We start from the raw sequence: 144,179 nt of genomic DNA, 5'->3' as shown, positions 1-144,179 counted from the left end.
GGCGATCTCTTTTACATCACATAAATGAACAATTCTTGGCTGATACAAATGACAATAACTCCTTTCATTATATAGGAGTCTAAGGGATAATAATATAATCAGAGCCTACATTAAAATAATAATGTCAGAGCACGATAATAAAAATAGTGGGCTTCTATGAGTCACAATAATAACAATATGGGGGCTATATGGTCACAACAATAACAATAAGGGGGCTACAGTAACAATAACAATAAGGGGCTACACTAGTATTATAGGGACCTAACATGCCCCTCTCCGTCAAAAAAGTGTTGTCCTCAACCTTTGAGTAGTTTTAAATGCTTTTGTATAAAATTATCATCCTCCCATGTGGAATCTTCAGCGGGTAAGCTCTTTCACTTAATGAGATACTCTAAAATTAGTTGATTCTGTGGTTGTCAGGTTCTTCTTTCTATGACTGCTTTAGGCTCCAATATGATTTTTCCTTCCTCATCAAGTTCTGGCAATATTGTTTGAACTATGAATTTGTCATCGATAACCTTCTTTAAGCATGAAACATGGAAAACTAGGTGCACTCAGAAAGGTTCAGGAAGCTCTAATTTGTATGACATAGTACCAATCTTTTGTAACACCTTTTAACAACCATAGTACTTGGGTTATACTTTATTATCTTTCTTAGATTGCTTGAGGGACATTTGTTTGTGTGGTTGTAGTCGTAAAAATACCCAGTGCCTACATCAAAACGTCTTTCTCAGAGATGTTGATATCCCTGTTGTTTCATTCGAGTATGCGCCAAAGTGAGTTTATCCTTTAAGAGTTGGAGAACTTATTGTTGATGCTCGATGTGATTTTCCATTACTTGAATATTAGAATTTTCTCTTAAAGATGATGTGAGGACGGTGGATGGTATCCATAAAGTGCCATAAATGGGGTCATTTTTGCTACAGTATGGAAGGAACTGTTATACCACCATTCAGCGAGAGGTAACCACTTGACCTATTGTGTTTGTGTATTAGATACAAAGAAACGAAGATATCCTTCCAAAAATTTGTTCACTATCTCAATTTTCCCGTCAGATTGAGGATGATAAGATGAGCTATGAGCTAATTGATTACAAAGACAAGAAAATGACTCCGTCCAAAAATTTCTATTGTAAATGGGATCTTTGTCACTTACAATGATATTTAGGTTTCCATGTAGATTTTGAATTGTTTTCATAAATGCAATAGCAATTGTATTGACTTTAAAAAGATGGGATAATGCACAAAAGTGTGCATACTTGGTAAATCTATCAACTACCACCATGATGACACTCTTTTCTTCAAAATTGGATAAACTTGTGATAAAATCCATTGGGATCTCCTCCCAACGCTGACTTGGAATGGATAAAGGTTGTAACAAACTGGGGGTCTTAATTGTTTCAACTTTATTTTGTTGGAAAACCAAATATTCTGCCACAAACTTTTGAATATCATATTTAAGGCCATCCCAAAAAAATTCCTTCTTGACCTTGTGGTATGTTTTTAAAAATCCTGAGTGCCCTCCTAAAAGAGAGGTGTGCAATTCCAAAAGAATCTTTTGTTTGAGCTGGGAATTCTTACATAGATACAAGTGATATTTGTACCGTAATGAGTTATTTTTCCAGACAAATGTATCTAATGTATTGGTATCTGATTGCAACTTTTGAATGAGTGTCCACACCTCTTCATCGTTCTTCCATTCCTCCCTTGCTTCATATATCCAGTCAGGTTGGATAATCGAAATGGCATAGAGCAATGCTTCCACATACTCATCCCTTCTTGAAAGTGCATATTCAACAAAAATTTTCTTCCCTTTTTTGTAGATGATTTCAAAGTCATAACCCAACATCTTAGTAACCCATTTTTGTTGCTCTTCTACAGATAATCTTTGTTCCAAAAAGTATTCAAGAATACCATGATCTTTTTTTACCTTACAGTGTCTTCCCATTAGGTAAGGGCACCATCACTTCAGGGCATGTAGTATTGCCAACATTTCCTTCTCATAAATAGGTTTGTGTAAATACTTTCCCTTCCACCATAAAGGTTTTTGTGAAGTCTAGAGTAGCTAAAACCGGAGATTGGCACATTGCCTCTTTAAGATGTTCAAAGGACTTAGTTTCTTATGGAGTCTGAAACAATGCATGTTTCTTCAGTAATGTTATTAGGGGTGTTGTTATTTTCCCATAGTTCTTAAAAAGTTTGAGATAATACCCTGTCAACCTGAGAAATCCTTGAAGATGCTTTAGGGTTGTGGGAATTTTCCATTCCTTGATGGTTTTAATTTTGTTAGGATCTACCATAACACCCTCATGAGATACAATATGACCCAAATATTCCACCTCTTCTACCCCAAAGAAACATTTGGAGATTTTTCCATACAATTGTTTCTCCTCCAATAGTTTGTGCACCCTTTCAACATGTTGAACATAATCCTTCCAAGACTTGTTATAGATTAGTATATCATCAAAAAAATACTAATACATATTTTCTAAGGAAGAGTTTGAAAGTGGAATTCACCAAACCTTGAAATGTGGAATGTTCATTAGTAAGGACAAAAGGCATGACCAAAAATTCATAATGACCTTCATGAGTTCTAAATGTTGTTTTCGGAATATCTTCAGTCTTCATTCTAATTTGATGATATCCTGAACAAATATCTAGCTTGGTGAAGTAATTGCTCCATGTAATTCATCCAACAATTCATCAATGATAGGAATGGGAAATCTATCTTTAATAGTGAGTTTGTCGAGCTCTCTATAATTCAGACACATATTCCATGGTCCATCCTTCTTGTGTACCAATACTACTGGAGCAGAGAAAGAACTTTGGCTAGGTTGAATTATATTTTCCTCTAGCATTTATGCAAATATACGTTTCATTTCACTCTTTTGGGCATAGGGATATCTGTAAGGTCCGATGTTTGGAGGAACGCTTCCTTGAATCAAGTGAATAGCATGATCATGATCACGAATAGGTGGGAGGCCTTTGGGAGTCTCAAATATTTTGGAATGATTGTCCAAGATTCTTTGGAGATCTAGAGAAACAAATAATTTTTATGTTTGAACATCGAGTGAGCATAATTGTGCAATTATGTCACGTTGTTCTTTATTCAAAATATTTTTCATGCCATTAGAGTTTATTATCTTTCCCGATTTCTCGGTGATGCCCCTTAATTCAATTAACTTTCCTTCCCATGAAAATTTCAAGAATTCTTTTTGAAAATTAAAAGTTATCGTCCCCAAAGATTGTAACCATTGGACTCCTAATACAACATCAACACCACCCATTGGAATGGAAATATTTAAATTATTCAATACATATTCCCCCATGTTTAATTTGATATTATGGCACTTCCCTGAGAAATTTATAGTTCCTCCGTTTGCAACCATCACTTGACACTCTGGTGTTAGATATAGAAAGAAATTCAATTCCTTGTCTATCTTACAATGAATAAAATTGTGGGTACTAGCATAATCGATCAACATTGTCACCTTCCAATGCATTACAATATATGGTCGGATTCATTTATTCTTTCTATGTGGTTGGTTCCTAGTGTATATCCTCTTCTTTTGATATTTCTAGTTCCTTTTCTTCCTCCTCTTCACAATCTATGTAAAATAATCTCTTCTCTGCACACTTATGACCCTTAGTGTATTTGTTATCACAATTGTAACAAATCCTTTTTTTTATTTTCTCCTCTAGTTGTTGTGGTGTCAACCTTGTAGGTTGTGGGAGGCTAGGAGAAGCAACACTTCTATCTTTATAGTTGAGAGTGGCAGACATCCTTATTTCCATAATTTTTCTTTCAACTTTTCTTGCTACCTTGAATTCCTTCTTGTTACACCAGACAAATCCCTCTTGTGGACAAGAGTGATCCCCCTAGATCCTTGATGGAAACTAGAAACAAGCAAAACAATTGAACAGAGTCTTTCTCTAAGTTGAATTTGTTTGAATTATAAGAATTGTAGCTAATGGATGAGCCTCTTACCTATTTCACGAAATGCTTTATGAAGATCCCTTGTTGTGATTTCATGCAGCTATTCAATGCTTGATAAGACCTGCAAACATCAACCATAAAAGGATCAAAAGTACATGTGATATAATAATCCAAACAACTTAACCTAATGAGCAAGGAGATTAAGAATTGAATTTGCCTTAATAAACAGTATAAACAATTGTAAACCATTAATTATTCCAATAAGACAAATCAATGGGAGAAAGTGTTCATTTGTATTAATCAAAAATTAAGAGGAGCCTTACAACCTTCGCCTTGATGCTGTGAGGTCCCTCCCAGATGCCTTCAATCTCCTCCTTAGATGACAATCTTTCCAATATCAAACCAATAGCATAAGTTTGTCTTCTCTGAGGTCTGGCCTTTTTAATCCCTCTATCCTCTAATCATTTTATAGGCCAAGAGGAAGAAGTTTCAGATCCAAAAGAGGAGGATGAGACTCCTTCATTGAGGGATTAGGTTACCATGAGAAAAGGGATGAAGATGAATCATCTGAGGGTTATGGTTCGAATAATCATCACCTAGAAGTTTTCACTTGGGAAACTATGTTTCTAGAATGTACTTTTCATTTTTACTTTCTTGAATTCACCTGCACAAGTTTATAGTGGCAGACAGAGCACAACTATGTGTTGTTCTTAGAGTTAATTCCATCGAATGTGTGGGAAACTCTAGAAAAATTAGTGCAAGTGGAACTTAACAAGGTGTGACAGCTATTTTCCCCAAATTTCTCATCTACTTCAAAATATTTTGGTTTGTTTGACTTCTAAGGGAGCTAGTTCAAACATGTTCACAGAGGGTAAAAAGATCCATAAATTGATCAAGTGTCATGGTGACAAATTGACATGTAACAGATTTCCCCCTAAAGTGTGAAGTTTGTAAAAACAAGGTTCAAGGATTGAACCGCTTTATCATTCCAAGGATCGGGTCAGAGGCAATGGTCGGAAACCTGCAGGGAACATTCAAGGATTACAATGCAAATATATATCAAAAATCATCTTTGAGGTAGGCATTCCCATACTCAGAGTAAAGCGAACTCAATGAACAATCATGGAAAACCAAAATCATATAGATGGTAGACACAGCATGGACGCAGCCATTTGTCTACATAATCATGAATATAAAATCTCCTCGCAACCTGGATTGATGAAACTAGATCTAGGGTCTTGATCTCCATCTCTTGATTCATAGTATGAATCTAACCATGTGAATGAATGTTTCGAAGTCGAACATGGCAGAAACCACTTGATTACCGATCAATGATGTGAATTGTTAACAAGTGCGAGAGAAACCACCAATAATGACAATGGTTCTCAAGGTACTTCTAGTATAATCTATGAAGTGTGAATAGGTGATCTGAAGTCGAACACTCATAGAATCATTCGATCGAAGGCCAATGATGAGAACCCATCATTGAAAGCGAGAAACCTGCCATTAAGTCATGCGCGCTTCAAGGCACTGAAGGTTTCTAGATCAACTTCCTAGATAATGAGATGAATTCGATAGGAAGCAGCCCATCGTAGGAAAGCATATGACATGAAACACAATGACAAGTTTTGAAAATAGTTTGCAAGGACTAACTCAAGGATGGCCGACGTGATTGAAGGCTAGAATTTGCAAAGGGGTTTTGAACAGAGGTTGAACTTCTTTTGAACACATAATGGCATGATAACTGGCTTGGCATCATTTGAATTCACAATAATACCCAAAACCATGAATACTTTCAAAATTGGTTCAATTAATTATAAGGCAAATGGATTTCCCAACCTGGACATGAGTGTGAAGGAGTTTCATGTTCAAGAGAAACTTGCTACCATTTTTTTAAAAATGAAAATCTAAAATGGACACCTTTTCCCAATTTTCCCCCACCATTACTGGCAAGTACCTCTTTATTTTTTACAAGCTTGAGGAGGATAACATATGCTTGGACTGTAAGCTCATCCTTTAGATGAGTCCATTGAAGTATTTTTAACGAACCCTAAGAAGGAATGGTTCGGTCCCGTTATGCTTAACGGGTCCTATACTGTTTAGTTTTTTACAAGTCCAATAAAGGAGTAACTCGATGTCGTTTTCTTTTAAGAGTTTGAAAAATACATAAAAAGGAAACTCATTTATTTCTTTTACCATAAAACTTTAACGACCCTGGAGAAAGTAAAGCTCGGTGTTTTTCAATTTTAGAGAGTCAAAAGAAAAGCATAAGTAGACTCCATCGGGTTCTTTTTCGTAACTTTAAGTCTCTCGAGCCCGAAAAAGGATAAAATAATACAAGAGAGAACTCTATTGACCATGTTCAATCAACGTATAACATTTTGATAAATAGTCCTAACTCAGTCCATAAAAGGGGTAAACTTATACTGAGTAGACGGTTGTTCATTTACTTTTACGAGTTCAAACAAGCAAGTACTCGGCAATATTTTCGTTTTGAAAGAGTCTGAAAAGGGCTTAAAAGAGGCCTCTTTCATTTTCACTTTTCATAATTTTTTAAGAGAATGAAAAGTGATAAAAGTCCGCTAAAAATTCAAAATGATTCATCCTTGCTCTATAACCTATCCTGCACATTTAAACTCAATAACTCGTCATGACTGCTCAAAAATGTCATTTTCCCTCTTAAAAGGTTTTAAAAATAAAAAATAAACTTTTTAGCTCCAAAAAACTTATAAAAGTGGGAATGGTAAATTATTTTCACCATTTGCAATTTTACCATTTGAGAGCAGAGGGAGGAGCTTTTACCACCAGACTTCCATGATTGTTTCCAAACGTCAAAAGATTGATACTTTGTTTGATAGTGGCTCACAAGTAAATTTGATTTCTGAAGCAATTGTAAAGAAATTGGGATTAACAACTACACCTCACAAGAAACCCTACCCATTAGGATGGTTGAATGATAAAGCACAACTACAAGTGACTAGACAGTGCAAACTCAAGTTTTCTTTTGGGTCAGCATTTGTAGATGAGGTTGAGTTAGACATAATTCCTTTGGATATATGTGGAATTGTTTTAGGGATTCCTTACTTGTATGATAGAAAAGATATTTTCTATAGAGCTTAGAACAAATATCTACTTGTTAAAGATGGAATCGAATACTTTGTAAGAGCTCACAAACTCAAGAATAATTATACTCTCATAAACTTAGGGAAGATGAAAAGAATGATAAATTCATGCAACAATTCTTACTAATGGTTGTATAAGAAACATGATCAAACCAATGTATTTGAGGGTTGTAATGCTAAGCAGCAAGCTGATATAGAAAAGATTGTTTCAGAGTATGATGTCCTATTTCAGGAACCTAAAGGTCTGCCACCCAAAAATGAAATAGTACATGATATTATTTTGCAGCAAGATGTTCCATTGCCTAACATTGGAATGTACAGGTTGTCTGCTTTAGAGAATGCTGAAATCAAGAAGCATGTGCAGGAGTTGCTCGAGAAGGGGTTCATCAGGCCTAGCACATCACTATGTGAGTCACCAATCGTTTTGGTGAGAAAGAAAGATGGCTCGTAGAGAATTTGCATTGACTACCGAGCACTGAATAAGGTAACAATCAAAAATCGTTATCCCCTTCCTCGCATAGATGATCTTTTAGATCAATTAAAGGAAGTCGTTTATTTCACCAAGCTGGATTTGCACAGTGGATACCATCAGGTCAGAGTTGCAGAGCAAGATGCATGGAAGACTGCTTTCAAAACAAAGCAGGGATTGTATGAGTGGCTGGTTATGCCTTTTGGCTTGACCAATGCCCCTGCTACTTTCATGAGATTAATGAATGATGTACTCAGGCCTTTTCTTGATGATTTTTTTATTGTATATCTGGATGACATTCTGATTTTTAGTAAAACGTGGGAGGAACACTTAAAGCATGTTAAGCAGACATTAGATGTTTTGAAAAGAGAAAAACTTTATGTTAAACTCTCCAAATGTGAATTTGGCAAAACCTCTCTAAATTATTTGGGTCATATAGTAGGGGGTGGTGAATTGAAAATAGATCCCTCTAAAGTGGCAGTCATTGTAAACTGGCCTAAACCCAAGTCTGCTACAGAAGTGAGAAGCTTCTTAGGAGCAGCACAATATTGGAGGAAGTTCATCTCTAACTTTTCCTCAATTGCAGCTCCCTTACATGCTTTGACAGGATTGAACAAGGTGTTTCAGTGGGGAGGAAAACATCAGAAAGCCTTCGACACCTTGAAAGAAAAGATTAGTACAACACATGTACTAGCACTGCCTGATCTACAAAGACCATTTGAGATCCAAACAAATGCCAGTGACTATGCCATGGGAGCAGTGTTGACACAGCACGGTAAACCCATATGTTATCATTCTGAGACTTTTAATTCTGCAGTAGTTAACTATCCTACATATGATAAAGAATTGTATGCATTAGTTCAGAGTGTGAAAAAGTGGAAACATTACTTAATGGGCAAAGAGACAGTAATACATACTGATCATCAACCACTTCAATATTTGCACTCCCAAACTAAGTTGCAACAATCAAGACACTACAGATGGATGGGTTTTCTACAACAGTTTCATCTAGTCATCAGATATAAAAAGGGCATACATAACAAATTTGCAGACATGTTATCTAGACCCATTATAAATGCATCTACTATACTTAAGCATAATTCTGTACTACATGAAAGCTACATTGAACAATATGCTCAAGATATAGACTTTAAAGATGTATATGCAACTTTGAGTCAAGGCAAAAGAGTAGAAGAATTGGATTATCATGTAAAGGACCGACTCTTATATCACTGTGGGAAACTCTGCATTCCACAAACTGAGAGAGTAAAGATAATTAGAGAGGCACACACTTCTCTGATATCAGGTCACTTTGGGGTAAGTAAAATAGTTGCACAGCTACAAAGATTTTGTTATTGGCCAAAAATGAATGAGACAGTTTCTAGATATGTAAGAGGGTGTACTATGTGTGCCAAAAGCAAGCCCAGCAATAGAAAACTAGGCTTGTACACTCCATTACCAGTTCCTTCTCACCCTTGGGAAAGTGTTTCCATGGATTTTGTTGGAGGACTGCCTAAATCTAGGAAAGGTCATGATTATCTGTATGTGGTTGTGAACAGGTTCAGCAAAATGTGCATTTTGATACCTTGTAATAAACAGATTATAGCTTAACAAACTGCAAAACTGTTCTTTGAATATGTATGGGTTCATTTTGGATTACCCACTTCTATTGTATCTGATCGAGACACCCGATTTGTGGGGAAGTTTTGGTCAAGTTTGTGGGAGCTGATGGACACCCAACTGAAGAAAAGCACAGCTTTTCATCCACAAACCGATGGCCAGACAGAAGTAGTTAACAGGACAGTGATCCAATTACTCAGAGGATATTGCAGCAAACATCCTAAGCTTTGGGATGAACATTTGTGTTATGTGCAGCATGCTTACAACAGAGAAAAACATTCTTCTACACAGAGATCTCCTTTTGAGACCTGTTTTGGTTTCATGCCAAGGTCTCCTTTGGATTTTGTCTTTGGTAAAGATACCACAGTTGATGGACACAGTGATGTGGACAAGGAAACTAGGTTCATTGAACAGATCCAGGAGATCCACCAGGTAGTACAGGAACAACTGGAAAAGAGCCAAGCCAAATACAAGGCTAGCCATGACAAGCATTGAATGGAGCATAGTTTTCAAGTTGGAGACCAGGTCTGGCTGTATATCAGCAAGGATAGGATGCAAGGTGAAGGTAAAAAGCTAAAGCCTATCAGGTATGGACCTTTTAGGATACTTGAGAAGATTGGTGAAAATGCTTTTCGCCTTGATCTACCAGCTTACATGCACATCCAGTCAGTCATAAATGCAGATTACTTGAGATTGTTTGAACCTTCAATGATTGAGGATCCTAAAGAGCAAACACAATTGCCATCTATTGATGACATGCTACCTGAATATCTGAATGAATTGCAAGAAGATACAGTCTTGGACAGGAAGGTGAGGACAACACGTAGAGGATATGTTGAGTACCTCATAATTGGACTCAAAGGTTCGAAGTCGAGCAGTGCAAAGTGGATTGATATTGGGCAAGTGAGACAGCAGTACCCTCACTTAGTTGATGCTTGAAAGAAAACCAACTTTTGGTGGTCCAAAATCTTTTCAGTGGGAAGGCCGTGATCCAAATTGGATCCATAAAAAATGATTAATAGAGCCATAGTTGTACCAAGTCGGGACAGACTTCAAAGAATTTAAAACAGCGATCAAAAACACCTCTAAACCAGTGGAAGCGGCAACCAGCGTGGAACGACGAGGACCTCGGTCAAAGCGCGTTGACCGAGGCCAATGGAGACTACGCGGGAGGCGAAATCAGCCCCTAGGAGGCCCGGATCGAGAAATAGAGGGAGTTTTTGATGCATGATTAGTGCTTAGCTGGGTGGAAACCCTAAAAATGGAGAAGCCCTAAGCACTCGGTCGCGTGGGAGTCGGGAAAACTGTGGGACAAAAGGCTAAGCGCTAAAGGCGGGACCCGCTCCAAAACCGACGGTATTGATCAGAGGCATCCATGGGCGGTAAGCAGTTTTGGTGAAAGAAAAGCGATTCCACTCAAAGCCCGACACGTGGCAAGTGGAGGAGAGAGAAAACCGCTGCTCATCACGCGCTAACAGTTGAGCTAGTCAACCGCGCGGGACGAGCGAATGGCGTCAGATCTAGGGGCTCCAGATCTAATGGCTGAGATCGCGCCTGATGGAGAAGACGAAATTGACGGAGGGTTAAGCCACGATTTAGAAGAACTTGAGGTCCGCTTTGACCGCCAAGGTGGCGGAAGACTCATTCCATGACGTAACCGAAGAATTGAACCGACGAAGCAGGCTGGCGCAGTTTGCAGGAGGACAAGTGGCCATCCCTGAGAGCCTGATGATGGCACTGAAACAGGGAACTCCAAGCGCAGCTGCAAGCAGGCGATCCGACAGAGGCGGAAGAGGAAGCGAACCGCCATGAGCTCGAATGGCTTTAAAGCCATGTATAGACCAGACAGAGGGCATGAGTTGGGAACCGAAAGACGGAACACCGAAGACAGAAGACAGAGAAGAGAAGAACCAGTAAGGCAAAAAGCAGAAAGAGGATAGAGGGCCAAGCTGACCAAAGGCAACATCGAGCACCAGAGGGCTTGAGGAATTCGAGCCATCCCTGAAGGGGATCTGTCAAGACCAAGCACCACATTGGGCTCCTTCCATTGTATACCCAAGAGGTTAGAAAGTTGGTAAGGCCAAGAGTCTGTGTGCTCCAGTGGCTTGGGGAATCCAAGAGCCACCCTGCCAAGCTATCCTATGACAGGAGACTCATATTGAGCTCCTTCATTGTAATTCTCTGCTTCAAGACACACTAAAAGAAGGCCACCATTGAAAGTTGGACTGGAGATGTAGCCCTGGAGGATAGGGTGAACTCCTTATTAATTTCTTGTGTTCTTGTATTTGCTTACGATATTTCTCTGTTGTCTTCCATTTTCAAGTGTCTATGTATTTGCAATCTGATCGATCCGTTGCTTAAATAACTTAGACACACACCAGCACATGAGTATGTAATACCTTTATTTAATAAATCTTTAACTGAGATCACTCATAGGGTGATTATCAAATCAAGGTGAGAATTTTGCATTTTGACATATTTCCAAAATTTTAAATTTTTATGTGTTTTTTGTCTTGAAATGCTAATTATCTGAAATGCATGTGCAGATGTGGGTGCAACCCGACCAGCCAGACTAAGACGATTTGATAGATGAGGCGAGCAGCCTATAGCAGCTGTGGCAGCGAACCTAGAGGCAGATCATTTCTTGACAGAGTTGGAACACAACCTTGAGAGGTTAACTTCGAACATCCTAGAGACTAGGACAGATGAAATTCCTCACGCCTATTAGAGACATGTAGTTGGGGTTCCAGGGCCCCTCAGACATTTGTTGTGTCGAGTTGCTCGTGCTATCATTTGTTATCATGAGCATCATCATGCTTAGTTTTTCTAGTTTCTAGGACCACATTTTGATTTTTGGTGTCAGCATATTCGGAAAATAAAAGGCCACAGGGCCTTATGTCCTTGAATGACATATTTTGTAGACACAATAAAAATTCTATTTTAATGAAAAAATACTACTTTCGCCTATTTTTTATCTAGATCAATGTATGAATGAATATTGATTTTAATTTACAAATGTTGCAAATGTCTATTTAACACATGATTCGCTAATGCATCTGTCAATGTGTTTAAATATCTCGGAATGTGTTGATATTCAATATAATCAAATTTCATTTCCAAAAGACGGACTCGTACAAATACTCTTAACATTTTTGGACTCCTTACTGTATAGACACCATTTAAATTTAATACCACGAGCTATGAATCTAACCTAATGATAAAACATTGGATATAAAATGTGATGGCATCAGCTAATAGCTCAATGACTATGCTATATTCTGCTATGTTGTTTGTTGTTTGACTAAGACATATTCCATGAATAGAGAGTAGCTCACCACTGGGTGAATAGATAATCTAGGTTGCAGAAGATAAATTCTGAGTACTATGACTAGCACCATCAGTAAATCCAATGTAAGTTTGAGAGAACGTCAACATCTACAAATCAAGTGTAAAAACGAGATAAGTAGGAGAAGTAGTAGAAAATGTGAAAAGCATTAACTATCACACCTACCTAACAAAAATGGTAAATAATGTACAAATCTCCACTAAAAAAATTTATGCATACTATTTCTTTAGGTAAAGACCATTTATGGGCTTTCCCAAAGTAATACCATTGTAATCAACCAGCTCATAGGCTCCTTTAGCTAATACACGTTTTATGATGTAAGGGCCATGCCACATGGGTTTGAACTTTCCCGCATCTAACTTGTCATGAGCTTGATCATAAACCAAGAATAGGTCACCCTCTGAATATGAACGAGGATTAACGTTTTGATCAAACTGAGCTTTGACACGTTTTTGTGAGCCTCACTAGCCAATGCAGCATCACGACGATTTTCATCTAAATGTGCTAAATGTACAAAGTGTTCTTCGTCTGCAGAGGTAGTAGGTAATAATTCGATAGCTAGTTTTAGGGATGGGATTTCACATTCAATAGGTAATATTGCTTCCAAACCATAAACAAGTTGGAAAGGAGTAAAATTGGTCGATGTTTTTGTAGTAGTACGGTAATCCCATAGTGTTGAAAAGAGCATAGAATGTCAGTTTCCTTTATGAATACCAACTATTCGTTTAATCATATTGGTTAAAACTTTATTGACAGCTTCGACCTGACCATTAGCTTGTGGATAGTATGGAGTAGAGCTATCATGGTGTAGGTCGATTTGTGCGAATAGTTCGACCATCATAAAGTTACGAAAATGACTACCATGGTCTGTAATAATAGCTTGTGGGACACCAAACTGAGCAATCACATGATTGAAAATGAAAATTGTTGCAGTTTCATCGTCATCTCTATATGTAGGCATCGCCTCGACCCATTTTGTAAAGTAATCAACTACAAGGATAATATACCCATGCCCCCCAGCCGAGTGAGGGTTACAGGTGACGAAGTTGATGCCCCATTTGGCAAAAGGACCGATAGCTATGATAGGGTGAAGAGGAGTTGGAGATCCTCGCATTTTGCGATCAAAGATTTGGAAATTATGGCATTTGCATACTGTGGTAATGAAATATTTAAACATTGACGGCCAAAAATAACCAGCACTAATATCTTTTGGGAAGTATCATACCCAAACATGTGACTGCCACATGCTCCTGAGTGGCAGTGATTTAATGTTTTTTCAGCCTCTTGGAGGGTCAAACAACGTCAAAATATAGAATCGATACCACGATGGTAAAGAGTGTCACCAATAATATTGTATTGTTGGGACTAGTATCGAATTTGATGACGATCGGTTTTGGATAACTCGGGCTTAAAAGTTTGTGTTTGGAGATATATAATGATATCTCCATACCACGGATCTGGCGTACTAATAAGAAAGAGATTCGTCGGAAAAATAATCTTTTGCTACAGTTTCTATGTCAGTATGAGGAAAGTCACACAATAGTTTGGCAAAAATCAAAGATTTCTTTGATTTGGATTTTTCAAATTCCAAATAAAACTCTTGTAAGATAACTATCCACTTGAAGTATTTGCCCCCTAGAAATTGTTTACTCAAAATATACATCACAGGGTTGCAATCTGAAATGACAGTTTTTTTCGGAGAAGTTTATAGTGAAGGAATCGTTGAACAACTTGTAGAGATGCCAAGGCTAGCTTCTCCACATGTGCATATTTAATCTCAGTTTTAGTGAGACTTATACTTAAATACCAAATCACATGTTTGCTGCTAGAATCATCCTCTTGGAATAATACCATGCCAACGGTGGCATCAGATGTGACTAAGTACAGACAGTAATCTCGATGATAATGAAGCGGATGCAGTAATGGCGCATTGGTCAGTGCATGTTTTAATGCATCAAAAGCTTTATCAGCAAACTCATCCCAGAGAAATGGAATGCCCATTTTCAACAGTCGAGTAAAACCCTGGGTTAGTTCAGCATAATTGTGGATGAATCTATACAAAAAATTTGTTTTCCCCTGCAAACTTTGGAGTTGAGTAAGGCTAGAAGGAGCAGGAAAATTCAGAATTGCCTCTACCTTGAGGGGGTCGACACGAATTCCTTCTTTCGAAACGATGAAACCTAGAAGCCGACCTGATTGCACACAAAAAACACATTTGTGCGGATTCAAGCGAATATTGTAATGCATGCACCTAATGAAAATTGCTTTTAAGTGCAATGGGTGATCCTACCTTTTCATTAAATGAGCCGGTAGGTCATCTAAATAAGGCTGAACAATATGCTTGATATCGTGGAATGCATAAGACATTGCTTGTTGAAAAGTCGTGTTAGCATTTTTTAGGCCAAATGGGAGTTTGCGATAAGCAAAAGTTCCCCATGGGCATATAAATGCAGTTTTATATTGATCGGCAGGGAGTATGTTTATCTGATTGTAGCCAAAAAATCCATCCATGAAGGAAAAAATTTCATTCCCGACACAGTCATCGACAATTTGGTCGATATACGGAGTTAGATAATTTTCCTTGGGACAATCTTTATTAATATCTCAGTAATCAACACATACTTGAATAGTTTCTTGTTTTTTATTAACGAGCACAATATTTGATACCCAATTAGTCAAAGGAATGGAGCAGATGAATCTTGCTTTCAATAAATTTTCAACCTTAGTCTTGATAGCGACAGATTTTCGTGGATGTATACGACGTAACTGTTGTCTAACGAGCTTAGCATCCGGATAAGTTTTTATTTCATCTACAACTATCTTAGGGTCAATTCGTGGCATTTCTTCGTATGACCGGGCAAAGATGTCATAGAATTCATAAAATATGGCTTTGTAAGTTTGGATCTCTTCTAAAGAACAAGAATCTCCTATACGAATATTTTTAGTTAGTTTCACTAAGATATCTATGGGTGTCGTTGCCGATATGTTCCTTAAATTTTGTTCATAACTAGAAGAAAGGTTAGATATTGGACATTAAGGATCACTAAGGGTATCGGATGAAAACATAATTGAGAAATTATTCTCAATTTTGTCAAAGGATGGAAAGAAGGTTGAACGATCATGAGTATCTTTTCATGGCATTTCGTCCAAGGTCATAACTCCCATAATCCCTTCATCAGTTAAAAAATATGTGTTAAAAGGATCAGGCATAGAGATTTTCTCCAAGCGTGAAAAAAGAGAATATTCATCAATAATCGTATTCATTCGATTGTCTTCAGATGTTGATGAGTTGGAAAAGGACTGAATTTCCTCATAGGCTAACTCAAAAGGGCTACAAGGCATTTCATTTCCATATAAGATCATTTCTGATTCTGAATGTACTTTCCACGGATCCCCCGATTCGAAAGTACTTGATATAATCATGTTAATATGGGCATCATTATGATGGAAATTGGGTGGAGGGATGAAAGTTCCCATCAAATATCAGACTTTGAGAAGACCAACACCAACTTCTTCATATGGAGTCATTGATTTTCCAACAAAAGGCACACTACCAGTGGAATTAGGGTCTGAGGTATAGTAGGATAATTGGTCTACACAATTCTTCCTTTATGAAGAAACATGATCATCCTAAAATATGATGAGACTACTACTGCCATGGCATAAGTCCAGCTCCAACCAAGCAAAAGGTTATAGTCAAGTTGAGCATTAACAACCTCAACATCTATTACAACCATTTTTCCCTCTAATTCGATTGGCAAATCATTTAAAAGTCCATATGGACGAAAACCTCTTCCATCAAAGGCTTTCAAAGTCATGGGAGATTGATTGATTTTTGGAGAACCCAAAGCTTTCCAACAAGCAATGGACATAATACATGTCGATTCTCCTTCGTCAATCACTATTCGAAAAACTCGTCAAATTTTGACATGAACTGGTATCTGAAAATCCAGTTGGTGCGAGAGACACGGGACATGATTTTCGATATTGAAAACAATCAAATTGGATTCATGAGGATCTATTGCTCCTATGGCTAATAATAATAACTTCCTTTATGTTGGACAAGTTTGCAGCACTTCAAGAGCCGACATTTATGAAGGTGACATACTCAAATATTTGACGATCTTATAGTTCTTAACAGCCCTAGCATGAGGATTAAATGCTGACTTTTGAAGCATACCCTTAGGAGGCGAACGAATTATCATATCAGGGTTTGGTTTTTCAATATGCAATGGTTCAGAAGAAGGAGGAGTAGATGTGGAAGTTTGACCAGCTGGAATGGAGTCATCTCCATCTTCAACATGACTCTTTGACGTGTAATCTTTGGATCTCGTTGCTACCATAACTTTGGAAGACATCATCATGATATATGTCGATGCAGATGAGGAGGATTTGTCATGAGAAACCATTTTATTATCTTGGGGAGGAAAAGGATCCTTCAAAACAGCGGGTGTGGGTGAACTTTTGACGAATTTAGAAACTTCGACACGATGTGGGCACTCCTTGGTGTAATGATCTTCATCACAAATTAGGCAAGGATACTGAGGTTTCTTCTTTTCATCAGATGATTCATTCTTGTTTTATTTCTCCTTAGAACGAGTGTCTTGTTTATCTTTGCCTTTTCCCTTTTTCTTATTTCTGGATTTCTTACCCTTGTCGGTAGATGACACTACAACGTTAATTTTCAAAGTAATTTTGAGAGAAGGATCTTCTTCAGGTGAATCAAATAGAGCCCAAATCTAAGTCTTCTTAGAGTTTTTCTTTTTTTTTTCTTAGATTTTTGGCTCACATAACCAATCATGTCATCTGCGGCATGTGATCCTGTAAGGGCTGGATTAGTTTGACTAGGTCAGGGTAAATCTGGGATCTTTTCATACAAAGTACCAGACTAAGTATAAAAAAAATCAAGGTATTGAGCATGAACAATTACTTTCTCTTCAGTTACAACACCTCCTTTAGCCACATCTTCATTTATTACCGATAAAAGAGATTTTATGAACCATTCGGCCAAAATTTGGTCTGGAATGTAAACTTTAACCATGCAACATCTTCGTCTCCATTCATGAATGTGATCTAAGATATGGGTTGACATTGACTGCTTTAAAGAAGTTAAAAGTTCAATTCCATTATCATATCGAACGGGCAACTAAAAATGGGTCAAAAAATTTGTAGCAAGGGAATTAAATGTGTTGAAGGAAGCGTGTGAAAATTCTACATACCATTTGGTTGCCGAACCAGTTAAGGTCTGTTGAAAAATTCATAATCTAATAGAATCATCGATTAATGAGTTGGACGCATACCAAAGATGATAGGTCATAACATGGTTGGATGGATCTTCACCCGACTTACCTTCAAACTTAGGAATATCACTGGGAAACTTAGTAGGAATGGCTGGCCAAAATGGTAAATAAAGAAGTGGATCATTAGTTAACCAAGAGAGGTCAGGAAAATCCAAAGTTGCAATGAAGGGCAACTGGCGGTTAGGATCCTGAGATGGATATTAATAACCCTAAGGGATGAGTCCCATACTGGGAGGAGGATACCCAGGATATCCTAGAATAGCCTAAGTAGTTGGAATTTGCATACCTCCTGGATATCCAGGATAAGCCATATCGTATTGTGGTTGTATAGGTTGTTGAAACATATGACCTGGGTATGGTTGATTCTGAAAAGGGAGACTCTAACCCATTTGACCTTGAACGAACTGTCCTTGAAAGGGTTGATTTTGCAAAGGTTGACCTTGGAGAAATTGAGCTTGAAAAGGTGGACCTTGAAAAAACTGACTCTGGGGTAAACCTTGCAAAGGTGGCCCTTGAAACAATACTTACATATATGGGACGTTAGGTTGTACAACAGGTATTTGGGGTATTGACGAAATTGTAGGAATGGATTGAACACCAGATACCTGAGGTAAATACTGAACAAGGGGTTGCACCGTAACTTGTGATATAAGTGGGAAAGTTACCTGCAATACTCCTGGAATGGGAGTTTGAGGCGAACCTGAACCTGGGTTCTGAATAGTCGTTGGTATAGCAGATTGTACCAAGGTTTGAGGAGTACTCGGGACAGGATGCTGAAGTGGTTACAGGGTAGGTGTTGATGGATTAACCTGGATAGTTGGTTGTACTTGAAAAGGTAATTATTGTATAGGTTATCCAATAGGTTGAACAGGTTGATACAAAGGCACTTGAGAAGCAACTGGAATTGATTGTTGATTTAATGAAGGGTTCCAAATTGTATTCATTCCAGGGTAAGGCATTCCAACGATGGGTTGAGGCATAACAAGCTGACCAAAACTGGTTTGAGGCATTTGAGCATAATTAAGGTAATTCTCGACAGGGGGTTTCCCCCCAGCTGTAGGGTAAGATCCACCAAAAGGTTGTCCTCTAGGTGGAGGATATGACGGTTTCCCCCCAGGCGGGTAATAACCACATGTTGGGTTGGTTTGTGGATTACCAACATTACCGGAAATCATATTAATAAATTGTTCAGATGTCAAACCTTCATTGGTAGGGTTAATTACACCAGTTGACATGTTTGAAGATGAGTTCGAGGAAGAAGCTCTTGAATAAGCTCTCGCAAGAGAGTGATATCCAGGTGGTAGAAAACCACCATACAATGTTGACTCCGAGAAGTAGAAAACATAGATGTGTCTAATGAGGTACTTCTAGAAGCCATCATAGACCAGTCAAAACCTGGTACGGTAGAATAAGGAGTCATGTATCGTGGAATCCCTTGTCCTAAAAAGTTCAAGGGTGTAAAATACCAAGGGTTAGGGTGAAGAGATCTAAACAAAAGCTCTGAGATATCTGTAGGTTCACTGGTAGAAACTATTGGTTCTTCCTCTTCGTCCAAAACAAGTTCTTCAATGGAAATGAGACCAAGAGGGAGACTATCAGTAATAATAAGTTTCACACGTGGTGAATGTGGAGGATCTGGAATATGCATTGTAGTAGATGTATAAGTCTCAAGCTTAGAAATATCAGACTCAAGTTCGTCAATATCTGGTTTAGAAATGGGATTTGTATCTGAAAAGTCTCCAATATCTGATTCAGTTTGAACGAGTTCAGTAATTTGTAAATCAGTTCCTTCTAAGTGTGATGTTAATTTTTGAGTTTGATCAAATTCAGTTTATGTTACTTCAAGGCCTAAAATAGTAGATGTTATCGGTTGATTAACTTCAATTCCTCTTACATCAGTGTCTATAATAGTATAAGTTTTAGTTTCTGTTGTAGATCCAGATCCTAATGATTTAGATTTTTTGGCTTTAATCTTCTCTAACTGACTCAATGTATACTTAGGGAGGTCCCCAAGTATTCTACGTGATTGTCTTGGTAATTCTGCCACAATGAAAATTTTTCAATTGATCAATTACACAATATCTAAATAACACCTAAATTTTCTAAAAAAAAAAAAAAAAAAAAAAAAAAACAACAACAACAACAACAACAACACAAAAAGTAACACAAGCTAAAAATCTAGGAGTTCAAACAATATAAACTGACTCTTCACAAAGATCAATAATTACTAGTTGGTGATGAAATCCAACTTCGCAATGATCCAGATGAAAATATTATATAAATGAGTGTTTGGAGCCATTTACCCTGACAACCTACTTAATGAAACAGTCTGGTGCAAGTAACTCTACTATAAACCATCTCGAGCAAAGATTACCCTCCAAAAATTCCAAGTGAGTCTAGTCAACGTCTGTTCTAGGTACAGTAGGACCTTCCCTCTATCGTCACCTTAGGTAGATCCCTAGGATTATAGTCACTAAGTTTACCAAATACAACAATTTTACCTGGGGGGACAGTTGTAGATCAGACGTACACGCAAGGGCAGAGTAACAAGCTCAATCCCCTTGAAGGCTCCTCCACATGATCAATTGGAGGTTTACTTTCAAGTGACCCCAAGTACCTTTCGGTACCATTGTAATATGTGAAAATCACTATATCTAGGCCGATGAAGTGGGTACGATCACTTCACCAGATTCAACATGATCTTGTGCTTAACTCATGTACAAGAAGAGCTTCCCAGAGCAAAATGGAAATAATTGGATTTTCTCTCCCTAACTCAAGATTCTATTGTTTGTTTGTATCTTTGGAAAGTTTACTTCCTTCCCTATTCCAAAGCCCTACACTTGAGCTACTGTAGGTGACAAGATCCCTAAAAAAATGTAAAATTCTAGATGAATTTTAATTAACGTTGTATTATTAAGTTGTTCATTACTCAATGGTGAAACTTATGATGTTATGACATGACTCTGAATCTTAATACACTCAAAAATGCAATAGAAACTTTCAAATTCGATGAAATCCTATTTAGAGAAAAGAAAGTGTTTCTTTGATTTTTTAGAAATGAAATGCAAAAACTCACAACTTTTCCAATTTTTCTAAAGCAACCAATTTCACTATAATGTAATGAAAATGATGTCAACAAACCAAATTCTAGATTTCCCTAAACATCAAATAAGCCAAAATACTCTTGATCTCTAATCACTCAACACTTCCAGGCACACATAAATCAATCAACAAAGTTGGAGAAAACACATTTTTCCCTACGAATGCTTCGATTTAATGATAATAACAATGTAATTGCAAGAAATTTCCAAAATGAAAGCAACAATTTCCTTTATCAAGCAAAAATGAGCACAATTCCTTCACAAAAGTGCTAGGTATCAAGAAACCCTAATTTGCAACTGAAAATGAGTTTGACTACAAATAAGCAACAACTAAGGCTTAACCGGTGTATTTGACAGAACAAAATAAGAATATCATAAGCAAAAGGACAATCTATCTTGTTTTGATCAATCAGCAAATCAGTTAGGCAAAGCCCTAAGTAATTTCTTCAAAAAGACCTAATTCTAAAAGGTCATTAACAAAGAAATCAATTGAGTTTAGAAGAGACACAACACAATCCAAACAAAGATAATGACACTTCTAGAAAAACAAACGCGGGCTTGGGTTGAAGCAAAAGCTATATTTTCAAAAATTCTTAAGGCCTGCGTAGTTTTATAGTGGCGAACAAAGCGCATGCACTCTGTTGCTAAGGAAAAATTGGCACAGAGTTGCACTTTGTTAGCAAACAGAAACAGCGCAGGGGTAAAAATATTAAGAAAAAATTAAAATTAAAAAATCAACCACACAGATCTAAAAGTTCATTAATTTATAAAGACTCGGGTCTTGAAAAATTAGAAGAATCAGAAAGGAAAACTAAGGAAAAAGATGAGAACAGAGACATTCCCTGGTATGGTCACCAATTTGTTACACCGAACAAATCTCTCTTGCAGACAAGAGAGATCTCCCTAGATCCTTGACGGAAACTAGAAACAAGCAAGACAATTGAACTGGCCCTTTCCCTAAGTTGAACTTGTTTGAATTATAAGAATTGTAGCTAATGGATGAGCCTCTTACCTATTTCATGAAATGCTCGATGAAGATCTCTTTTTTTATTTGATGCAGCTCTTCAATGCTTGATAAGACCTGCAAACATCGACCATAAAAGGATCAAAATCACATGCGATATAATAATCCAAACAACTTAACCTAATGATCAAGGAGATTAGGAATTGAATTTGCCTTAATAAACATTATAAACAATTGTAAACCATTCATTATTCCAATAAGACAAATCAATGGGAGAAAGTGTTCATTTGTATTAATCAAAGATTAAGAGGAGCCTTACAACCTTTTCCTTGATGTCGTGAGGTCCCTCCCAAATGCCTTCAATCTCCTCCTTAGATGACAAGCTTTCCAATCTCAAACCAACATCATAAGTTGTTCTTCTTTGATTTCTGACCTTTTTAATCCCTCTATCCTCTAGTCATTTTATAAGCCAAGAGGAAGAAGTTTCAAATCCAAAAGAGGAGGATGAAACCCCTTCATTGATGGATTAGGTTACCATGAGAAAAGGGATGAATATCCATCATCTGAGGGTTATAGTTCGAATAGTCATCACCTGGAAGCTTTCAGTTGGGAAATATTTGACTAATTATGTTTCTATAATGTACTTTTTATTTTTACTTTCTTGAATTCACCTATGCAGGTTTATAGTGGCAGACAGAACGTAGCTCTACGTTGTTCTCAAGGTTAATTCTAGTGAATGCGTGGTAAACTCTAGAAACATCAGCGTAGGTGGAACTTAATAAGGTGTGATAGCTATTTTCCCCAAATTTCTCATCTACTTCAAAATATTTTGGGTTTTTTGACTTCTGAGGGAGATGGTTCAAACATGTTCATGGAGGGTAAAAAGATCCATAAACTGATCAAATGTCATGGCGACAAATTGACATGTAACACTTCTCTAATGAATCGGGTTTCCAAAGGTGAACCTCATGTTGGATGTTATCCTTTAAAGTTCCTATGAATACATCAATCCTATGCTCCTTTGGAATATCATTTACCTTGATATTCAATCTTTGGAAGTCCTCAATGTGCTCCACCATTGAACCCTTTTGTTTGAGATTTATCAATTGGCTAAAGAAGGTATTTCTCTTTGTATCCTCATAATGTGATAACAATTCTTCTGCAAAAATTGTCCAAGTGACAATTGATTTACAAGAAAAAATCCATCTATACCACACAAACTGATTTTTTATAAATATAAAAATGTAATGCATACCTTTTGTTTTTGTGCTACATCTTGTAGATCAAATAATTGCTCCATCTGTAGTATCCATGTTACTGGATCCTTGCCATCAAACTTCCTCATATAGATTTTTAGAAATTGGTTGGCCTTCAATATAAATTTAGAGTCTCTAAAATCATGATTAACAGTCCCTTTGTTCTCATCATGAGTTTCATGGAATACCTTTTCACCCATAGGAAGCGTTTCCTGTAGCAACTTTGTCAAACCTTCGATGTCTGCTTTTAAACCATTCTTCAAACCATCCATCTTAGCTTCCATGTCTGATTTTAATCCATCCTTAAAACCTTCAATCTTATATTCCAGTCATTTTTTGTTACTCTTTGCTAGTGTGAAATTTGTTGCACTTGGTCTCATAATTTTGATGTATAATGTTGCATTTCTTCCTCTTCTTCATGCGTCATATAAGAGATTTCTGGTTGCTTACTAAGTGTGTCCATTTTTTTGTTTCGAGAAATTTTGGAATCAAACAATGATATTTATGCTTCACTATGCCCTTTGAATCACTTCAAATTGATTTTTCAAACAAAAGTTATGCAAAATTTAAAAAAAATAAAAAATAATAACACTCATTTTTCTTGTTTTTAGGAGCTCTATATCGAAATTGTTATATCTATGTAATTTATAATCTCCAAGGTTTGAAATTCCATCTTGTGATACCCCTCTAAGTATTCTTTCCAACTCCACAAGTCAGCACAAAAATAGATTTTTCAAGATAATATTATGCCCAATCTCCCATGATGACTTGATTATGGACTGGTTCAGTAGAGCGAACCTGTAAGGAATGCCATGTGTCATTGTTTCAACCTTCGGCCTTGAAAATCATACATGAAAAACTAAACTCTGTGCAATTTCAGTAACTTCTTATGGAATTCAAATCCTATGTTAATACAGGAAGTTATGATGATTTTCCCAAGGTCACATGTTTGAGACTAAATTCTGGAGCATGCAAACACCCTAACTTCTTTGGACCATATCTCAGAAAATATAGTGAACCAAGATCTGAACTTTTTACAAGTTCATCAAGATTTCAACTATGTGTGGTCGCAATTTTGGCTTCTGAAACTTTGTATAAAAAAAGGTTATAGAAAAAATTCCAAGATTACTCGTTTGCAATAGTGAAACCCTAGAATCCAAAGCTCTTATACCAAATATTATGCAACCAACTCACAAATTAGAACAAAAGATAGATCAATGACTTAATAATTAGCCTCTTCAAGGGGGAAACCTCATTTACATCACATAAATGAACAATTATTGGATGATACAAATGACAAGACCTCCTTTATATATATAGGAGTATAAGGGATCACAATATAATCAGATCCTACATAACAATAATAATGTAAGGGCACAACAATAACAATAGTGGGCTTCTATGGGGCACAATAATAACAATATGGGGACTACATGGGCACAATAATAACAATAAGGGGGCTACACTAACAATAACAATAAGGAGCTACACTAGTATTATAGGGACCTAACAAATTAACTAATTAAAACTTAATATAATTAAAGAAAACAATAAAATAATATTGTTTACATATAAAAATAAAATAAAACTATACATTTTAAGCCTAAGTGGTGAAAATTAGTCGAACTTTCAATAAGCGTCTTTTGCAAACCAGAAGCCCAAACTCAGCAAAATTAGAGTCGTTGGGAAGTTGTTGAGCAACTACACTCAATGAAACAATCAGAACGGAAATCCATAGAAAATGAAAATCCCTCAAAATAAACCAAACCATGGAAAATAAAAGTGATTTAGCCACAATTTACATGGAGGGTACCCATTATTATTATGAAGATAATAAAGTAAAAAATGGGCGGTTGTTTTTTTCCACGACCTAATGTCATTGGAAATTTTGTTTATTCTTCGACATTCTCATTTTTTGTTCTACAATTTTCTACAACATGGCCATTGCGAAGAGATATTTTGCAAGGTTGACTCATTTCTTCACTTTTTTGAGATCTCCTGAAGTATTATTGATTTTGATCATTTATTCCTCTTCCTTAGATTCTTCCATTACCATATCCATTACAAATATCTTTCCACGAATCATTAAAGACTAATGTATTTTGCATATAATAATTCCAAGCCATGTAGTTCTTGGATCCTTCCAATTTTTCTAATTCAATAAATAAAATGACTAGTTTTGACAGGATTAATCATTGATCAAATGCTCACAATCAAGAAATTGAAGAGAATAATGCACAAGAGACACTACATACTATACAAATAAGTGTTATAGGGACTTGGATTTGGTCTTCTGATAGCCTAAAAATAAATCATTGATAAAGTATTTCACTCAAAACTCATTAGCACTTTTAATTACAATTTACAGTTTGATTTTGTCAATTTTCAAATTTTGACTATCAACACATATTTCATTAAAATTGGAAGTATGAAGTGGATCTAGAAATTTTTTACTTTTAGATTGAGTTTTTCAAAAAATGAGGAATTACAAAATTTCTTAATTCACTAATTTCAATGGATATATTCATTGCTTTTGTGATAAAATTATCATAATAAACTATATAACACAAATTTATATAAACTTGCAGAAGAAAATATTTCATGTCTTCGTGTCTTAATGAACAATAACAAGTTATTGTTAATTCTAATTATTCATTTTTAATTAACTAGTAATATTTTTCATTTACAAATAATTATTACAATAAACAATTCTTATTATTATCCTGAATCCACGGGCCTCCTCGCTTAATGAAAAAAATGATGTCACACATGTCAACACACAATAATGCATTAATGGTTAGGGTTGGGTGGTGATATCATTTTAAATCTCGTGCAGCGAGCATCCAGTGTGAGAGGAAGGGTGGCGGACGAACAGAGACTGGGCATTTACATCACACTTGGGACATGGATTTTGAGGGAACATATATTATCGTACTCATCATGCTCTGCAAGTAGTTCACCTCTACTATATCTGTTGGATTTTTTTTGCAGGTCTTTCTTTCTCTTGTCAGTGTCTATAGATCGTTTCTGGTATGCTTGTTGGCTTCTACTGCTAGTCTTTGCTACACTTGCTCCCTAGCTAGCCTAGATTTGTTGTTGGCCTTTATTGAAGGCCTACACTCCACTTTCTCTTGGACCGCCTAAATAGTCTCTGTTTTCGGACACCAATATGCTCGCTAGCCTCTATTGTTGGCCTTAGTTGCACTTGTTGGCTAACAAAGGTTGAGGAGATTGGAATTGTGTGAAAAAACTCTTCATCTCGGAAGGCCATGGTTTGAGAAAGAGGTCAAACAAAGAGAGGAGAGAGGGGGAAGAGGGTGTCAACCTCCTCTGCCTTGGCATGATCAAGGGGTGGAGCAATTTGATTAATACGTGCCTCAACACATCAGGCCCCTAGTTACAACCATGGAGGCTCAAGATTTCAAGAATATCGGAAATGGTCATTGCGCTATGTAGTCTAGTCAAACTTACAAAAAAAAGGAACATGTATTGAGCTTTATATATTAAAAAGGTTGGAATTTGGGCCGAAACCCTTACAATATTCTTCATTGAATAGATATTCAATGTTTTCGTTGATCCACAAATGGAGAGTTTGATCTTATGATAGCTTTTCTTTACTATTCTAAAAGCATGCTTACTATAGGCTCAATAAAAGGCCCCTAAGATCACGATGTATTTACATAACATAATGTTATATAAAACGGGCAGTCCTACTACAACAATTTCAAATAAAATACCAGGTTGAGGACTCATCTATCCAAAATTACCACTATCATGGGTTCAATGGGGTCCCTTTCTCCTAGGTCCCACATTGGTCTCAGTCATTGCCACATTTTGCAAATCACCTCCAGCATTTCTTTCTTCTAATTCCAAGATTATTAGGGCCAATGTCATATCTCTAATTGAGTTTTGACCTTGAATTCCACCTTTATCTCAATTAGCAACTAGAAGAATCGTCATTGTCGCTTCACTATCTCACCATGTTGTGTTAGGATATTCCGACATATAGGAAATAATTAAGTACAACTTGTTCTAGTGTATAGTTAGGTAAAGTGTGTTTCTTTAGTATGTATTACTTGTAACTTACAATCCGACGGTCATGATATTTTCTAGACATGAATTGATCTGATGGTTCATTCTTTCCTTGGTATTACTGACACTTGATCCGTGGCTTAACCCCCGATCGGTCCATGATATCTATTTAAAGAGCATGGAGGGTCATTTGTCTGGTGATCATTCATGAGAGAATCTTACGTAAATTTTCTTTCTTTTACATTAATAAATTTCTTGAAGTGGCTGCGTTGGCTCGAGTCGTGGATTGTTTCCCTCTTTGAGGGTTTTAACCACGTCAAGAATATTGGTGTATTGATCTGTGATCTATTTTTGAGCGATATCATTTGGTGTTCTATCTAAGGAAATTACCTTGTAAATTCCTACATGGTATCAGAGTTATTCGAGGGCCGCATCCATTAGTGATCCAAATCTGAAGCTGGTACATATGCATTTGATCGTCGTTTCCTAGGTCTACTATTTCTCACTGCTTTCAGGCCGAGAGCACTACTCTATTGTGTTAGGAGCATATGTTCCAGTAAGGAACCCCTTTTGTTTCACGCGAAAAGGTTTTCGGTATCCCTCGCTGCGTCATTTTTAAGATCTTGAGGTATATAGTCTTTACTTGTAGTTATAGTTATTTATCTCTCTATTCATTTCAGTTTATAGTCCTCTATAAAAATAAAATATTACCAGATCTACACTTTTAATTTGTGCGTATGCTCTTTGTCCCGCGACTCTGTGAGATTTGGGCAAACCAGAAATAGAAAGAAAGGATTTTTCTCATGCATATGCTCTTTTCTGCTGCGCCTTTGTGTGATCTTAGAAAATCAGAAAAAATGAGGAAAATATGTAGTTTCTGGCCAAATCTAACTTTAGTCATAAGGCTTGGATACTTTTGCTTGTTCGTTTGGTTTGTGTGTTTGTTTTTTTGGTTTGTAGGAAAAAATGGGTTTTTCAAGCAAGCACGCACCCCAAAGCTTTAGTGAGCAAAAAAAAGACCTTACTCATTTCCAACAATTACTACCTTTTTAAACTAGCTCACTTGGTTTAAAGTTATTTTATGAGAATAGAGGTCTTGGGTTCAAGCCTTTCTTTTTGTTGAGTTACTTTTTCAAAAAGTACGTGTAACTTATGTTTTAAAGTTACTTTATGTAAAAGTGTTCTCACCCATTATAAAAAGTGAGCCACTTATAATTCTAAAGTCACTGTATATTCTATTTAAATAACAAATTGGCGGATAGTTCATAAAATATCATTGTAAAAGTGACTTTCACTTATTTATAAAAGTGGGTCACATAAAGTAATTTTTTTTTAAAGTGAGCTAATTAGATTAAGTTTGGAAAAAGGGGGGGGTGGCGGCGCGTGGGGGTGAATTTTTTTTTAAATATATCATTATCATCAACTTCCAAACATTCACGTGGTTCGTTGGCATCTTCAACAACGTTTCTTCAAAAATCCATAACTTCTTCATCCGGAAGCCATTTTAAGAGCCGTTTTTTTAATCGCCCTAATTTTTTGAGATCTTTCCATTTGAACACTTAGTTTCAACATATACAGATTCAGTTTCTTTTAAAATGGAGATTCCATGCCTAGTTATTCTTGACAGCACTAACTACTTCCAATGGTTATCCTACATGGTGGATCTACTTAAAAGTAAAGGTCTTTATAGAATAGTCTCAGGCCAAGAGTCTAAACCTCAATATGAAGATAAGAAAGACAAATGGGAAAATAAGAAAAATCAAGCATGTGGGTTGATAAGGATGTCTATTTCTCCAGAACTTAGATTTCATATCACAGAAATTGATATCCCCAATGAAGCAATGAGAAAGCTCAGTAAGGTTTTTGGAATTAAAAATTAAATTAGAGCCCATCAACTCGAAAATGAGTTGCTTACGTTGGACCCCAATATTTTTTCTTCCATTGAAGATTTTTTGTCCAAGTTCAAGACCCTTAGACTTCTCTTGGAAGGTGTTAAGGTTAAGAAAGAAGATGGTAGCCTTATATATTCCATTCTTACTAAGTTAGGATCAGCCTACTCTGTGTTTGTTTCCACCTTCCATTTTACTAGAGAAGCCTTTATTTCTCAAGGACAAGCCTACAAGTCCCCCTCTTTTGATGCCTTTTGTGATTCTTTAATAAGAGAGCAAGAAAAACTCTTACATATTGGTCTTCTTAATACTGGAAACTCTTCTAAGAAAGCCTTAGCAGCCCAGCAGCAACCAAGTTCAAAGAATCCTAAGAAGCAGCATCCTAAAAAGAATAGTCCTAAACCAAACAAGGGTCCTAAGCAATTTTAGTTTCACAATGAAAAATCAACTCAACAAAATGCTAAGGCAACTAAAAAAAAGGTAAAAAGACTGATAGACATTGAAACTTTTGAAATCGTGATGGCCACTTAGAATCTAAATACTTTAAGAAGATGGAAGCCTTGGAAGCAGCAATGGAGAAGCATAACATTCATTTGGAGAACTCTTCAACTTCAAGAATAACACTTTTTGCATGTGGTTGTCAAGCATCTTAGTCTGGTTATGCACTAAATGTATCTTCTTCTTCTCATTTTCATAAGTGGCTCATTGATTCTAGAGCTTCTTATCACATGGCCAAAAACATAGGCATGTTTTCTTCTTTAAATGATTGTAACACTAAAAATATATATGTGGGTGATGATAGATCTCTTAGTGTTGTAGGGACAGGAACTATTCATCTAGACAATGGTCAATTTAATGATGTATTATGTGTTCCTACCTTATCCTACAACCTTCTATCTGTATATCAAATAACTCATTCAGGTGGAGATAAAATCGTTGAATGTTCACCTCATGATGTTGTAATTAAGGACCTAAGAGATCCTAGACATATTTTAGTTACTATCATTGCTGATGATTCTACAAGGTTGTATAAGTGTAATAGCCCTGGTGAAAATTCCATGTAAAAATATATAAATACCGCGGATGATGGGACACGTATTCCAAGCTGAATGGTGGGCAAGACATCCTAGGGGGTGTTCAATTGGTTGTTTATGGCTAAGGAAATTGGCAAAGGAAAAAAGGTATTTTGGCACATTTATTTATGAAAATAATGGAAATTAGGAGAAAAAGGAGGTGAAAGGTCACAGGTTGCATGTGAGGAGGAAAATGAAGGAAAATAATGAAAATTAGGAGAAAAATGAGGTGAAAGGTCATAGGTTGCATGTGAGGAGGAAATTGAAGGAAAATAATGGAAAATGAAGAAAATAGAGGCCTCAATAATAAAAAGGCTTATGAGAATCAGTGAGCAAGACTTGGTCAGTTTAGCTTTGGAGCTCTCTCATTATTCTCTCTCTCTCATACGCTTGGTCACTTAGAGTTTTCTTGAAGCACTTTAGCATTGGAGCGAGAAAGGGAAAGAAGGTAAAAGGAAGCAAAGATCAAGTAGGGAAAGGCAGGATCAAGCAGCTACAATAGGCTTCATTGCAGGTATCAACTTGCATGTGTATTTTCCTTGCTAGATTTGGCATGCATGGGATTACATGTGTTTATTTTCTACCATGGCATGGGTTTTTCCAGGTGTGATAGTATTTTCATCCTAGCCTTGCCATTTCCTGATAGCTTTGATGAGATGGGTTCTCTCATTCGTTTTGTGGGGGATGGCCGGATTGGATTCAAAGCTGAGTGGGGTGGATCTCTGAATTGAAAAACACATGGTGGTAGTGGTCCCTGAACTAGACTGAGGATGCACGAAGCCACTAGCCTAGTGACCCTTGAACCAGACTGTGGGTTGCGGTAAATCTAGATTGTGTGCCTCGGTGGGCCTAGGAATCCTTGTTGGTGAATGGCGGGATATACGATAAAGCCAAGAGGTGGATTTTCTCTCCATTGGGCCTAGTGATTCCGGGATGGAATGCACGGTAAAGCCTGGAGAGTATGTCTCAGTGTAGGGCCTAGTGATCCCTAGATTAGACTGCAGATGCACAGTAAAGCCTGAGAGACTAGGAGGCACTCAAATTCCTCACGGTGTAGGCGGAGAACTCCGATGGCATCCACATTGATTGGTGTTTTATGATGTGTTCTATGAGTCCCACATTCATGCTTGGAATATGGCACAGGGGTGATTGGCTGAAGAGAGACTTGGCTTAGCCAATCTATGGTTGGGTGGAAAGTAGTAGTCCCATCACCGATTGGTTCATTGCATTTATTAATGAAAAATTCATTCCCTTGATTTTCATGTGAAAATGTATATATATATATATATATATATATATATATATATATATATGGATTTTGATAGCTGATATGTTTATTGTATTTATGTTCCTATTATGTTGTTTATATGCACATTTACCTTGGAGGTTATTCCAAGTGAATGGCGGGATATACGGTAAATCCAAGAGGTGGATTTTCTCTCCATTGGGCCTAGTGATTCCGGGATGGAATGCATGGTAAATCCTGGAGAGTATGTCTCGGTGTAGGGCCTATTGATCCCTGGATCAGACTGTGGATGCACGGTAAAGCTTGAGAGACTAGGAGGCACTCAAATTCCTCACGGTGTAGGCGGAGAACTCCGGTGGCATCCACATTGATTGATGTGTTCTATGAGTCCCACATTCATGCTTGGAATATGGCACGGGGGTGATTGGATGAAGAGAGACTTGGCTCAGCCAATCTATGGTCAGGTGGAATGTGGTAGTCCCATCACCAGTTGGTTCATTGCATTTATTAATGAAAAATTCATTCCCTTGATTTTCATGTGAAAATGTACATATATATATATATATATATATATATATATATATATGTGTGTGTGTGTGTGTGTGTGTGGATTTTGATGGCTGATATATTTATTGTATTTCTATTCCTATTATGTTGTTTATATGCACATTTACCCCGGAGGTTGTTACAAGTGAATGGCGGGATATACGGTAAAGCCAAGAGGTGGATTTTCTCTCCATTGGGCCTAGTGATTCCGAGATGGAATGCACGGTAAAGCCTGGAGAGTATGTCTCGGTGTAGCACCTAGTGATACCTAGATCAGACTGCGGATGCACGGTAAAGCCTGAGAGACTAGGAGGCACTCAAATTCCTCACGTTGTAGGCGGAGAACTCCGGTAGAATCCACATTGATTGATGTTTTATGATGTGTTCTATGAGTCCCACATTCATGCTTGGAATATGGCACGGGGGTGATTGGCTCAAGAGAGACTTGGCTCAGCTAATCTATGGTCGGGTGGAATGTGGTAGTCCCATCACCGGTTGGTTCATTACATTTATTAATGAAAAATTCATTCCCTTGTTTTTCATGTAAAATGTACTGATATTTATATGGATTTTGATGGGTGATATGTTTATTGTATTTCTATTCCTATTATGTTGTTTATATGCACATTTAGTGTTGTAGGGTCTAGAACTATTCATCTAGACAATGGTAAATTTAATGATGTATTATGTGTTCCTACCTTATCCTGCAACCTTCTATCTATATATCAAATAACTCATTCAGGTGAAGGTAAAATCGTTGAATTTTCACCTCATGATGTTGTAATTAAGGACCTAAGAGATCCTAGACATATTTTAGCTACTATCATTGCTAATGATTCTAAAAGGTTGTATAAGTTTAACAACTTTGGGTCATCAAATCTTCCCTCGGTATTTGTTGCTCATAATGATGAAGTGAGCAAACTTTGGCATGAGCAATTTGGTCACTTAAACTATCGATCCCTTCAAAATCTATTTAAAGAAAATATGGTGATAGATCTTCCTATGGTATCTTGCAGAGATGGTGTTTGTTCCAGATGTGTACTCAGAAAACATCGTCATGATAGTTTTGAAAAGCATGCCTCTTGGCACACCTCAACGCCTTTATAGCTTGTGCATAGTGATTTATGTGGTCCACTTCTAGTTGTTTCATTCTATGGCTATAAGTATTTCTTAACTTTTATTGATGATTTCTCCAGACACACTTGGGTATACTTCTTGAAACTCAAGAGTGAAGTCTTTAACATGTTCTTGGCCTTGAAGGCCTTTGTTGAGAAACAATCTAGACATCAAATTCTTAAGCTAAGATCTAATAATGGCCGAGAATACGTTAACAGCAAATTCATCAACTTTTGCACTGAGCATGGAATTCAATTGCAACATAATGTTCCATATGCTCCACAGCAAAATGGTGTAGCTGAAAGGAAGAATCGCACCTTAAAGGAAATGGCTAATTGTATGCTTCAATCTAAATGACTTGGTATTAATTTTTGGGTAGAAGCAATTAACTATGCAAATTACATAGTAAATCGCACTCCTATTAAGGTTTTAAAGAATATTGCTCTAGAAGAAGCATGGAGCTCAATTAAACTAGATGTAAGTCACTTTCGTGTTTTTGGAAGTGAAGCATGGGCCCCTATTCCAGATGAGAGCCATAAAGCGTTAGAACCTAAGAGTGAAAAATGTAATTTTGTTGGATATTTTGAAGATGTCAAAGGATATAGACTTCTTCAACCTAAATCCAAAAATGTTATCATTAGAAGATATGTAAAGTTTGCTAAAAATATATCAGCCTACGAGTCTAGTTCAGCAAATGTGCCACCTCTCTCTATCCCTTCTACTTCTGAAAATATTCCTTCTTCAGATGATGGCAATCCTCCCCCACCTTCTCGGGATCCTCCTTCAGCTACTCAACTTCCAAAATTAGTCCACGCTACTCAGGATGCAGTAGGTGCTCTTGCAAGTGATCCTACAGATCATTGTCGTACACATTCTCAGTTCGATAGAGCCTCTTCTTTACTGGCTCAATATTCAACGAATTATGATCCTGACACCTTTGAAGAAGCTTCAGGCCATCCAGATTGGGATGTAGATATGAATGAAGAATATCGTTCATTATTGGAAAATTATACATGGGACCTTGTTCCTCTTCCAAAGGGATGAAAACTTGTTAGATGCAAATGGGTTTACAAAACCAAGTTTGGACCAGATGGAAAAGTTGATAAACATAAAGCTCATCTTGTTGCTAAGGGTTTTTCAAAAGTTGAAGGCATTAACTATACTGAAACTTTCTCCCCTGTTGCCAAAATGAACTCTATCTGACTTTTTCTTTCCCTTGTTGCCTCTTTCAAATGGGAAGTCCATTAGATGGATGGTAAATCTGCCTTCTTGCATGGGGACTTGCATGAAGAAATATATGTGGAACAACCCCCTGGATTTATACAAAAAGACTCTGGCCTTGTATGTCAGCTTAAGAAATCCATTTATGGTCTCAAGCAAGCCCCTCGGGCTTGGTATGCCAAAATGGATAGCTTTCTTTTAGATACTGGCTTTTCTAGGTGTCATTCTGACAATTTTATCTACACCAAGAAAATGGGTAAGTCATTCTTGTTCTTTATGTTCATGATATTATCCTTACTGTTAGTGATCCCAACCTTATAAACCATGTGAAGTCTAGACTTAAAAATAAGTTTGAAATGACAAACTTAGGACACTTGCATTATTTTCTTGGTCTTCAAGTCTTGCAATCCAAAGAAGGTATTTCCCTTTCTTAATCCAAGTATGTTTGTGATCTTCTACGCCACTTTCACATGGAATACTATAATCCAACCCCTTCTCCCTTTCAGTCTGGAGTCAAACTTTCAGTCACTTGTACTTCCCCTGAAGTTGATGCTACCGTATATCATCAACTTGTTGGAAAACTTTTGTATCTTACCCATACATGTCCTGACCTTTCCTTTGATGTTGGCCTTGTTGCTCGGTTTATGAAAAAACCACATGAAATTCATTGGAACACAGCTAAAAGAATACTTCGTTATGTTTGAGGTACAATTAAATTTTGGATTCATTACAGTGCAGAAGCATCTCCTCTATTGGTTGATTTCACTTATTCTAAATTATTGGGCTGGTGACCCTGATGATCAGAAGTCTACTGCAGGTTATGTCTTCACTCTTGGTTCTAGACCTATTACGTGGGCTTGCAAGAAACAAAGTGTCATTTCTCTTTCTTTAGCAGAAGTAGAGTATCATGGCACCGTTGAAGCCAGTATGGAAGCCTTGTGGCTTCGTCAGATCCTGTCAAATTTTGGTTTTCAGCAGCAGCATCCGACTACACTTTGGTGTGATAATAAAAGTGTCATTAAACTATGCAAAGATCCAGTCCAACATCAGTGCAGAAAACACATTGAACTACACATGCACTTCATCAGAAATCTCATTCATGACCATGTTCTTGAAGTGCAATGTTGTTCAACTGATGATCAAGTTGCAGACATCTTTACAAAGGCTCTCACAGAGGCGAAGTTTACTAAACTTCAATTTATGGTTGGAGTTCAGGAATTTGTCACAAAGGGGGGATAGGCTCTAATGCCTCATTCCTTCACCTATTGTCTCATCTTTTTACATCCTTCAATCCTATCCCAAGTTGTTCTTAAGGGGGGATATTAGGATATTCTGACACATAGGAAATAATTAAGTACAACTTGGTCTAGTGTATAGTTAGGTAAAGTTTGTTTCTTTAGTATGCACATTTTGTAACTTACAATCTGACAGTCACGATATGTTCTAGACATGAAGTGATCTGACGGTTCATTCTCTCCTCGGTATTACCGACACTTGATCTGTGGCTTAACACCTGATTGGTCCATGATCTCTCTTTAAAGAGCATGGAGGGTCATTTGTTTGGTGACCGTTCATGAGAGAATCTTATGTAAATTTTCTTTATTTTACAATAATAAATTTCCTAAAGTGGACAAGTTGGCTCAGCCTATGGACTGTTTCCCTCTTTCAGGGTTTTAACCACGTCAAGAATACTGGTGTACTAATTTGTGATCTATTTGTGAGCGGTGTCCTTTGGTGTTCTATCTAAGGAACTTACCCTGTAAATTCCTACATGTTGTTGTATTACCATCATGAGCCCTTCAATAGACTCCAGCAAAAGAGTTATTTTAGTGTGCTCCGAACTAGATGGAGAGTCTTCCCTTGAAGATGTGATCCTCACTCCACCACGAATAGCTAAGAGAACAATCCACCACAATTCTCTAGAATTTTCTTGAACCAATTGTGCACTATGGCATGGAATGTGAAGATCATTCCTTATATAAATGCACTATGGTCATCGTATAATACTCAAGTGATGTGAATTCACCATATCCAAGCCAAGATATTCTTGACAACAGTGTAGGGACAATTGAGTAGTACGATGGGATCTCAGAATTAACTCCATCAACATGTAGAGAGAATAGAATTTCATCATCAATATCCTTTATATTATCCCTTGATCCTGACAGCATGATGCCAATTTCCACTTATTCGAAGTGTTAGCTGCATGAGATTGTCATATGTTGCAGTGTTTAATGTTATGCATCAACATGTTGGGTATTCATAATTGATGAATAAATGCGCACTTCAAACTGCCATTCTTGTGCTCTAATTTGCAAGCTAAACTCCAAGAGAGAAGTTGAGTGTGAGCTGGATCTAATATACTATTTTGGTCATTCTCTTTTTTGCCTAGACCAACAAAGGCCATATTAAAATAATTTTGATAACCTTTAACGGTTAAGGTATGAATGTATGGCCAATTGTCCTATAATCATGTTCGTTCTAGTGTTGCCCCTTTTTTCCTTTACATCTGCCATTGAATTCAAATTCCTATATATATGAAAATTTTCAATCTGATCAAATTGATGTGAGAGAAGAATAATCCTTTGGAGAATAGGTGGGTGATCTGAGCTTGGCTTTACCTTAGCCCTTACCAATTAATTAATGACTAACGTTGAGTCTCCAAACACGGTGAGTTTACGAATGTTCTTGGCAAGTGAGTAATTTCATACCCTTCCAAAATGCTAAATACTCAACTTGATTGTTGGTCACAATTCCCAAACCCCAAGCATATTGAGACTCAATTTTTTCATTTGGGAAAAGTATAATCCCTCCTGCTCCTGCCTCCCCTATAATTTACTAGTTATTATTAAGTAATTTATAAATAAATAAATCATTGTTAAATAATTAAGCAACTAATTAATTAATTTTCTTTAATCATTTGATAATTAAATAACCAGGGGCAATTTTTCACCTTGTTGATCAACTAGAAGTAGGCCCATGGCCTTCTACAAGGGCTATACCAAAGAAAACATTCAAACACTGCTCATTCTTGGGGACTCCCCTATTATTAGTTGTCATTTGGTACACAATATCACCATTTATTTATAAAATTATTGTGATGAACTATATAAGACAAATTTATATAAAATTACACAAACAAATCTTTGATGTCTTAATCTTGGACTCCATTACAATATTTCTTGTAATATTATTTATGGTTTGTACTAAAAAATTCATGGACTTAGTTACATTATTTCTTGTAAGATGATTTATGGTTTGTATTGAAAAGTTGATAGACTTAGTTACATTATTTCTTGTAATAATATTTATGGTTCATATTAAAAAGTTGATTAATATTATTTGATGACAAGAATAATTCTATATGTTAGTATAATTAACCAATTTAATTATAATTTGATTCGGTAAATACTATGCCTTGAATTACTATTATAGTATAAGGTTACAATAATTTTAACGTGTCCATAATTATACCAGTAATATGTTTGTTATCGTAACAATTTTAATTTTAGTTACTGTTATAGTAATTTTATAATCTAACAAGAGAAGATTCATATATGTTCGAATTTATACTTTTCACAGTCAAAACCAATTATAAAATAGAAATTATAGTAACATTATTTATGTTTATTAGTATCATTTATTGTTGGATTAAGAGACCCTCAACAACCTAGTATGTGAGAGATGTTGTAGTGTCCGTAAATAAGTATAAATATGTAAATATTGGCTACATAAAAAAAATTTAAAAGATAACAATCAACTAAATTGAAATTAAGAAATTAAAACATATAAGATATATAAAACATAAATTACTTTAAAACATAAACATTAAACAATTAAATCTAAGAATATTAGCTAATAACAATGTAAACTAAAAATAGCCCCTAAGCGTGCAGCATGATAAGGCGTTCCTATTGTTGTGCAGGTCACAGGGTCAAACTTCGGCTTACCCATGCATTATGCATGGGGTGGTGCAATTGCACCTGAAGGTTATAGTGAAATTCGTCAGAGATCGACCCCATTTCTCACGAGTATGAGAGCCGGCGTGTTGCCAATTCCACCTATTCCACCCGTCACAAAAAGAAATGTATACTAAAAACAAGGAAATCACTAGATACAAACATTTTGAGAAATCAAACATTTTCACGTATGATTTTGACATCTACTACCAATATTGTTGTACTTTTTGTTAATAATATAACATCTCAGCATAGCATATAAAATAAAATAAAATTTATAATTAAAGAAACACATAAACGTTCACTTGTCCTTGAAACATTTATTATATATATATATATATATATAATGCAAATGAGAGTGAAGTATATTTAGTGTCCAAAGATTAAAAAAAACACTTCACTTTCAAATAAAACTTTTTTATTTATTTATTTTTTAATAGAAATGGATATCATTATATTATTTCAAAAACGAAAAAACGTGTGGCTGAGATGCCTTGATGCAAATTGCATAGAGAACAGGTAGCTCAGTAGCCAGAGCTCCCTGGTCATACTTCCCACTAGTTACATAAAATTGTTTGTATCTACTTGTACCTATTGCACCAAATACATCCTTACAAACTGGAAAAGTAGAAGGTTGTATCTGCAATTCATTGAAAATTCCAATTAAACGTGTATGCAATCGGTGTTCCTTAAAAATGTCATTGTGTTCGATCCTATTGATCCTGATTGATAGAGCGTGTTGCAAAACGACTTCATGCAAAGGGAGTGCAACCTTCTCGGTGTGGAAGTTGCGATTATTCGGTCCATAGAATGGAGATCAAAGAATTTGGATGTACCTGGTATTGTAAATTATTTGAGCCTCTTCTTATGGTCTTTGGAAATTTTGATTTGCATGATGATATGCAGTGGCATTGTTTTCTGTTAGCACACGGAAGTAGGACACATTCCCCAAGTGAATTGAATGATGATGCACATGTGCTATGATTTGTCCTATATCAGCATTTTTGAATTGGAAACCTCTGATAAGTTGTTGAATGATCAAGATTGAGTCTCCTATCATAACAGGGTTATGAATTCCAAGTTCGCGTAGGGTGATGACTCCCAGAACAATATTGTAATTTTTATCCTTGTTGTTGGATTCATAACTCAAACCACATTCATAATTCACCTTCCCATTCCCTACAGGATAAATTACAATTCCCATGCACCTGATATTCCTGAGTTATTCTTTAAAGCACCATCAAGGAAAAAACATGATCGATTTTTCTCTCATAGCCAATTCTTAAAGTCCCTGCCTTTCTGTCGGATTTTCCAGTTGAGAAAAGTAGGAGGATTCCTTGGGGGATTATGCACAGTATGAGGAATTGTATCCATGACAAACTGAAACAACAGTAATTCTTCAGCTTTCAAACTTTGTTGGTCGATTTTTCCCTTGCCTTTTGATAGGATGGTTTCGACGGATAAACTCCAAACCTTTTCCATTATTCTCCTTTGCTCTGGATTCTTACCATGGAAAATGTTTTTGTTCCTGGATAACCAGAGCTGTCAGCAGAGGAATGTTGGAAGACTCTTTCAGAATCGCTTAAGCAAGTTTTTCTCTTTAAAGAAGTAGGGATAGGCTAGGTTCCAATGTGCAAAAAATCCAGCTATATTTAGCTCAAAATTTATATGCACTGGGAGGGGTTGAAAGAGAGTCCTCCAACACTACTGAGAGAAGGGGCAGGAGAGAAATAAATGTTGAATTGTTTCTTCAGCGCTCATACAGAATATGCATCTCAATGATCCTTTCCTTTTTTTTTTTTCTTTTGCTTTTTGAGATTATCAATTGCTAATATTTCCCCCTTGAGGAGGGACCAAATGACTATCTTGACCTTGGGCAGACTTTTGGCTTTCCAAACTACTTTCCAGTAAGGCCACAAAGGTTGTTTCTCTCGTTCTTCTTGAAGCGCACAATAGCAACATTTGACTGAGTAATCTTTCCCGGTCAAGTTTCATTTGAAGTTATCTTCTTGTTAAAAATGGATTGGTGCAACACCTTTCAAATGTGAGAAGAGAAGAGTCTATTGATTTTCTAGATCTTGTGGGATGAGTGGAGCTTTCCATGTCTTCTCAGTTAAATTGTTTTGATCCCATTCTAAAATTTGTGTAATCTTAGTTATATTTGTCCTTTCATACCAAGCCTTGAGTTGTTATACTTCCTATGTAGAGGAGAGTTTTGGTTTGCTCAAGATACTACCTTCCCATATATTGATCTCGTGCCCTCCTCCTGGAATTTTGGATGTATATCATTGTATGAGTGGAAGGGATTTTTCACAAAACTTCAAAATTGAAGTGCAGGGTATGTTTGGAATATGAGTTTGAAGTATTTGTTGACTATTAGAAATCAGGTATTTACCCTCAATAACTTTCTTCCACCATGCAAGTTCCTCATTAATGAGCCTCCACAAAACTTTAACCCCTAGTGCTAAATTCGTTAAGTATGGTTGCTTTATTACTATCCCCCCTCTTTCATTGGAGAAACCACCTTACTCCATCCGAGGAGATTATTTTTTTTGGTATTTGTCCTACCTCCTTGCCACATAAATTTCCTTAGGATTAGGTCTATTTGCTTTTGTATGTTGGTTGGTGCTTACAGGATTGCTTATTGATATATTGGAAGTGTTGATAGGATGGATTTGATAAGTACAACTATGCTTGCCATATTAATCCATTGTGTTCCCAATTGTTGGATTTTCTTCTTCATTTTTTTGATGATCTTGGACCATACCTTGGCCTTCATATGTTGTTTGAAAAGAGATATTCCTAAATACTTAAAATGTTACCACTCCACTTTGTAAGGGATCTCAAGGATTTGGGAAATGCGGCTAAGGATTCTGGGAGAGGTATTCCATCCATATATAATGCTCTTAAGCTTACTAAGTAGTCCTCTTAATACTTCTAAAAACTAATCCATAGTGTTTTTAATCTTCTAGCGACTATGGTAGATGCCCCTCCTATTAATAGTGTGGCATCCATGAACTAGGAGTGGTTTATGATTTTAACACCTTTGTTTTAGTGTATTCTAGTAATTAGCCCATTTTGTCTGCCATACTCCAATTTCCTATTGAGAGCTTATGCCATAATGATGTAGAGGAAGGATGGCAAGGAACATCCTTGTCTTATTCCCTCAGTACTCTAGAAGAATTTCCCTAGTATTTCGTTTACAAGGGGATCTATCCAAGGCTTGTGAATACAAGCTTTGATGAGATCAACAAATTTGTTAACAAAGCCAAACTTTCCTAAGACAACATAAAGAAAAGAATGTCTTATTTTGTCGAAATAATTTTCCATGTTGAGCTTCATAATGAGGCCTTGTTCTTCTCTGGAGAAGTTGGAATGAATGGATTCTTGTACTAGAATAATATTGTCTACAATATTCCTTTTTTAGAGGAAACCATCGTGGTTTTCAGAAATCAATTGTGGGAGAAGATATTTGAGTCAATTTGCCAAAATTTTGGTTAGGATTTTATATGAGGAATTGCACAAAGAGATAAGCTGAAATCTATTGAAGTTAGTTGGCCCTATTTCTTTGGGTATTAAGGCTAGGAATGTTGAATTGGTGTTACCTCCTACCTTACGCTTCTTTTGAACCCATTGAATCATCTTAAGAATATTTTTTTTAATAAGATCCCAATGAGAGTGATAGAAGGCTTTGCTAAATCCATCTAGCCTCGATGCTTTATCTGGATGAAAATTCCAAATTTCCCACTTCAGTGCTCTTTCTTCCACTAGCTTTGTCAAATTTGTATTGGCTTCTTTGGAGACCAAATTTGGAATTGTCCTAAGAATTCCTTCATAGTTTTCATGCTCTGGGTCTACTGTCAAAAATATTTTGAAGTGTTGATGTGCTTCTTCCTAGATCTCTTCTTTCCATTCTATTAGTATGTTCCCTTCTCCAATAATCGAATCTACCCAGTTCTTGTTCCTTTTAACTTTTGCTTGATTGTGAAAGAATGTGGTGTTCTTATCACAGCTTCAATCCAAATTCTTCTAGACTTAAGCTGTCATTTTCCTCCTCTTTTCTGTTCAATTGATATAATTTCCAGTAAATATATTTTTCTTTATTTTGAATATAAGTTGATCATTAGGGGAATTTTGAGGTCTAAAATGGGCCTCCTAAAGAAGTTATAAAATAATAGTGGAAATAATAAAATAAGATTAGATTACATCATCAAATTTTAGAGGGAAAAAAGTAATTAAAAAAAAAAAAAAATCACCTCGTATTTTAAACTTATCTCCTTATAGGTTTACTCAAATTTTGAGTGGAAACACTCGTTGGATGCAGAATTTGATTCCTCATCCAAGGAGCATCCATGTTGCATAATTTCGATGGACCCTGCTACATGAAAAATGAGAAATACATGAACTAGCAATTGTCCCAAAAGGTACAAAGAGAGGCCGATAGACTTATGAAGTTAGAATTGTTGAATTTTTATAAAAGATTTAAAAGTACAAGTATTTTTGTAAAAAATATTAAAAATAGAAAATAATGAATGTAAAAAACATTAAAAATAGACAATAATGAATGTTGGAAACCATATAAGATGTACAGTCTAAAATATTTCCTTAATATATATATATATATTAAAAAGTACAAGTATTTTTCTAAAAAATATTAAAAATAGAAAATAATGAATGTTGGAAACCATATAAGATGTACAGTCTAAAATATTTTATTCATATATATATATATATATATATATTAATTAAAATCTCAATTGTATTTTCAATTTGGGTATTGGTTAACTTTTACGCAAACATATGCTTCCACAATTGTAACTCTTCTTACTTAGAGTAATTTACTAAATGACAAAACTCATGACTCCTATAGATATTGCATCAAGCAAACTTCAAATTCAATTTGGGTAATGCAACTCTCATATATGACCAAGCGGGCTTCTATGGTTCAGCGTTGTTACTTTTCATAAGGCTCACTAACTAGTTTATACGGTTTTCTCAATAATTATGCTTAAAAGGCAACACCAAGGGAATTAAGAGAGCAGAACAGAAAAACACATTGTTTTCATTCAAACGTACAACTACTGAAAAACAATTTAAAAAAGGTAGAGACTCTTTAAGGCACGTAAAATCCCTCAAGAATCTCAGCTATACATATCTTGATGCACAGGATGGCCGAAGCACATTAAACATGGCAAATTTTATGGTGTATGATATATTAGAGCTACAGAAATATTAATTATGTTTTGATTTATCAAACTTTGATTAGATTCCTGGTGAATGGATTTTTTTTAGGGCGGTTTCTAGTCTATTTTATTAGATTCCAATTTTCTGGAATCCTGTTGAATAATTTTTTTTGCAAGTATTAACAATTTAAATGTTTCTGCTTGAAGTACTGCCCAGCTGTATGAATTATACAGTTTGTCAGAGCTTCATAGTGACAATGGTCTGCACTGTCCATTGTGAATAGCTACAGGGATTTACGATTCCAACTGTGAAGGAGAAACTATTTCTGAAGAAAAAGGTGACCCACTTAAGAGGCCAGCCTCATGAATAGGTCCTTCAACAGTTCTGTAAGTTCAATGGAAGAAGATAGAACTCAGGCATTTGAGGAGGTCAAGGAACCTTACATAGAATCAGTTCACACGCAGAATTTGGCAATATTTGACAAGCTGAAAGATGGGATCCCACATAACATGTTGCAGAGGGATCTGAATGAGTTTCCAAAAGATATTACTAAAGGTGAGTCTCACAGCAGTGCTGAGGATAGTTGGGTTGATGTGGAGTTGCTTATCAGGAACCATAGGATTTTTGGGGGAGATATCAAAATCTAGTTTACAGAAGATAATTTGTCTTAAATAAATCAGAGATATATTGGTCCATGTGAAGAAGTTGTTGCTTCTAGATAAAATGGAGGACAGAAATAGGAAAAAAGAACAAAAACTTCCATCTCAAATAGATCGTGTAATCCCGAGCATAAGAAAGAAAAAGCCAAAGCCCATACATTATTTTTGCAAAATTTAACATCTATCAAAATTAGTTCAAGATCAAATTCTAATGGCACCATAAGAACTCCAAGTTTTATAACCAATACAATCTCAAGCAGACATTCAAAAGCTTAGAGATAACATTTAAATATCATTAGTGCTTAGAGGACTGTAAGGATGAACTAAGACCAGATAGAAATATACATTAATCACCATTCTCAAGCATCAGCCCCTGCATTTATCAAGAAATAATACTTCAATAGCTCAAATGTGGCACTCTTGTTTTGAAGGAAAAACTTTATGTAGCCCTGATGACAACTAAAATGTCCTTAGAAGTGAATATTAGAGGTCTAATTGCAAATTTAGCCTTTATTATTATTGAATAATGGTAAAATCATTATCCTAGGCAACAGAGAAAATAGTTCCCCTCAGGTTGATCCTCCAAAAAAGTTAGATCCTATTATAAATCCATGAATATCGAGTTAATTTCTTTGTGGGTTGTTTCATGCCAGGCATCTACTTTGTATAAGAAACTTATAATAATAAGTTTGTGGTTATTGTCAACTACATTGTATTAAAGCTTCTGTCAAGAGCCATGAGAGGTGCACTGGGACAGTAAAAGTGGGGCAGTGTCTCAATCCCAACTAGGGTTTAATTCCTCCTACATCATGTGGCTATTTCCCGAGGGTTCAGTCAACTCCACAAGGGGGAAATTGTTTGTTCCATGGTTAAGCCATCAAGTTCATTCACTCAGTACGGGTGGTATATGCGGACAGTGTAAACGGTGCCCCAACTCTTGATAGGTTGTGGATGCTCATCGCTTAAAAGGAATAGAGCAAGCATCTGTCTTCAAACCAATGTTAATTCTTTTAAGGTTCTGTTAAGTCTAAATTTGACCATCTTTGGTTAAATTTTACAGTTTCATAAAGTAATCCAAGACTAAGAATCTTAATTTTTAATATGTTGTGCCAATATACACTGTGTTTCAGTACGCTGCAATATATAGGCAGTGCCAACTTCAAATTGTCCAATAGTTTGGTATTCATTAAGGATTCTTAAATATAATCAATTTATTGAAGTGAAAGGAACTTCCATCCAAAGAAATAAAGAATTTTGTTATAACAAACAACTTGAGAGTGACTTCCAAGTTCCCAGTGCCATATTCGATTCAATTACTCTTATCAATTCAGATTTCTTAGTGTACATTTAGAAAGGTGTGTTTCAAGGAAGTTGTTGATGATTATTTTGGTTCACTGGAGTAGAGATTTCTTGTCAGGTATATTTGATTTTACCATTCCATGAAATTTTCCCTAAGAAGAAAGCTGCATGAGTATTAGTAAAAAGGATTTGAAAGTGAAATACATACCGCAGTATACTCGGGATCAAAATAACCAAAGGTACCAAGAACTCTGGTGCTTACATACATCTCATCTTCATAGGGAATTAGTTTGGCAAGGCCAAAATCTGATATCTAGACAACAAATTTTCAGTCGAGGGGAACATTAGAAGTTAAAACTCCTTGAAATAATGATGTAACTAATTGAAATTTGAGAAAAATACAATTTCCTAAAGCAATTGATATATAGTTTATACTGATTATTTCGCAGGTAGTAAGCCTCTATCCCGTTAATGGAGCTCTTTTGGAAAAGAAAGAGAAAGGTGATGGATACCCTGGGTTCGAAGTCTGCATCAAGAAGAATATTGGTGGACTTGAAATCCCTATGAATGATAGGAGTGTTTGTTGTTGGACCAGAATGGAGATAAGCAAGGCCTTTTGTTGTTCCCAGAGCGATTTTTAAGCGTAAAGGCCAATCCATCTTCATTCTGAGAATTCCTGCAATACACACAGATACATACATATAAATCTATACACACACATCTATGTATGAATGTACAATAGGGTGTATGGGTGTGGTATTGCATATAGCCAGTGTTTGATGGCACTCGCAATTGTAAATAAGGAATGTAATTTTTCATAATAACAAAAATAAATATTGTTCAACATGATGCCCCATCCAAAAATAAAAAAAATAAAAATTATGTTCTTTGAAATATTCTGCTGTATTTGTTGCTTACCATGCAAGTGATCTTGTAAATTGCCATTGTTCATATACTCATAAACCAGAAGGCGCTGACTTTTGTCAGCACAGTAGCCTATCAAGCAAACTAAGTTTGGATGGTTAAGCCTGCTCAATAGATCAACTTCTACTCTGAATTCCCTTTCGCCCTGCGCTCCTCTTAATGAGTTTGGGTCCATTTGTTTAATTGATGCAACCTGCAAAAGATGGTTCAATTCAAATAATTTAATGGAGACAATACTATTAAGGAAAGAAATTACAGATAAAAAGAATGATATACAAAGTACATGCTAAAATGTTAAGATGAACAGAATATCTACAACATTTTGAAGAATCAGATGTTGTATGAGATTTTAAGGAAAATTAAAGGGAAAAATTGAAAACACATATTCAACAGCCCTTAAAATTCCTGAAATCAGTAATTTTAAGAAGTATCTCCATCTATTACTTTTATTTAACAACCTGACATCTCTGAAAGATAACAAGGGTCCAACCCTGAAATGGTTCCATAGGGTACCGTACAATATGTGAACCCTACAAACGTTAGGAGGACAAGTTTGTAGGGATTTTTTGAAGACATAAAAGCAAATCTATAATCAATAATCAGTGATTTGAAGAATTATTTCACCCAAAATTTCTTTTCGGTAATTTGGATTTTGGAACAATCACACACCTTTCCAGTTTTCAGAACTCCTTTGTACACACGCCCAAAGCCTCCCTTCCCAATAAGATTGTTCTCATGGAAATATGATGTCGCTTCTTGTAATTCCCTAAGTGTGAATACATAAGCAGCACTAGGCTGTGGATTTATGCATAGGAACTCTCTGTTCCCCAGCTGCCAATACTCCAATGGTTTATAGAGCCCTGCAATACAAAGAGTAGTATCAGTTTCCAATCTTATATTTCTCTGTTAACAGATGCGAACAACCCATCATTTGAGAAATCATGCCTCGACTAAAAAACACAGTATATTGGCAAACAACACAAAAACCTTATTAAATTCAGAGTAAATAAAATTCCTGTGGCTCGGATTCAATAAAGAAGTTTCAACATAATTCGCAAGAAGCAGACCTATTAAAGAACCTAAATCACAAAAAGCAGAACTAATTCAGAAACCTAAATCACAAAAAGCAGAACTAATTCAGAAACCTAAATTCACAAGAAGCAGACCTAATTTAGTAACCTAAAAACAGAGGACTTGCTTCGTCTCTTCCTTTGCAATCCCGACAGCAATTCAAATGGCGTTTTCATGCTTTACAGTAGTACTGTATCCCAATTAGAATGTTCCCTGTATAGAAGAAAAAGAGCAGAATTGTGTGACAATTTCACCTGGATAAACCTATTCTTGTAAATAGCTCTGTTTCCGACCGTGCCAAAAGAATCTAATGGTTAAATGCGACCATGGCAGAAGTTATTGTGCCTGACCCTGCAACTATCTAATCGCCCAAATAGGAGAAGGGGATTAAAAGCTTTTTGCAGTGAAGCTGAAATTCAGTTACAAGCTAGACGTGTTCTTCAGATGGCCCTGCCATAATTGTCCAAGTATTCGAATGCTTGAGGAATGGTAAATGCAGAATGAAAATTAGCCTTTATTTTCAAATAAGAAAGGTGGGTCAAGTCCCTGACAGAGAACCGCATAGTTTAAGGGAAGTTCTTGAAGTCATTCGGTTGAAAAACAATGACATTTGACTTTCCACAAATCAGAACACAAACCCAAACAAGAATGAATAAATTAGTAAAAACCCATCTAAACCTGAGTTTGATAGGCACCTAGGGGTTGTGAAGTAGCATATCCAGAGTTACAATTTTTTATGGGTTGCTTTTTTGTGTGAATTCAATATCTGTATCCTTGAGCTTCATCAAGGTGCATATGAAACTGTACTTAGATGGCTCTGTACGAATCCCCTGATTCAATGTACCATGTGCATCCTTACTTGCAAAGACACGCACACATGGATCACCCCAACCCTAACCTGGCTTTATGGATCACCCCACCCTGAACCAAGCTGTAGAATGCAGCTCCTCTCAAAATATTCAAAAGAATTTGCCAAATAAAGAATTCAACAGTACCAGTTATTTATTTTTTCTAAAGAATGCAGACAGTTACAAATGAGTTGCTGCAGTCTGGCAGAGAACATTCAGAGATTACAAATTCAATAAATCATGAATGAAATATGACTTCCCAATTCCATCATCCTAATGACTGATACTGATACATAATTTAAACCATTCAATGCAGCCATTGTCAATCCCATAATACCCAAAACATCCTTCAACCTAAAAATTGATGCATCGAACAATCACTATTCCTGAACATATAGGACAAGTACATAACATTAAGGATTGATACATAGTGAATTAAATGGGCCTTATTGTTTACCTGTTCACCATGAATTTCCACACCCTTAAACCTTTAATAATAGAGGGTCCATGGATTATCCTGTACACTGAAGAAAATAATATTACAATCACTGGTATGCAAAACTTCAGGCAAACTACCATTTTCATTGCTATTCATGGGCTATAGAGAGTGCATTCAACAGAACCTAAAAAAGATGAGATTCATTGAAAGAACTGTATGCAACAAAGATTCGCATTACATTTAGCTAAAGGGCTCTAGCGCTTCGCCGTATTTTCTATATGTATTCTGAACACAGCTATGGCTCACGAACTTTGGCTCCGTTCGTGAAATTTTCAAACAAGGCTCCTCTATCAGTTTGAACACTACTATACTTTCTGGGATTGTCAAATAGGGTTGTATGTTTGTTGATGAAGTTTGATCTAAGAAGGCCGCCGGTAAGGTCATGGAAGCACGGAATAAGCCCATCTTAATTGGTCGTGCACCGCAAAACAGGGTTTTCAAAGCACGAATTTTGTTGATTGTGCACCGCAGAACAGGGTTTTCAAAGAATGAATTTGTGTGCACCGCAAAATAGGGTTTTCAAAGCACGAATTTGTTGATCGTGCACCGCATAACTGGGTTTTGGAGAGAGCTAAGCAATAATGCCACCAAAGCATAACTCCGTTTCGGAGAGAGTTAAGCAATAATGCCACAAAACCATAACTGGGTTTTGGAGAGAGTGTCAAACAGCAAAAGATATAGCCATATGTCGAGTAGGGAACCATATGCCAAATGTCAATAAGAGAATGAAAGTGTTGACGACTAAATTCTTTCAAAAGGAAAGCCTATTGGCCTAAAAATGTGATTGCAATCACGTTTTTTCATGTATTTCTCATTTTTCTTGTAGTAGGGTCCATCGAAATTATGCAACATGGGTACTCCTTGGATGAGGAATTGAATTTTGCATCCAATGAGTACTCCCCCTCGAAATTTGAGTAAAATATTAGGGAGATAAGTTGAAAATACGAGTTGGAAAAAAAAGTTTTATTATTTTATTATTTTTTAATCTTTTTACTTTTTTACTCTAAAAATGGTGAATCATCCCCCATGGTTGACATCATCATCTTGAATCCTATTGGTTCTTATAAAGTTTATTTTGGTTGTACATTTTTCTTAGGAGGCCCATTTTAGACCTCAAAATTCACATGTCCTTTCTTGCGTTTTAACTAATTATGTATGAAGATCATTTTCCTCTTGATCTAGCTCTCTATAGTTTTCTTTTACCCAGCTTTTTAGAGCTTTTTTAACAAATTTCAATTTTGTCTCCCAGAAAAAGTTGGGGGAGGCATTGACTCTTGTGAGCCAAGAGTGTTGGATTACTTGGACGACATCGTCATTCGTGGACCAGAAAGGATTGTATCAAAAGTGAAGCGGCCCAAATTAATACTTTCTCCTAGTGTTAAAGAGATAGGTGTGTGGTCAGATGTTGCTACTGGGAGAATTTTGGAAGTTGTTTTTCCAGTGCCTGCGATAATACTAGTGTGAATTACAAATTGAACCCATTATTCTTTGATGTTACCTGGGCCTATACGTCTGTTACTCTATGTGTATTTTCCATTTATTAGCTTAACATCTATAAGAATATGCTCAATTATTAGTTCCTCAAATTTGTCCTTGCTTGGATTTGGAAGAAAAGAACCCGCTCATTTTTCTCCAGTATTCATAACTAGATTAAGGTCACCCCCTATTATTACATATTGATGTCCTTCATCTTCTAAGTTGTTTGCTAATGAATTCCAACATTTTCATTTGTCTCTACAGTGGGCTGGAGTGTATATATTGTATACGGTGATATCAGACCCATTCTCTTTGTTATGTTGTTTTGTCTTAACCCAATGTTAGTCTCTGTGTATTCTTCGAATATCCATGGTTATTTTATTCCCTAAGGTGAAAATGCCTCTTGATGCCCCTCTTACGTTGATTGTTATTTCTTTGTAGTTCCTAATCAACTTGATTGTTGACAACAGTTCCTCCTCATTAAGCTTGGTATCCTAGAGAAGAATAACTGCAGATTTTCTATTTTGATTGTCTTTTATTGCATTGATTTTGAATGTTTTCCCAAGACATTTGCAGTTCTAGGAGACCGGGTTCATTATTTACCATGTGTGGGGGTGGCATAGCCCTTACCTCTCCCTACTTGTGTCTAATTTTCCTTCAACACTGGCCCTTTGTCTCGATATGTATCCAGTGGTTGTTGTACACCCATTTCCATGTCTTTTTGCATTGCTTCATCTCAGACTTATTTGTTAGATTTCCTTCCATATTTCTTATGAAATGCTTCTAGTGGTGCTTGAGCCTCTTTGGATTTGTTTATTGTTAAGATCCCTACAAAGGCGACCACTGAGGAGGGGATGGGGTCTATAAGGGCAGGATCATGTGCATGGGGAATAGTTGATAGGGGGGAGTGATCGGCTCATCAATAGGTACATTATAAGGTTCATGATTCCATCCTTCAGCTTTAGAACTATCTCTTTCTCACATTTATTTACATTTTTTTTATATTATGCTTAGTGAGAAGGATAAAAGATGTTTGTCATGTCATGTGGCCTAATATGGTTTAATTGCAGGAAATGGAGCAATTTTTGAGATGATTTCTATGCAGGGGCTTGAAGTAGACAACAAGGAGAGAATCTAGGGGGTTTTCCACCTCTTTAACTCCCTCAATCAGCCCAAGATCACAACACTCTTTTTCTCTCATCAGCTTGAGGTCATTGGCAGCCAAGCAAGTGAAAGTAATGAGGTCATTGGTAGCCAAGAAAGTGCAAGTAATGAGGAACAAGATCCACCATTCTCGAGTTGTAGGAGACAAATATTCCTATTTTCTAGGGAGCTACTAGTAGCTACCCTCTTGTATAAATAAGCATGTAGAAGAGATCATTAGGATTCGAGTTTTGTTTTTAGATAGGTATCTATTGAGCTCAAGAACTTGGCATTGTTGTTTAGGCTATTGTTTGATGTATTAGACATTGATTCAATGATAATGAGAAGTTTCGTACTGATTCATCACTGAGTTAGTTCCAGAGGGTTGAGGCTCTTGGGTTGGGCCCAACCTAGTGGCTTAGGTCTCTCTTGTGTATTTGTATCTATTTTAGTTTCAGAGTACTTCTTAGTTTCTTGCATTTCAGTAGAGAATAATCCATCAAAATTTGTGATTGCAGCCTCTACCTCATCTCTCTCATGGGAGCATGAATAGAAGGATTTACAACCACAGTCCAAAAGTATTATGTTTATGATTTCTTGGAAGAAGATTTGTGTTAGTCATATTATTTTGCATGTGCTTGTTGTAGCTTAGGAGTTGGTTTATTGATTAGATCAGAGTTTTGGCATAGATTAGATAGCATTTAAATTCAACTCATCTTTTCCACTACTAGTTGTTTCATTTTGTCAATGATAAATGGGTATATGCATGTGATGATTGCAGGGTTGTTTGGATCTACAGGCAAGGGCACCTTCACCACCTCCATCTTGGACTTCCTCACCTTCTCTTGTGAACCCCAAATTTTGTCCTAAAAATTATGTTCATGAGATCATTTTCCTAGGGTCACCAAGAGCATCCCTCCTAGTGAAAAACAAGCCTTCAAAAGGGTCTAAGCTTGGCTAGTGTCTTTGGCCACACTTCACTCATTTACCTCAACCTCCACCCACCTTTACATTCCCTTAAACCATCATTTCCACCTCTTAAACCTTCTTGGCATCCCTCCTGTAGCATTACAAGCCTTCCTATAGCAATACAAGGCACCTTTAGTAGCCTCCTGTAGCAGCTTGTTTCTTCACCAGTTTTGATCATTGCTGAAATTTGGACTCAGTTTAGAAGGATGTTGACCACCAGTTGTGACTTCATGATCAAGGGAATCTCCTAGGCCACTCCAAACCCTCCTTTTCCTTCATTGCAAAAACATAATAGCGTTAGTTTCCTTATCATGGATTTGGCACAAACAGAACATTGATTTACATGCAAGTGTGACCTAGTTAGATGGTACATAGAACCTTGAATTATGGTTTGGTAAGTTAACTTCTTTTATGCAAGTAAATCTGATAACTAGATGGATGATTGCAAGATAATGTAGTTTCATTTCTGCAAGTATTTTATCTCTTGCTTTTTCATGAATTGTTTCTATAGCATTTGCAAGTTAAATTTAATAGTGTTTTCCTTTTCATAGTTAGAGGTAGCTTCTAAATTTCACTTTTAAAAGATAGCTTTCATTCTAATTCAGTAGGAGGAATGGTCTTGGAGCACTATTGATCAGATGTCATAGTTGAGGGTGGCATGAGTAGAATCCCATCTACTATGCATATATCATTGTCACCTCAAAGTTTGTACAAACCCCGAGTTAATAAATAGAATTGAGGAGCCCTTGGGAGTTGCAGCACTCTTAGTGAAATACCAGGGGTCACCGGGGAGGACGAGGTAAGGGGGAGAGGTTGAGACATTTCAGAAGGGTCTTCAAAAGATTCTTCATCATCATGCTTAGGGATGGTGGTTGAGGGTTTATCAAGATCTAGGTTAGTGGTTATATTGGCTAATGATCCAAAGAAGTTGGAGGAAGAGGGATAACATGCATAAGGAAAAGGGTTAGCATTACAAGTTGGGGGAGCGGAGGGAGAAGATCTTGCATGAGGATTCACAAAATGTTTAGAGGATTTATTTGGATTGTTAGGGTTTTTATGTTTTACTATTTCCCATTGTGCTTCTTGTGCTTCTTGTGTTTCCTTTGTTGTGAACTTTGGAAATGTTTTAGAAAAATGTCCATATTCATGACATACCTTACATTTGAATGGTAGTTGAGCATAGTCGAGTTGTTGAATGTGCATCCAGTTGTCGACCTTTTTCTTCATTGTTTCTAGTATTCCTCTAGCTAGATCAACTTCTACACAAATCCTTGCACACGCATGTAGGTTCTCCTTTGGTTCACTTCGATCAATATATTTCTCATTTGCATTACTTGTGGCTCTTACCAATTCGTCTCCCTAACAGTGAAGAGGAAGATGGGGAGTCGCACCCCAACTGGGACTGCGCCATTGGGGATGTCAAGCTCAGGATCAAAGTTTGGAGTTTGTTGGTTTAAATGAATTCCTCTTAAATCCATCAAGTGTGGCTCGTTCCTAAATATTAGGCCTCGGTATTCTTCGGATTCAAAGTAGAAGGTGTTTGCATAAGCAGATCGAAATCTGCACTTGTATTTTTGGTGTCTAGTTGCGCTTAATACATTTTCGCACAGTTTTTAGCGACGGCCAAAGCCCCGTAAATTGTCCATCCAATCCATGCTCTGCAAGAGAGAGTGTTGTTTTACGTGGACTATTAGGCGGGGTATCTATCTCAAGGATTGGTTCTAGCCTTTTGATGAACTTGGAAACTAAAGGTCACTCATGAGACAGGCCAAGTGAAGAGATGAGATTCAAGAAAGCAAGGTCAATTGGATCTAGTAAACGCATGGGGAGGGGGCTGACCCCCTCTGAAGCAGCCTTCAGAGGGGACATCGAACTAGTCTGGAGCATATCAGGGGTGAGGTATAATGTTGCATTCACTACAAGGAAGAGTGTGCATATCAGTTGAGGATATTAAATAAAACTTCAGTTTTATACCTGTCGAAGGCAGGTTATATTTTTTATTTTGGTCAAAAGGCTTTGACTTTCAATTAGTTTTGAAATTTTTAAAGAGATTCTATGAATTTTATTAAAGTTTTGAATTATACTGAATATTTTGAAAACTCGAAAATAATTTTCAACTTTTTAAATTTTAAATTGCTTTCTTTGAATTGGTTGATGACTAATTTTATGTGGTTTTAAATTGAATGGTGAAATATAAAATTATATTAACAAATAAAAAGTATAAAAATATATATATTTGCCAAGTGTCCTAATAATAGTTGTTATTGCAGTCTTGCACAACACAATGCCATGTGGATAGTTTCCCAGCATAATTTAAGCAAGTAGTTGTGTCATGTGGATGGTTGCCCATCATAATTTAAGTAGTTGCATAAAAAATGGATAGTAACAAGATGTAAACAAGTGTAATATGAAATTTATTAAGCTCTTATTATGTTAAATTTGTATATTAGTTTTTAATATCATATTAGTTTAAAATTATATTAAAGTATGTTTAATTTAGATGTATGTTTCAGATATATAATTTTACGTAAATTTAAAATTATCAATAAAATTATTATTACTATTTAAAATTATTAATTACTTTTTGCTTAAAAGACAAATAAGCAACATTGCTGCATATTACACTTGTTTTGGATTTTTTTTCATTTCAGGAATTAAGCAACTAGATTGAATTTGAAAATTTTGAGAAATCGAACAACTATATTAAATTTGAGAATGAGACCATGTAGGATTTTTGGGAGGTCGTAAATGTAGTATATAGTCAAATTCATAGTACGTGAATTCATATTCAATCATGAGTGAACCTTTCTTTTGTCTTTATTTGTTTAACATAATGGGAAAATCTATGAACCCAATCCATTAATATATTCACGATCCAAACTGTTAATATTGTTATGAGCCTAATATAACAAGAGCCACATGGTGGTGATGTCACTACCTTTGTTTTTTTTTTGTACAAGTGTTGTAATAAATAATACATTGAAATTAATAAATATATAAATTTAATATATATTATTGGGTTTCGCCTAAGTGGTTGGTGAATTTACTCCTCACTTATAATATATAAAACACTATTTATCTAATTATTGATTCACTCATAACATGAATATTGCTCCATTATAAAATAATAATACAACTAATACGTAAAGAAACTTTACATATCGATTTACTGAAGTGCTAAACAAGCAGAGCTAACTTCAAGAATCAAGTAATTTTTTTGCAAAAACCATAGCACATATATAAAATAGTTCTTTTTGTAGATAGCTTGATAAATTTATGGTATTACAGAAGTTCAAACTTCAGCTATATTAAAATAAAATGAAGTTGTGATTCGCAAAAAGATAAGCAAAGACAATTAGCCAAATTTTATGTCTTGTTCAATCTATACAAAAACCCAACAATTTTTTTTACTGTTGCATTTTTTTTGCTGAAGTTTTTCTTTTGCTATAAGATTCTACAAAACAAAATTGCGTGCTAGATATGCACAGCATTGATAGTTGGACCGATAGACTTGTTGTGTAATTGAAACAATATGCTCACGTGTAACTAGAACAAAATATGTGACAATGAGCAATGAAAGAAATATTAGTGAAAGAAAAGTAATCTTAGTGCAAGAATAATGTGTTTCAAAATGTTTTACAAGAAAATAAAATGTACTGTGAGACAAAGTGTTTTAACAAGACAGATACATTGATCACAGAGAAACTAGAACAATTGATGATGTTGCAAAGGTTGTTTACAGTGGCTTGATTTTAGTGATGATGTTATCAATTGTCAAGAAGAAAATTCCATGAACAGAAAGCTTTTTGAGAGAAAAGATTGTAGATGATATGTTCTCGAGATATTCTTGAAAACTTGTTTCAACAATTGCTGGACAATATTCTTGTAGTTGTGGCATTTGCAATATGTAGTCTATTTTGTCATCATGTATTTCCTTATGTGCTTCCACATTGAAGCAATACCAATATTTTATACTTTCCTTACAAAATGTGCAAGTTAAGGAATTTGGAAGAATGGTATCTGCACATTTACTACAAATTTGTTGATAAGATGGTGTGAAGACATTTTTTACTCTAAGTATTCCTTGTACCTATTTCAAAAGAAACTCTAATTAATGAGTACTATCATGTTTTGGTGAGCAAAAAAATATGGTTTTGAATAGAAAATTGTGTTTACATTAAATGCCCAAAAACAGAAAGTGTTGCTAAATACATGTGTTCTTGATGTGATGAGATAACAAATGTGTTTTTGCACAGCTATCATTGAGAACATCAATGAATTTTGTTGTTTCAGATCATGGCATTTGGCATCCTTTTGGGTTGTTCCTAACAATGTTTTTAAATAGATAAAGTGGTGTGTTTTTGGATGCTAGCTGATACTTTATGGCTAGGAAATATTCTTTGTGATATTCATTGAGTGTGGTTGTTGTGCATTAGAAAATATCATGAGTATGATTATTAGTTAATTTGGAAAGTTTCAAAGCAAATTCTTTTTCCTATGTAAGTTGTTAGAAAAAAGGAAAATCATGGCAATAGTTGCTGATGGATTTGCAATAGAAAGTAAGGAGTGATTTACTAGAACAACATACTTACAGTTGTTGTATCATTGGTAGTTTCACCATCTTTGATATGGATTTCAAATTGTCTATTGTTTTGGTGACATGATATAATTGCAGTTGTAATAGAACCGACTAGATATGTTTTAGTTGACACAACAAGATTGTGTATTGTTGTGTCTGGGGCCAATCTGCGATTGTTACAAATTTGAGGTATTTTTTGGACTATATTTTTTTCATGTAACACTAAGCAACATTTCGAGTTTCCTCTTTCATAGGTTTCTTTGTTTATTATTCCAAATTCTCTAATATAGACGTTACTCCCAGGGAAAAAAATGTCTCAAAATTTATCTATAAGACATATGCTTGTGTTCACTATGATGGTAAATTTTCCACTTTTTTCAACAAGGTCTGTGTAACAGCTCTCGTGAAAATTCCATGTAAAAATATATAAATACCACAAATGATGGGACACATATTCCAAGTTGAATGGTGGGCAAGACATCCTAGGGGGTGTTCATTTGGTTGTTTATGGCTAAGGAAATTGGCAAAGGCAATGGCTAAGGCATTAAAGAGACAAAAAGGTATTTTGGCACATTTATTTATGAAATTAATGGAAATTAGGAGAAAAGGAAGGTGAAAGGTCGCATGTTGCATGTGAGGAGGAAATTGAAGGATAATAATGGAAAATTAAGAAATAGAGGCCTCATTAATAAAAATGCTTCTGAGGATCAGTGAGCAAGACTTGGTCAATTTAGCTTTGGATCTCTCTCATTATTCTCTCTCTCTCTCTCATACTCTTGGACACTTAGAGTTTTCTTGGAGCACTTTGGCATTGGAGCAAGAAAAGTAAAGAAGGAAAGAATAAGCAAAGATCAAGCAGGGAAAGGCAGGATCAAGAAGCTACAACAGGCTTCATTGCAGGTATCAACTTGCATGTGTATTTTCCTTGCTAGATTTGGCATTGATCCAGGTGGATGTTGGTGGCCACCCACCTATCCCATTTGGACCCCCACAACTCTCTTTCAGCTTTTTCAATTTCCTAAATTGTAGCACAGTTTACTATTTTTAGCAGTTTTTCAGGTCCTGAACTTCTGAAGCCGTTTTGAGGCCCTAAACGACGTTTCTTGGGAAATCTAGGGCAACATGGGTCCATGGACCCATGTTGCCTCCCAAAGTGGTAGTACTTGGATAGATCTTTCTAACGAGCTATTGTACGCGTCAAACGGAGATCGTATGCCAAAGTTACGACCCCGGGAAATTGATGTACCAATTTACCCAAACGAGGCCCACAATTTGGCGTTTCATCTTCTAGGGTTAGGTTTTGGAATGTTAAGGGTTTTTCATTGTTTCTCAACAATAAATAGGCCTTCGAGCCTCATTGTAACTCAGTTTTTAGAACATTTCAGAGGCATGTAGCCGCCACATCTCTTCTCAGAGATAAGCTACCATCGCCCTAGCTGATTTATTTGTATTTCTGTTTGTAGGCACATTTCAGTGTTTTACAGTAATGAAATGAAGTATTATTTCCGTTGCATCTCAGTATTTATGGTTATCTCATCTCTGTATTTATGGTTATCTCTGTAATTTGTTGCGTTCCTGTTTAAATCTGGATCAGTGGTATCAGAGTGGTCTGCTTTTTCTCTGCTTTTCTTTGCATGTCCCCAACGAGGTCGGGATATAAGGAGTTAGGGCTTGAACTGGTCGAACCTTTGCAAGACCAGCCTCACAAATCCCGACGGCCTCCCATGGTGGATGAGAAGAAAGACGAGGGAGCAGGAGATCCTATCAAAATCTTGCTCGAAGAAGCCCTCGAGCGGCAAAGGAACGCGATGATGGATAGCTTTGCGCAGATCCTTCAGCGGCTACCCAGAGGCAACACATCAGCTTCCAACAGCGACTCTGGAAATGCCACACCCTTCAAGGTACAAGTTAATTTTGAAATCCCCATATTCGAGGGTCAAATAGACGCAGATGCCGTAGATAAATGGTTAAATATGCTAGATGGGTATTTTTCTGTTCACGAATTTTCAAGTCGGGAAAAGATTGTTTTCACTCTTCTCAAAGCATCCCCCCACGTCAAGGACTGGTGGGAAACCTACTGCGAGAAGAAGGATGAAAGTACAGGCTCACTATTTTCAGCCACACCCACTTGGAATGACTTCCGGGATGCCATCAAGGAGCAGTACTACCCTATCGGAAGCTATGAGGACAAATACATCAAATGGACCACACTGCGACAGGGACGAGACCAAGATGTGCTGGAGTTCACAAACATTTTTCATACCCTTTGCACACAGTTGGGTATCAAAGATTCTGAGCTGCATCTGGTACTCAAATACCGCGACTGCCTACACAGATACATCCAGGAAGAGATGGGTTTCTTGAACATCTCCTCACTCGGCACAGCATACCGATACGCTGTCAAAATCGAGCAAAAGTTCAAACAGAAGAAGCGAGACTTTGGATCTACAAATCCGAAGCCCAAAGGACAAAGCCAAGGCGGGGTGACCCAATACAACCCATCGAAGCCACAAGAAAAGAACAACACCATGAAGCCGAAGAAGGACACAGGGAAGTGGTGTGAGTTCCACAAGAGTCCCACTCATAACACAAGTGAGTGTCGGACCAAGCAGTCGCTGGTGGCTGAGTTGAAGGCTTCCGAATCAGATGCATGTTCCGACCCTAAGCCAGAACCCGACAAGGGGAATGGCAAAGGGAAGCAGATCATTGATGCAGATCCTAGCGCCACTGTTGCCACTGCCAAGATCCAGAAGAATGAACCTGCAGATCCAGAAGAGGGGGAGCGTCTTTTCCACTCACAGATGTGGGTGAAGGGTTCGCTGCTGCAATTCATTGTCGACAGTGGAAGCCAAAAGAACCTCATTTTAGCAGAGGTCGTGAAGCGGTTGGGCCTACCGACTACACCGCACCCGCAGCCATACAGTATCGGGTGGCTCCACGAAGGACGAGATCTGAAAGTTCGCCAGCAGTGTCGCCTTCCCTACAGCATCAATCCCTTCACAGACGAGTTATTGTGTGATGTTACACCTCTAGATGTTTGCGATGTATTATTAGGCCAGCCATACTTATGGAGGCGACATGCTGTGTATGAGTCCAGGCCTCGTGCTGTCTTTATTTCTTTGAATAATTCATTATACAGGATACCAGAGGTAGCCCCACCTACCGCCACATCTTTGATCACCGCTAAGAAAGGCAGCAAGCTCATCTCCTAGACCAGGAAATTCATCTGTCTGGTTCACACCTAAAGTAAGGGGAAGATCGTTGCTACATCCATGACCCCCACAAAGGGTTCCTCCACGCAGCAGCAGCAGCAAAGGGATACGGTCATGGCAGAACACAAGAACAACTTCTCCTCAACCACAGGGGTACCACATAAGTTTCAGGTGGGCAACAAAGTCTGGTTGCATCGACAGAGAGAACGCCTTACCAGAACCCATCAGAAACTCAGACATGGTCCTTACACCAGTACCAAGGCTACGGGTAACAATGCTTTGAAGCACAGCATTCCTCCATTCCTTCACTTGCACCGAGTGTTCAATGTGGACCGTGGTCGACCATGCTTCCCACCATTTCTGGACACATCAGAGATTGCAGAACAGCTCACCAGAGACCCAGCTCAGCAGAAGCTTCCTCATCTCAGAGAGGAACTCAACGCAATGGGGACCATTGCTTCCTAAGGGGGGAGGAATGATCCAGGTGGATTTTGGTGGCCACCCACCTATCCCATTTGGACCCCCACAACTGTCTCTTTCAGCTTTTTCAGTTTCCTAAATTGTAGCACAGTTTACTATTTTTAGCAGTTTTTTGGGTCCTGAACTTCCGGAGCCATTTTGAGGCCCTAAACGACGTTTTTTGGGAAATCTGGGTCAACATGGGTCCACGGACCCATGTTGCCTCCCAAAGTGGTAGTACTCGGATAGATCTTTCTAACGAGCTATTGTACGCGTCAAACGGAGATCGTATGCCAAAGTTATGACCCCAGGAAATTGATGTACCAATTTACCCAAACGGGGCCCACAATTTGATGTTTCATCTTCTAGGGTTAGGTTTTGGAATGTTAAGGGTTTTCCATTGTTTCTCAACAATAAATAGGCCTTCGAGCCTCATTGTAACTCAGTTTTTAGAACAGTTCAGAGGCATGTAGCCGCCACATCTCTTCTCAGAGATAAGCTACCATTGCCCTAGCTGATTTATTTCTATTTCTGTTTGTAAGCACATTTCAGTATTTTACAGTAATGAAATGAAGTATTATTTCCGCCGCATCTCAGTATTTATGGTTATCTCATCTCTATATTTATGGTTATCTCTGTAATTTATTGTGTTCCTGTTTAAATCCGGATCAGGCATGCATGGGATTACATGTGTTTCTTTTCTACCATGGCATGGTTTTTTCCAGGTGTGAAAGTATTTTCAACCTAGCCTTGCCATTTCCTGATAGCTTTCATGAGATGGGTTCTCTCATGTGTTTTGTGGGGGATGACCATAATGGATTCGAAGCTGAGTGGGGTGGATCTCCGAATTGAAAAAAACATGGTGGAAGTGGTCCCTGAACCAAACAGAGGATACACAAAGCCACTGACCTAGTAACCCCTGAACCAGACCGTGGGTTGTGGTAAAGCTAGATTGTGTGCCTCAGTGGGCCTATGAATCCTTGTCGGTGAATGGCGAGATATACGGTAAAGCCAAGAGGTGCATTTTCTCTTCGTTGGGCGTAGTGATTCCGGGATAGAATGCACGATAAAGCCTAGAGTGTATGTCTCGGTGTAGGGCCTAGTGATCCCTAGATCATACTACGGATGCACAGTAAAGCCTGAGAAACTAGGAGGCACTCAAATTCCTCACGGTGTAGGTGGAGAACTCCTGTGGTATCCAAATTGATTGGTGTTTTTTATGTGTTCTATGAGTCCCACATTCATGGTTAGAATATGGCACGAGGGTGATTGGTTGAAGAGAAACTTGGCTTAGCCAATCTATGGTCGGGTAGAATGTGGTAGTCCCATCACCAGTTGGTTCATTGCATTTATTAATGAGAAATTCATTCCCTTGATTTTCATGTGCAAATGTACTGATATATATATGGATTTTGATGGCTCATATGTCCATTGCATTAATCTTCCTATTATGTTAGTTATATGTACATTTTATGGCAGCAGCTATGTTTGGCTCTCAATATGTTTTTACTTTTGTTTGAATGGATATTGTATTTATGACCCAATAAGTGATAAGGCAGCAAAAGACATGAGGAAACAATGGTTCATGGTGATTCTCAGATAAGTATGAGATCCCTACACTTAATTATGTTGTTTACACCTGTAGGTTACATGTTGATGATATGTTTGACGAAATGCATGTCATGGCTAGTAGGGGTCTAGTTATGATTTTGTTCATATTATTTCTTTTGTATCCTTGTTACCTTGTATCCTTACCAATTCTAAATGATCATTCCATTCTGGGCAGTGTCCCAGGCTTTGGGCTAAAAAAGGTGGCTCAAATCCTGGAATGCTAGCATTAGTGCTTAAACTAACTCGCTTGGGCAATGTCTGGGAAGCGTTATAAAGCACCTGAGCAGTGTCTTGGGAGCGTTAGTCCTAAAACTAACTCACCTAGGCAGTGTCTAGGGAGCGTTACCCTACCCTTAAGTCTCTCAAATAGTTGTAGGACCCAAGGACAGGTAGTCTGAGTGGTTGATTTGTCTTCTGAAGGTTATGTGGATGATGTTGGATGACTATTTGTGATGTTCCATAGATTCAATTTCCTTAAAGTCATCAATGCGGTTGAATCTTATCATAGTGGCCTCTCATCGCATGTTTACCCCGGTTGGTCAGTTGCTTGGGTAGATGTGGGGGACGGTGTTATAGAGTGGTATCAGTGTAGAATTTCCCACTATAGATCAACAGATTATGCAATATACTGAAGCAAAATCAAGATCTACTTCTACAACAAACTTGCAGAAGCTTAATCGATTATGAGCAAGATCAAATAGAACACATATAACTCAGAATGAGAAAGAAATCACACATGAACACAGAATAATACTCTGGGGAAAGCCCCAAATAAAAACCCCGATCTCTGTATTATCATACAAGTGGAAAATATGTTCAGATTACACAAAGCTTTAGCTCACAAGCTATCCATCTCTCAGTACAATCGAACAATGTTGCTCATAGACTAAATAGACATAACATATGCCTTTCCTCAGCCCTCCAAGCCTCCTATTTCCTTGTGCAGTTTCTCCTGGGGTCCAATGTTGCCACCTATGTGAATTGGCCTCTCACACAACTCAACAAACTCAGAAATAATTGCGCAGTCCTGAAGGAGATAATTCCTTCTACATGGATGAGTTTCCTATATAGGAAAATTCCTCCAACTAATAGTACATTGTCCCTTCCTCTTATCTCAATTAGGTCTGTGACTGAACTAACATGCATGAGTTATTTATGAGAGAATATTCAGTTATCTGAAGTGCAGCAGTTACATGCATGCACTAACTAACTAACTGAACTCACAATCAGTTCCACAAACTGTTGGAACTAATCTAACTGTACTTAACTCAAATAACTGAGCTAACTAATTACAACTCAAAGTACAACTCATCCCGATCGCCTTAATCAAGGGATAACTTCCTCAATCAATGGAGAACTTGTTGCATGTCTTCATATAGACTTCATGTTTGATTTCCTACAACTAATTAACTCAAGATGAATTAATTAATTATTTTACAAATAGCTGCTAAGATCAAATTCGAATTTTAATTCTCAATTTTAGTTCAGGGACTAACTAAAATTGGAATCTATCTCGAAATACTATTTATAGCAAATGTTATTTTTAGCATTTATATTTTATCATTCCTTGTTGTTATTTCCAACACTGGTACCTGAGATGCTATTTATAGCATTTCTATTTTTAACATTTCTTGTTGCTATTTTCAACACTCCCTCTCAACAAGAAAGGCATTCAACTCAAACTCGATCCTGAACCTTTGGAATGTTCTGCATGCAACACTTCTCCCTAGTGTTGTTGCTCTAGCAACTCTAGAAACAAAAAAATATCCAACCTGAATCAGAATGATGCCTCTGTCATCAAAGTCTCTGACTGTTATTGCCTCTGTTGACTGAAAACTTTGCACCTCTGTGCTCTTCAGTATCTGATTGCTCTAGCCTCTGTCACTTTGATCTCTGACTGCATCAATCACACTGATTCTTGTTGTTGTATCCGTGTTGCTACTGGTCCAATCTCCCAGCACTACATCTGCACTGCACCTCCTCTCATCATGTTGCATTGTGCTACCCACTGCTGCACTGCAACTTAGTTACTGGGAAGTAAGTAACTGATCTCCAAACTGACCTCCCTGTTGGGCTAGAAACATCCTCTGATGTTGAAGCTTCCTCTGCCGCTCCATCAGCATCTATCTCTACCCACTCATCCAGTCCCGCTACACCTCGTCAAGGCTCCCGTAGCAAGGTCTAATCAAAGAGGTTGGGTACCTCAATGATCCTGCCCCTATTTCAGCCTTCTTGGGACTATCACTCCACTTTGCCCCATCTCCTACCTGGAGGTATGAATGCATGTGATCTCTCTGCCCACTTGGCTCAAAATTTCCCCCTACTGGAGTTCTCTGCATGAGTGGATGCCTCCACTCGATCTCCTCTCGGTTTCTCTAGTTGTGGTTGCTTCACAACCTCCTGAAGTTGCTTCACCAATTGTGGCTCCTCCACAATTGTCTGAGACTTCTTCTGGCACTGCATGTTGAGAGGCGATGTACTCTCCCTCTTAACCACCAAGTCTCCATCAGTTTCCTTGCTCCTCAGGGCTTTGCATGCATCTTTAACCTCAAGAGCATACAAGTTCTTGACTCATGAAACGATCTGCTTCACCTGTCTCGTGGTGATGTGTCTAAGGAAAACCTTTCCCTTACTGAAGACTACATCATAGCCTTTGTCTTCCAGCATCACGATCGATACCAATTTTTCTTCAGTCCTGGCACATACTTCACATTTGTCAAAGTAATACGAGCTCCATGCTCCCTTTGAAAAGAAACCATGCCCACACCTAAAACACTATAATTTTCATCATTACCCATCGCTATGAGTATCTTGAGGCCTTTCTCCTCCAAGGTACTAAACAGACTCTTATCTCCAGTCATGTGGAATGAGGCTCCACTGTCAAGAAACCAACCACAATCCATCATCGATGAAACCATGCATGTGATGAGGGTAAAATCCAATTCAAACTGAGAGGTCAATGCCTCACCTTAAGATCCTTCCCTGGATCCCATCTTGGATTTCTTCAATGGACAATTTGTTGCAAAATGGCCCACCTCATGACAATGAAAGCATCGCACTTTCGATTTGTCAAACTTATTCCCACCATGGGAAGAACTCGATTTGGGATGAGAGTCCTTCTCCTTCCCTTTCTTTGCCTTACTCGCTAAGGTGTAATTTTCTTCATCCTCCTTGGATGAAGAACCATCTCTGGTGCTTCTTCTTATCTCCTTCTGCATCAGATCCGACCAAAGTCGTTCCCAATCTGGCAGTTTCTCTCTTCCATTTACCGATTCTTGGTAGCTATGCCAGCTCTTAGGAAGACCGAGGAGAGAAAGACTCACCATGTCATCATCGGTTTTCGTGATCCCTACACTTCCAAGCTCATCCCTGCAGGTGGTGAGCTTGTTCAGATATGTAGAGATCGTGTCGCCCTTTTCACACTTGATTTTTCGAAGCTTGTCTTTCAGTGCCAGCTTCCTCTAATCGTTGTTGTTCTGATATAGATCTTTCAATGTTTTCCACATTGAAAACGGTGTCTCCTTCCCATGGAGACTCGAGACTATGTGGTCTCGAACTCCCTCCAGAAGGATTCTCCTTGCTCTAGCCACACATTTCTTCCATTCCGCCAATTCTGTAGCATTAGCTATTGCTGGCTTGGGGACTTCTTGATCAATAAATTCCTTCAAACCGTTGTCCTCTAATATTGCTTCCATGCAATCCTTCCAGACTATATAATTTGAGCTGCCATCAAGGGCATACTCAAGTCTTAAACCGTTGAATGCCATTAGTGAAATTGAGATGTGATAAGAACTCAATTTGTATATTCAGGAACTTCAAACTTTAAAATTCCCCCTTCTTGTATATTGTTCTTCGCTTTGATCACCTTTGCTCCAATACCATGTAGAATTTCCCACTATAGATCAACAGATTATGCAATATACTAAAGCAAAATACAAGATCTACTTCTACAACAAACTTACGGAATCTTAATCAATTATGAGCAAGATCAAATAGAACACATATAACTGAGAATGAGAAAGCAATCACACATGAACACAGAAGAATACTCTAGGGAAAGCCTCAGCTAAAAACCCCGATCTCTGTATTATCATACAAGTGGAAAATATGGTCAGATTACACAAAGTTTTAGTTCACAAGCTATCCAACTCTCAGTACAATCGAACAATGCTGCTCATAGACTGAATAGACACAACATATGGCTTTCCTCAGCCCTCCAAGCCTCCTATTTCCTTGAGCAGTTTCTCCTGGGTCCAATGCTGCCACTTGTGTGAATTGGCCTCTCACACAACTCATCAAACTCAGAAATAACTGCGCAGTCCTGAAGGAGATAATTCCTTCTGCATGGATGAGTTTCCTATATAGGAAAATTGCTCCATCTAATAATACATTGTCCCTTCCTCTGATCTCAACTGGGTCTTTGACTGAACTGAAATGCATGAGTTATATATGAGAGAATATTCAGTTATCTGAAGTGCAGTTGTTACATGCATGCATGCATTAACTAACTGGACTCGCAATCAGTTCCACAAACTATTGGAACTAATCTAACTGGAATTAACTCAGATAACTGAGCTAACTAATTACAAATCAAAGTACAACTCACCCTGATCTCCTTAATCAAGGGATAACTTCCTCAATCAATGGAGAAACTATTGCATGTCTTCACATAGACTTCATGTTTGATTTCCTACAACTAATTAACTCAAGATGAATTAATTAATTATTTTATAAACAGTTGCTAAGATCAAATTCGAATTTTAATTCTCAATTTTAGTTCAGGGACTAACTAAAATTGGAATCTCTACCAAAATGCTATTTATAGCAATGTTATTTTTAGCATTTCTATTTTATCATTCCTTGTTGCTATTTCCAACACTGATACCTAAGATGCTATTTATAGCAATGATATTTATAGCATTTCTAGTTGCTACTTTCAACAATCAGAGCATGGTTCAACTCTCGGGCTGGATGGGTTGAATGTTTTAGTCACGCATGCATGTCAGTTGCATGTGTGTCTTTTATACTTGCATTTCATGTGCTTGTTGCATTTGCTTGATGATTGATTATGGTTGTAGTATGGTTATCATGGAGAATTTGATATTGATTTTTTGGAATGCATATTTCATGAGTATGTGACTGGTTGTATATGGTTATACATTACTTACATGTTGATTACACGATACCTACTTACATCCTTGTATGTTAGGTTACATTTTTGAATAATTGGTTTACATGTATTAGTCTTGTAGGTTTATTACAAGATTTGATCGCTTATGTTCGACTACATGCGTTTATGCATAAGTGTGGTTGATTTAGCATTGCTCGTGCACATTGTTGGTTGCATGTGGCAATGTGAACAATGGAGTAATGGTTGTTGTCATGTCTAAGGTCATGGTTTGTGTAGTTGATATGGTCATACATTGATGACTAGACTCTAGCTAGAATGGTGTATACATGGTTTTGCACTCATATGTGTTATATGTATATATGAAGTTGTTATGCATGTATCGTCTTGGTTATAGTTATGCATGAATAGTAGGTCAAATATGCCTTGTGAATTCATTGTATGTAATTTAGGTCATTATGATGCTATTGGTTGTTATGATGCTAATGAGCTAGTTGAGATAGAGCAAGGGATGCAGATCATCATAATGAGGTTGCAACATTAGACTTTGGGATAAGAGTAGATCATCATACAAGTAGTGTATGTTTGGCATGCAGGTATGTAAGTTAAGGATTTTTATATGCATTAGGGTTATACACATTAGGTTTATGAACGTGCATTTGATGTTATGGTTACATTCATGATAAATGTTAGATGATTAGTGTAGTTATATGAGCGTGTCAAATAGTCAAGAATGATAATAGCCTATAGTTGTATGCATTGCTATTGTTGTTTTATATTAGATAACCTGATGATTATGCTATATGTTGTTGATGAGTATGTTATAGGTTAACTTGTTGATTGTTATATGATAGTTAGCTTGATGATTCAGTTTTATGTTGTTGATGAGCATGATATATAGCTTATTGTTGTTATATGATATTAACTTGATGATTAGAGTTATTTCATTGAGATCTTGATGTTGTAATTTGGATTGGTCATATGTGTGATGGTTATGTTCATTGCATTGAAGATCTTGATGTTATATGTATTGTGTTAACCTGGTTTGACCTATGTAGATGGTTATGGTTGCAATATTCAGGTATGAGCCAACATATTTTGATATGGTGTTGTACTAATCTAGACTGATCATACATATGTGATTGTTATGCATGAACGAAAAATGCTTATGAGCTTATGATGTGAACATGTTAGTTAGATATTGTTATGGATATCACGATCTTACGAGTGATTAAGTTTATGTGTTATAAATTTATATCATGCTAACTAGATTAATTGTGCAGACAAGATAACCTCCTCTGAGATACATTAAGGTATCAATTGCTTATGTCATTTATTTGGTGCTTGATTTTTTATTATGTCATCTATTTGATTTATTTAACATGGTATGAATGTTTGATGAATTGCATAATATGAGTATGTGTTCAAATGATCTTGTTTTAAGATGATTGTAATAAAATATATGTGTTGAGATAGTTGATATGTAATTGAGTATAGTAGGTGATAGTTGTAGTATTATGACTGATGACTATGAGTTGACTATGGATTATGACATGATTGTTAGTCTTGGTAATAGTTGATTTCAAATTAATAGATATGAGTGTATTGATATTTGGAACATGTGGTTGACATGTGTGATCAGTTGCAAGATAACATGCTTGGTATTAGCATGAGAAGGTAGTAGTTGATGTGTCTATATAACTAATAGTTAGGTGATGTGATAGCACATAGTAAGCCTCGATTGCAGCAAGGAAAAGGTCAAAGAAAGGAATTAGGAAAGAATTATTTGCCCATGTTCAGAAAGCCTAATTCCAAATGAATAAGTTCTTTGCCTACAGGAAGTCTTCTTAACCTTAATCTAGTCTGACATTATGTAGATACATGCTATATTCATCAAGATGTACTTGACAGGTATATTAGATAGTCTTTAGCTACAGGTGGATCTATTAAAGGATTGGAGTCCCTTGAGAGATGGTGTGGATGTGTTGAGCTGCAAGCCAGCAAGCATGACACAACAAGATAAGGTAACTAGTGTATTGTTATGATTATTTATACATTAAGAGTTATGTATTAATGACAGTATAATGCAGGGAGTTGCATGGCAATAGAGATTGCCATGAATCGTGAAGAAGGCTTGGGTTGAGATTTCCCTTGGATGCACTGGGAACCATGGGGTTCGAGTCATGGTGTTTTTTTTTAGTCTTATGATTTTGGTCTTTTGCAATTGTTGCGCTTGATTTGCAAGCTTGATTGTGTCTGGTGCATAGCTATGCCACTTTTTTTATGGAGTCATATTTTTATTGCTTTTTATGGTCTTCTTCTTGTTTGTTTCTTGTCTTTCCTTTTTTATGTTTTGATTCTTGGGAATTGGTTGGGAAAGAGGAAAGTTAATGTAGCTCGAGAAGAGCTATGTGGTACCCAACAGGTGATGCAAGATGTAGATGAAGCTCTGTGTATGAGTGAGTGCAGCGGAAGGTAAGACTATGACAGTTGTTTGGGTTGGTTGGGTTCATTGTGGTAAATGTACCATGGTAGTCGAGGCATGAGAAAGGTAACTAGAAAAGGTAGAGTAAATGGATTTGAGGCGTCAGATTCCTTAGCTATGTTGGGAACTATTGTTCTCAATGTTGTGTATGAATAAAGGAAGTTCTCTCAACCTTGACCTTGGTATTTAGTAATTATGCTATGATCATGATTGTGTTGATGTTTATACATTGTAGTGTTCTAGCTAGGGTACTAGGCTAGACTCTATATTTAATATCGACCAGGGTGCGTAAGCTTAGAGGCATGCGTCTAAAGTATATAGACATAAAGGATTGCTGGCTAAGTGATTATGATGTAGGCCACAAGGCTTCTTTACGGAAGGCTGGGATATGTCACCTATCATTCAAACACTCAGATTATCCTACTAATATACCTGATTACAATGCTTGTCATTAGATGCATTTACCAAATTAAACCCTGAACCTAAGCACTGTGTATGACTGTAACAACGATCTTAATCTCCTTACAAAGATATTACCCAGAAAACCCTTGTTCAGTAAACACACAACATTCAATGATATTTACACTATATCAAACTATATAGAGATCATAAATGAATTGTGAAATAAAACAGAGTTTATGATGGTGCTTTTAAAAGACACACAGGGATCGAATCCCTTACAGGACGCACTTCCAGATCTCAGTGATGACTGTTCAGCATAACCATAAACGCAAACCAACCATAAGCGCAAACCATATACATTCAATGGAAATCAAAAGCTATGGAAATTGAAAGCTATGTAATTGTAACTGTTATGCAAACCATATGAAACCTATTGAAATCGAAATCCAATCATTGTGCAAACCATACGATAACCGAAATGCAAATGAAATAAATGGACAGTATACCGATTGAACGCAGGGCCCGTCCGCGTTCCAGGGGTACACTGGGTTATAATCGACCGGCTACCAAATCAATGCACGAGACACACAAGTCGTAATTGTGAATAGGTCTTAGTATTAAACTTAAAAACTCTGTTCTGGAACGATTCAACGATTTAACATTAACCATTAACCGGACTGTATTTACATATGTATATCCACAGCCATGTCATTGCTACAATGAATGTACATTCGGCTGTTGCCGCTTTTCTTACATCAAGCCTTTTCAAAATGTTTCTATCCTAAGTGTTTTCAAAAAGAACAAAAACTAAATAAAAATAGAACGAGCTGTTGTTGCTGCTTTTGTCTGCCAGTGTGCCATGCTTTGACTTGAGTTGACCGCGCATATAGGAGGATCGATTCGGCTGGGAGATAGGTGTTTGTCCATGCTTGGACATTTTGCTTTTCGTCCATGCCTTTCGTTCTAGCCCAACTGCTGCGCCACATGTCAAACGATAAGCTTATTACAGGATGTGGGAACTTCCTGTAACCATTTCATCAAAAACTTCTAATTCTTCAACATAAAATCCCTAAATCAATTTCTATGCAATTTAATAACTATAAGACTATTAATAATCAATTCTCAAGGATTCTAAGGGATATATGATGAAAAGGAATGAACAAATGATATGTTTTTGAGGAGGAAAAAGGGTCTTGGGATGATACCAACATCTCTCCCCGACTTAAGGATTTAGCATGTCCTCATGCTATCCCCGAAGTGCTTCCCTTGAACTCTTTCCCTACATGGATCTCTGCTGCCTTGAGCAAGGTGTCCACATTCTTTTTCACCTGGTTATCTTTTTGTCCCTTGAGCTCTTGCTTTAACTTTTTGTATTTTTCTTTAAGGGTCTTCTTCTAATTGTACCACTTAGTGGCCCAGTTAGAAATCTCAGTTTTCTCGGCCTCCAATTCACTGATTCTTTCCTTTAACTTTTCATTCTTCTTCTGTGTTTCTTTGCTTTGCGCCCGGAGCATTTCATTTTCTCTTTTAATAAGTTTTTCCAACATGTTAGCCTCCATGAGCTCTTCCTTCAATTCTTCAATTTGTTTTTCTAATTTCTTCTGTCTTTTAATGGGAGGTGGTGAACATTTTTCCTGTTTGTTATTGCTCTCTACCTCCATATCAACTTCTGGTGCTGGTAGTGAATGGTCACCACTCTCAACATCCATTTGTGCAGGTGCATTAGATTCAAACTGGTCTTCTTGCAACTGGGCTTTTGGTGTCCTCCTTGTTCTTCGTGAGTAAGTGGTAAAAATTTTGTCTTTTTCGGCCCTCTTAGCATCTTCTCTTTTCATGTTCCTGGTCCTTATGCTGCCCACAGGTAGAGGTGCTTTGCTGGCTTTGGATACTGGAATTTCTTCATCAATGTCCTTCATACACCCTGAGTCCTCTTGCACTTCTTCTTTTTCTTCCTCATCTCTAATTTGATTGACAGCTAGGAATTCTTTCCATGGTTTCCCTCTTTTCTGCAATTCATGCTCACTGAGGATTTTAATTAAGCCAAAATGATACAGGCTCTTGTCTTCATTCCCCTTCTGCTTCTGGATAGTCTTGGACATCTTGGTTAAACTTTGTAGCAGAAAATATGGCACACTGATTACACATTGTTTCTTCAAGTGGAGGAGTAGTTTGATGTGGTATAGATAAACAATATTGTACCGACCTTCACAAGTTATGAATTTTTGAAGGATGTAACCATCTCATCCCAAGGATGCATCAACCAGCTTCTTGGAACACCCTTCTTCCAGTTTACTGAGGAGACTCTAGATCTAGACATGAACTGTGTCCATGATTTCTCTTTAAATTGCTTGGTTTTAAAATACTTCTCCCCTTCTGGACTAATCCCTATTGCCTGGGCTATAGTATCCTCTGAAATCCTGAAGGAGAAGTTACCTATCAGGGCTTTTTCTCCATTAAAGGTGAAGGCAAATTGCTTGGTAACTTCCTCATTACTTCCATGAAATTTTTCTAGAAATGGTAACCATTGTATTTCTCTGAGAATTTCAATGCAATCCTCATGGTATTGTGAACTGTCGAACACACTCGGTTCGACCCTATTAGTCATGGTGGTGGCAGAGGGTCGTGCCTCTAACCCTTCTCTGTCTATACTCTTACAATTTTAACACAGAAATTTCAAGTTGGTTACCTGGTGTATCGCTTCCTTCAGTCTTCAATATGATGCTCGGCCGGTCGATATGACTGTGATGGGAGTCAAAAATAGAGTGGTGATACCTTCCTCTTTCGGCGCTCATTGGTTTCAATCTTCACTGTGTAAATCGACCCAAACGGTAATACTCCCTTCGGCGCTCCTTGCTTCTGATTCTACCTTGAAAGTTATGGGAATCGAATGTGGTAATGATGGTGAGATAACCCTGTACTCACTTCACAACGTAACCATTCATTTAAAAAACATAGGAGTGATGTACGCTTACATGGATGTCACCACAAGAGCGCTGATAGCGTATCTATAATGCTGGGTATGATTTCGGGGAGTCCCTTGGATCATTGGGTATGTTGGGTGGTGAAGTTATGATTTGGCCGTGTGGAGTGGAATATATATAGGCCGCTTTACATCTGTCTCTTCCTTTGTATTTTAAAACACAACTCACCACGTGCCCTTTTTTTTTTCAGTTGGTATTCGGTCGTATAGAGGATGTTGGTATGGCTGTAGGATGTATGACAAGGTGGATGTGTTGGTAATGGGTTTTAAAAATATGAATAGGCTGGTGTATGGGAATGATGAGAATCGGTGGAATAAGGGATGATAGGAGATGGATGTAGGTATCCTTGAAATCAATCATAACAGTTCACAGTCATAAAAGTTACATTAAAAATCAATCTAGGAGATTAAATGTTTAAGAACAGAAACACATTACTCTTTTGTTGATCATTATTGTATTGACATGCTGAGTAGCTAATCCCTTTTTGACTGTTCTTTTGCTTGTTGTAACAGGTCCTCTGAGGAAGATTAAATGCACAGGTCCTTTGAGAAAATTTTGAAGATGTAACAGGTCCCTTTGAGAAAATTTTGAAGGTGTAACAGGTCCCTTAGAAAATTTTGAAAATGTAACAGGTCCCTTAGAAAATTTTGAAAATGTTCATGCAGCTCCTTGTATTGTTACAGTTCACTGAGCTTGGCATTTGATGGAGTGTTGGTGCCCAAATCCTTGTAGAAGCTTTACGAAATTCTGTTGAAGTAGCCCTTGGTGTCAATTTCTTTAACAGGTCCCTTCTGAATGTCTTAAACGGGTCCCATTACTGCTGGTGTTGGTAGCATAGATATCTGAACAGAACAGGTCCCCCCTGCAAAATGTTTATAACCAGGTCCCTCTGAGATAAAATCATGACAAAACAACTTATTTATTGAAGTCTGGAATGTTGGAACAAGCTGCTGTGGAAATTTACAGTGAAAATATAGAATAAGAAATCTTGAAGAATTTACAAGGGAGAGATAAAAGTAACAAAATGATGATGCCTCTCTCCCCGACTTAATGTTTGACTTGTCCTCAAGTCATGATTCAGCTGAGAAATTAAACAGTGAACAAAAGAAAGAGAATTCATACCCGCCAACGAATTGGTTTTCAAGTAGGAATTCGGGGTTAGATTGTGCCAGATACTGGTTTTCACATCTAACCCATGATTTTATTATTTTATATTTTTATTTTTTTTAGTTTTTGTTTTAATTTTTTATTTTTTTTTATTATATTTTTTTTATTTTTTTTATTTTTTTCTTTTTGACTTTGAAATTGAAAGGAAATGAAACTAAGGCAGTGATACTGCAGCTGAGGGCTGCAGTATCTCGACCTCTCTTTGCTGAGATAGTGTATGGAGAAAATCTTGCTTGCTGATGGGCTTGGTGTACAGTTTCAGGCGATGACCATTGACTGTGAAGGAATGACCCTCTCCATCAATAGTTTTGAGCTTAACTGAACCATTGTCATAAGCCTGAATAATTTCATAGGGGCCCATCCAATGGGTGGTGAACTTGGCTTTATGATCCTTGAATTTCGAGTCAAAAAGTAAAGCCCAGTCACCTTCCTTGAAGTGCTTCTTCTTAATGTGTGAATCATGCCATTGCTTCCTGTGTTTTTGCATGAGGATGGTGGTTTGTTCTGCTTGCTGCCTCATCTCATCCAGCTGGTTCAACTGCTGGATTCTTTCTTTTTGTGCTTGGTCCAAATCAATTTGTAAATCTGCAGCCAGTTCAAAAGTATGGATTTGGAATTCAATAGGAAGCATGACCTCCTTACCGTACACCAATTGGTATGGTGTAAATCCTGTGGTATCTTTCCAAGTAATCATGTAAGCCCAGAGTGCCTCTTTGAGTTTTTCTTCCCAATTTTTCCTGTTCATTGCAACAGTTTTGGTAATGATCCCCTCCAAAGTTTTGTTTGTTGATTCCACCTGCCCATTGGCCTGTGGATGATAAGGGGTACTTTTCCTATGCTTTATTCGGTACTTGTCTGTGATGTCCTTCATGAGCTTTGAGGTGAATTGAGTACCTTGATCAGTTACAATTTCCCTTGGTACTCCATACCTCACGAAAATCTCCTCAAAAAGGAAATTGACTACTGTGTGTTCGGTTGCTCTCACCAGTGCTTTTGCTTCAGCCCACTTTGTGACGTAATCAGTACATACTAAGATGTACTTCTTACCATTGGAGGTTGGGTTAATGGGTCCTATGAAGTCCAGAGCCCACTTATCAAATGGTTCTAAGTGAACTTGGGGTTGAAGGGGCATCTCATCGGTAGCTGTTGGTCTGCCCATTCTTTGGCAGCTGTCACAACTCTTTACATACTTCTTGGCATCCTTGAAAATGGATGGCCAGTAGTATCCAAGAGTAAGAACTTTGAAGGTTGTCCACTTCACTGCAAAATGCCCACCACACGGTTCATCATGGCAAGATTTTAAAATGTCAATTACCTCATCATTTCTTACACATCTCCTAATGATCATATCAAAACCAGTGTAAAATAGATCGCCATTAAGCCATGAATATCTAGCACTTTGTTTGATTAGCCTTTTCCTTTCCTTTGCAGTGAAGTGTGGAGGTGTCCTTCCTGTAGACAAGTAATTAGCCAAATCAACATACCAAGGAGTTACTATGGAAATTGCAAATAAGTGTTCATCCGGAAAAGAATCTTCAACTGGAACAACCTCACCTGGATTTTGCAGTCTAGAGAGAAAATCTGCCACCTGGTTCTCTTTGCCTGGTCTATCTAACACTGTGATGTTAAATTCCTGTAACAATAGTAACCATCTGGTAACTCTGCCACTAGTTATTGGTTTATTCATGAGATGCCTAATGGCAGAATGATCAGTATGTACAAAGACTTCATAACCAGTTATGTAATGTCGGAATTTATTCACAGCATAAATGATGGCAAGTGTTTCCTTTTCTGTAACTGTATAGTTTAACTCTGCAGGTGTTAGATTTTTACTAATGAAATAAATGGCATAAGTACAAGGTTCCTCTTTTTGGCCTAATGATGCACCTACTGCAGTGTCAGATGCATCGGTAAAAATATGAAATGGTAAACTCCAATTAGGCCCTCTCAAGACTGGTGCGGTAGATAGTTTCTTTTTAAGTTGTTCGAATGCATGTTGACAGTTCTCAGTCCAGTTGAAAAGTACATCTTTGGTTAGAAGTTTAAACAAGGGTAAGGCTATCTTGCTAAAATGTTCAATGAATCTGCGATAATAGCTAGCATACCCAAGAAAACTTCTTACCTCTCTCTGATTCTGTGGAATAGGCAAATCGGCAATAATCTGGATCTTGGCTGGGTCAACCTGGATGCCTTGAAAAGAGATATAATGGCCCAACACTATCCCTTCATTTAACATCATAAAGCACTTTTCATTGCTGAGGTACAGGTTAGCTTCAATACATCTTTTCAAAACTCTCTCAAGATTTTCTAATGCATGTTCAAATGAATTGCCATATACTGAAAAATCATCCATATACACTTCAACACAATCATGAATTAAATCAGCGAAAATAGCTAACACATCTCGCTGAAATGTAGCTGGAGCGTTACAAAGTCCAAATGGCAAAACATTGTAGGCATAGGTGCCCCAAGGACAGGTGAATGTGGTTTTGTCCTGGTCTTCAGAGGCAATCCTGATCTGGTTGTAGCCACTGAAACCGTCAAGAAAAGAAAATGATGATTTGCCAGCTAGGGTGTCTAACACTTGGTCAATAAATGGCAGTGGGAAGTAGTCTTTGAGCGTTGCTTTATTCAGTTGTCTGTAATCAACACAAATGCGCCACTTACCATTTTTCTTGGGCACGATAACCAATGGGGATACCCACTGACTGTCAGAAATAGGATATATAAAGTTGACTCTCAAAAGTTTTTTCAATTCCTCTCTGACAATGTCTTGGAGCATGGGGTTCATTCTTCTTTGCGGTTGCCTCACTGGTTTAATGGTGCTATCTGTGTAGATATGGTGAGTGCATGTGTCGGGGTGGATCCCATGCATGTCAGTGTAATCCCAAGCAAAGGCTTTTTGGTACTTCTTCAAGAGTCTAATCAATTTCTCTTGCTGAGATGAGTCTAAGTGGTTGCCTATGTTCAAAGTTTTCCCTGGACTGATCTCTATGACCTGACTCTGTGTATTGGTGATGGATTGAACTAGAAAGATGTCGTGAAATGTAGATTGCAAAGAGTGGATGGTGCATGTTTCTTGAAAGTTTTGAGCCAAAAGTACATCTGCAGCATTATATTGTTCATTTCTCAAATTTTCAGACACATCAGGTTGAGAAAGAAATAATTCTACCAAATCATTATTGTCTTCGTGGAAATCATAGATCTGGTCAATGCTAAAAACAGATTGTACTTCTTCTTTATCATTAAATTTATCATCAAGCCACAAGTTATGTGTTACTGCTGGTGATTGTGCCGATGGATAGAGGGTGAGTTGTTTTCTTTCGGTCCCTCTGGAAATAATCATGTTGCCTGATCGGCATCCGATGAATGCATCAGCAGTCGCTAACCATGGTCTACCTAGGATGATAGGGTGTCCTCCTAAATTGGATTTGGGTTGAAGGACTAGGAAATCCACTGGATACTCCCAAGAGTCTAGTGAGACAATGATGTCTTCCAAAGTCCCTTCAGGAATGACTTTGGACCTATCAGCTAGTTCAAGAACAATCGTGGTATGTTGTAAATTCATGAGCTGGAGTGTTCTCATGGTTTCAAGGGTCATGACATTGATTGCGGCTCCAAGATCTATCAAAGTGTTTGGAATCCGTATGTTGTTAATGATGGTGGTCACTTTGGGAATGCCAGGATCAACATACTTCTCCATGGAGATGGTATTGGTCATAAGGCCTGCTAAATTTCCTAAAACATGAATGGTTTGAGGATCAATCCTTTTTCTAGCAGGCTTCTTGAGGCACATGTCTTTGATGGCTTTGGTATAAATAGGAATGTCTTTTATAGCTTGCAGCAGTGGGATTTTTATGTAGACATTTTTAAGTTCATCCAAGACATCAAATTGTGGTGGAGACAGTGGTGGTTTTACTTGGACCAATCGGTCTGGAAAAGGTGGGTGCAGTGATTGCATCTGTTTATCTTTGGTATCACTGCTTGGTTTTGTTTGAGTTGTCATTTCATTTTCTTTTTCTGAGTTGTCTTCTTGTTGATCTGTTATTGGAGAATCCTTTTGGAGCACCCTACCAGACCTCAGATTAATGTTTTGCAAAGGCAGTGTGGAGTATGAGGTTCCTTCCTCTACATTATAGGCTGGCCTCTCTGCTCTATTGTTCGGATTTGGGATAGTTTGAGCAGGAATTTGAGTGGGTCTGGGAGGTTGTGGGTTAGTTGGAAATTGTAGTTGTGGGACATTTATTGGTGGAGGAGCAGGCAGTGTTTGTTGAGAAGGTTGGGGCTGATAAACAACTTGCTGAGGGTGCTGCTGATATGTTTGAGAATGTGATGGATATGGTTGTTGGTATTGTTGATATGGCTGTGAGTAAGGTGGGTATGATTGCGGATATGGATGATAAGATTGTGAGTATTGTTGAGACGGTCTCCATTGATTTTGTGGTTGGTTTCCATGCTGCCATGGCATGTGTACATTCCATGAGTTTTGTGCATACATCTGATCATTCATAGGAAATTGCAGATTTTGATTAGGAAACATACCTTGGGGTGCTTGCCTTGGCTGCCATGGTCGCTTTGCGCCCATGTAATACACGTTTTCCATCTCTGTACTGGCTGCCATGTTACATTTCTGCAAAATTTTAACTTTAGGACAGTTAAACATATCATGATGTTCAGTACAGAAAGCACAAACTTGGATATTCTCTAGAGGGCAGTCTTTTAATGCATGTTTCTTGCGGCATTTGGGGCAGAAAATAGCCATGATATGATCTTCTTCTTCCTGTTTCTTTTTGGCTTTTAAGGTATCAATTTGGCTCCCTAGAGTGCTCAACAAATCTGTTTTAAACTCTTCTAAAAGATTACCAATTTCAGCCCGGGTGACACTAGCAGAGGTAGTTTTTGTGACCCTTGATGACAAGGTTCTCTTTCCCATTTTAGCTTTACTCCTTGAATATTTTTCACACAGCTCAGCTATTTCTTCAAAGGGTAAGGAAGAAATGTCACCTTTTCCCATTAAGTTGAGATCATCCATGTATTCTTCTCGGATACCTTTCAAGAATATTGTGCGGACCAGATCAAGAGGCATTGTTCGGTGTTTAGATTTTTGCAAGTTATAGACAAATCGTTCTAAATATTCTTCTAAGGTTTCATCCTCCTGCTGACTCATTCTAAATATGTCATCTTTAGAGTCTTTGGATCTGCAATAAGGCTGATATTTCCTTAGAAATATTCTCCTCATGCCATCCCAATCAACTATGGCATGCTCACCTAGCCCCATAAACCATTTCAAGGTTGCTGCCTTTAATGTGGCTGGAAACAATCTAAGCCTATGAGCATCATCTGTATAGCCATAAGTTCGACATACAATGTCAAACTCGAATAAGAATGAGTCCGGATCCTCTGAAGCCATACCATAGAAATTGGGTAGCACGGATGGGGGTATATTTTTCATTTTGATCTCCTCATCCTCCTGTGGTTCTTGTATAGGGAACTTAAAAGTTGACTCCTCCTCCTCTTGGTGGGGAACTGATCCAGATCCCTCCTCAGCCATTCTAATTGGTCTCTTTGTGTCAGTGTCACTTGGTGGAAAAGGGAAAAAAGAAGATTGCTTGGTAATTGTACTACTTTTTCCTTGTGTAGAAGATCTAGGAAAAGGCTTCTGCTGTGATTTATGTGCAAATAGAGTTTCCCTCTCAGCAAGAGTAATTTGTTGTCCTGAATAAAATCTTTCTTCCAATGTTTGGATATCCTCCTCAGCTGGTGTTGTATTCCCTAGAGAGTCTGCTCCTGATGATGATGGGTTTGTTTTTAGATGGTGGGGGGTTTTTACAAATCTCCCTTGATTGTCTCTAAGTCTAGGCATAAATGACCATGATTTCTAACTGTGTTTTTGTTTATTTTTGTGTATTGAAATTTTTTTCTTTTTGTTTGAATCCTTTAAGTACGCCTCCCCGGCAACGGCACCAAAATGTAGTGTTCTAGCTAGGGTACTAGGCTAGACTCTATATTTAATATCGACCAGGGTGCGTAAGCTTAGAGGCATGCGTCTAAAGTATATAGACATAAAGGATTGCTGGCTAAGTGATTATGATGTAGGCCACAAGGCTTCTTTACGGAAGGCTGGGATATGTCACCTATCATTCAAACACTCAGATTATCCTACTAATATACCTGATTACAATGCTTGTCATTAGATGCATTTACCAAATTAAACCCTGAACCTAAGCACTGTGTATGACTGTAACAACGATCTTAATCTCCTTACAAAGATATTACCCAGAAAACCCTTGTTCAGTAAACACACAGCATTCAATGATATTTACACTATATCAAACTATATAGAGATCATAAATGAATTGTGAAATAAAACAGAGTTTATGATGGTGCTTTTAAAAGACACACAGGGATCGAATCCCTTACAGGACGCACTTCCAGATCTCAGTGATGACTGTTCAGCATAACCATAAACGCAAACCAACCATAAGCACAAACCATATACATTCAATGGAAATCAAAAGCTATGGAAATCGAAAGCTATGTAATTGTAACTGTTATGCAAACCATATGAAACCTATTGAAATCGAAATCGAATCACTGTGCTACGATAACCGAAATGCAAATGAAATAAATGGACAGTATACCGATTGAACGCAGGGCCCGTCCGCGTTCCAGGGGTACACTGGGTTATAATCGACCGGCTACCAAATCAATGCACGAGACACACAAGTCGTAACTGTGAATAGGTATTAGTATTAAACTTAAAAACTCTGTTCTGGAACGATTCAACGATTTAACATTAACCATTAACCGGACTGTATTTACATATGTATATCCACAGCCATGTCATTGCTACAATGAATGTACATTCGGCTGTTGCCGCTTTTATTACATCAAGCCTTTTCAAAATGTTTCTATCCTAAGTGTTTTCAAAAAGAACAAAAACTAAATAAAAATAGAACGAGTTGCTGTTGCTGCTTTTGTCTGCCAGTGTGCCATGCTTTGACTTGAGTTGACCGCGCATATAGGAGGATCGATTCGGCTGGGAGATAGGTGTTTGTCCATGCTTGGACATTCTGCTTTTCGTCCATGCCTTTCGTTTTAGCCCAACTGCTACGCCACATGTCAAACGATAAGCTTATTACAGGATGTGGGAACTTCCTGTAACCATTTCATCAAAAACTTCTAATTCTTCAACATAAAATCCCTAAATCAATTTCTATGCAATTTAATAACTATAAGACTATTAATAATCAATTCTCAAGGATTCTAAGGGATCTATGATGAAAAGGAATGAACAAATGATATGTTTTTGAGGAGGAAAAAGGGTCTTGGGATGATACCAACATACATGTAGGTGTGTATGTATGTCACGTTTGACAGGGTTGTCATGGATCATGATTACTTTATGCTAACATTTATGTGTGTATGTATGTATCCATGTATCTATGTTACTGTCTGACAGGGTTGTCAGGGATCATTCTTGTGGAGGAATGATTGTTTATGTAGGAGAACGACATGAAGAGTTTCATGATCTTATGAGGAATCAATTGGGAAGAGTAGTCACGACAAATATACGAGGTTAGTATCTTGTGGATATGATTTGGTATTGTATACTTGTATTATGCCTATGTTTATGTTATGACAGGTAATGTTGAAGGATACACCAGATATCAAAAGCAATGTTTCTTGGTAAGGACAGTGTGGTTTTGTATGTGTTGTACAATTGTTGTGCATATGTTGTATATGTTGTACATGTTGCATCTATGATGTGTGCACTTGTGGTGTTGTGTATGCATAGCATGTGTACATGTTATTTATGCAATGTTATGTACAGTATGGTACAAATAGGGTTGTGTGAATATTTCATATGGGGTGTTGTATACATATTACATTGTCTTCATGATGTATATGCAGCGTGTGTGCATATGGTGCTATCTGCATGTTGGATATGCAGTGTTGTTTACGGATGATGCTATGTACATGTTGGATATACAGTGCTATGTACACGTGGTGTTGCATGCATGTTGTACATATGGTGTTGTGTGCATGATTGTACAAGTGGTGTTGTGAGCATGTGGTGTCATGTACATAAGGTGCTATGAGCATGCGGTGCTGTGTACATGTCGTGCATGTGATTCTATGTACATATGGTGTCACGTACACATGGTGCGTGTGGTACTGTGTACATGTGGTATTGTGTACATGTACAGTGGTGTAGTGTACATGTGGCATTGTGTACACGTTGTGTAGGTGGCGCCGTGTACATGTGATGTTGTGCACATGTTGTGCAAGTGGTGCAATGTACATGTGGTACTGTGTACATGTTGTACATATGGTACTGGTGCACGTGTGGTATTTTGTGCATGTCATACATGTTGTGTTGGGGGCATGCTTATTATGCATGTGCATCATGTATTCATGGTATTGTGGCATGGGTACTCGTTGTGTTGTACTCTATATAGGTACATGTATTGGGTGGTATTGCACATCAGATATAGATGACGCACTGCGTTGTACATTGGTTTTAGATGTATGAGTTGTACGTCAAGTGTAGGTGCATGTATTACATGGTGTTGTGTGTTAGGTGTGGTTGTATGTGTGTGATGCACACTATGTGTATGTGCACATGGCTGAGGAGAAGGCACTGGGTGTTTGTTGGGTGTGGAAACCGATCCAATGTCTATACAAAAGAACAAAGGCAGAAGTAAGGACCGATGAAGGATAGGTATCGGTATTGTATTTCAATTTTATTATGCACGTGACTTATGATTCTAGTATATGATGATTACATGTGATTTATGATTCTGTTTTATGATCAATGATTATGATTTATGATCTATGATTCTGATTTATGATCTATGATTTTGGTTTATGACGGTTACATGTGATTTATGATTTTGATCTAGGATGGTTATTTTTTGAGCTAACCTGATGAGATATTTTATACATGTTGATTTGGTCAAATATGCTAATTTTTACTTCTTGTGACAGGAAGCGAACAGGATTGCAAATGTACCTTATTGATGAGCTACCAATGAGGTATGATGTGAATTTATTTCAATTTATTTTAAATCTAATGGAAGTTATGTTCTTGGTACAGGAATGCATGAAATGCTCAGTTGGGTGGTTGAAATTGACTGCAAGAATTAGCAGCAGCAACAAAGGAATTGAAACATGCAACAATATGTTGGTAAAGCACTTCAGGAGTAGGGCCATTGTGGGACACTGGTACCCAATAATGTCCATTGATTTCCATGAGCATGTTATGACTAGTATGATGCGTTGAGGCAGGTATATGCCTTGGTTTTTGTATCTTTCGATGCGAGGAAGCCTTGCCAAGGGATGGACTACCCAAGATGGGGGTGCCAATGGAACTTGGAAGGTGAGTGACTGCACGGAAGGGGTGACTGGATTCCCGAGGGACTGTGTAGCATAGAATAGAAGGTCACAGATGGATTTGTTTTGGTCATTAGCATTGTCATATGGAATCAAATGCACATTGGGAGTGCACCCTAGAACAATGAGCCGGTAACTGTTCGCTGAGAGGAAAAGTGGCGTGGGATTATAGCACTGGATATTGGATATGTATTTGACTTTGCAGTGGATTCTGGACTTCCTAGGAAGGAGGTGAATCCTGGTATTACTTTGAGGGTGGAAGTGTGAGCCTATGGATTCCCTTGTTGACTGATACGGGAATTGTATCCTTTATTTGATGGTTAAGCAAATGTGTATGTGTATATCATTGTAAATACCATAATGAGCTATGTTATAAAGCTCTAGTATGCGGTATGGTTTTTATCTAGTCATGTTGTCATGATGTTTTTCTTTTGAGCAGGTCTTTCATTGTAAATACTGAAACGAGTTGTGTTATAAAGCTCCATGGGCAGTATGTTTTGTTTTCAACAGTCATGTTGGTTATAGGTGTCATTGAACACTAAGGACAGTGTTCCCCCAAGGGGGAGGGTTCTGTAATAGCCCTAGTGAAAATTCCATGTAAAAATATATAAATACCACATGATGGGACACATATTCCAATCTGAATGGTGGGAAAGACATCCTAGGGGGTGTTCATTTGTTTGTTTATGGCTAAGGAAATTGGTAAAGGCAATGGCTAAGGCATTAAAGAGGCAAAAAGGTATTTTGGCACATTTATTTATGAAAATAATGGAAATTAGGAGAAAAGGAAGGTGAAAGGTCACATGTTGCATGTGAGGAGAAAATTAAAGGAAAATAATGGAAAATGAAGAAAATAAAGGCATCATTAATAAAAAGGCTTCTAAGGATCAGTGAGCAAGACTTAGTCAATTTAGCTTTGGAGCTCTCTCATTATTCTCTCTCTCTCTCATACTCTTGGACACTTAGAGTTTTCTTGGAGCACTTTGGCATTAAAGCATGAAAGGCAAAGAACGAAAGAGGAAGCAAAGATCAAGCAGGAAAAGGCAGGATCACGCAGCTACAACAAGCTTCATTGCAGGTATCAAATTGCATGTGTATTTTCCTTCCTAGATTTGGAATGCATGGGATTGCATGTGTTTCTTTTCTACCATGGCATGGGTTTTTCCATGTGTGACAGTATTTTCAGCCTAGCCTTGCCATTTCCTGATAGCTTTGATGAGATGGATTCTCTCATGTGTTTTGTGTGGGATGGCTGGATTGGATTCGAAGCGGAGTGGGGTGGATCTCCAAATTGAAAAACACATGGTGGTAGTGGTCCCTGAACCAGAATAAGGATGCACAAAGCCATTGACCTAGTAACCCCTAAACCAAACTGTGGGTTGCGGTAAAGCTAGATTGTGTGCCTCGATGGGCCTAGGAATCCTTGCTGGTGAATGGAGGGATATACAGTAAAGCCAAGAGGTGGATTTTCTCTCCGTTGGGCCTAGTGATTCCAGGATGGAATGCACGGTAAATCCTGGAGAGTATGTCTCGGTGTAGGGCCTAGTGATCCCTGGATCAGACTGTGGATGCATGGTAAAGCCTGAGAGACTAGGAGGCACTCAAATTCCTCACGATGTAGGCGAAGAACTCCGGTGGAATCCATATTGATTGGTGTTTTTGATGTGTTCTATGAGTCCCACATTCATGCTTGGAATATGGCACAGGGGTGATTGGCTAAAGAGAAACTTGGCTCAGCCAATCTATGGTCGGGTGGAATGTGGTAGTCCCATCACCGGTTGGTTCATTGAATTTATTAATGAGAAATTCATTCCCTTGATTTTCATGTGCAAATGTACTAATATATATATGGATTTTGATGGCTGATATGTCCATTGTATTTATGTTCCTATTATGTTGGTTATATGTACATTTTATGGCAGCAGCTATGTTTGGCTCTCAACATGTTTTTACTTGTGTTTGAATGGATATTGTATTTATGACCCAATAAGTGATAAGGCAGCAAAATACATGAGGAAACAATGGTTCATGGCAATTCTCAAATAAGTATGAGATCCCTACACTTAATTATGTTGTTTACACCTATAGGTTACATGTTGATGATATGTTTGACGAAATGCCTATCATGGCTAGTAGGGGTTTGGTTATGATTTTGTTCATATTATTGCTTTTGTATCCTTGTTTCCTTGTATCCTTACCAATTCTAAATGATCATTCCATTCTAGGGAGTGTCCTGGGCTCTAGGCCGAAAAAGGTGGCTCAAATCCCAAAATTCTAGCATTAGTGCTGAGACTAACACACCTGGGCAGTGTCTGGGAAGTGTTATAAAGCACCTGGGCAGTGTCTGGGGAGCATTAGTCCTAAAACTAACTCGCTTGGGCAATGTCTAGGGAGCATTACCCTGCCCTTAAGTCTCTCAAACAGTTGTAGGACCCAAGGATAGGCAGTCTGAGTGGCTGACTTGTCTTCTGAAGGTTATGTGGATGATTGTTTGTGATGTTCCGTAGATTCCATTTCCTTGAAGTCACCAAGGAGGTTGAATCTTATCATAGTGACCTCTCGTCACATGTTTACCCCGGCTGGCTAGTTGCTTGGGTAGATGTGGGAGGAGGGTGTTACAGTCTGCATGTACAAATTGTGCTTTGACTAGTGAATTGGAATTTCTAGTATAACCTGTACCATATACTATGAGTATATCACCCTCAAAAACATTTGTTTGTCCTATGCATAATTGTATAATTGAACATGGGGTTGTCTCCACAGTATTTAGTCTATGCATATGTAAAATCCAATCATTTGGTTTTGATAAAATTGTAATTGATTTACAAGAACAATAGTTAACACAGTTACAAATATTCAAGTTGGGAAAGTAATATTACCTTTTTGTATTTTGATCCTTTGTTGTTTATTCAGGGAGGATCTAAGAATCTGTATTATTGTTTTGCATCTTGTTTTGAAGGAAGCCAATCACCTATTGTCAAGAGAAGAAAATTAATCAGTTGAAATCTAATATAACTATATAAAAAGTTATTTGTGCATATTGTTCATAAACTTATGAGTGCGTGAGTATGTTCAGTACCATAAGATATACAAATTCTATCATGTAATACATGTGAGGATAATTCAAAGAGCACAAGTTTTTAAGAAATTTTCAATGTCATAAAATTTTCTTGACAGAGAACATGTGTTACATTCCCTTATTTCCTCTTTTTTTATGGCTCTTTCTGACAAGTTTTTCTTGAGGCCATTGTGAAACAATGGTTATTGGATGGTAATATCTGAGGGAGTAAAAATGTTAAATTCAAACAAAGAGCCATTTATTTCATAAGTTTCTAAATCTTGAATAGCTTAAGAAAAGTATGCATTAGATTGATGTTGGAACAATTATTGGAAATGAAAGTGATGTGGTGACAGAGACATGTGAATTGTAGTTATGGTGCATGGATTTCTACATTTGATTTTCTAGTAACTAGATGTTTGAATCTTCATAGGTTTATTTGCAAAATTGTTCTATGCATAAATGAAAAAAAAAACTTGGGAATTTGTTGAGATATTTCGTGAATATAAATGAAAATAACTTTGCAAATATGTGCATATGTTTATGTTTGAAAATATGACATTTTCTATAAGGTTCGAACATTTGGATTCATGCATGTGAACATTGGAAAAATGGGCTAAGTGAGCAGTAAAGCTATACTAATGAAAATAGTGTGATGGTTTGTCCAATAGGCATCAAAGACATGGAATGTAACTCTATTACCTTGGAAATTTGTCCAAAAGTGGTCAAGCATAGAGCCATAATCAATTTTTGGTTTTGTTGTATGGAAATTGAAGTTGTTGTTTTGCATAAATAGAAGTATTTTTTTGTTGATGGTTATTTTGCAACATGTCCAAGTTGAAATCACCAACAAGCACAATTGGATATTTGTTTGTTGCATGTTCTAAAATGAACTTGATGAAATCAATGATTTCTTCAACTTTTGCATTTGGAGTAATATAGACATTTGCAAGTGTAATGGATTTTTCTTCAAAATGGAAAGTTGCAATTGTTGATTCAATGTGGTTTGTTGTATAAGAGAATTGATTATCAATTGTGATATTTTTTGTGTAGTATGTCAAAATCCCATGCAGATGCAATAGTTGTATATAGTCATATTTTTTTGCAAACATTGGATTTGATGGAGGTGAATTTGTTTTTGTTTCCTGGAAACAAAGGATGTCAACCTTCATCAGATCATAGTCAACAACAATATCCTCAAAATGCAATGAGAAGTTACGTGTGTTCAATGAGCATATTGTCAAGCAGTCCTCTGTTTGAGTTGAATGCAAACTGTATTCGACTTGATAAGACACAGTGTCTTTAAGTCTTTGTAGTTCTAAGGAAACTTTGTCATAGAGAGAGAAGTTTGTTGGCTACAATTTTTTTAGTAGATACAAAGATTTCATATCCTTGACACGATAAAGCCAAGTGTAAACAAGTCCATTTTGCTTGACTCCTTTTGGGTCAAAATCCAATCTATCCATTGTCAAGCCTTGTGATCGATGTATGGTTCTTGCACACACCAATTGAACAGGGAATTGATGTCTTGTGAAACAAATTTTGTTGTTTGACTCATGATGCTTACAAACTCTTGTAATAGGTGTCAAATTAGGCATTATTCCATCTTTGAACAAGTGGTCATTTTTTTTGTTGTATACTGCCAATTTTTGGATTGGAAAATTCAATCCAGATGGCATCGTTTTCAAGTGTTGTGGATGCCTTGAAAATGCCTTCAACACCATTAACCAAGCCATCTTGTATGTCATAATTGTCGCCAATCAATTCAACAAGCATGTTTTATTTAAGTACAATGGCAGCTAGTAATTGCATTTTCATGTTTCTATGGCAATTTGCATCTATTTCTTCGGTTCATTGATCATGTGCATTTAGTGTGATATTTTTGTATTGATGAGAGATAACATTTTTTCATTATGTTCTTGTACATTTTTGTTTAAGTGGAAGAGATATGGAAATGTTGGATCATTTGGTGGGCATCTATAACAATGTTTGTTCAAAAATGTAAGATCATCATCAATATGTGAACAAGTTCTAAGTCTATTTAGGATGAACACAAACTCTTTGTTTTCTTGTCGCAATACTTGTTTTAGCTCATAGCTTTTGACATTGTCTTTCCAGAAGCTATAAGGAGCAATAGTTCCCTTAAGGATTGGGTGTTCAAATATCTAGTGGTCATGTACAGGTTGTGCTTGGCATAGGTCACCACAGAATATTATGTCAAGGTTTCCAAATGGTGAAGCTAGAGTGTGCATGATTTCATGAAGTCATTTGTCAATGTTGTATAGCAGCCAAGAGTCAATTAGTGATGCTTCATCTATGAGAAAAATTCTAAGTTGTTCATACTCTTTGGTTAATATATCAAGTGTGTTAGAATTCAATGGCATCATGTTGCATGTTGATATTGGTAAATTCAAAGTTGAGTGGACTATGACACCATTTGCAATGTATGCAACTTTCCCAGTAAATGAAACTATGAGGCCTTTTTTTTATGGGTCACTTTGCAAGTCTTTGTTATAGTATCGCATTAGTGCATGATAAAGTGCTTGTGTAGTCAATGTTTTTCCCACTCCTGCACCTACAATAATAAATAAATAAAATGAGATAAGTGGATTGTTTTTTCCCATAGTACTATTTGTTTTGTTATTAATTGTTTCTCTTCGTTTAGTTTTCTTCTAATTTCATGATATGTTATTATGTTCAAAACAAAGGGATGTTCAACAGATTCAATGGCCTTTGTATATCTAGTTTGCATTTTTCTAGATTTTATTTGTTCGAATAGGTCATGTTGAATATCATATTCTTCAATAGGACAAGCACTTGTGTCACATTCTAATGGCAAATGAATCACCGAAATTTCATTGTTTTTGTTTGCAATTGTAGTAGAAGCAAGTTCAATGTCACCCCATGATAAAATTGGATGGAAGAATTGTTTTTCAATAGAAAAAATAATGTGTTTTTGGGACAAGTATGCCTCAGTCCACATCTGATTAGACTTTTTAATATGTATTCATATTTTATGTATGGAATATAAAGCATAAATTTTTATCCATAATGTTTTTTAGAATCCTTTTGTTCATTGTATCAAATGAAGCATATGACACATGGACAATTTTTTTTGTTGGTTGTTGTTTTTGTGGTCGAATAGGAGGAAGCAAATTCTGCTAAGCAAATGTTTTCAAGTTCAGTAGGGCATGCAACATATTTATCAATGATTTTCATGCACAATGTATTCAGAGTTAGTGAGTTCTTGTTGCAATATAATAGGTATTTTTAGCACATATGTTTGTTTTTCAGCTAGGGCAATGTTAATGAAAATTGTTTTTTTGGATGATGAGTAAAGAGGCAATGAGAGAATAATATGAATTGCTTATCGGCTTGACATATGTTGCATATTTAGCAACGCATTTCCAATTTTATGAATAGCTTCAACTTTGTTGTATTCATTGCATAAGCAATTTTCTTGGATTCTTTTGAATGCAGATGTCATATTGGAATCCATCTTTGTCATATAGGAGCTACAATATGTTGTTGCAACATATGCATCCAAAATAAATTGAGAATTTGTGTTTGTTTGCCACAATGATGAGATCTTTTTTGCAAATGAATTTATCCATACATCACAAGGATTTCTTTTGAGCAATACAATAGGTCAAGTGATACAAGAGTGAATGAGAAATATGTATTTTCATTTTCTAATTCCAAGATTAGCTAGGAAATTATCAAATGTTGTGTTTTTTTAATAGGTTGTGTTGTAGAAGAAAATAAAGTTTTATTTTATTTCTTGATTGTCATTGTTTTTATTGCACAAAGATTGCAAGATACAAGTTTCAGGAATTGGTGGGAAAGGAAAACCAAATCTACACATGTAATGTCTATGCTTTTTACAAGTTTTAGTGTGATGTTGAATATGAATTTCAATCATCTCATTTGGTAACAATGTTGAATCACAAGTCAAATAGTGATCAATGAATGCAATGACATTGATATCAGGAGAGTGTTGGTATATTGGTGCATTTTTAATCCAAAGAAATCCATGATCATGTTTTGATCCTTTGCTTTGGAACTCTGTGATAAAAAAATATTCTTGCACCTGTCTAAACAACTCATTTTTTTTTTTTTAATTAGAGTACGCATTGTGTGATTCTATGTCTATAATATCGACCGCAAATCATTGGATGACATCTGATAAATGTGTGGATGGATTCTTCATAGGAGGATTTATTTTCATTGGTTGTAGAGTCAAAAAAATGTTCAATGCATTTGTCAATGGATTCCAAAGATGCTCAGCACTAGTGAATGTGACAAAAAAGAAATTGTTTGACCAAGTTGACATATCATTGCAAAGATGTATTTTCTTATGGTTTCAAAGTAGTGAGGAGATGTGTGAATTCTTTTCAGACAACAATATGAAATTGGTGATTTTAGTATTCTTCAAAGAGTATTTTGATTTTTTACATCTTTAACAAGTAGTTTTTATCCTTTTAGCTCTCCTTTAAGAATTAAAATCCAGGTTGAGTTGGAAACTTGGTTTAGCAAGATAGGGATTGCTTTGAAATGTATATTTGTAAACTGGATCGAGAATTCCACGGACATATGAAATAAGCCCCCATTATTTTTTTTTATAGGAGAAGCAATTAATGACCTCAATAGGTCGAACTGAGCCATAAAACAAGGTTGAGAAGTTAAGCTCTTTAGAAAACTTGTCTTGAAAAATTCCCAATGGATGGAATCCTTAGGAAGGCACAATTTGCACTATTCTTGTATCAAGATCATGGATTAAATGGGCCTTTGATAAACCATGCACAAGTGTTTCAGATTCTGGTTCTAAATAGCTATCTTTATTTGGTGATTCTAGTTGATCTATATTTGAAATATTATTGTTATGGGTTTTTTATCTTGGTCAAAGTGTTTTTACTAGTAATTATTGATTACTATGTGTTCATTTTTGTATAGATCCATGTTGCATAAGTCACGCAAAGCAGTGATCACTTTCTTTGATCGAATGTTTCCTAACAAATAAGCATTATCATATTCCATTTTTCTCTTTAGCATAATTGCAATTGTCATGCACTCATTGATATTTCTAGGTAGGGATGTGATCCGGATTTAAACAGGAACGCAACAAATTTACAGATATAACCATAAATACAAAGACTTAGTAGAAATAACACTTCACTTCATTAATATTAAATACTGAAATATGCTTACAAATAGAATGGAAATAAGACTAGCTCGGGTGATGGCAGCTTATCTCTAAGAAGAGATGTGGCGGCTGCATGTCTCTGAACTGTGTTACAATGAGGCTCAAAGGCCTATTTATTGTTGAGAAACAATGGAAAACCCTAAACATCCAAAAACATAACCCTAGGAGATGAAGCGCCAAACTATGGCCCCGTTTGGGTAAATTGGTACATCAACTTCTTGGGGTTGTAACTTTGGCATACGATCTTTGTTTGACATGCACAATACCTCGTTAGAAAGATATATCTGAGGAATACAACTTTTGAGTGAGAAACACCAATATATGACCCATGATGCTCTCGTTTTTCCCAAAAAAACGTAATTTAGGGCCTCAAAACAGCTCCGAAAGTTCAGGACCCAAAATACTGCCAAAAATAGTAAATTGTGCTACAAATAAGGAAACTGAAAAACTGAAAGAAACAATAGTGGGGGTCCATGTGGAATAGTTGGGTGGCCACCAATATCCACCTGGATCATTCCTCCCCCCTTAGGAAGCAATGGTCCCCATTGCGTTGAGTTCCTCCATGAGATGAGGAAACTTCTGCTGAACTTGGTCCCTAGTGAGCCACTTGCCCTAGTGAAGGAGTTCGTCTACTTTGACAACTTCATATAGTTTGATCCTTTGTTGTTGGGTGTTCTTGATCTACGTGTCCATGATCTGATCAGTTGTGGCTTGTTCCATGTAAGCTGGATTTAACTCTATATGTGTGAGTTGTTCTGTAATGTCTGATGTGTCTAGCAATGGAGGGAAGTATGGTTGAAGGCGGTCCACATTGAACACTGGGTGCAGGCCAAAGAATGGAGGAATGTTGAGCTCAAACGCATTGTCTCCCATAGCCTTGGTAATGGTATAAGGACCATATCGGAGTGGTCTGAGTTTCTAATAGGCTTCGGCAAGGCGTTCCTTTTGAAAATGCAACCAAACTTTGTCACCCACCTGAAACTTGTGTGGCACCCGATGTTGATCATGTCGCTGCTTGTACTTGGCATTTGATTTCTCCAGAATGTCGTGGAATTGCTAGTGGATATGTTGGATGTGCTCAATGAAGTTATTGGCCTTATCGGTTTCGGACTGAACATGAGCCGAAACTGCCTGAGTAGTTGCAAATGGCATTGCCACATCAATGGGAAATAGTGGCTAGAATCGCAAGCCCACCTGAAAAGGGTTGTGGCCAGTTGAGCTATGGAGAGCCTGGTTATAGCTATGCTGGACATAGGGGAGGCTCTCATCCCATGTGTTTGGATGCTTTGAGTTGTACATGCGCAGAATGTGTACGATCAGCTTGTTGACGACCTCTGTCTGGCCATCATTTTGGGGATGGAAAGTTGTGGACTTAGTGAAATTGGTGTCCAACATCTACCAGAGACTGGACCAAAATTTATTGAGGAACCTGCTATCCCGATCTGAGATGATAGATTGTGGGATCCCAAAGTGTACCCACTCTCATTCAAAGAAGAGTTTAGCAGTGGCTTCTGTTGTGATGTTTTTTTGCGGGCTGCCATAATGGCCATCTTTAAGAATTTGTCAACAACCACAAAAACACAGTCGTTTCCATGCTTAAAAAAAGGAAGGCCCGACATGTAATCCATGGAGATGGATTTCCAAGGTCGACTAGGGGTAGGTAACGGAGTATAGAGGCCTTGCTTCTTGATGGTCAGTTTGGAAATGGTGTAGGCAGTGCAGGATATAATGTACATCCTGACATCCTGTCGAAGATTCAGCCAATAGAAATGCTTTTGCAATACTGCCACCATTTTCTCGACCCCGGAATGCCCAGTGTCCCGACTGTAGTGTGCTTCCCAAATCATCTTGGCATGCTCACTTGAAGGAAGAAAAAGGTGTCCCAGGTGGCATAACAAGGCATCCTGGAGGTGAAAATCTGGAACTTGCTGACCCTCCAACAGCATCTAGTATGTGTGGCCGAATTCTAGGTCGCTTTTGTAGAGAAGTGGCCAATCAAAAGTCTCGTGCCCATAAGAGTTGAGCACGATGGTTAACACTATGATCGGTGGTTGACTGAGGCAATCTGGAACATTATTGTTGTTGTCCTTCTTATACTTGATATTCAAATGGAACTATTGCAGGTATGTGGACCACTTCTGATGGTGATCATTTGGCAACTTCCCTTGCATCTGTATGAACTAGAGGGGTCGGTGGTCTGTGTGGATGACCATTTCCTTCCCCAAAATGTAATGCTTCCATTGTCAGAAGGCCTACATAATGGAATACATTTCTTTTTCATAAGTGGGATACTTTTGGACTGTGTCTAAAAGTGTCTCACTGTGATATGCCACTAGATGCCCTTGTTGAGTAAGGACTACCCCAATAGCATAGTCAGAGGAATTTGTCTCGATCTCAAACGGTTGTTGCAAGTCTGGTAATGTGAGTGCTACTACAGAGCAGAGGCGATGTTTCAACTCTGTGAATGCCTTCTGTTGAGATTCATACCAAAAAAAAAATTCTTTCACTCCTCCCTTGGTGACTTGACTCAAGGGCCAAGTGATATGAGAGAATCCCAACACAAACCTGCGATAGACATTGGCAAGACCCATAAAGTTGCAAAGCTTTGTCAGAGTCGTTGGATATGGCCAATTCGGAATGACTTGGATCTTGGCTGGATCCACATGCACCCCCCATTCATCAATAATGTATCCCAGATACTGAACCTGGGTCATGCCAAAAGTGCATTTCTCCAAATTGGCACATAGCTTATGTTGTCGCAGTGTTTAGAGAACTTGTCGGATGTGGTGGAGGTGCTCTTCCTAACTCTGGATGAAGATCAGGATGTCATCGAAGTATACCACTACAGATGAGTTGGTGAATGGCCGCAAGATGTCATCCATCAGCCTCATGAAGATTGCAAGAGCATTCGACAGCCCAAAAGGCATAACCAACCATTCGAAAGCTTTGAACGCAGTCTTCCACACATTGGAGGGTTCGATTGGTACCTGGTGATATCCTGACTTCAATTCGATCTTGCTGAAATATTTTCCCCCCTTTAGTTGGTCTAGAAGTTCATCAATCTATGGGATTGGGTACCTATTTCGAACAGTGATCTTGTTCAGCACCCAATAGTCAATGCAGAGTCTCCAGGTCCTATCCTTCTTCTCTACCAACATGATCGGGCTCCCACAGGGTGATGAACTCGGCCAGATGTGACCTTTCTGCAGCAGATCCCAAATTTGCCTCTTGATTTCATCATTATCCATAACAGAGCGCCGATAGATTGGTCCATTGGGCAGTGGCGCACTTGGGGTCAAATCGATGGAGTGCTTTACCTGACAGTGCAGAGGTACCCCTGTGGGGGAGGTGAAGCTGTCCTCGTACTCCTCCACGACCTTGTCCATCTGTTATTGTCGTGTGGAGGGGCCCTATCTGGAGGTCGTGACCACCGTCTTCTTCTTTCCCTGAGGGCATATCATCAGGAAAACAAATTTCCTGGTTTTGGATATGAGCTTACTGCATTTTTTTGCAGTAATAAAAGAGATGGAGGTAGGCAGGGCTACCTCTGGTATCATGTACAACTTATTTCCCAAAGTAACAATAACATCATGAGGCCTTGACTCATACACAACATGTCGCTTCCATAAGTATGGTTGGCCTAATAATACATCAGAAACATCAAGGGGAGCAATGTCACATAATACCTCATTCGTGAAGGGCTTGATGTTGTATGGAAGGTGTCACTGTTGTCTCACACGAAGATCTTGTCCTTGGTGAAGCCACCCGATAGTGTACGGTTGTGGATGTGTTGTGGTCAGTAATGTTGGCAATAACACTGAGAGGGGGGTGAATCAGTATTAGCAAATCAACAATATTTTCATTTCCATTATCAGATTCATATACGCTACTTCAGTTAAGGAAACCCGCGTGTATACGCAACTGTGTTTAATGAAACTACTGTATATCCAATTAACTTATGATTCAGTTAGTTGATCTTTAATGAGTGCATCAGAACATTATTAATCATATGAATAGTAAACAGGTGCAGTAAAACAAAACATATCATCACACATAAGAAGCACACATGAACACCATGATATAAGGTGGAAACCCAATGTGGGTGAAGACCACCTACTGCAATTTGTCTCTATCTTCTTTTAATAAGAAACTTCTTTTTACAATATTTCTGTACTGGTGTAGTCTTATACCAGTACGTAGGCTTCTACCTGCAGAAGGCTACAACCTTCTCTCATTCTCCATCTTCTCTTGGAAGGGAGCTACAACCCCCTGGCTCTTGTACTAGCTGATGTACTAGTACGCAGGTGCTGACCTACAGAAGGCTACAACCTTCTCTTTCTTCAGGGACCATGTTTCATAAATTTTCAAACTGGATCCATCAATACAAAATAATCACTACTACAATACAACCATGAACTCTGAATCACACAACAACTAAATTATTGAAACCCTGTCATCAAAACACAGTCACCAGGACACAGAGTAGAGCCCAGAACTCTGCAACAACTATTAGAACCAACAGAAACCTCAAATATCAAATCTCGTAATGTATACGCTACTTGACTGTGTCAAACCAGCGTGTATACGCTCTTTCACCAGAGGGAACCTGCGTACAGATCTGAAAATAATTACTTATACCTTCGCTTCAATTTTCAACTTCAGATATACCCAGAACATAATATATATAAAGGATACGACATGCGTCAATATTTAGATCTATTCATGGTCATACCATATATCGATAATTCACTTTATTCTTTATGTTCCCAGTCCATCAACCTTCATCAACCGCATAGGAGCCTCCTTGGTTCAAATCGAGCAAAGCATCACAAACCCATAACCAGCATACTAGATCTCACACTTCATCATATATTCATCACTTGCATACTTGCACTTCTTGGCCTAATGATATTCTCCTTATATAAGTTTAGGCCTCTCTCAATACCATGGTCCAAAACCATGTAGAACCAATACCTTGGACCCAATACCTGGGGTCAACACTTCAGACCAAATACCATGGACCAAAGCTTAGATTCCCAACATGTACGCGCCTTTCCTTCTGTAAACTTGTGTGTGTACGTATACACGACTTGGTATATGGTGAACCTGTGTGTATACGCTTCTTTGTCACAGCACACCTGCGTATACCTCTCTGATCATTAATTCTTTGTTATTTACTAGTTGTACTATGATTTGTCATCTGAGTGAGTTGCCATCAAGGACAACACCTGTATCATACCTGTATCATAATGCCAACAATCTCCCCCTTTGGACTTGATGGCAACAACCACACCAAGTCACTCTCCCCCTTTGACATCAAGGGCAAAGGGTGGACCAAGATATTCTCTCCCTTGGTATACATTTTGTTGTCCATACTCCCCCTGAGTACATGTTGAATTCTCTAATTGAGCTCCCCCTTTGTATATGCTAAGATGTATCAATCCGTCCATGCTCCCCCTGAGCACATGCCGAGTCTAAAAAAGACCATGATAGTCATCAGTAACTATCATACACCATATGATCTGCACTATAAGCATCTCTCATCAACATCAGCAACCAGTAACCTGCAATACCATTCTCTTGACCAACCAATAATAAGTAGCAAGATGTATCATTTAGCCACATAAGCATTATCACCAAAGACTTCTAACCATAAAGCCAACAATGCATTATTTGAGGTATATGCTCCCCCTGAACCTGTGCCATGCCATCATGAAACAGTGACTGAACCATATTAGACTTCTGCACTGCTGCTTTTCTTCAGAACATCATATACACGACTGTGCAGCGTCTAACTCATGTATATACACGATTTCTCTTTATAAAATATACGTATGTAAATTGGAATACTGAAGGTCTACACTTTCAGTTTCCCCTGTGCCTGTTATGTATGCTAACTGAGTTATGCCACATCTTTCAGACTGTACTTCCTTCTTCTTCCATATCTTCGACTATGATGATGTTTTCTCCTTTTGGTATGGTGCCCAAAATCTTCTCCTGCATCCCTTTGCTATATGTCCAATCTTGTTACATGCATAACATCTCATATGTTTCATATTCCTTCTATAGCAGTCAATGGTTTTGTGACCAAACATATTGCAAATAAAACAATATCCCTTAAAGTACCTGGAATGTGATGATCTTTTTGTGTGATGGTCTTGAACCATTCTACTTCTACATCTGGCTACAACATGTCCAAAATTATGACATACATAACACTCAACATTATTCATCGGAGGAAATAATCGTCTATCACTTCCACAGTTAGGAGCAAAAGATTTTCTTTGAAGAATTTCTTTCCTTGGCTGTTGATGGGGTTGACCTCTCATCTCCTTGTTGAGCATTTCAGATTTTGCCTTACCTTGTGAGCTAGATTCACCTTCAATTGATTCATAAAAACCAAGACCAGTTTTGATAGCAGGAAACCTTTGACTACTAAGAATATCATCCAAAATCCTAGTACTATCTTGAAATCGTAATAGTTTATCATTTTCTTCTAATTTACCTTTCAAGATATTTACCTCAACCTGATGTTGTTCATCCTTGTCCAGATATTGCTTCTTCAAGATGTCTTCAGAATTTCTTCCTTCTTCCACTTGTTGCCTTAGTTTGAGAATCTCTTTTTCTTGTTCTTCATTCTGCTCCTGCAGCATTTGACGTACTCTGATAGTACATTCCAGCTGAGCTTTTAAGCTGAAAACTTCTTCTTTGAGAGAACTCTCCCTTTTGCTAAATAGATCTTGTTGATCTATGATTTTATCTGATGCTTCATTTGCTTGTTCATCTTCAATCTGAGGTGATTCAAAATCTGAATACTTGCTTCCACCTAATGGCAAGTTGTCCCTGTTCTTTTGAGTTGACTTCTTCTTCTGATGCGCTTTCTTTCCCATTGTTCTATGGATCTCCTTCAAGCGATCAAGCTTCTACCAAAGGACCTGTTGTGATACCAATTGTTGGCAATAATATTGAGAGGGGGGGTGAATCAGTATTCACAAATCAATAATATTTTCATTTCCATTATCAGATTCATATACGCTACTTCAGTTAAGGCAACCCGCATGTATACACAATTGTGTTTAATGCAACTAGCGTATATCTAGTAAACTTATGATTCAGTTAGTTGATCTTTAATGAGCGCATCAGAACATTAGTAACCATATGAATAGTAAACAGGTGCAGTAAAACAGAATAGATCATCACACATAAGAAGCACACATGAACACCATGATATAAGGTGGAAACCCAATGTGGGTGAGGACCACCTGCTACAATTCGTCTCTATCTTCTTTTAATAAGAAACTTCTTTTTACAATATTTCTGTATTGGTGCAGTCTTATACCAGTACGCAGGCTTCTACCTACAGAAGACTACAACCTTCTCTCGTTCTCCAGCTTCTCCTGGAAGGGAGCTACAACCCCCTGGTTCTTGTACTAGCTGATGTACTAGTACGTAGGTGCTGACCTACAGAAGGCTACAACCTTCTCTTTTCTTCAGGGACCACATTTCATAAATTTTCAGACTGGATCCATCAATAAAAAATAATCACTACTGCAATAAAACCATCAACTCTGAATCACTGAAACCTTGTCATCAAAACACAGTCACCAGAACACAGAGCAGAGCACAGAACTCTGCAACAACCATTAGAACCAACAGCAACCTCAAATATCAAATCTCATAATGTATACGCTACTTGACTGTGTCGAACCAGCGTGTATACACTCTTTCACCAGAGGGAACCCGCGTACAGATCTGAAAATAATTACTTATACCTTCGCTGCAATTTTCAACTTCAGATATACCCAGAACATAATATATAAAGGATAAGACATGCGTCAGTATTCAGATCTATTCATGATCATACCATATATCGATAATGCATTTTAGTCTTTATGTTCCCGGTCCATCAACCTTCATCAACCGCATAGGAGCCTCCTTGGTTGAGATCGAGCAAAGCATCACAAACCCATAACCAACATACTAGATCTCATACTTCATCAGATATTCATCACTTGCATACTTGCACTTCTTGGCCTAATGATCTTCTCCTTATATAGGTTTAGGCCTCTCTCAATACCATGGTCCAAAACCATGCAGAACCAATACCTTGGACCCAATACTTGGGGTCAACACTTCGAACCAAATACCATGGACCAATACCAAAATACCATGGACCAAATACCATAGACCAAAGCTTAGATTCCCAACATGTATGCGCCTTTCCTTCTGTAAACTTGCGTGTGTACGTATACGTGACTTGGTATATGGTGAACCTGCGTGTATACGCTTCTTTGTCACATCACACCTGCGTATACCTCTCTGATCATTAGTTCTTTGTTATTTACTAGTTGTACTATGATCTCTCATTTGAGTGAGTTGCCATCAAGGACAACACCTATATCATACCTGCATCATAATGCCAACAAGTAAGCCCAGCCGATTCACAACCTCTGTTGAAATGAGGTTATTTTGGCTCCCACTTTCGATAATGAACTATAGCAGGGAACCCTTTACCCACATCTGGGAGTGGAAGAGGTGCTCCTCCTCCTATGGATCTTCGGGTTCCTCCTTATGGATCTTCGTGGTGGCAACAATGGCATTGGGCTCTGCATCGATAATCTTCTTCCCTTTGTCATTCCCCTTGTCAGATTCTGACTTAGAGTCAAAACATGTATTTGATTCCGAAGCCTTTAGCTCGGCCACCAGTGACGGCTTAGCCCCACACTCACTTGTGTTGTGGGTGGAGCTCTTATGGAACTCACACCACTTTCCTGTGTCCTTCTTCAGCTTCGTGGCATTGTTCTTTGCTTGCAGCATTGGCCAATTTTCCTAAGATGCCCTGCCTTGGCTTTGTCCTTTGCTCTGCGGTTTGGGGGCATCTTTCCCTTGCTTCAGATTCGCAGATTCAAATTCTCGCTTCTTTTGTTTAAACTTTTGCTCGATCTTGACGGCATACTGGTATGTCGTGCCAAGTGAGGAGATGTCCAGGAATTCCATCTCATTCTAGATGTACCTGTGCAGGCAGTCGCATTACTTGAGAACCAAATGCTTCTTAGAATCCTTGATACCCAACTTAGTGTGAAGGGTATGAAAAACATTCGTAAATTCTGGCACGTCATGGTCCCTTCCCTGTTACAGCGTTGTGCACTTTATGTATATATCCTCATAGCTTCTGATAGGGTAGTACTACTCCTTGATCGTATCCCGGAACAAGTTCCAAGTGGGTGCAGGTGAAAACAATGAATTCGTACTTTCATCCTTCTGCTCACACTAGGTTTCCCACCAATCCTTGACATCAGGGGCTGCTTTGAGAAGTGAAAAAGTGATATTTTCCCGACTGGAAAAATCATGAATGGAAAAATATCCTTCTAGCATATTTAACCATTTATCTACGGTGTCTGCATCTATCTAACCCTCAGATATGGGAATTTCAAAGTTAACTTGTACGTTAAAGGGTGTGGCATTTACAAAATAGCTGCCGGAAGTAGATGTGTCACCCTTGGGTAGCCGCTGAAGGATCTGGTCAAAGTTGTCCATCGTCGCGTTCCTTTGTCACTCAAGGGCTTCTTCAAGCAAGATTTTGATAGGATCTCATGCTCCCTCATCTTTCTTTTCATCTGCCATGGGAGGCTGTCAAGATTTGCGAGGTTGGTCTTGCAAAGGTTCGACCAGTTCAAGCCCTAACTCCTTATATCCCGACCTTGTTGGGGACATGCAAAGAAAAATAGAGAAAGAGCAGACCGCTCTGATACCACTGATCCGGATTTAAATGGGAACGAAAAAAATTATAGATATAACTATAAATACAAACATGCAGTAGAAATAACACTTCACTTCATTAATATCAAATATTGAAATATGCTTACAAACAGAATGGAAATAAGACTAGCTCGGGCGATGGTAGCTTATCTTTGAGAAGAGATGTGGTGGCTACATTCCTTTGAATTGTGTTACAATGAGGCTCAAAGGCCTATTTATTGTTGAGAAATAATGGAAAACCCTAAACATCCAAAAACCTAACCCTAGGAGTTGAAGCGTGAAACTATGGGCCTCATTTGGGTAAATTGGTACATCAACTTCCCACGGTTGTAACTTTGGCATACGATCTCCATTTGACGATCACAATACCTCGTTAGAAAGATCTATCCGAGGACTGCAACTTTTAAGTGAGAAATGTAAGTGGATGGCCCCTGTTGCTCCCAGTTTTCCCAAAAAACGTCTTCTAGGGCCTCAAAACGGCTCCGAAAGTTCAGGACCTGAAAAACTGCCAAAAATAATAAATTGTGCTACAAATAAGGAAACTGAAAAACTGAAAGAAACAATAGTGGGGGTCTAAGTGGAATAGGCGGGTGGCCACCAATATCCACCTGGATCAAGATGTTTGAACTCTTTCCAAATTGGCAGTAACGTTTATTATCATTCCTATTAATCCAATTTGTGATATTTTGTACCAAGTTGCCTTATTTATGCAAAGGTCATTCTTGGTACCACCATTCTTTCCTCCAAAGGTGTTAGGCCCCTATACTACTAGTGTAACCCCTTATTGTTATTAGTACAACCCACTTATTATATTGATGTACCCATGTAGTGCCCATATCGTTACTATTGTGCCACATAGAAGCCCACTATTGTTATTATTGTGCCCTTACATTATTATTGTTATGTCGGCTCGGATTATGTTATGACCCCTTAGACTCCTATATATAGAAAGGAGGTCTTTTCATTTGTATCATCCAAGAATTGTTCATTTGTGTAATTTAAAGGAGGTTTCCCCCTTGAAGAGGCTGAATTCTAAGGCGTTGATCTATCTTTTCTATCTTTTTGTGAGTTGGTTGGATTCTAGGGTTTCGCTACTCCAAATAGGTCATCGTGGAATTTTCGCTATAAATTTTTTTCTGCGACGTTTCAGAAGCTAAAAGCAAAACCCATTTTAGAAGCAATCGCGTTGAATCTCGGGTCCTAATTTCAAAGCTTTTCGCACTATAACTGCGAAGATATGATTTGTGGAAGTTGGTCTTTTTGCAGACTCCTGAATTACATTCCAAACAGGTGACCTGGGGAAAATCGTTATAACTTTCTCTCTGAGCATTGGATTGAAATTTCGTAAGAAGGTATAGAAAGAGGACGGACTGTAGTTTCTTTTATATATTTTTCAGAGCCAAAGGTCGAAACAGTGACACATGGCATGTCGTACAAGTTCACTCTACTGAACTAGTCTATAATCAAGTCATCTTGGGAGATTGTGCATAACCTTCCTTGGAGAATCCAATTTGGATCAGACTGGTGGGATTGGAAAGAGGACGCAGAGGGCTACTACAGGTCACAATTTCAGAACTTAAAGATCCAAAAGTACAGAGTTACAGTCGTTTCAAGATCAAGCTCCTAAAATCAAGAAAAAGGAAGATGAGGAAGTTTGATGGCAAGGATCCGGTAAATTGGATACTTCAGATGGAGCAATATTTTGATCTACATGGTGTACCACTATTACAAAAGGTATGTATTACATCTTCATATTTAGAACCGAATCAATTTTTATGGTATGAAGGGCTTTGTTCTCGTAAACAACTTGTTACATGGTCAATTTTCACAGAGGAAATGATAGCACATTATGAGGATACAAAGAGCAACACCTTCTTTAGAGCAACACCACAACAATTGGAAAGATTAAAAGGGCTTTGTGACATAGTGGAAAGAAAAATTATGAAACCATGAAGCATACCCCTCACAACTATAAAGATGGAAGTTTTGTTTCTCCACAACCTACAAGGGTTAACACCACAACAATTGGAAGAAAAAAGAGAAAAAGGGCTTTGTTACAATTGTGATAGAAAATGCACTAAAGGTCATAAGTGTGCTGAGAAGAAATTATTTTACATAGAATATGAATAGGAGGAAGAAAATGATCAAGAAACAACAAAAGAAGAGGATATACGCCAGGGCCCCACCCCAGAGAAAGAAGAAATGAATCAAACATATCTTGTAAAGCATTGGCAAGAATTACCACTCCTCAAACTCTCAAGATAGAAGGACATATCAAGAAGAAAAAGGTGCAAGAAGTGAAAGATCACATTGAGAAAGAAGAAATGGATCCAACCATATCTTGTAATTCATTGGTCGAAATTACCACTCCTCAAACTATCAATATAGAAGGACATATCAAGAAGAAAAATGTTCAAGAAGTGAAAGATCACATCAAGCATAAAGAAATGAATCCGACCATATCTTGTAAAGGATTGGAAGAAATTACCACTCATCAAACTCTAGAGATAGAAGGACATATCAAGAAGAAAAAGGTTCAAGCAGAGAAATATCACATCGAGCATCAACAACAAGTTCTCAAACTTTTAAAGGATAACGCCACTTCGGTGCAAAATCAAACGAAACAACAGGTAGATCAACATCGTAGTGAAAAATGTTTTGATGTAGGTGATTGGGTATTTTTACTGCTACATCTCAAGCAAGCTATTTATGAGAAGGAAATGTTGGCAATACTACATGCACTTAAAAAATGGCGACCTTACCGAATGGGAAGACTCTTCAAGGATGAGGACGTGGAAGCATTGTTCTGTGCTATTTATATTATCCAACCAGATTGGATAAACGAAGCAAGGGATGAATGGAAGAAGGACGAGGAAGTATGGCCACTTATTCAAAAGTTGCAAAAGATCCCAATTCAAACAATATTGCCAGAAATTGAAGAGGAAGGAAAAATCATATTGGAACCTGGAGCAGTCACAGAAACAAGAACCCGATAGTTACGAAATCGATCAATTTCAGAGTATCTCATCAAGTGGAAGAACTTACCCGCTAAAGATTCCACATGGGAGGACAAGAATTTTATTTTTGAAGGAGAGGGGCATGTTAGGCCCCTATACTACTAGTGTAACCCCTTATTGTTATTAGTACAACCCACTTATTATATTGATGTACCCATGTAGTGCCCATATCGTTACTATTGTGCCACATAGAAGCCCACTATTCTTATTATTGTGCCCTTATATTATTATTGTTATGTCGGCTCTGATTATGTTATGATCCCTTAGACTCCTATATATAGAAAGGAGGTCTTTTCATTTGTATCATCCAATAATTGTTCATTTGTGTAATGTAAAGGAGGTTGCCCCCTCGAAGAGGCTGAATTCTAAGGCGTTGATCTATATTTTCTATCTTTTTGTGAGATGGTTTCATAAAAAAAGGTGTCACTTTTGCAACAGTAATCAATGTCGGCTTTCGTTGAATATGCAGAGGCGATGCAAATGTAGGCAACATTCCATTGAGAATTACAACATTACAAGATTTTCAAATTTCCTCATTGATTTTCATGGATTTGACTTCTATTGTAGCAATAAGATTGCCTAAAGTCGTTAAGTGAGTGTGTCAATGTCTCGCATGTATTTTCATAAGTAGGTGTGTCTTGGATTGATTACAAATATGTCTCAATGGTTTTAATTGATTATATATGTTTTATATGTTCTACATTTAGCACAACACCTCGTGCTCGCATTGTAGATTTTAATTTATGCAATTGGATATATTGTTGATTGGGTGTAACAACCTTGGTTAAAAATCCATGTAAAAAATATAACACCATGGTCATGGGACATGTATTCCAAGTTGAATGGTGGGAAAAACATCCTAGTGGGTGTTTATTTGGTTATTATGGCTAAAGGAAATTGGCAAAGGCAATGGAAAAAGGCTTTGGAAAGGAAAGAGGCATTATTCGACATTTATTTATGAAAATAATGGAAATTAGGATGAAAGGAAGGTGAAAGGTCACAAGTTGCATGTGAGGAGGAAAATGAAGGAAAATATTGGAAAATGAAGAAAATAGAGGCCTCATTGATAAAAAGGATTCTAAGGATCAGTTGGTAGCCTTATGTCAGTTTTAGCTTAGGGCTCTCTATTCTTTCTCTCTCTCATACTCTTAGACACTTAGAATTTTCTTGGAGCACTCTTGGAAGAGTGTGGCATACTTATATTTTTGGAGAAAGAAGGCAAAGGAAGAGTAGGAAAGCGCAAGAGGACAACGGGATCAAGAACTATAGTTGGATTTATTTTGTAGGTATCAATTTGCATGTATGGTTTCCTTGATATTTTTGGCATGCATAGCACATGAATGTGGTTTCTTAGTTATGAGTTGTCAATGGCATGGAGGATTGCCTAGATTGACAGTGGATTTTCCTAGCCTTTCCATTTCCTGGATAGCCATGATGTTGTGGGTTTTACTTTTGTTCTGATTGGTGCTCATGTATTTATGGTTGTGAGTTGAGTTATTAGTTCCTGGAGCCTTGGTTGGACAAACACTCTGGAAGCCTTGTAACAGCTTGGGTTGAGTTACTAATCCTGGAAGCCTTGGTTGGACAAACGCTTTGGAAGCCCTGTATCATCTTGGGTTGAGTTACTAGTCCTTGAAGCCTTGGTTGGACAAACACTCTAGAAGCCCTTGGTGGGTTGAGTTACTAGTCCTAGAAGCCTTGGTTGGAAAAAATATCTGGAAGCCCCGCGGTAGTTGTGGGTTGAGTTACTAGTCCTGGAAGCCTTGGTTAGACAAACACTCTGGAAGCCCAGCAGAAGCTATGGGTTGATTTACTAGCCCTGGAAGCTAGGTTGGAACAAACACTCTAAAGTCCTCGACAACTTGGGTAGAGACCAATCTAGTGATGATTAGTGGTGTCTGACTGTGAGGTGGAATCATTGGTTGAGGGTTGAGGTGGTTGGCTTCTGGAAACCGTGGTTTGGTTGTGCTTGATGTGTTTCACGAGATCCCACATTCATGCTTAGAATATGGCATGGGAGTGATTAGTTGAAAGAAATATTTGGCTCAGCCTAGTCTATGGTCAGGTGGTTCGTGAAAGTCCTAGACCTAGTTACATTTTGCATATGTCAATAAAAGCTCTTTCTCCTTGGTATTTTGTGGGTAAATATACTTATGTATATGTGTCTTATATGGCCGTTCTATCCTTTATATTTTTGTTGGTTATATGTTGGTTATGAGTGAGTTTTATGGCAGTGATCATGTATGGCTCTCATCATGTTTTGATTTGTAAATGAATGAAAAATGAATACGTGACTTGATAGATGATAATGCAGCTGATGTGAGAAGGAATCAATCCTTCTTGACAATTCTCAGATAAGTATGAGACCCCTTTGCTCAGATTTGTTGCTGAAACCTATAGATTTCATATTTGCAATATGTTTGATGAAAATCTTGTCATGGTTAAGCTTGTTTAGGTCAAGTCCTTAATCAACTTTTGTGTTAGAGGATTTTTCTTGGTGCCATTTATTGTCTTGGAAAGTCTCATCAAGTTCTGGGCATTGGTTTAGAAACTAGCCCTGAAAAACTAGCTTAAATCTCGCAATCTCTGGCACAGAACTCACTAAAAAACATTGCAGTCTCTCTCTTGTAGGCATTGTGGGAGCGAATGGAGGGTCCCATTCTCATAAATTCCCATGTCATGGGAGAAAATGGGGGTTTAATTCATTTAAAAGCTAGCTTGACTCAATGATTGGGCACTTAGAGTGGTGGATTAGTTCTTGGGGGTCCTATAGCACCTGAGCGAGGTCTGTAAATTGTTGGTTCATCGGTTCCACTTCCTTAACTACACTTAGGGAGTTGAATCACATCATTTTAACTATGCATCACACATTTACCCCAGTGGATTGGTAAGCTTGGGTAAGTGTAGGAGGAGGGCATTACATTGGGTTTGTTGGAAAAAGCATTAGAGACCAGTTTGCTATTGTGTTTGCTCAATGACTAAGAACGTGAATCTTGTTCTAATAGTTTGCAATGTTTGGGAAACTTGACAAATCTTCTCTTTCTTGGTGTTATATTATTGGTTGAGTGATACTCAAGCAAAGAGAAATATGTAATAGAATTGGATTCTTTATGAACAAGATGCTTAGAAGAAATAGTTAACACAACATTGAAATTGTTTTCCTTTGACATTGATTCAAGCATAATTTGCATACTACCAATATGGTTGATATCATCAAAACTGTAGAGTCTCCAAACTGTCTTCAAAATATCATCCACTTTCACCTTTATCGCCACCATTTCACTCACATGTCGTAACTCCATGACCATATAACCTTTCATTAGCCTCCATTTTCATGATTACATGGGGTTACCTTTGTGTTTTCCAAAAGCTAATGATTTCTAGTATTATAAGTGAATTAAATGGTTAAAACTTAGAAAAATGACATATACTTGCTAATACTTAAAAGTGGCTTGAGTTTCATGACATGTGTAGGTCATTTGGAAGCTTCCAAGGCACGCTTATGTCACCTCCAATGCTCAAATTCGAATTCCCTTCAAGATATGGAAGGAGATTTGGATAAAGGTAAAAGAGGATATGTGTCTCATCATTACCTATTTGAGTTGTAACTCTATGATATTTTCTAGGGATCTAGGGAGAGAATAATGGACCTCCATTAATGAGGTAGCTTCTTATGTTTTTGTATAAATAGGAGAGCCTTCTCCTTTCAAAGGCATGTGTAAAGTTGGGGAAATGCTCATGTTTTGAATATAGAATTTGGATTTGGCACCATGCTCATGAGTGATGTTCACCTTGATTTGGTTATGCTTGCATTTGGAGCCTCTCAACTTGCCATCTCTCATGCTTTTGGATTGGCCACCTACAATGTGTGAGATTTATTGTTTTTCATAGATTAAGATTTATTACTTTCATAGATTAAGATTTATTTCTTTCATATCTTTTCCTGTGTGAGAGGTTAAGAGTGATTGTCTTTATTTTCTTTCTACCTAGAAGTTAAGAGCATTTGTTTTTATTTGCTTTCATATCTTTTCCTGTGTGAGAGGTTAAGAGTGATTGTTTTTATTTGCTTTCTACCTAGAAGTTAAGAGCATTTGTTTTTATTTGCTTTCATATCTTTTCCTGTGTGAGAGGTTAAGAATGATTGTTTTTTCTTTCATTTCTGAAAGAGTGGTGTGCTTTTCAGTTCCTGCAAGATTGAAAGATTAAGATTTCAATTCCGCGCGTTGTACTATAATTGTACTATAATTTCTTTTGAATTGAGTGTTGAATTAGAATAGGTGAATTTGGTTTTCATTATTTGGTTTCATAGTTAGATTGATCTAAATTGAAAGTTAATTTCTAGCATATATAGTGCACGCATGCTTCGCAAGTTTTACGAAACCCCCGGGTTGACAATTAAATGATAGGTAATTACTTTGCCTCAAAAAAACATTTATTTGCATAAGTACATGATAATGCATATGTGATATGGACAATGGAATACACATGAGGTATATCACTTTGGATGAAGTGTTTGATGGATATAATTTGAAAGCAATATCTTTGATTTCTGCATTCCAAATGTATATGTTAACATTGAGTAGTTCACATATCCATTGGATTGTAAAAGCATTTCCTTCTATATGTCCATTTGCATATGGCATTGATAAGTTAATAATATAACCTTGCATTGCTCTTGTTCAATGATTTAAGCATCAAGGTGTTGTTGCAAACATTTAATAGTTATAATGTCATTGTGAATAAAATAGTTGTAAAAAGTTTGTGCTAATATTTTTCTCAGAGGAACCATGTCAAACCATGGTGCAAGTGCACAAATAGATTCAAACAACGAGTCACGACAATCATTGACAATATGACCATAGATCAAGAACCCTTGTTGCATTAGGATTTATTCAATTGACAACATGTCATATTGTCTGGAGGAACACTGGCATGGAGAATTCAATGGAGCAATTGATCTAGGAATTGAAGTTGTGATGTCTATTGTACGGTGCAACAAGAGTGGTTCAAAATGGCCACACACAGGATTTTGGTTGTGCAATAAAATATTATACTAATAACCATCAATGTGTTGATTGAACCAAAGATAAGGTTTCCCATTTGTGAATAGCCAAACATTGACTAGAACTAACAACCAATTAGAGAACCATTTGATGCAAAAAGCATCTCCCCATAACATAATTATAGAAGAAGCACAAAGAGAAGATGGTATAGACAATATTTACTAGTATGTATGAACATAATTAACATGGTGCAAGGTTTTCAATATACTCAAGAGTCGTATCAGTATGCAATGATTGCAAAATGGCATCATGTCGACAACTCAAGCAATGGCGAAAGTGATTAACAATTCCTTCTCAGATTTCAACTGAGGTATAATGGAAGTGAAGAAGAACAACAAAAGAATAAAATAGACAATCCCCTAGATAGTATGAGAAATGTTGTAGTCTATATAAGTTGAATCTAGATAACTTGTGATCGATTTCTTGCAAATTTGACTCATTTAGTGCAAAAGAATTTTTCATTGCCATGTGGTCCAATGGGAAAATATGGCAAAGTGTCAAATGCAAGATTGTTTTACAATGGAAAAAGCATGGAATACGCTAAATAGTCAATTACTAACTACCATTGGATAACATTATGAAATTTGTCATACAAGTATCAGTCTCCTTTCTTTTATATTCTTATTTACCACTTAGCCAAACATGAGTTCCTGGCCCTGGGACAAAGAAAATGAAGAACAAGCTATAAGGCAATTTGAAGATGACATTGTTTACATGTCATTAGAGAGAACCAAAATACAATAATACGGTTAAGCAGAGAAAACTGATAACATGCAAGTATTTTATATTAATCACATAGCAATTAATGCACTAGCAAGCACAGCTCAAATAAAATCTAAGCAAAGGACAAGTTTGCACAAGTGTCTAATTCGGATTCAAAAGGGTTTCAAGCATTGAGGAAGATGTATATATTTTTGCCATGCTTTGAATAATATGATAATATGTTAGAAGAAAATAAAATAACAATTTCCTATTATAAAAATATGTAAAGAATATATAAATACAAATAGACTTTAAATTCATTTTAAGTGAAATATGTAAAAAAAATGATACTTTAAATCGCAAAGAATTATGTTAAATATTAAAATTAAAAGAAATATGTTAATTATTAATATTTTTAATTAATTTACAAATCAATACAATATAAGTTATTTAAAACAAATATCTTATTGAAATCAATATTTATATAAGATTTAGCCCACAGGAGTGCGGCGTGTTGGCCAACGAACATACTGCTAAGGAATTCGTGTTGGTATGCAGGTCACAGGTTCAAACCTCGTCTTACCCGTTCGTTGTGCTTAGGGGCGGTTTGGTTAAACCTGGAGGTTATAGAGGCAGTCAACAGGAATCAACCCCATGTAGCGCGAGTACATGCACCACCGTGTTACCAAATCCTCTAGTGTGTGTGTGTATATATATAATTTCAATTAACACTATTTTGTGTTATTGTTGTTGTTTGTGTTTTTTTTAATATATATATATATATATATTAAAAGAAAACACAAACAACAGCAATAAAATAAAATAGTGTTAATTGAAATTTTTTGTCTTATTCTTTTCTTGATATTTCAATACATAATATCATGTTAGAATTATTGATATAAATGTAAAGGAAGTACACATTTTGTTTAAAAAAAAAAAATGTATTTTGAAATTATTAAAAAGTTTCAAACTCAAAATGACCTAATAAAACCTTTAAAATTACGTTTAGAAAAAATTGTTATCCATATAGATTTATAAATGAATGGAGATAAAACAAGGCCACATAGCTAGCGTTACCTTCTGCATAATTTACATATAGTTAAATTACACTAAAAACCATTTAAAGGCATACAACTTTATATTAATAAAAAATATAATTAAAATAGCAAAATAATTCATGAACAAATAGAGTTCTTTTGATTTATGCCTAGGTAGAGATAATGCAGCTAAATCTAAGTAAAAAAATTGTCTCCATCTAATAATAACAAAGATGGCCCACAAGAATGTGAATTTTAGTCTAGACATCGTCCAAATAGGATAACGGTAAGTCACGGCTTGATTTATTTTTGTTTAGTCAATTCCCAAATTTCAAATACATTTAATATATGTTTTAAAATTTTCAACCTTTTTTATTTAGGAGACAATAAATGGGAACTAAAATGATTAGTAATATTTTTTTTTCCCGAGAAGAAAAATCATAATTTCATTATAGGTGAAATTACATGTTGTAGATGCCCATGGGCATATGCTGTACTGTGACCGAAGTCCACTGTCGAAGTTCAGAAGTAATTACAATAAGACCCCGAGGGGTGTACTGTGCTATTGTTCAAACCCAAAAGAAATCAAAATGTCACCCAGAGGTGATGACTGTTTGTAAAAACTATTATTTACATCGATTTAGCAACCTGTATAATGAACAAAAATTTATAAACAAAAATTTCTGTAAAATTAGGGGTTGTTCCCCCTCTGAAGTTCCCTGTCTATGTATGGCCTGTGGAAGTACTGATAAGTTCTTGCTGGTGTGTGTTCTATAATCAGCCATTCTCCTAGAGGACGATTCGTCGCTTCTTTCGAAAGCTTGTCCGCACTTTCATTTCGCTCCCTGTAGATGTGAGAGCAAGAAATCTGATCAAAATATGTTTAAAAAAAAACAATTTCATCCATAATAGATCTCAGTGTGTAAGCATTGCAAGTGGCAGTGTTGTTAAACCAGTCAATCACATTCTTTGAGTCCCCATAGATTTGTAAATTTTTGCACTGTTGAAGTATAGCAAAGTATATCAGGTGTTGGAGAGATATCAGTTCAACATGATTATTTGTTCCATGGCCTAAACCCATACTAATCTGGAAGGAATGTGATTCGGTGAGATGGAATAGGATGCCACCCCCACAGCCTTGTGCTTGAGCAGCCCCATCAAAATAGGCCCAAGGTATTGACTTGTCAATCTGCTCCTGTGTTATAATCCTAGGTCTATTGGTATTTTCCTCTGCAGGTAATTCCTCATAAGCTGAGCAAATTTTCGGTGGGACCAGATTCCAGATTACCGGCTTGTCTTGAAAAATTATGAGATTACGCTTCAGCCAGATATGCCATGAGACCAGAAGGGGCAAATTTCTTGTCTTTGGTTCGGATGCTTCTCCCCACCAAGTGTCCCAAGCGATCGGTAAATCGGCTCCATGCCAGCTCTTGTTCATATTTAGAGTTGTAAGAACTTGCGTCCATATTGATATTGTAATGGGACAAGTGAGGAAGAGATGCTGTGTCGTTTCCTCCTCCTGATGGCAGAGTACACACCAGGTAGGACCAGTGAAAGCCCTCTTTCTAAGATAAGTTCCAGTGGGAATTTTGTTTTCAAGAATGCTCCACATCAGTAGTCTTGTGCGCAGGGGAGCTTTCAATTTCCAAAGGAGCTTCCACCAGCTTTTTATGCTTTCCAGTTTTGAATCAGCTACAATGATGTCATAGCCCTATTTAGAGGAGTATTGGCCCTTTTTTGAGTGCCCCCAAATAAGTTCATCATCTTCATTATTTAGTCTGACATGAGATTTTGTAAGGGCTTGAAGGAAATTTTGCCATGTCCTGTCCCATTCAATGGGTATGTTCCAGTTCTCCCCAGAGTGCCAGGCTTGAGAAAGAAAAGTAGAGTTTTGTTGATCGTCGAGATGTTCAATATATCTGATGCCTCTGTTGTTTAAAAAATTGATTAGCTCAGGTGGGAGTTGATATGAGTTCCCACTTCCGGTCCAGGGATCTATCCCAATATGAACTGAAGCTCCATTTCCTATTTTCCATATGAGTCCATCCTTTATAATGGGCATAGTATTTAGGATGGCCCTCCATATGACAGAGATGCCTTTCCTACTCCAGGAGGGTCATCTTATCCAATCAATGATAGATATGGGCCAAATGTATTTATGGGTGATTACCTCCGACCAGAGGCTTTTGTGCTTTAATAACAGCCAGCCCTATTTTGCCACCAAAGCTTGTGCAAAAGTAGGGAGTTGCTTTAGTCCCCAGCCTCCCCATTTTTTGGGAGTGGCGATTCTGTCCACTTAACCCAGGCAAAGGGTTTCCCCTCCTTTCTTCCCTTCCAAAGGAATTGGCAGCAAGCTTGTTGTATTTTGTGTAGAATCCCCCTTGGGATCCAAGCCAAAGACATCCAAAAGACTGGAGTGGCTTCCAAAACTGATTTGATAAGAATCAATCTTCCTGCCCTTGATAGGAACCGGTGACACCATATATTGATTCTTTTTTCCACCTTGGTGATAAGCCAGTTCCAGTCTGCTATTTTGTATCCATCAGGCTTGAGTCTAAAGCCTAGATACTTCAGTCCATCCTTTAAATCATTGACTTGAAAAGGAAATTTTTGAAGTGAGAGCTGAATTTCCTGCTGGGAGCATTCCGAGAATGAGATGGTAGACTTTCCCCTATTGATTTCCATCCCAGTGGCATTGCTGAAAAGATTTAGAACCTCATTCATGGTTGTGGTATCCTGAACACCTCCACTTAGGAAAATGAGAATGTCGTCCACAAAGAGGAGATGAGTCAGATTGAAATTTTCAGTGATCTTTAATCCCCTGAGCCTCCCCATTCTCTTTTCAGAATCAATCAATCTACTCAGGCCTTCCATGACCAGGAGAAAGAGTAGAGGGGATAGTGGGCATCCCTGTCTTATGCCCCTATTGACATGAAAGGAGGGAGTGGCAGACCCATTGATGAGAATAGCAAAAGATACTGAAGAGATGCATCCCATGATCTAGTTTGAGAAAGCCAGGGGAAAGCCCAAATGTGTGAGGATCATTCTGAGGTATAACCAACTGACTTTGTCGAAAGCTTTTGATAAATCTATTTTAAGAGTCAGTCCTTTGAGCTTCTTGAGTTTAATTGAATGAAGGGCTTCCTAGGCCGAGCCAATAGCTTCCTGGATATGTCTGTGATGAAGAAATGCAAATTGTTCCTGGGATATGTGATCAGATAAGATGGGCTTGATGCGATTGGCGATGATTTTGGATATGATTTTATATAGACAATTGCAAAGAGAAATAGGTTGAAAGTCATTGAAAGAAGCGGGGGAGTCAGATTTAGGGATCAGAGCTAAATAGGTGAAGTTTAGAGGGGCATAGATACGGCCCAAGATCCTACTTTCTTCAATGACCACAAGTAGATCCTGCCCCAAAATATCAAGAAATGCAGAGTAAAATTCAACAGGCCATCCATCCGGGCCTGGACTTTTGTCTCTCTTAAACCATTTAAGGGTGCCCTCTAGCTCCCCCATAGTGACAAGTTTTAAAAGATCTTCTGAGCCATCTGGATCCACAAATCTAGGGAAATGGCCTGCCAGATTAATGATATCAGGGAGAGTGGTGGCAGAGGGGGCTGTGAACTGATATTTGAAGTGTGATATACCCAGCCTTGCTAACTGGGGGTGGGTGGAAGCCTAGCCTTCCTGTTCCATGGGCAACTGCCAGATGGTGTTTGTAGCTTTCCTACCATTGGCGAAGTTATGAAAAAATTTTGTGTTGCCATCACCAACTTGAAGCCAAATAGCTCTGCTTCTAAGCCTCCATAGTTCTTCTTTTTCCAATAAGATCTTTTCTTTCTGTGATTCCAGATTAACTAGATGAAGTTTTGTATCACTTGAGAGGAAACCAAGCCCCTTTTCATCAGTTAGGGAGGCAATCTGTTCTTCTAAATCCTTCAGGGTCTGCTCATCCCTCTCTTTTTTCCTTTTTGACCAGTCCATAGTAAGTGTTCTGAGCTTGTTTAGGCACCCACAGAAATCAACAGCCTTTCTCTGCTCCCTGAGAGGGGGTTGAGCATGCCAAAAATCCGAGACTAGTTTGATATAGTCTGGGTCTTTTAAGAAGCCAGAGTTGAATTTGAATGGAGCTCGAGGCTTCCTGGAAGGGCCCGAGACTTGAAGAAATATGGGTGAATGGTCTGATAGTCCTCCCGAGCCAACCCATTGCCTGTATAGGGTGAGGGATCGGAGGAGATCTTCATGAATTAGAAATCTATCCAGCCTCCTTCCCAGGGCTGCATCACTGGTTCTCCTATTGTGCCATGTAGGCAATTTCTTGTTCATGGGCACATCAATGAGTCCATGGTTCTCCAGGAGAAAGCCCATCTGATTTGTAATAGGGTCAATTTGAGAGTGATGACCCCAGGATTCCTCGTTCCCAAGAGAAAAATTTAAATCACCTCCTATGATGGTGGAGCCCGTAATAAGAGGGTTGTCCAGAAAGGAGTGCCAAAAATCGAGCCTGTTCTGGTTTGGAGCATATATGTTTATGACTCGAATATGAATCCCCAGGTCTCTCGCAAAAACATCCATGCCTAAGAACCCCTTCCCACCCCAGGAGGAAATAGATTTAATCGATTTGGGGTTGATACCCAAGGCAAGACCCCCTGATCTGCCCACAGCATCCAAACCTTGGAAATACCAGCCCGGGAGGAGGGAGAGAAGGGTTCTGGTTATAAGTTCGGAAGACCCAAGGGTTTCCTGGAGGAGGAGAATGTCACAGTTGGAGTTGATCAATAGACGCTTGAGAGCCAATCTCTTTTTGGGGTTGGCTAGTCCCCTACAGTTGAAGGAAAGCCAGATCATGGGGGAACAGATACAGAGGGCTCGGATGCTCTAAGTGCCCTTTCAATAGTGGATTGTCGACCCTGTGCTACATCAGCCACCGCAGACCTGATGGCTTTTGCAATCTTAGATGGTCGCCCTCTGGAGGGTTTGGAATCAGCAGATAGGGGAGGTATACCCAAACCAAGAAGGGGAGTAATGTGCAGAGATTTGGAACGGAGGTTGTAGGTATGGGACCCCGATGCAGAGGGGGGAGAGGAAGGGAGGGGAGGAGGAGAAGTTCCCCGGAAAGATGGAGGCGTAGTGGAGAAAGTGGGGGGGATTGACGATGTTACAAATTATGGTGGGGAGAGAGCACGGAGAAGAGGCAGGGGGGAGAGGGAATATGCAGAGAAGAAGGAAAATCATTTGAAAGAAAAGCAGAGGTTATAGGAACAGAGTCATTACCCGAAGGAGGAGCTGTTCCCATGGCAGACTTGGAGCGCGTCCGAGGTGGTGATGGAGGAGACTTCCTTGGAACTTTGGTCTGCTGTGTCGACACACCTTCAACATCCTTTGGAGGGGCTTGTCCTTGTAGCTGATTGTTCATGATCCGCTCTTCCGAACGGCGATGTTTGACCCCTCGAGCAGTCTCCGAAGCCGGTGTTGAGAGTAGCGGGCAATCCTTGAACAGATGCCCCACTTTGTGGCATCTTCTGCAGCGGAAGGGTACTCCTTCGTAGTCTAGGATCTGTCTGCGAGAGAAGTGCCTCCAGTGGAGGGTAATTTTCTCCTCTAGACCCTCTCTAGTATCAAGGTGAACCAGGATCCTGGCCATGGTCATGATTCCAGTTTTTTCGTAGGACTGATCGTGTTCAAGGTAAGTCCCCAATGCGTCGCCAATGCACTTGAAAACCTGAGGGATCCAAAATTGCATGGGTAACCCTGGCAGTTGGACCCAGATTGGTCCCGCTCCCAACTGCTCATGTTCCGGATCAAACAATGGATCCCATCGCTTGAGTAGCACAGGTGCCATCTCAATGTGCCAGTAGCGGGAAAGAATCCAATCCGTATACTCTTCCCTGTGAAAACGGAGGGCAAACCAGCCACGAGCCAAAACCCTGATGATGGGGAGTTCTTTTAACAGTGAACCCCAAATCTCCATAGTCCAATGGCGAAGGCGCTCAACTGAATAGTTTCTTCCACGCACACACCCAACTAAAACCTTCCTTGCCGTATCAGCTACATCTCCCATCGGTACATCCTCGCCGAAGGTCAGATTAATGTCTGAATCCACTACCTTGAGGCACCTTCCCTTTTTTGGCTTATCCATGCGCCGGCTCATGGGGTGCTCTCTCAGTAAGCTTTTGCACGCCTCAGAGGAACTGCAGGGGGGTTGACTGGGTGGATTTAGGGTTAGGGATGGGAGAGCTAAAGCACCCAGAGCGAATCGAAGAGTTAGGGTTTAAACTGCAGGACCCAGGATGAGCGAAAGAGTGTGCAGGATTAATGGGGTTTGAGGGTCCAGCCGGAGCACAGGAGGATGAGGGCGCATTCAATGGCATGGAAAGAGGCGGAGGCGTATCCAAGGGTGAGTTGAAAGTGGGGGAGGATTGAAGGTTGGTGCCAAGCAGGTTGAGGGTAGCCGGAGAAAGTGGTGGGCAGTCCAAGCCGGGGAGATCCTCAATATGAACATCAGGCGGGGGCGATTTTCCAGTGGAACGCAGGTGGAAGGGCGCCAACCGAGCATCTGTCAGCTTTTGAATATTGGCAGACCGGGGACTAGTGTCGAGGCCAGGTTGATATGCCCATATGACTTGGTCGGGTGTTGGGTCCTCCTTGTAGTCCACGAGGTCCTCCACATCCATCGGGAACCGACGGAAACTGTCATCCGAGAAACAGGGGAGAGTAAGCCAAATAATAAAACGGGGTTCCTGCAAAACAGAGCAGTGTAGGTCCAACCACCAGTAAAACCAGAAGAGTGAGAGCCTTGAGGGTCAAATGCTTGAAAACAGTGGGGTAGCGGTCAGACCCGCGAGATTTAACTCCCGGAACCACCATGAAACTTGTCGCGGGTGAGCTGAACCAGGTCTCCCATCGTATCCTTCGTCCAAAAATCCTAACATGCTCTCCCCTTTCTTTTCATGCAACATATCAATGGCTCCAATATGTTACTCAGAAATGAGCTCCAAATCCTTTAGTGTCCTGAAAGTTACCTTGAATGTATGGTTGCCAATGAAGCTTGAAACACCCTGAAGCATATACCTTACTGCAACAATCTTCACAAATTATTAGTAATAATAATAAAAAGTTTAAAATATATATATATATTAAGTAAAAACAATTTTGTTTGGAAATATTGTATATATAAAATGTCTCTCAGTCTAATTATAGCTAGATTAAATATTTAATATTGCAATTTGATAAATAGATGATGGATTTTTTAACATTGATTAATAAATGTGATTTTTTTAATTCTATAAAATATATTATATAGTTAATATATGTTTAAACTCTAATTATTTTAAATTTAAATTTAATTTAAAATTATTAAATTTAAAAATAATAGTTTAAATTTAAAAAATATATATAAATATTAAAAAATTAACATAAAGGTACTTTTTAATCCTAATATATGTTCATTATGCTTTTTAATAATAATAATAATAATAATAACAATAACAACAACAACAACAACAACAAATAAATAATGGAGATGAATCATAATTTGTATTGATAAAAGGTAAATATAAAAAACTATAAATGTGTCCATTCCTAAATAATTCCAATGTTTTGTGTAGAATTCATACATAAACCTACAATATATGATGGAATAGCAGTCAACATATGATTTTATGTCTTTTCCTTCCTACTAATAACAGGTCAACTAAAAACTAAATAGGATATAATAGTTACTCGTTAGGAATAAGGAAACTTCCATAGATATATGCGCCCTATTTTCTACCCACCTCGGATTCCATTTGGGATGATTAGATGTGCTTTTTGATTAATAGTTTTATATTTATGATATTGTGATACATTTTATGTTAATGTTAAATGAGATTTAGTCATAATAGTGTTTGAGTTTACATCTAATGGTGAAAATTTGAAAGGTTAAAGTTTATCTATTAGCTATTAGGATTAAAATTTTGATTGCATGACATTTTTAAGATTTGCAATTATATCTATTAGTGAAAAGTTGAAACATTAAAATTTACCAAAATACTTATCGATATATGTAAACCAAATTTATTAATATAATTATGCTAGTATTAAAAAAAATCCAACTTTAATTTCTCTTATCATGTTATCCAAAAATAACCCTAATACTTTTAAACTAAATCAAAATATATATATGTTTCCATGGTAAAACATAATGCATGCACTCAATCTAATCCGAAGCACGAGGTGTAAACTGTGTAATACACACTTAACCCAACAAGTATGACGTAAGAGTCCACTATACATATTATATGGATGGATGCCTAATGTAGACTGATATATATTTAAACCTAAGTTGTGTGTGTGTAATGTGATGTGGTTCACTTATATGGAAATTAATGCTTAACTTATACGCAAACAAATATAATGCACATGATGATGTATATAATATATGCAAAGTAATATATGTGGATTTTAAACACAACCGCTTTTAAAAAAATATTAGACTAGCTACCTGCAAAATAAGGAGAAAAAAAATATTATTATTATTTGAATGATGGTTAGGACATGTGTTATCGACATAGCTTTTACTCTGCAATGTATGTAAAAGCCTAGGGAGGCTCGGGTCACAGTTGAGGCTCAAGCGATGGTGTCTTCCAGAGAAATAAATATGGTTGTGTTTTTTTCTGACACAAATAAGAGAGAAAAAGTACATTAAAATCATTATACAATGCACTGAAGTCAGTGTTGCCATCATTACAGAATAAGAAGTAGAACATTTTAGTCAATAATATTTGAGATAAATGAATTTAAAATTTATTTAATAATTATTTTCATTTGATAATGTGAAATTTTAGGTAAATTTTAAATTTTTTTAATCAAAGAAAAACTGAACACAATATATCCTGCCTGTGACAAGTATAATCAGTAATGTATATTTAACAAAAAATTATGAAAAGGAAAGAAGTGGGAAAAAAAACTATTATAAACTAAGAAAACATTGCAAAGTTACAACATAAAGGAATTGCACATTTTATTTTATAATTACCAAATTGTTATTGTTTTTTAGATTCAAAAAATATTTTAAACACAACTATTTTATAAAACCTTAAAAAATAAATTCTAGAAAACATTGTTGTGATATATATATATATATATATATATATATATATATATATATATATATATTTGTGAATGGATAAAAATAAAATATGGTTTATATGTTTAGATAATCTTCAGCGAAATCACATAACCAATCTTTTGTCGACGCGTTTCGAACCAACCAGTGTGGTTCATCGTCAGGACAAGTTGAAGAACCAATCCGGCTTAGCTTGTTTAAATAGAGTGTGCAGAGACTCCAACGGCTATATTGCCAACGGCTAATTTTGACTTAATGACCCTAGTCAAACCACTAATATTCTTGTTATATTTAATTATTATTATTCTTAGAAAATAGCTAAATCAAGTAAATATATTTAAAAAATTCATTTGTTAATTTAAATAAATGTATATGTATATCTAAAAACAAATAATATATAATTTATTATTTTTAGAAATTAGCTAAATCAGGTAACTTATATATTAAAAGAATTCATTAGTTAATTTAACTAAATGTATTCGTTTAATAATAAAGGTATATGTATATCTAAAAATGAATAATATATAATATCTATATAATCCATATTTATTATTTAAATATAATGGTCATTGAAATTAAATTAATAAATTATAATAATTCATATTTATTAAATAATCTATATTTATTATTATTCCAATCCTAAGGAGAGGGAAGACAGAAACCCTAAGACCTAACAAAAGGGGAATGAGGAGGCTAGGAAGACAAGGCTGGACCCAGCAACTGTTAATCTTCTAGCCATCATCCATATTAAGATGGTTTATATGTATTTTAAATTTGTGAATGGATAAAAATAAAATAAGTGATGCATATTAACCACACGTGTTGATATTCTTGAATATTGTTGTATGTGTTTGTGTATATGAGAAAGAAACTAAAATTAATACATGTTATAATAAGTATTTATAGAAATACATATTTTTTAATCTATTTAACTAAAATCAAGCCAATATTATTTTATTTAGATAAAACATAGATTTTATTACTTCAGTAGCTTATATATAACAATTATAATATAATTAAATAATATGTATAATATTTTAGAAACTATTATTTTTAGATTTAATCAGAGTTAATCTCATATATATATATATATATCATAGTTCAGTTAAAAAAAAATGTATATAAAAAAAAATCACTAAAACTAATTTTGTTATATTCAAGTATAACTTCTAACAAAAGATTAAAGTTATGTCAAAATTATAAAGAAAATCAATTGAACATGAATTTCAAAATCCATATATCAATTCAATATATATTACAAGGAAAATACCTTCTAATAGATATTTTTGACTGTGAATGTTTTAGCGAAGATTATAATGAAACTTTATCACAACTAAAAAAGTATGGGCGGCCGAAGGTTTTAGCATATGCTTTTTTTGCAGTGCACTTCTTGGAAAAAGTAGCACCAGTGAGCTACATATATAAAAGCATCAGGTTGCATACATAACTAAAAGCACTAAGGTGTCGAAAGCAAAGAACATCAGTGCCTGAAATGTATACCGCCTCAGTTCTTATATATATAAAAAACGCCTTGTGGCGTTCTTTTAAGGAACAGCACTAGGGTATGCAAAAAATATTGCAGTCCTAGTGCTTTTGTTTAGACTTGCAGCATCGATGTGTATTGTTTGTATAAACGCATCAATGCATCAGGGATATAAAAGACCCTGTGTTGTTAATTTTGATAATGCACCGAGTTGGAAATAATATTTTGTAAGATTGGGGCGTTGGTTCTATGAAAGCACTAGTGTGTTAAGAAATACAACGCATCGGGGCTTTGATTGCAAACAACACCAGTGCTTGAAGAACTAGACGCCCTGGTGCTGTCATTTTCTGAAAAGGCACCGTCATGCAAAAAAGATGTCATCACAGTGCTTTTATATAACATAACACACCGGTGCGTTTTTATGTTATGTACGCACTGGTTTTTTGTATGAGATTTTCTCTTTTTTGGAAACACTGACCTATGACAGTGCAATTAGTGTACTCTTTTAATTTGTTATTCATCGAAAAATCGACATATATCTTATAAAAGTATTCATATAAATTAAAATTTGATTAGTGCATTTGTATATGATGTTTGGATTATTTTGTTAAATTATTAGATTTAGAATCTCTTCATTATAATATTTAATCATTTGTATATTTAATCAGTGGTGTAACATTTCATAGCGACATTGGATAACACAATAGAATAAATTAAAATATATTTTATTATATATCAATAAGAGGCTCTTTTTCATACAAAATGGGATTGCTATCAGTAACCCCTTGTCTTTCAATTAGGACACTATGTCCATTACATTAAACAAAATGTCTGATTTTCACACACAATTATTTCAAAAAATACAACAGGTTGCATTGATATCCAAATAGATCATCATTATTCATTGGAACTGTTGTCAGTGCTCGAGTTACTTCCATGACTTGGGTTATTTGCAGGAATGTTTTATTGATTACATCGATTATTTGCGTCCTCTTGATCTTGTTCCATTTGCAAACAAAAAAACTAAAGTGTGTTGGAATATATTATATTTCGTGGAAGGTAATAATGTCTTTGTATTATGTCGAAAGTTGTCCACAATCTTATGTAAAAGAGTAATACATTATATCTCATATTTATTATGGCATAGTATACTCTTGTATCCATTTATTATATAAAGAGGTGTTATTTTGGAGAATTAAATTATCCCACTTTTAATATGTGAGAGTAATTCCTCCACATCTCTGGGTAGATAATAGGGTCAAGGGAGTATCTTAAGGGATATACCATTTTGTGATACCATCACATCTTATCCAGTGCTCACAACATATTGCCATTTGTTTCGGATTATTTGTAGTTGCTCTCTTTGTAATATTGTTGGAAATTTATGGAGATAATAAAACACAACCTTCCCGCGGACGTAGCCCAATTGGGTGAACCATGTATATATGTTGTATTCTTTTTCCTTGTTATCTTTCTATTCTTATTTATATGTTGATATATTATTCATTTCTTAAATAGATAGCTAGTTTAGTAGATCTAATATTCTAACATTGTATCATAGCCATGGCTACTATGATCTAGCATCTTCTTTGAATTTAACCATCAACGTGTATCTTCATTTTTTGTTATTTGGGCACTCATTGTTTTTTGTAGATTTTCTTTCTATCTAGTCGCCATTAGGATTCTCTTCAGATCTGGGCATGATTCTACATATTTGAGTTTTTTCTCATAACCCTAGCTTTATTATGTAGTTTTTTGCAAGGGGCTCTTGATTGTTTTTCTGTAAGATCTATATGGTTTTTGGATTCTCCTCAAGGAGATTTATCTTCCGGTTGTAAGATCTGTGATTTTCGTCCAGTTTTTTGGTCCTTTTTTTGCAAGGTAGAAGATTGGTGGACCAAGGGTTCATATCAGAATTTCAGCTGCATAAATGGATGCAGAGTGGCTGCGCCATTTCCAAAAATTGGTTATAATAAGCATTTGGAGCATTATTGAGTGTTTTTGTTTTGACACCCAACGTTTTTTGTCAGATTTGTTACCTTCTATGTAGAATTTCCTAGAACATAGTAGATATTTGGGTTCCTCTCACAGAGCTAACCAATTTCAAATAAAAATATCAGCTCAAACGGAGTACCAAAAGAAAAATTATCGTTGATTTAAGATTGACAGTTTTTTCAGGTTTTCTAGTGACGACAGAACGAACTACAGAAATTTACAGTTTTCTATCCACTTTTTCTCTTGTCATTTCTTGCATTTGGGTTTATATTTCTTGTCAAAATTTCTATCATTATGACCTCATAAGTATATTTTATTCTTGAACTTGTCGGTTCTAACTATATTGCATGGAATAGTAAAATGATTGATGTTCTCAGGAGTAAGAAGCTATGGAGGTTGGTTAATGGTGAACACAAGAAACCTACAGATGCTCAAGTGTTGGAAATAATACTGAGAGCGAGGGTGAATCAGTATCATCAGGTTAATAATTTTATTTCCCAAACAGATTTGTATACGCTACTTCAACTAAGTAAACCATCGTGTACACACGACTGTACTTAAAGCAACCGCGTATATGCAGAGAACTTTTGATTTACCCAATTTATCATGCATTGAACTTTAACCAGTATATCAAAGATTTATTAGACAGTGTAGTAAAAGCAGAATAAAGCATCACACATAAGCAACACACATGAACACCAAGATATAAGGTGGAAACCCAATGTGGGTAAAAACCACCTGCTACTGTCGTCTTTGTCTTCTTTTAATAATAAGAAAAATTGTTTACAATCTTGTACTGGTGCAGACTTATACCAGTACGCAGGCACCCACCTGTAGAAGGCTGCAACCTTCTCTCATTCTCCAACTTCTACTGGAAGGGAGCTACAACCCCCTAGCTCTTGTACTAGCCAATATGTTTACTAGTATGTAGGTGCCACCCTACAGAAAACTCCACTCTTCTACCAAGGACCACGTTTCATGAATTTTCAGACTGGATACTCCTGGAACACAACACCACAATCTGAAGGCCACGTTTCATTCAATTTTCATACTGGACCCATCAACAACATCATAGCTGCAATACAATCATCAAGTACATCAACCAATCACTGAAACTCAATCATCATAACCTGAATCTGATCATTCAGAATACTGTCACCAGAATACAGTCACTAGAACCCAAAACAAAACCCAAAACTCTGCAACAACAAACAGAAACAATTGAAACATTCTTCACAAGGTATACGCTACTTCCCTGTGTCGAACCTGCATGTGTACGTGCTTTTATCAAAGCCAACCAGCGTATACATCTGTAAATATTAATTCATAATTTTGCAGCTATTCCAGACTTCAGTTATACCCAGATCATAACATTTACATAATAATACATGCGTCAGTATTCAGATCTAGAATATACATGATCAAAACCATATAATGATAATTCATTTTAAGCCTTAAGATCCCGATCCATCTGGTGGGCTACAGTATTGTAGCAATAATGCTACAACTCCTGGAGCTTCCTATCTCTAATTTTATCAACCCGGTAGTTCGTACAAACTTGGAAGCGACGGTGCTGTATGCACAAGTACTAGCTCTTGTCGCAGCTGTCACTTGGTCAGCTGGCACAAGTCCGCTAGGGCTCAAGCCAACTTCTATATGCTCACAGAAGAAGCTTTATGAATGATGAACGAAAGCTAACTCAAAGGAGACTAGTCTAATTGCAGAAAGAAACTAAAAGCCAATAAAGCATGAAAACCCTAGTAAACCCTAATTTGACTAGCTAGGCCCTTACAATGCAAAACTGTGAATGAAACTACTACCACTAATGCCATTACTTGTAGTGAGCTGAAATACATGCATCTAAGCTACTTGCATATGAAAAGACATGTTTTTGTATTTTTTCATTAGGTGGTTGGATTTATTGTAATGATGCTTTTGATTAGGGTTTGGTTGTGCAGGAGTGGTTTGAATGGAAGGAAAGCATGGGCAAGGTCAGGATGGCTAGGGGAGGTCCCAGAGGGTCTCTAGCATTAGTCCCCAGAAGTCTACCACGTTCGGATGCTCAGCAACCGAGTTTGCAGGCTTCTACAGGAAGTCTGCAGGGGATCCTACAGGAAACTCAGGGATTTCTACAGGAAGTCTGTGCAATTCTACAGGATGTTTGGCCGTGGAGGTTTTGGGAGATGGTGAAGTGTTGGAGTGGTGTGAGAGGATAGGTGAGATGGAGATGGAGCTGGTGATGGCTCAGGAGCAGAGAAATCAGATGGAGGAAGAGTGCATGCAGTGGTTTGATGGCTTGGAAGGATGGGATCAACGAAAGGTTAGGTAAATGAAGCTACGTGGCAATAGATGAGTTGGAGGATAAATGAGCTAGACAGAGGCCGAGTAGGTGGATTGAGGAGAGATCAAGAAGAAGAAGAAGGAAGTGGAATGATATGGAGCAGCGTAAATGAAACAAATGACTTATGCACCAAAAACAAGAATTCATTAACCTATGATAACTGTGCCATGAAACCTATGAACAGCAATGGAAAAACCAAGAAATGAAACTCGTGCATGGAAGTGAAATGTAGAAGTATGATTCAATATCAAAAGTGCATGGATGGATCTTCAACGAAAGTGTCTATGTTGCAGCTTGCATGGACGTGAGAAGAACTGCGTTTCTTTTTGGTGGTTGGTTATGGACTTCACCCCAATCCCTAACAGAGATGGCAGTGAGCTTTAACAACCTTTTTCTGGAGCTCCAATGAATTATATCTATCCTCTTCTATCCTAAGCAACTGGAAACAAATTCACCATAAACTAATCCTACTCATTCTCACGAAAAAGACTAAATTAACAGACTGTAAATCCGGATTGCATGTTAAAGTAAAAACTCAAAGTGTTGGAACGAAATGCAAATAACATTACAACACAGAGGAGATCTATTGCTCTCAGGTTGGGCCCTAACCTGAGAGCTATAGCTCCCTTAGAAACTCAGAATGAGATCAAAATCTGCCTGCCTTTATTCATAAACAAAAATCCGATGTCATTCCAAAACTGGCTTACAAAAAGAACTAACACCGAGCTGTGCTCAAAAACTACAATAGTAACACGAAAGTTTCAACAACCTATCAAAGGCTACGGCCTCTATATTTATGCAAAAACGATGATCCAACAGGTGTCCTTGATTTGTGGAGCTCGGCTGTCCAACTGAGGTTTAACTACTGATCCTGTAGAACAGTTATAACTGTTGTTCCTGTAGAACAGTTGGATGCCTCTAAGCTCGGTGGGGAGATGGATTGGAGCTCGGAGCTATGGTGGGAATTACGAGGAAGGTCCCCAAGACCGTGGACATCCTCTCCTAAAAACCAGCAGTGCCACCTCATTGTCTCCTTGTCTCCTTTTTCGTGGTCTTTTCTCCCTTTTAATGCCAAAAACCTGAAAGCATCATGCATTAGTCACGTAGATAAAATTTCTACCCTTCTTCCTACAAACAACACGAATAAACCAAGAAATGAATGCATAAGCAATAAAAAATTAATGGTTTGAGCAGAGTAAGTAGGCCAAATGAGCCCAAATTATACCAAAAATTGGGGCTCATCATCACCCCCCAGCTAAACTATTTGCTCATCCTTGAGCAACTTTGCCCTGGCTCCTCGTCTTTGGCCGAGAACTAGAGCCCGGAGCATGCTTTTCCTTTCCTTTTTGTGGTGGCCTTGCCTTTTCTACCGAGGGTGGTGCTTCTTCCGTTCCCGTTTTTGGCGGCCCTGCCTTTGCTGCCCCTGGTGGTGACGACGGTGATGCTTCTTCCCCCTTTCCTATTTCCTTGAGCCGGGCTTCGGAAGGCGATTGGCCTATTTTTCGTGTCCAGGAAGTTATTTTTGGGCTCCCCTTCTCGGGGGTGGCTGATGTTTTAGAGGGGGTTCTTGCACTGGGTGAAGTAGGGACACCCCCTAAAATGGTTTGGCTGCTGGGTGAAGGTTGTGGCTTGCCCGTGTCTACCCTCTTGCTTCTCCTGGCTTCAGATGGTAAAGGGGTCTCCCTCTCCCTCTTCTCCGCTGGCGTTGGAGGTGTACTGAGGGCAGCCAGCGCCGCTGCTGCCTCCTTTTCGAGGATACCAGCCTTCTCTTTCTTGCGTTTTTCTCTCTCAGAGCTCCTTGTAGAGGGCCCCTCCTTTTCAGATTCCGGGCTTCCTATAGAAGCCCCTGCTTTGCCCACTTCCGGGCCTCCTGTAGAAGATTCTTTCTTTCCCGCTTTTGGGCTTCCTATAGAAGACCCGGCTTTAGCCACTCCCGGGCTTCCTGTAGAAGTCCCTGCTTTGGTAGTCTTCGGGCTTCCTGTAGAAGGCCCTTTCTCTGTCTTCAGGCTTCCTGTAGGAGCCTGTTTCTCAATGACTTTCGGGCTTCCTGTAGGAGGCCCTTTTTCCAATTTCGGGCTTCCTGTAGAAGCCCTTGTCTCTGTCTTCAGGCTTCCTGTAGAAGCCTGTTTCTGCTTTCCTGTAGGCACAGGTGTCTCCGTCTTTGCTTGCTTACCTGCCTGAGTTTTGCTTTTTTCTTTGGTTGCAGGTGCTGTGGAGGTACTTGGGCTGACGTGGACCACCTCAGCTTTGTCCATTCTGCTCTTCAGCCTCTTTTCTCTTGCTGATAGGATAGGTGTGCCACCTTTTTCTTCGTCCTCCTTTTCCTCATGCTTCTTCTGTTGTTCCTTCTTCTGCACCGTGGTAGGGGTCTTCTGGCCTTTTCCTCTCTGTCCCTCGGCCACTGCTTCTTGTTCCTCACTGCTGGAGGAACCCGTTTCTTCAATCAACATCTTAATGTCTCCATCTTTTGTTAAATTCCGGAAGGATTCCCATGAGAGGGGAACCTTATAAGAATGCAGCGCATCCTCCACAAGAAGCTTGATTAACCCATGGTGGGCTATCTGATCTGGTATGCCCTCTCTTAGCTTGGTGGCACACTCCATTAGCGACTGCAATAGGAAATAGGGGATGCTCAGTTTTTTCTCTACAGGAAGATCAATTCGGTGCCTCAATTCAGTGAGCAACCGAAAGTGATATGCATACACGATGCTAAAACGGCCTTCACAAGTGATATATTTCATGATTTGCAAACTGACTTCATTCCATGGTGGCAACAGGCTCATTCTTCACACCCCATTTTTGTCCTCCGAGAATTCTTCCTCAGGTGGAAAGAATTCTTTCTTTGCCTGCTGGCTCAGCTTTCTCTCTTCCTTATCCCACGGCAAAACCATAGGAAGTTCTGTGATCCGACTGATATGTTCTGGGGTGATCTTGAGGCTTAGACCTCTGAAGTTCACTGTGGCCAGTGTCTGGGATTTAGGCTTCAGAGCCTGCAAGAATTCTTCGGCCACTTCATCATCGTAGCCCTGCAGCTTATCACAAAAAGGCATCCATTGTGCTCTAGTGAAGAGCTCTACCACTGTCGGGTTTTCCCTTAATTTGGTTGAATCAGTGGGTTCCCGTCTTATAAACCCACCCGGCATGATGAACACGGTTGTTCTACTTAAAGGTGGCAAATGCAAAAGAGACTTGGTCTATTAAGACAGAGTATGCACATAATCCACAAAATTCAACACAGTCTACTTATACTGACATCCTGTAGAACGACAGCATAGGCACAGCAAACAACAATTCCACCAATATCTTTATGACCCGACTGTAGACGATGGTCTTGCCACTTTTACTAACCAGTTGCATGAAGAGTTCAGGGTTACCTCGTTAATTGGCCACCTTTTTCCGTGAGGCACCCGCTTCCCTGTAGAAGACTGCGTTCCTGTAGACTGCGCTCCTGTAGAACTGCGTTCCTGTAGAACTGTGTTCCTGTAGGAGCAGTGCGCAATTCTCGGGGAGGACTGTAGTTGGCCCGCGTTCAAGGTGTGCTTCACTGGCGTTCTGGTAGCCAACAGCTTGGCGTATCAAAGTGCAGAGGAGATCAAAATAGCCACCCGAGTTTGAAGTGGTGGTTGATAAATGCATGCGCATGATCTAGCCGATTAAATTTTGAATCGGCGCAATCCGTGGCGCGGGGGATGAGCTGTCCCCGCCGGAATGTTGGGCGACGTCATCCATCATTCGCCTGCGTATTCACTTGCTGCCGCATCCATTCCCACAGATTTGCCGCCGCCTTTTTCTGTTAAACTCATGCTTCTGACGAGAGTGTTCTCACGTGCGTGCCGTTCATTCTCTTTGTCGTGGCCGCCACCCAAACATCCAATTACACTTTAACTAGCCGACGTGGCCAGTCGACTGGCCATACAGCCGCTCAACCATTCAATTTTACGCTGTGCAAACAATTTCAAAGTAAAATTCATGCGATTTGATGGAAGGAAGGGTTGAGACACTTACCTGCGTGGCTGCACACGATTTTTCCAGTTCTTGGACGATGGTGAGTGGATCTACCTGTTGCATGCGACTTACACAGACCCGGAGGCTCGTGGTTACAGGCTGCCGACGATGGAGTCGATGTTTTGCTTGCATGCGCCCGCGTTTCCTTTCAGATGGCGGTGATGTGAATGGTATCCACTCGAGCAGGTTGAACTGTTACCGGATTCCCACGAGGTGTCTCGTAACAGTCCTTTCTCCTTGGGTGCATGCTGCACGACGGAGGCTCTAGCCTTTCAATCACGTTCCCGGAGCTTCTGATGCCTGTGGTATGAGATCTCATCATTTTTTGATCCTTGAAAATGGCTTTTCCCGCGAGAACTCATTGATCTGCTTTGTTGGTGCAGGGGACTTGGTTGCATGTCGACGAGGATGGTGGAGCAAGGTAACAGCGTCGTGCATGGGTGCTAAAAGAGGCTTGCATGCGTCCAAACCAATCCGTAGTCGCTAGATCTCCTTTCACAATGACTTTTGGGCCGTCCCAAACTTCTACAGGAAGTTTCCTGTAGAACACAGAGCTTCCTGTAGAAAGTCTGCACTTTCCTGTAGAAAATCTGCGTCTTCCTATAGAAAGACTGCATCATCCTGTAGAAGATTCAAACCATGATAAAATTGCACATACCTTGAAAAAAACATGGATATCCTTGGAGGAGGTGCTGGTGAGGCCCCTTGACAGCATGATACAGACCCTTGGCTTTGAGTTGGAGGGTTCCCTTTCCTCCATAGAACATCTTCAACCCTTCTACAGGAAGTTTCCTGTAGAACACAGAGCTTCCTGTAGAAAGCCTGCATGCAATTTTACCATGTTTTGCTTATTGTTTTTTCTTCCTTTTTTCTTCTCTTTTTTTTCTTTTTTTGTTTTTGAAAGATAACAGGGGTGCCTCAAAGAGGTTTTCACCCGTGCCATCTGCCCTGAGCGCCTCAGAGAGGTTTTCACTAAGGATCTTTTTCAAACCTTTTCCTTTTTTTTTTGAAAGACAATAGGGGCGCCTCAGTGAGGTTTTCACCCCTACTACCTGCCTTGGGCGCCTCAGAGAGGTTTTCACCCAAGGATCTTTATTATTTTTCTCTTTTTCTTTTTTTTTTCCCTTCTTTTTTTTTTTTTTATGTTTTTTTCTTCAAGGTATGCCAAAAGCAGAGGCAGAACCCTTCTCTATGACCAATACAGATTTCTCCATAGTTTTGATGAACTCTTGTCTTGAGAGAGGTCTCCTGTAGATCTTCAACCGATGCCCATTGACAAGCATGGGAATGGATTCCTCATCAATGGTTCGAATGAGGACAGATCCATTGTCATGGCATTGTTCCACTGCATATGGTCCTAGCCATCTGGTTCTCAACTTCCCCTTGAAATCTTTGAATCTGGAGTCATACAACAAAGCCCAATCTCCCGGCTGAAACTGCTTGTCATGGAGATGTTGGTCATGCCACACCTTTCTCTGAAGTTGCACCACTTCTGAGTGAAGGAGGGCCTGCATTCGGTGCTCATCCAGGCCATTCAGCTGCAATAACCTTTCTTGCTGTGCATGGCTGAGATCTAGGTCCAGCTGAGCTGCCATCCTCAAGGTGTTGTATTCAAACTCAATGGACAGCAAAGCTTTCTTCCCATAGACCAGCTCATAAGGTGTGAAGCCGGTGGTGGTCTTCCAAGTGGTGTTGTAAGCCCATGTGGCTTCAACCAGGCGATCTGCCCAGTCCTTTCTACTGCTGCTCACCACCTTAGTCAAGATCCCTTCTAATGCTCTATTGGTGACTTCCACCTGCCCATTTGCTTGAGGGTGATAAGGGGTGGAAGTCCTATGCTTGATCTTGTGATGAGCTAGTAGATCTTCAACCAAGTTGGAGGTGAACTGGCTCCCTTGATCGGTGGCCAGCTCTCTTGGATAGCCAAACTTATAGAAGATGTTTTCTCTTAGGAACTCGGCCACCTTTTCTTCTATTGCTGCTTTGATTGCTTTGGTCTCTGCCCACTTTGTCAAATAGTCAATACACACAATGATGTAAGACCTTTGCCTCGAAGAGGGGTTGATTGGGCCCACAAAGTCCATGCCCCACTTCTCAAATGGCTCAAGAGTCACTTGAGGTTGGAGAGGCATCTCATCCCTTTGGGTCGGTTTCCCCATTCTTTGGCATTGGTCACACTGACTGACATATCTTCTGACATCTTGATGGAGTGTGGGCCAATAGTAGCCTGCCTGCAGGATTTTGAAGGCAGTTCTCTTTGCTGCAAAATGTCCTCCACAAGGCCCATCATGACAAGTGAGGAGGATATCAAAGACTTCCTCCTCCCTTACACAATGCCTTAAGATCTGATCGGGGCCAAGCTTGAACAGATTGCCCCCAATCCAAGTAAATGAGGCACTTTTTCTGATGATTCTGCTCTTCTCTCTGGAAGATAGGTGTGGAGGGAACTGTGCTGAAACAAGATAGTTTGCTATATCAGCAAACCATGGAGAGAGTACTGAAATAGCAAACAGATGTTCATCGGGCATCTGGTCATCCACTGTTCCATCCTCATCTGCAGACAAATCCAATCTAGATAAAAAGTCAGCAACAACATTTTCTCTACCTGGTTTGTCAACAATGGTCAAATCAAACTGCTGCAATAAAAGTAACCATCTAATAATACGAGCATTCACATCTGGTTTATTCATTAAATATCTGATTGCAGCATGGTCAGTATGTACAAAGGTCTGGTAACCAGTAATATAATGTCGGAACTTGTTCAGTGCATGGACCACAACTAAGAATTCTTTCTCGGTTACAGTGTAATTCAGCTCAGCTTTGGACAAGTTTTTGCTAACAAAGTAAATGGCATATGGAAGTTTTTGCTCAACTTGTCCTAAAGCTGCACCTATGGCTTTGTTCGAGGCATCAGAGTGGATGTGGAAAGGTAGGGCCCAGTTTGGACCTCTCAGGATTGGAGCTGACACCAACTTGTCCTTCAATTCATTTAAAGCCCTCTGACAATTGTCAGTCCATTTAAACTCCACATCTTTTGCCAACAGACCAAACAATGGCGAGGCTAACTTGCTGAAATCTTTAATGAATCTCTGGTAGTATCCTGCTAATCCCAAGAAACTCCGGACATCCCTTACCTTTTGAGGAGGTGGAACCCTCTTGATGAGAGCAATTTTGTTAGGATCCACCTGCAACCCTTGGCAAGAAATGGTATGGCCTAGCACGGTCCCTTGAGTCATTAGGAATTCACATTTTTCAGGACTAAGGGACAAGTTCATCTCGGTGCATTTGGTTAGGACTTTTCCCAGGTTGGACAATGCTTCCTGGAAGTTGGCCCCATAAGGATTAAAGTCATCCATATAGATTTCTACTGCATCATGGACCAGCTCCGAGAAGATGCTCAAGACAGCTCTCTGGAAGGTAGCAGGAGCATTGCATAGCCCAAAGGGAAGGACTCGGTAGGCAAAGGTACCCCAAGGACAAGTGAAGGTGGTCTTATCTTGGTCTTCCGGGCTGATTTGGATTTGGTTGTACCCGCTAAACCCATCCAGGAAAGAGAAGAACTTCTTTCCTGCCAGTCCATCCAACACTTGATCTATGAAAGGTAGAGGGAAAAGGTCTTTCTTGGTGGCTTTGTTCAGTTCTCGGTAATCCACACAGATTCTCCACTTCCCATTTTTCTTGGGAACCAACACTAGAGGGGACACCCATTCACTATCTGAGATGGGGTAGATGAATCCGGCATCCAACAGTTTCTGCAATTCTTCCTTGACAATGTCCTTAAGGGCAGGATTCATTCTCCTCTGAGGTTGCCTTACCGGTTTACAATCCTCTTTGATGTATATATGATGGGTACAGACCAAAGGATGGACTCCTTTCATTTCCTTATATCTCCAAGCAAAAGCATCGAGGTGGTTGGCCAACAGACTACACAGCTCCTTTTCCTGGGAAGGAGATAGGGAGGAGCTGATCTTCAATGCTTTCTCAGGGCCAAACTCCACATTCTTGACTCTGGGAGTAACAGGGTTGGTTGTACAAAGGTCCACTAAGGTGCTAGCTTGGGCATCCTCCACCAATTCCTCTAAGGGTAGTGCACTGGAAGGTGGATTATGTATTAAGGTCTCGATCAAGTCATCCTCGGTTGGAGGGTCTCTTCTAGTGGTATCTAGGGTGCACAGAGGTGCTGAGTACACCTCGTCTTCCTCTCCTTCTTCCAACCAGAGTGGTAAGTCATGCTCTAAGGAGGGTTGGGCAGGAGGGTATAGGACTAGCTGCTTGGACATAGGACCATTTTTGATGGTCATGTTTCCTGCACGACAACTTATGTAAGCATCTGCAGTAGCTAACCAAGGCCTTCCCAAAATGAGAGGATATCCAGTAAGCTTTGCCTTTGGTTGCAGAACCAGGAAGTCCGCAGGGTATTCCCAAGAATCAATAGAGACTAAGACATCCTCCACAATCCCTTCGGGAGTCACGGTGGAGCGATCTGCTAATTGCAGTACTGTCGAGGTCTTCCTCAAGGAACCCTGAAGATTGAGTTTAAGCATAGTATCCCTGGTCATCACATTAATGGCAGCCCCCAGATCAATCAAGGTGTGAGGTATAATGGTGCCATTGATGTGGACATCTACTACAGGACTTCCAGGATCTAGGTACTTTGGGCAGATGACTTGTCCTACCATAAGGTCAGACAGTTGTCCTATGACATTGATAGTTGAAGCATCTTTCTTCCGTCTGCCTGGGTGTTTGAAACACTTCTCCTTAATCAGTTTGTTGTATATTGGCACATCCTTGATGGCTTGGAGAAGTGGTATTTTTACACACAACTGCTTGAGCTCACCCAGAAGCTCATCTTCCTCTGGGTTGGGTTGTGTGGTGGCTGTTAGTCTCTCAGGAAAGGGTGGAATAGCCTTTGGTTCACTTTCCTGTTTATCTTCCTCATCCTCTGGGGGAGGAGGTTGGCGATCTGGTAGAGTCTTTCCAGATCGAAGATTGATCTCCTGGATCTCCACAGCATAGGTAGGGCATGAGGTTTCCCCAGTGTATACCTGCTGGGCCTGTCTATTTTTGGGGTTCGGGTTCGGTTGAGCAGGCATTTGAGGTTGCCTTGGAGGAGCAGGAGGTAATGGCTGAGGTTGAACTGGTGGTGGAGGCAAGATGGCAGGAGGAGTGTTGTATTGGGGCCTCCACCCCGACTGAGGTGCATTCCATTGAGGCTGTGGCTGGGCATGTGAGTGATATGAATGAGAAGTAGGTTGAGTGGGGTACTGAGGTGGGTAAGACCATGGAGGAGGCATGGACCATGAAGGATGAGCAGGGGGACCCCAGGAAGGCATAGGAGTCGACTGGTTGGGGTTGTAATAAGCTTGAGATGCCCCTTGCATCCCCTGCTGATAAGGTCTAGATCCTTGTGGCCTCCTTTGGTTGAGGTAATAGAGAGGTTCAGTGGGAGCTTCTGTCCCTTGGTACATGGCTTTAAACCTAGGTAAGGTTGGACACTGATTTGTGGGATGGTCCTCCTCACAAACGAAACACACTTCAACAGAATGCAGTGGACATTCGTTCTTAGGGTGTCTCCTTGTGCACCTAGGGCAGAAGACAGCCAAGGCTCTCTCGTCTTCTTCTTTCTTTTGCTGAATCCTGAATGTGTCAAGCTGCATGGCAATGGTCTGTCTCACCTCACTCTTGAGATCTTCTAATTGATTTGCAAGCTCATGTTTGGAGAAAGGGACACTAGTTGAGAGGAGGTTTCCTCTACCTCGTTTCCGAGCTGCCCTGGAGTGGTTTCTAAACACAGTCTTGATGTCCTCATAAGGCAGTTGGTAAATGTCCCCCCCAGCTAACATGTGAAGGGTATCTAAGAGGTCTTCAGGGACTCCTCGGAGTAGGACCAACTTGAGGGATTCAGGGTCAAGTGTGCACCTGGCCCACTTATAGCTTAGTTGGAACCTCTCCTCATAATCCTCTAAGGACTCATCATTTCCCATGGTCATCCGAAAGATCTCCCCCTTTGTTTCCTTGGACCTACAGTAATCCCGGTACTTGGTATTGAAAGCTTGCTGCATCTGAGCCCAAGTGGTGATACTATTCCCAGGTAAGCCCATGAACCAGCGTAGTGCTGCATCCTTAAGAGTGGAAGGGAAAAGTTTCAACTTTTGCTCATCTTCATTATAGTCATAGGTTCTACAAAGGACAGCAAACTCAAACAGGAAGGTATCCGGATCTTCAGTGGTCAGCCCATGGAAGTGAGGTAAGGCGGAGGGGCTAATGTTCTTCATTTTCATCTCTCCATTGGTCTCTCGGATGGGAAAGGCACCTTCTATTCTCTCATATTCTCCTCTATTGTCAGCCATAGCTTCAGATGGAGTGGTCTCTGACTCTTCTTCTACTATAGGATCTTTGGATATCTCAGGATGTTCACCTATAGGTTCTTCTGGGTCACTGTCACCAAAGAAGAGAGAAGGGTGACTCAGTGATGTGGTGGGGGTGTTTGGTAGGAATTTGCCTGATCTATCTCGGTTCCTACGAGGCATGAAATGGAAAAGACTTTCTTTTTCTTTTGATTGCTTTTGCTTTGCTTTTCTTTTGGTACCTGCAAAACTGAGACAGATTGATCTACAACTAACTATGAAAGATGCAGAATTAAACTGAAAGCAGGAAAGAACTAATCTACTTTGCTTAAATGAAGTTGCAAAAATGGAAATGCTAGTCTACGCTTGCAGAAAGGAAATGCTAATCTATGAAAGCAGGAAATGCTAATCTATGAAAGCAGGAAATACTAATCTATGAAAGCAGGAAATGCTAATCTAGGAAAGCAGGAAATGCTAATCTATGAAAGCAGGAAATGTCTATGCTACTTTTGCAGAATGGAAATGAAATAAACTACTTAGCAGAAGGCAAGAGTAAGAAAGCAGAAGAAAAGCAACAATTACTAATACTCTGATGCTTCCCCGGCAATGGCGCCAAAAAGATGGTGGGCTCCAGTATTGTAGCAATAATGCTACAACTCCTAGAGCTTCCTATCTCTAATTTTATCAACCCGGTAGTTCGTACAAACTTGGAAGCGACGGTGCTGTATGCACAAGTACTAGCTCTTGTCGCAGATGTCACTTGGTCAGCTGGCACAAGTCCGCTAGGGCTCAAGCCAACTTCTATATGCTCACAGAAGAAGCTTTATGAATGATGGACGAAAGCTAACTCAAAGGAGACTATTCTAATTACAGAAAGAAACTGAAAGCCAATAAAGCATGAAAACCCTAGTAAACCCTAATTTGACTAGCTAGGCCCTTACAATGCAAAACTGTGAATGAAACTACTACCACTAATGCCATTACTTGTAGTGAGCTGAAATACATGCATCTAAGCTACTTGCATCTGAAAAGACATGTTTTTGTATTTTTTCATTAGGTGGTTGGATTTATTGTAATGATGCTTTTGATTAGGGTTTGGTTGTGCAGGAGCGGTTTGAATGGAAGGAAAGCATGGGCAAGGTCAGGATGGCTAGGGGAGGTCCCAGAGGGTCTCTAGCATCAGTCCCCAGAAGTCTACCACGTTCGGATGCTCAGCAACCGAGTTTGCAGGCTTCTATAGGAAGTCTGCAGGGGATCCTACAGGAAACTCAGGGATTTCTACAGGAAGTCTGTGCAATTCTACAGGATGTTTGGCCGTGGAGGTTTTGGGAGATGGTGAAGTGTTGGAGTGGTGTGGGAGGATAGGTGAGATGGAGATGGAGCTGGTGATGGCTCAGGAGCAGAGAAATTAGATGGAGGAAGAGTGCATGCAGTGGTTTGATGGCTTGGAAGGATGGGATCAACGAAAGGTTAGGTAAATGAAGCTACGTGGCAATAGATGAGTTGGAGGATAAATGAGCTGGACAGAGGCCGAGTAGGTGGATTGAGGAGAGATCAAGAAGAATAAGAAGGAAGTGGAATGATATGGAGCAGCGTAAATGAAACAAATGACTTATGCACCAAAAACAAGAATTCATTAACCTATGATAACTGTGCCATGAAACCTATGAACAGCAATGGAAAAACCAAGAAATGAAACTCGTGCATGGAAGTGAAATGTAGAAGTATGATTCAATATCAAAAGTGCATGGATGGATCTTCAACGAAAGTGTCTATGTTGCAGCTTGCATGGACGTGAGAAGAACTGCGTTTCTTTTTGGTGGTTGGTTATGGACTTCACCCCAATCCCTAACAGAGATGGCAGTGAGCTTTAACAACCTTTTTCTGGAGCTCCAATGAATTATATCTATCCTCTTCTATCCTAAGCAACTGGAAACAAATTCACCATAAACTAATCCTACTCATTCTCACGAAAAAGACTAAATTAACATACTGTAAATCCGGATTGCATGTTAAAGTAAAAACTCAAAGTGCTGGAACGAAATGCAAATAACATTACAACACAGAGGAGATCTATTGCTCTCAGGTTGGGCCCTAACCTGAGAGCTATAGCTCCCTTAGAAACTCAGAATGAGATCAAAATCTGCCTGCCTTTATTCATAAACAAAAATCCGATGTCATGCCAAAACTGGCTTACAAAAAGAACCAACACCGAGTTGTGCTCAAAAACTACAATAGTAACACGAAAGTTTCAACAACCTATCAAAGGCTACGGCCTCTATATTTATGCAAAAACGATGATCCAACAGGTGTCCTTGATTTGTGGAGCTCGGCTGTCCAACTGAGGTTTAACTGTTGATCCTGTAGAACAGTTATAACTGTTGTTCCTGTAGAACAATTGGCTGCCTCTAAGATCGGTGGGGAGATGGATTGGAGCTCGGAGCTATGGTGGGAATTACGAGGAAGGTCCCCAAGACCGTGGACATCCTCTCCTAAAAACCAGCAGTGCCACCTCATTGTCTCCTTGTCTCCTTTTTCGTGGTCTTTTCTCCCTTTTAATGCCAAAAACCTGAAAGCATCATGCATTAGTCACGTAGATAAAATGTCTACCCTTCTTCCTACAAACAACACGAATAAACCAAGAAATGAATGCATAAGCAATAAAAAATGAATGGTTTGAGCAGAGCAAGTAGGCCAAATGAGCCCAAATTATACCAAAAATTGGGGCTCATCACCATCATTAGATCTTATCCCTCATCAACTGCTAAGGTTCATCCTTGGTTCAGATCCAGCAATGCACCATAATCCAATAACCTGCATACTAGATCTCACACTTCATCAGATATTCGATACTTGCACACCTGGCCTAATGATCTTCTCCTCCTTATATAATTTTAGGCTTTTCTTAATACCATGGACCAAAACCACTTAGGACCAATACCTTGGACCAAATACCTAGAGTCAATACCTCGGACAAAATACCTTGGACCAATACCATGGATCAAAATACCATGGACCAAAAACTGAGTTTTCCAAGATATACGCGCTTTTCCTTCTATGAAAGTGCATGTGTATGTATACGCTACTTGTGTTCAGTGAACTTGCGTGTATACGCAGCTTGGTCAAGGTGAACCTGTGTATACCTCCCTTTCTTCATTCTTTGAAGTTTGATCTGTAATTCTTTGTTGTTAACCTGTTGTATTATGATCTTTCATCTAAGTGAGTTGCCATCAAGGACAACACATGTATCATAATGCCAACAATCTCCCCGTTTGGTCTTGATGGCAACAACAACAACAACACCAAGTCAATCTCCCCCTTTGACATCAAGGGAAAAGGGTCATTCTCCCCCTTTGACATACATTACGCTGATCATGCTCCCCCTAAGTACATGTTGAATTCTCTGATATGCTGAAATGTACTGATTGAGCTCCCATGTTTAAGTCCATGCTCCCCCTAAGCACAAGCAAAAATCTGCAAAAAGATGACTCTATAACTCAACTATGTGAGGATGACCTTCCTATCACCAATGACTCATACATACATCTGTCTCCCAACCAAGTGGGGATATACCAAATTTGACTCATCCACCCAACCAAGTGGGGCTCTACCAATTGTTTATACATGAAAAAAACAAGAAATATTACATCATTCATCCCATGTAAAGTGGGGATATAAATTACATAATTTGTCCAGGAGGACCCATTCAAATGTATGAAAATACATGTTACACCCTAGACATTTACATGACTTGAGCAGCAAATGATATAGAGATCTAAAGTCATAGTTGGACACTGCAACTGTAATGCCAATAATGCTTAATGTACGTGAAGGCTAATGCTCCCCTTGAACCGATGCTACCTGAAAAACAAATATGCTCCTTGACCCATAGAAACCCGCGTGTGTACGCGCGGGAAACACGCGTATAATCACCTTTTTTTGAAAAGTTTGATTTAACAGTAGGATGATGCAGCAATGACTCCCAGCTTTTGTCTGAGATATTCAAATGTCTCTCTGGGCAGTGGTTTAGTGAATATATCAACAACCTATTCTTTGGAGGGAACATATTCTAATTTGACCTTTTGCTCAAGCACTTGTTCACGTAGAAAATGGTATTTGATGGGTATGTGCTCGGTCTTGGAGTGCATGACTGGATTCTTTGAAATACTGATGGTACTTGTATTATCACATGGAATGGAGATGGGTGGAGTACATGTTATTTGAATGTCTTGCAATGTTTTCATCATCCAAAGTAGTTGTGTGCAGCAAGATACAGCAGCCACATATTCTGCTTCAGCTATAGATAACGCAATTGAACTTTGTTTCTTGCTAAACCAAGACACTAACCTGGAACCCACATAGAATGCACCACCACTAGTGCTTTTTCTGTCATCAACACTTCCTGTCCAATGTGCGTCTGTATATGCATGAAGAGTAAGATTTGTATCTCTAGGATACCATAAACCAAAGTTCTGTGTTCCTTGAAGATATTTGAAAATCCTTTTGAATGCTTGAAGGTGTGATTCTTTTGGATTTTCTTGGAATCTCCCAAATATTCCTACTGCATGCATGATGTTAGGTCGGGTACCTATTAGATAAAGCAGACTGCCAATCATGGATCTATAAGTTGGTTGATGTACTGTTGTTGATTCATCATTTGAGTTGAGACTGCATCTCGTTACCATTGGGGTACATACAGGTTTAGAATCTTCCATGCTGTACTTTTTCAAGATCTGTAAGAGATATTTGGTTTGTGAAAGAAAAATACCATCTTTATTTTGTTGGACTTGTAGGCCAAGAAAATAGGTAAGCTCACCAAGCAAGGACATTTCAAATTCTTGATGCATTGCTGAAGCAAAATTCTGACTCATGGCTTCTTCATTGCTACCAAAAATGATATCATCAACATAAACAACAATTATTAGCAATTTATCAGTGTCAATCTTTGTATATAGATTGCTATCTGCTGACCCTTTTGAAAAACCCTGTTGGTGGAGATATTTGTCAAGGCAGTAATACCAGGCCTTTGGAGCCTGTTTTAGACCATAGAGAGCCTTTCTAAGTTTGCATACAATTTTTGCATCATTTCCAAGAATGAATCCTTCTAGTTGTTCAATATAGACTTCTTCTTCTAAGTCTCCATTAAGGAAAGTAGATTTTACATCCATTTGGTATACTTTGAATTTCTGAAAACTAGACAGAGCAAGAAACATCCTTATGGCTTCAAGTCTAGAACAGGTGCAAAAGTTTCTTCAAAATCTATACCTTCTTGTTGAGCATGTCCTTTACAAACAAGTCTGGCCTTGTTTCTAATAACTTCTCCATTTTCATTCATCTTGTTTTTGAATATCCATTTAGTTCTTATGATATTTTATCATGAGGTGTAGGAACTAATTCCCAAGTATTATTCTTTTCAATTTGCTCAAGTTCTTCATTCATGGCCTTGACCCAACATTCATCTTTGCATGCTTCATTTACATTTTGAGGTTCGGTGGAGGATAGTAATGCTAGATAGCTTAAGGTTCCTGTAATAGTTCTTCTTGTCTGTACACCTACCTCTTTTTCCACTATAATTTGAGTTTCTGGATGATTTTTCTGAACATACCTAGACGGAGTCTTTTCTTCTACTGTTATCTCTTTTTCTGGTGCTTCATTGGTTTCTTCTTCAGAATCATTGTGATTTGATGTAGGAAAATAATCCCCATCTTCTTTATTGTCATAATCTTCAGTTTTTATCTAATTTGGATTTTTGCATGCTTCATCAACTACAACATCAATACTTTCAATAATTTTCCCAAGTCTTTTGTTATAACATTTATATCCTTTACTTCGAGAAGAGTAACTAAGAAGAATACCTTCATCTGTTATGGGCTCAAACTTACCAAGTTTTTCATCAGTCCTTTGATATAACATTTTCCAAAAACTTTAAAGTATTTTACAGTAGGAGTCTTACCATTCCAAAGTTCATGTGGAGTTTGAGTGTTGTTTACCCGAACATTTGCTTGGCTGATAATAGTTACAACGGTGAATGCAGCTTCACCCCAGATGGTTGCAGGTGTTCCAGATTCATCTAGCATAGCTCGAGCCATTTTTTGAACAGTTTTGTTCATTCTTTCTACCACTCCATTTTGCTAAGGAGTCCTTGCAGTGGAGAACTACCTTTTTATTCCATGTTGTTCACAAAAGTCAAAGAATTCATCCGAGGTAAATTCCCCTCCTCGATCAAATCTAAGGCATTTGATTTTGTGATCTGATTCATTTTCAACCAAAGCTTTGAAGGCTTTGAACTTTTCAAATGCTTCATCTTTATGCTTTAGAATACCTATCCAACACATTCTGAAAAAATCATCACTGAACAAAATAAAGTATTCTTCTCCACGAGGTGACTTTTTCCGTGATGGTCCACATAAATCAGTATGGACAAGTTTAAGAGGTTTACTAGCTGACCCTTCCTTTTCGATGAAGTGAGCTCTGGTTTGCTTACCGAATTGACATGGTTTGCATATTGTATTTTCAGGGATGCTAATATCTGGAAGATCACAAACAACCTAGAATCTGCATGCTTTTATTATTTGAGAAAAGCTTAGATGTCCCAATCTTCTATGCCACAGCCAGATTTCATCATTTTTGCTTAGATAGCACTATTGTTGTCCTCCCTTGATTATGTATAGTTTGTTTGGAGTTCTTGTACCTTTGATCACGGTTTCTCATGTATTAAGCTCACAAACAACACATTCGTTTGATTGAAACACCACTTCATTTCCTTGATCACACATTTGACTGACACTCAACAGGTTATGCTTTAGACCGTCTACATACATAACATTCCCAACTTTAACCTTTTCTTTCAAGAAAACAGAGCCTTTACCTTTTATGACAGCAGGAGTGTCATTTCCAAATGAGACATTCTTTTCCTTTTCTAAGGCATTATATGAGTGAATTTTTTCTTTGTAACCTGCCATGTGTTTTGAGCATCCACTGTCGATGTACCACTGATTTTATTGTCCTTCTGCATACAAGGCTATACCACATCTTTATGTTTGAGGTTCTTTCCTTCTCGAAATCTTGGGATTTAATGGAGTTTTCTCCTTTTGAGATGTTTGCCGAAATTTGCTCCTGCATTCAAATTCTTCATGGCCAAAGTTGTTACAAATTGAGCATTCTATATCATTTTCAAGAAGAGAAAAGTTATTATAGGAACTTTTCTTGATCCCTGTCACATTCCTTTGATTTCGTGTTTCTATAGTCATGATGGTTTTGTAAGCAACGCATTGAGCAACTCTGTGTCCAAAATTATGACATGAGAAACATTGACCATTAAAGAAGTTCCTGAAATTATCGAATCTATTGACCTAGTGATTGTAGTTTCTAT

The 144,179-nt window shown here is 38.1% G+C and overlaps 2 protein-coding genes across 2 annotated transcripts; both read right to left on the bottom strand.

The window, feature by feature from the left end:
• Window positions 1–45,513: 45,513 nt before the first annotated feature.
• On the bottom strand, window positions 45,514–115,046 carry LOC149212339 (putative serine/threonine-protein kinase PBL28). Its single transcript, XM_089388642.1, has 6 exons — window positions 114,914–115,046; window positions 47,250–47,341; window positions 46,932–47,165; window positions 46,257–46,455; window positions 45,851–46,014; window positions 45,514–45,651 (listed from the first exon to the last, which is right to left on the bottom strand). Exons 1-6 carry the CDS (start codon window positions 115,044–115,046, stop codon window positions 45,514–45,516), a joined length of 960 nt encoding a protein of 319 aa, XP_089244768.1.
• A 162-nt stretch (window positions 115,047–115,208) lies between these two features.
• On the bottom strand, window positions 115,209–116,105 carry LOC149212338 (uncharacterized). Its single transcript, XM_089388641.1, has one exon. It carries the CDS (start codon window positions 116,103–116,105, stop codon window positions 115,209–115,211), a length of 897 nt encoding a protein of 298 aa, XP_089244767.1.
• Between the last annotated feature and the right edge of the window lie 28,074 nt (window positions 116,106–144,179).

Source organism: Pinus tabuliformis, chromosome 1_1 (assembly GCF_031772625.1).
Source record: "Pinus tabuliformis cultivar Carrire ecotype Pingquan chromosome 1_1, CPIR1, whole genome shotgun sequence".
NCBI classification, from domain to species: domain Eukaryota; kingdom Viridiplantae; phylum Streptophyta; class Pinopsida; order Pinales; family Pinaceae; genus Pinus; species Pinus tabuliformis.
The sequence above is the reverse complement of the archived record's forward strand: the minus strand, read 5'-3'. Positions and strand labels throughout refer to the sequence as shown.

Excerpts from the sequence above, each read along its gene's own strand:
- LOC149212339 (XM_089388642.1), bottom strand. The coding sequence starts at position 115,046 with ATGGGGGAGCTAGAGGGCACCCTTAAATGGTTTAAGAGAGACAAAAGT. Across the intron at positions 47,342-114,913 it reads ACTTGTGGTCATTGAAGAAA|GTTCTTTAATAGGTCTGCTT; the intron begins GTAGGATCTTGG and ends TTTGTGATTTAG. Across the intron at positions 45,652-45,850 it reads ATGCAGACTTCGAACCCAGG|ATATCAGATTTTGGCCTTGC; the intron begins GTATCCATCACC and ends TTTGTTGTCTAG.
- LOC149212338 (XM_089388641.1), bottom strand. The coding sequence starts at position 116,105 with ATGGATGTTTTTGCGAGAGACCTGGGGATTCATATTCGAGTCATAAAC.